At 42.5% G+C, this 124,264-nt stretch overlaps 2 protein-coding genes across 17 annotated transcripts; one reads left to right on the top strand and one right to left on the bottom strand.

Annotated features, from left to right (window-relative positions):
* Nucleotides 1-9,340: 9,340 nt before the first annotated feature.
* SEPTIN10 (septin 10) lies at nucleotides 9,341-79,477 on the bottom strand. 16 transcript variants are annotated; one of them, XM_071077130.1, is made up of 14 exons: nucleotides 79,130-79,369; nucleotides 66,490-66,609; nucleotides 64,701-64,818; nucleotides 54,553-54,621; nucleotides 47,268-47,385; nucleotides 46,673-46,868; nucleotides 40,997-41,183; nucleotides 33,737-33,898; nucleotides 31,749-31,845; nucleotides 30,367-30,535; nucleotides 19,384-19,516; nucleotides 12,402-12,589; nucleotides 11,812-11,894; nucleotides 9,341-10,686 (listed from the first exon to the last, which is right to left on the bottom strand). In XM_071077130.1, exons 3-14 carry the CDS (start codon nucleotides 64,740-64,742, stop codon nucleotides 10,481-10,483), a joined length of 1,650 nt encoding a protein of 549 aa, XP_070933231.1. In that variant the 5' UTR covers nucleotides 64,743-64,818; nucleotides 66,490-66,609; nucleotides 79,130-79,369; the 3' UTR covers nucleotides 9,341-10,480. The 16 variants fall into 16 exon arrangements, with proteins under 16 accessions (XP_070933231.1, XP_070933232.1, XP_070933230.1 ...); XM_071077131.1 differs by lacking the exon at nucleotides 79,130-79,369 and adding an exon at nucleotides 78,874-78,891; XM_071077129.1 differs by lacking the exon at nucleotides 79,130-79,369 and adding an exon at nucleotides 78,736-78,876.
* A 57-nt stretch (nucleotides 79,478-79,534) lies between these two features.
* Nucleotides 79,535-84,336, top strand: LOC105471834 (sosondowah ankyrin repeat domain family member C). Its single transcript, XM_011724584.2, has one exon. The coding sequence runs from the start codon at nucleotides 79,835-79,837 to the stop codon at nucleotides 81,428-81,430; it is 1,596 nt and encodes a 531-aa protein (XP_011722886.2). The 5' UTR covers nucleotides 79,535-79,834; the 3' UTR covers nucleotides 81,431-84,336.
* The last annotated feature ends 39,928 nt before the right edge of the window (nucleotides 84,337-124,264 follow it).

Genomic DNA, 124,264 nt, shown 5'->3' with positions numbered 1-124,264 from the left:
CGAGGAGGAGGCTGCAGATGGGGAAAGGTTCAGTATCATGGGTGCTATTCCCATAATATTCTAACAATATTATCCACTCAATGTCATGCCAACTTTTAACAGAATAAACTTAAAAGCTTTAAAAGACAAAATTAGCTCTTAGCGAATACAAACAGCTAAGGATGAGAGTGACAGCCTGTGAACCCACTTACCCATGTCAAGTGTAATTTCTAACAGTTAGAAAAGCAGCCTTTACTATGATCGAGTGGGATAATTGAAAAGGTCCCGGTGGGGTGCTTTCAAGATTTCTCCAGCTCCTGATATTCCTGAACTCCCACAGTTCAAATTTATTTGTCTTGAAGATTTTTCACTCTTTAAGCCTGTCTTTGTAAAGCTACTGTCTCCCGCCATGCGGAGTGGCCCCTAGCACTGAAACTCACACTGCCTGGAGGAGAAACTGGGAATGGGCAGAGTCAGTGAGGCCAGGTCAGGAGGAGCCCAGGGCAGCGCTGCACAGTGCCAGAAGCAGGTGAGCGGCCCCATGCCCTCTCGTTCTGTCGCCCAGCCTCAGGGACAGTACTAGCTGCTTCCAGATGTCCAAAAGGCATTCCCCTCAGCTCACTTCTGCTTGGAGACCTCATTTCTGTGGACGAGCCTCTGCTAGTGTGTAAGACTGTCAGAGTCAAGCTATGTGGATAAACACCTTCCCTGTTTCCTCAGAAAGACCTAGAAATGCCTGGTTTTGTCAGCCTGGTGTGGAGACAGGTGAGGTGCAATTCCCATCCAGCTCTGCCACTGCCATCTCAAGTCCTTAGGGTGCTCGGCCTCAGTTCCCTAACCCATCCACCTGCATCCTGAGGTTCTAGTAGGATCACAGGCATTAGAGCAATCTGAAAATTACAAAACTCTTTATAAGCAACTAAGAGCTGGGAAGATACCAGAATAAGCAATGTTTATATTTCAGCCAATGCTATTGAAATGTTTAGAAACAGCTGGACACAGTGGCTCATGCCTGTAATCCCAGCATTTTGGGAAGCCGAGGTGAGTGGATCCCTTGAGGTTAGGAGTTGGAGACCAGCCTGGCCAACATACAGAAACCCCGTCTCTACTGAAAACACAAAAATGAACTGGGCGTGGTGGCACGGGCCTTTAATCCCAGCTATTCAGGAGGCTGAGGCAGGAGAATCGCTTGAACCTGGGAGGTGGAGATTATAGTGAGCCAAGATTGTGCCACTGCACTCTAGCCTAGGCAAGAATGAGACACCATCTCAAAAAAAAAAAAAAAAAAAAGTCTGGGAATGAAAGTTTTGTTTTAAGTATTGCTATCACATCATGGTTTGTTTCTCACCTGACTCGAGCTGGGTAATTTGGGAGAGTGGTGGTGGACATACCCCTGAGAAGGCCCCCTCCCCTCCGGCACTGCTTGTGAGTGCCGGGTGTCTGCAGGACTGTGGACTCACTCAGCAAGCCCATCTGGCTCTCAACTTGCTCAGCCTCTATCAGTGATTGAGCTGACACTTCACCTCCAGGTGCACTGTTTAATTTCTTTCAGAACCCAGACGAGGAAGATGGAGGCTATTAGGCCCCTGGAAAATTCTACCACTTAGAGCACTGGTCAGAAGCGTGGAGAGAGAACGCAGAGAATGGACGATGCAGACCCAAGGGAACTACCCCGTGTGTGGACCTCAGTATGCTGGCATTTTCTTCTCCCTTTATCCCTCCCTTATTTCTAAACATTTTGTTGAAGTATAACATGGCAGAAAAGTGCACATGTACATGGCCAGCTTGATGAATCTTCACAGAACCGCCACCAACACCAAGATCTAAAAATGCACCAGTCCCCAGAGCCCTCCCAACTCCCTCCCAGTCACTATGCCTCCCATGGAATGCACGTTCCTCAGACTTCTGGCTTCACACATTTGACATGGATAGGGCTGTAGCTTGGTGTCCTGTGAATGCACTAGGCCAAGTGGGCTGTTTTGAGTTGTGTAGTTGGCTTCCAACTTCTAGACTTGGGCTAGAAAACTTAGGGTTCAGGGCACGAGCTTCTTTAACTTTGTGGGTGATGCTACTTGTAGGGGCTGTGTCCACAGGTGGGTTTCTGCACAGCCAGGAATGTAAGAAAAGTTTGGGCCTTATGTGATGCTGCTTGGGCCTCAGCAAAGGCACAAGGGCATTTGCATGAGCCCAAGAGAGACTGGACCTTGAAAGTAGACCTTGACCTTGAACCACAATTAGCATAGGCATGTGGCAGCAGGAGCCTGAGTACACACAAGTAAATGTCAGTGCAGCTATCAAGGCAGAAGGCAGTGGGTGCGACGGACCCAAGAGTCAAGGACACAATTTAGAGAGAAGAGAGTCTTTGCACTGGGAGTAGAACAGAATTTGCGGCTTTTAAACCTGGCAGCTTCCACGTGGTGTTGAACCTGCAAGTGCACAGAAGTCTCAAGAATTGAGGTTTGGGAACGTCTGCCTAGATTTCAGAAAATGTATGGAAGTGCCTGGATGTCCAGGTGGAAGTTTGCTGTAGGTGGGGCAGTAGGGGGTATCTCTCATAGAGAAGCTCTACTAGGGCAATGTGGAAGAGAAATTTGGGGTCGGAGCCCCACACAGAATCCCTACCGGGGCACTGCCTAGTGGAGCTGTGAGAAGACGGCCACCATCCTTCAGACCCCAGAATGGTAGATCCACTGACAACTTGCACCATGTGCCTGGAAAAGCTGCAGACACTCAATGCCAGCCCATGAAAGCATCCAGGAGGGAGGATGTACCCTGCAAAACCACAGAGGTGGAGCTACCCAAGACCATGGGAACCCATCTCTTGCATCGCATGACCTGGATGTGAGACGTGAAGTCAAAGGACATCATTTTGGAGCTTTAAGATTTGACTGCCCTACTGGATTTTAGACTTGCATGGGGGTCTGTAGCCCCTTTGTTTTGGCCAATTTCTCCCATTTGGAATGGCTTATTTACCCAATGCCTGTACCCTCACTATATCTAGGAAGTAAGTAACCTGCTTTTGATTTGATAGGCTCATAGGTGGAAGAGACTTGCCTTGTCTCAGATGAGACTTTGGACTGTGGACTTCTGAGTTGACGCTGAAATGAGTTAAGACTTCGGGGCTGTTGGGAAGGCATGATTGGTTTTGAAATGTGAGGATGTGAGACTTGGGGCCAGGGGTGGAATGATATGGTTTGGCTGTGTTCCCGTTGGAAGCTCATCTTGAATTCCTATATATTGTTGGAGGAACCAGTGGGAGGTAATTGAATCACGAGGCCAAGTCTTTCCTGTGCTGTTCTCATGATAGTAAATAAGTTTCATGAGATCTGATGGTTTTAAAAAGAGGAGTTCCCCTGCACAAGCTCTCTCTGCCTGCTGCCATCCATGTAAGACATGACTTGCTCTTCCTTGCCTTCCACCATGAGTGTGAGGTTTCCCCAGCCACATGGAACTATAAGCCCAATTAAAGCTCTTTCTTTTGTAAATTGCCCAGTCTCGGGTATGTCTTTATCAGCAGTGTGAAAATGGACTAATACACCTGCACTGGCTACAACTTCTAGTAAAATGCTGAATGTAAGGGCATAACTCTGGCCATTCTTACCTTGTTCCCAAAGAAGGTTTTCAATATTTCAGCATTAAGTATGGTGCTTGCTACTGTGTTTGGGGGTAGATATCCTTTATCAAAATCAGAAAGTCTCCTTCTAGCCAGTGTTCTAAGAGATTTTTCTTGCCAATTTTTTAAGTCTTAAAAATATGCTAGTTTTTATTAATATTTTCTGTATCTATGGGGATGACGATTATTTTCCCCATTAGTTCGTACTATGAATTACATTAATTTCCTAATGTTAATTAAAACCACCTAGCATTTCTGGAATAAACCAACATGGACATGAGGTACTGTCCTTTTTATATATTCTTGGGTTCCGTTCGTTAGCATTTTGTTTAGGATTTTTGCATTTCTGATGAGTGAGACCAGACTATAAATATCCTTTCTCAAATGTCCTTACCAGGCTTTGAAATGAAAAGTCATACTGGCCTTATGAGTTTGGGAATTTTTTTTAACGTGTTCTTGGGGATGCATTAGTTTTCTATTGCTGCCATAACAAATTACCATAAACTTGGTGGCTTAAAGTAATACAAATGTTTAGGAACAGCCAGGCATGGTGGCTCACATCTGTAATCTCAGCACTTTGGGAGGCCAGGGCGGGCGGATCGCTTGAACTCAGGAGTTCAAGACAAGCCTGGGCAACATGGCGAAACCCTGTCTCTACAAAATATGTAAAAATTAGCCAGTTAGGTGTGGGTTTCCACCTGGGACTCCAGCTACTTGTGAAGCTGAGGTGAGAGGACTGCTTGAGCCCAGGAGGCAGAGGTTGCAGTGAGCCATGATTGTGCCATTGCACTCTAGCTCAGGCAACAGAGCAAGATCCTGTCTCAAAACACACACACACATATTCATCTTACGGTTTTGGAATTTAGAAATCTGACTCACGCCTCACTGGGCTCCAGTTGTCAGCAGGGCTGTGTTCTTTCTGGAGGCTCTGGGGGCATCCTTTTCTTTGGTCCTCCCAGCTCCAGAGGCAACCTCCACTACTTGGCTTGTGGAAGAAGCCCTTCCTCCACTCTCAAAGCCAGCAGCATTGTAACTCTCTGACCTGGCTTCAGCTGTCACATCTCCCTCCAGCTCACAACCAGAAAAGGTTCTGAGCTTTCAAGGACCCAACCACACCTAGACAGTCCAGGATCATTTTTCTATCTCAAGGTCTGCAGCCTTAACCACATCTGTGAAGTTCCATTTGCCAGGAAGGGGAACATATTCACAGGTCCAAGAATAAGGCTGTGGATGTCTCTCGGGGTCGTTATTTGCCGACCACAGGGAGAGTTTGTGAAAGACGGGCTGTCTTTAAATGTCTCAAATGATTTGTAATTAAAGTTATCTCAGCCTGACCTTCATGGAAACTTTAATTATACCTTGTCTTTTATTTTTCAGACAGAGTCTCACTCTGTTATCCAGGCTGGAGTGCAGTGGCACGATCTCGGCTCACCACAGTGGCCTCTGCCTCCCAGGTTCAAGCAGTTCTCGTACCTCAGCCTCTGAGTAGCTGAGATTACAGGCATGCACCATTACACCTGGTTAATTTTTTATATTTTTAGTAGAGATGGGGTTTCGCCATGTTGGCCAGGCTGGTCTCGAATTCCTGGCGTGAAGTGAACCACCCCTCTCAGCCTCCCAAAGTGCTGGGATTACAGGCATGAGCCACCACAGCTGGCCTGCATTATCTTTGTTGTGAGATTTTCTATTAATTCTTACATTAACACATTAATTTTCTACACAAATCTGTCATTTCCTCTATATTTTCAAATGTATTGACAAGGTTTTAATGTCTACCACATTTGTAGTGACATCCTCTTTTTTACTCCATTTTTTTACTTTTGAAGAAAAAAACAGGTTTGCTGAGGTATTTACATAGCATAAACAATATTTTGGCTGGGCGCAGTGGCTCACGCCTATAGTCCCAAAACTTTGGGAGGCCGAGGCAGGCGGATCACGAGGTCAGGAGTTCAAGACCAGCCTGTCCAATATGGTGAAACCCCGTCTCTACTAAAAATACAAAAATCAGCTGGGTGTCGTGGCATGCACCTGTAGCCCCAACTATTCAGGAGGCTGAGGCAGGAGAATCGCTTGAATCCAGGAGGTGGAGGTTGCAGTGAACCGAGATGATGCTATTGCACTCCAGCCTGGGCGACAGAGCAGGTCTCTGTCCAAAAAAAAAAAAAAAAAAAAAGATGAGTGCACAGTTCTGAGTCTTTACAAATATATGTAGCCATGTGACCACCACAATAAACACATGGGATGGAACGTTCTACGACCCCAAAAGGTTTCATGTGCACTTTGAAATCAACCTGTGAAGACTGGCAACCACAGCTTTTTGTTTTTTGAGGCGGATTCTCACTGTCACCCATGCTGGGGTGCAGTGGCACAATCTTGGCTAACTGCAACCTTGGTCTCCCAGGTTCAAGCAATTCTTCGGCCTCAGCCTCCCAGGTAGCTAAGACTACAAGTACATGCCACCATGCCGGGCTAATTTTTGTATTTTTACTAGAGACGGGGTTTCATCATGCTGGCCAGGCTGGTCTTGAATACCCGACCTCAGGTGATAGCCCACCTTGCCTCCCAAAGTGCTGGGATTACAGGCGTGAGCCACCGCGCCCAGCACAACCAGTTTTGTCCCTGTAGTTGTGCTTTGGAAAAAATGTCACATAAATGAAGTCATGCTGTACGTAGCCTTCTGCGTCTGGCTTGAGAGCGTAATATGATTGGGATTCATCTGTGGTTTTCCACGCACCAGTAGCTTGTTCCTTTTCATTGTATGGATGAACCACAACTTGTTTGTGTGTTCACCAGTTGATGGACACTTGGGCTGTTTTGGGTTTTGGCAGATTATGAAGGCTGCCACAAACTTTTAGACAGGTCCTGGTGGGACAGGTATCTTCATTCCTCGAGTACACATCTAGGACTGGGATTGCTGGGTTGTATGGTGCTGAGCAAAACAAGTTCCCTTAGAGACATTTTTTCACTTTTTATTATTGATTTCTACCTTAACTGTATTATGATCAAGAATATAAAGGTATTGAGGCTTGCTTTACAGTAAAACATAGTCAACTCTATGTTCCACGCGTGCCTGAAGCATTCCCCGGGTGCACTGTTTTATCTGCGCTCACAAGGCCAAGGCTGTTGCATAGTTTCCTCAAGTCTCCCATATCTGCACTAATCTTCAGTCTGCTTGTCCTATCATTCACAAGCGGTATGTTTAAATCGCTAAGTGGGGATCTGTATTTTCCTATATTCCCATCAATCTTTGCTCTAAATATGCTGAAGCTATTATTTTGTACATAGGGATGTATAGCTGAGAACTGCTATTTATTTTACAAGTTTTCTCTCATCTCTGGCAATGCTTTTGGCCTTAAAGTTATCTTAATATATTGAAAATATGGCCAGGCACAATGGCTCATGCCTGTATTTCTAACACTTTGGGAGGCTGAGGTGGGAGGATCACTTGAGGCCAGGAGTTTGAGACCAGCCTGGGTGAGACTCTGTCTCTACCAAAAAAGGAAAAAAAAAAAAAAAAAAAATTAGTCAAGCATGGTGATGTGCCTAAGACAGGAGGACTGTTGGAGACCACGAGTTTGAGGCTGCAGTGAGCTATGACTGTGCCACTGCACAACAGGTTGAGCAACAGAGCAAGACCCTGTCAAGAAAAAAAAAAAAAAGCTACACATTAGCTTTTGGTTAAAATTTGCATGATGTACCTTTTCCCATCTTCTTTTAACCTTTCTGTTGTCTATAAAGACAAAGTTCTAGACTGTTCTCTTGTAAACTACATATAGCTGCTTTTTTAGGAAACTTATTTTAAAAAATTGAGCATGTAATCCAAGTACTTACTGATACATTTGGGTCTAAATCTACCATATTACTACATGTGTTCTGGTTGTCACACCTGTGCTATTTCCTGTAGTTTTTTTTTTTCCTGTATTAGCATTTTAAAACCAGTTTTCCTCCTATTAGCCTGGAAGTTACACACATCACCATGTTTCATGGTTACCTTAGAGATGGCGAGAAGCAATTCTGATTTACCTGTGTGACTGGGACTCTTAACCACTTCCCAGTTAATGCAAGAACCTGAGATCCCTTGATTTACCCCATTCCTTTCTTGCCACTATTTTCTCATATTTTAATTCACTATGTATTTTCAAGTCCATAAGACGTTGTAATTGTTTTATACAGGCTATTCATCTGGATTTATCCATACAGCTACCATTTTCATGACTATACATTCCTTTCTACATCAGTATTGTTTAAACATACCTTACGTGAGTCTATTGTATCTCCCTAAAGGGTTGGCCTGCCCCTGGCCCAGCTGCCCCTGCCTGCCAATATCTCCTTCCCATAAACCCTGGAGAACACCTAACCTTGTGAGGCCAAGCCTTTCAATGGCTCCCACTGCCTGCTGGACAGGATTTATAAACCCTTTCCTGACCCATTCCTTACCTGCTTCTGAAACCTGGCCCTTACCAGAGTCCCGCTCCTCGCTGGTACTCTGATTCTTTCATACTCTTGGACAAACTGCTCCAGTCCTTCAGGACCAGTCACTTCCTTGGACGGCTCCTCGTGATCTGTGAGGAGAGGCAGACACCCTTTTGAGAGTGCCCTGCTCCAAACCCACTTGGTTGTCCAGCCTGCTCCAGCTGCTCCGTGATGCATAGATGGCCTGAATCATGTGTGTGTCCCCATTTCCTGGCCCAATAGGAACATAGGGCCTACACTGAGGTTATCCACAATATAGTGATAATAACCCCTGTAATGCTTTTTCCTTGTGTTGCTTTGAAGTTCAAATCCTAGTCTATGTGAAACAGCTTTAAAAGTTGGAGGGAGTATGTACCAGGATTAATGGCTGTTTCATAAGCTTAATGGGAAAAATTTTTAACAAAACATGAATAGCTTTATTTTATTCCCAGGAGATTAATTTAAGCATCAGTGGATAATTTATTTTCTAATCATGTGCCTGATAAATTAGCTTTGTAATAAGAAGTCATTGTTAAAAATTTTTTTCTTTGTTGTTGAACTCTTTTAAAATAAAATCTTACACGAGACCCAAATATATGAAATAAATTTAAAATTCACATTGTGGTTGAAGCAGGAGTGAGGCTTTCTCACAGCAGTCATCAGCAGTACAAAACCACCGCCCTGCTGTTAAGTCCAGAGAGTCTTAGGCAGGTTTATTACGTTCTTTTCAACTAGAAACTTGAATAACTGTTTACCATTCCAACAACCCATCTCACATTTCGACGTACCTTCTTCAGAGTTAAGGAGAGCTGCTTTATAAACAGTGTGGTCAGATATAGCCACGTATGTAACAAACACTCCCGCAGAGTCATTGAGTCCCTCTGTGAACAGTCTGCTCAGCTGGCACTAAGTACTGTGGCGTGCTGGCCTGGCTCTGTACTTCAGGTCACCTACCCTCCAGGACTCCCTGCCTACCAGAACCCAGGTGTCACTGATCTTGCGAAGAAACTTCTGAGCTTGTTCTGTGACACATATAATTTACTGAATTTTTTAAGACTGAGAGATATCTGTGAATTTCAAACACAAAAATAAAATTTAAAGTGTCCAGATAAATTGTGTTATGCAAGGTTTTATTTACAACTTGGATGACTTTATGATTGCTCAGAATCTGACACAGACTAATAAGTTTTATTGTCTGAAAATACTCATAAAATACCTCATCTCCAAAATAATTCAAATGAGTAATTAAATGAATGTTTTGAAAATGACAGTTTTCAAAAAGGAAAATTAAACACATTTTAGTAAATATATGTTTTATTTGTCAAGAGTAAATGTCAGTTTTATTTAGAATACTCAAGTACAAAAAATGAAAATTTATATATCTATGACTGTTAAGAAATGTTAGAAATCATTAAAATGTTCTGAGAATACTAGTAAGGCACTGAATGCAAATACCACCTGAAATATGAATTATGTGCATTTTCATATCTTTAATATTCAGATGTTCCTAGTTATTTTCTCAAAATGTATTTTTAATAAAATGATTCAACCTTATTATTTTTCCCCTGGAAGACAGAGTTTAAACAAGCATGTAATGAAAAGTTTTCCTAATAAAAGCTGTGATACACTCATACTCAAAGGTACTTTATCATTAGGAAAAAAGAGTTTATATATTTGGATGTTTTAACTTTTAAAGATATTTTGTTCCACCACAGTAATACATCAGCCATAATAAGGCATAATAAAGCATGAAGTCATATTAAATAATTTGACATAAAAGCTTAAGATCGTATCACCAATTGGGTAACTGTATCAAAAATTTTTAAATTCTATAAAACTATTAAGAGGTTAGTTTCATCTCTATAATACATCCCAAAACATATTCCCCAAAATTTTTAGTATAAAAAAAGTTCACCTTGGAATATAAATGCAATCATATAGTCACGATATTAATGGGTTCTGTATTTTCAATGGCACTGACACTTTGCTCTTTGGTATAATGCACTGCAGTGACAATAGCTTGGTAGCAAGACAAAAGATTAAGATTCATCACAAAACAGCAACTTAAAAATTTCTAACAACAGTGAATATATATGAATATGTAGGTACAAGCTGAGTATCCCTTATCCAAAATGCTAGGGACCAGAAGTGTTTTGGATTTCAGATTCTGGAATATCTGCATATATACAATGGGACCTGACTAATTACATAATTCAGGTTTCACATCCACCTTATACATATAGCCTGAAAGTAATTTATATAACATTTTTAATAATTTTGTGCAAGAAACAAAATCCGTTTAAACTGAACCATCAGAAAGCAAAGGTGTCAGGTGGGGAATTTTCACTTGTGGGGTCAAGTCAGTGCTCAGAAAGATTCAGATTTTGAAGCTTCTGGATTTCAGATTTTTGAATTAGAGATGCTCAACTTGTAGAATCATTCACTCTGGCTTATGTATTGACCTTGTACTTGAAAGTACTTTTCCATAAATATCAGTAACTGTGGCCGTTCACCAAATATAGAAGTGATAAAACAAATAAAAACAGCAAAATCAAAGCACACTTCTAGTTTTTTTTTAATAAAGTTTGCTTGTGATGATGACCTTCTGTGCTCTGGAACTTCTGTTTTACAAAAAATTGGAGCTGGAAAGAAAAAGAACCTTTTGATTGGTACACTTTGAAAGAAAACATTCAAGAAGTAAAAATTAGCAAATATGCACCTAGTATATTATAGGATATCTGGCTATGGGACTTTGAAAAAGCAAAGAAAAAACCAAAAACACCAAACCATATTTTCTTGAAGATAAATTCTTCTAGAGAGCTCTCAAAAAATACGGGTTTGGCCCTGATTTTGCAAACAACAGCAGGGTTCTCAAGTGGAGCAGGGAAATAATTTTTACAAGGTAAATGTAAATTATCTTTCATATAGGCGAAAAAATGGGAAATCTAATTTTAGTAACACTGGGTTAAGATGAAAGGAAAAAAGGTATTAATAAAAGAGCTATAAGCTTTAAAATTCAAAGCAGGTTGAAAAGCAGTGATAAATTTATAGTTTATCTTTTGAAATTCAATGCTTGAATAAAATACAGCTTTTATACTACTTATTCTTTAAAAAGTAATTGCATGCCTACTATGTACCAGACAACTGCTCTAGGCTCTGGGGATGGCTATATCAATGAACAAGATAATGATCCATGCCCTTGCAGAGCTTACATTAAAAGATCATACATGCGAATTCCTTCTTCTTTTCCCAAAAAAAACTCTGTAAAATATATAAGCCAATAAAACCTGCCAAAGTCCTGTGGTTTACTTCTCCATGTTTAAAAAATTGAAAGCCACCAATGGGCCAAGGTTATGTTTTACTATTTTAAAGTTGAGTTGCAATATTCTGAAAATGGGTCTGACATAGATGCAGTGAGAGCATTAAACCAGATGTGTTGCTCTGTGGGGAACATGGGAGCATGCAATGCTGCTAGCACAGAGGCAGCTAGAGTAAACTGAGGCAGAGTCCACCAAATGAGCATTCTGAACAGAACAAGGCGTGATGAATTTCCTCAACAGCCAAATAGTTAAACCAACAGGGACATCTTTAGTGGGAGAAATAAACAAGGGACACAAAGTACAGAAGGAAATTATCAAAAAGGAAAAATAAACTTATTTTCTAAAACTTGGGTAACTGATTTTAACACATACCCCAAACCTACACGCCTTGTGATTATCATCCACATGCTACTCATGGCCGCCCCCTTGCACTGTGGCCCTCTCTACCTTTCTCTGCATCTTTACGTCCACCACTGTTTTCACAAGTTCTGACATCAACGCACAGGAGTTCGAATCCACAGCTTGGTTCCCTTATTAAAATAAAAATTCTCACAAAATCAGTATCAGTAGAATTTGTTCTAAAAAAATGAACCTAAGAATTAGTTTAATAAAATACTATCTATGTCTATAATTCCCCAACAAAGGGTACAGCTTCATTTAGACATGAAATTCAAAATAACTCATGGTAGGTCAGTAGCCATTAGCTGTGTACTAGGGTCACGACTGGGCTATGAAATAAGAGCAGCCATTTTTCCCCCAGCTAACTGATCCTTTCTACACTGTGATGTACTTTTATTTTGTTCATTCATTCATTTTGGCAAATACTGAACACATAACATGTGCCAGGTGCTGTTCCGGATGCTGGGGAAACCGCAGTGGACAAGAGGGACAAGGTCTCTCCTCTCCAAGAGCTGACATTTAGTTGGAGGAGGCAGACAAAGCGTAAGGAAGCAGAAGTAAGAAGCGCAAGGAAGATCCGACAGGGCAATGTGACAAGTGCGGGCAGGGCTGCCAAGGAGGGTGGCTGGGTCTCTTACTTCTTACGGTCCTTGTCCTTCCTCAGGTTGCTGCCTGTTGCCAGAAAGGACTGGCCGTGAAATATCTCGGAGGTAGCTTTCTTTTTAGAGAAAGCAATTATTTCTTCTTCCAAAAGTCTTCTCTTTTCTTCAAGTTTCATTCTCTCTTCTTGGTGAAGTCTCTTAAGGTGCTCAAATTTGGCCTGTAGCTGGAAACAAAAGTGCAATCCCCACTACTGACACAGCACGGCAGCAGAGGCACGCTCTCCAGCTCAGCAACACAAAGGCGGCCCCCATAGCACAACACAGAATAACCTACACAGTCAAAATCTTCCTGAAGTCTCAGAAGTTCACAGTTCAAGGAAAAGTTTACATATGGAATTCCCTTGGTAACTTTAATTTTAAATGAGTTCCCATGCAAAAAATGCTTAAACTAAATATAATAAAAATCACAGCTTTATGAACAAAACTGTTTTTAAAACACTGTGACCTTTTCCTAGAGTTTTTATTTTCTCAGTGTATATTTTCCCCACAAAACTTCTTAAAGTCTCTTAAGTCCATGCTCAATAAAAATAAGAGATGCAAAGTATAGAAAGAAATCACCAGAAAGGAAAAAAACAACAACACTATTTTCCAAGTAAAATATGTGCAGTAAACAGTTATTGAAAACTGTACTGGTAAACATCACTGGAAAGCAAGTGTCAACTGTCAACTATGTCAAGAATGTCAAAACTGTATTCTATTTTTCCAGTCTTTCAATGTCTTGAGATCTAGGCTTTAAAAAATCCTAAACTCAGAGAAAGTTTTACATATAAAAATATTCATCGTGTTAGAATTTACACTATCCAATAAAGATAAAGTCAAAGAATAAATGCTAAACACATCTGATGCAGCCACAGGAGAGCAGAATGTGCAGGACAGTTGAGCTGAGGGCAACTAAGAAGCAGCAGATACAGGAAAGCTCTCTGACCTCCCTTTAGGTGCCTAAAGGCAGGATATAGATGTACAAAGACAAAAGGTATCCAGCTCCCTTCCCCAACCAGGGAGAACAAAGGTTAACCAGCAAAGACAACTTCAGACCCTTTTGGGCCTAGAGACTGGTACCAGACAGCTCTACATTAATTAGCTTTACTGGCTAGCCTTCATCTGCCAGCTATGTGCCTTCCTCCAAATTGCTGCCCCTAGAGACTCCAAGTCCTTTTCCTTTGTCTTGTCATTTTTGTAAAAATTAACTGTTCTTTGTTGAAGATGCTATAGAAGGTAGAATGCAGTCACTTCTTTGAGAACTACTCATTGACTGTATCACCCATGTATATGTGAAATACATATGCTAATAAACTTGTTTTTCTTTTGTTAATCTGAGAATAAGGGGTCATTCCAATTAAGAACCTATAGGGGTTATTCTTCCCCTATACAACTGTTAAATGAGTTTCACAAAAGTTTATAACATTACCACAAGAGATTTCTCTTAAGTGAAAAAAGCAGAAGAAAAAATTATTTAAAGAATAAAATTCAGTAGTTTTGCATCTCCTTGGGGCTGAAAATCACTTGATAAACCATATAAAGGGAGCAATGTCACCTTGGATGTCAACTTAGGGGCAGGTCTGTCTTTTACTTTATATTTTTCCACAATTTAAGGAATGCCCTATATTTCTCAAAGCTATGAAGGGTATAAAACTCTGGAAACTTACAAATAAAAAGGAAGCTTTAAAACAACTGGGATATACCAAAAGAAAAATTCTATCTAATGTTTTTACCATGATGGCTGGCACTGAGTAAGCACTCAATAAATATTACCCATTGTTAATAACAAAAAATAGGAAACTTATCTTGCTCCAACTGCCACCCTGGGTAGTTCTTTCTGTGCCCTGTGCTCTGTTATAGGTGCAAAAGAGAAACCCTTAGCACACATGTGCTGGGCTAACTGTGGAGCAGCGTCTCCCTGAGGATTACTTAGGAGCTATGTCTTTTTTATTTTTATACCCCCAGCACAGCACACAACGCTGCTCATAAAAGAATTCTAAATGATGTAGAAGAACTAGTAATGAGAAGAAATACAGATGGAAGTTATGTGAAGTTCTGCATGCAAGTTCAAAGAGACAAGGTCCAAGGAAGAATGTAGGTGGTCCTGGTTTAATTGTGGCTTACCTCAAAAAAAAAAAAAAAATCTAGGGTCTTAAGCCAGCTCCATACGAATCAGCTGTGTGCTGTGCCCTCTAACAACACAAAGACAGTGTCTAGAATCTACATTTTAAAAGATAACCGTATTTTTGGTCCTCTGATCTGGTTAGGTAAATCTAACATTAACGTTTTAGTTCTGGGTAGAAACCTAGCATTCATGCAAACAAAGCAGGACTTGGTGTCTAGAAAAAGATGACATAGCTGGGCGTGGTGGCTCATGGAGGTTTACAGGCATGAGCCACCGCACCTGGCTATGTCATCTTTTTCTAAGACACCTAGTTGTCTAGAAAGGGGGAGACCTTTGGGAGGCCAAGGCGGGTGGATTGCCTGAGCTCAAGAGGTCAAGACCAGGTTGGGCAACACGGTGAAACCCTGTTTCTACTAATACAAAAAATTAACCAGGTGTGGTGGTGTGCGCCTGTACTCCCAGCTACTCGGAAGGCTGAGATAGGAGAAATGCTTGAACCCGGGAGGCTGAGGTTGCAGTGAGCCAAGATGGTGCCATTATACTCCAGCCTGGGCAACAGAGTGAGGCTCCATCTCAAAACAAAAAAAAGATGACATATAACATTTGAGGAAATATTTCACTGAAAATCAGAGACTGAGGGAAGAAACCAGAGAGCTAAACTCTGGTCTAATAAAAGTGTTATGTTCCAAATACAGAACAGGTTGTCCTGTGAGCCAGTGAGCACCTGACAGGAGAAGTATTCCAAGGGAAACAAGGTTAAAACAGATAATCGAATAAGGCCCTTCTAACCTAAGATGCTTTTATTCCAGAGGATGTCTTTTCAGAGAAGCATCAGTTCCTTAGTATTTGTTTATTTAAATGGTTCCTGCTTTTAAAAAAGTTACATGCTAGGTACGTGTGTGTGTTTAAAGGGCACGCTACCCAGATGTCATTCAAATCGGTGGCACAAACAGAGAGTGACAGTTTTCTGCACACGTGTGCACCGGTGATGTGGGAGAGGAGCAGCAGTGGGACAAAGTCTGGAAAGGAAGCAGCAAGGGCAGGTTTCTATCACGTGACTAGAGATAGCTCTCGGGTTACTCAAATGGAGGTTGCGTACCTCATGTGCATACTAAAATATCTTGAAAGGTCACAGAGCCCTTCATACATCATTCATGAGGTTGACTAAAAATTTCTAGGAAAACTATAAAGAGGGAAACATTAAACAAGATGGTGGGGAGGTGTGAATGTGACTATTATTCACACTGTGTGGCATTTCCAGCTCTGGCTATCAACAACTATTTCATATGCATGAAGCATGCATACATGGTTCCATTATTCACTATGACAGGCAGTTAATTCAAACACATTTTCAAATTCTCAAAAAATTAAAAACAAGGGATCTTTTGTGCTACCAAGAGTCACCAATTCTCTTAAGATTAAGTCATCAATATGGTACGACAGCCTCCCCTTTTCCATGGGGGATACGTTCCAAGACTCCAGGAGGATGCCTGAAACCACAGGTAGTACCATACCCTATGTTTTTTCCTATATATAGACACCTACGGTAAAGTTAAGGCACAGTGTAAGAGACTAACAATAACAATTAATAATACAATAGAACAATTATAACAATATATGTAATAAAAGTTATGAGAATGTGGTCTCTTTCTCTCTCTCTCTCAAAATATCTTATAGTAATATTTTCAGACCGTGGTTGACCACGGGTAACTGAAACCTGAGAAAGCCAAACTGAGGATAAAGGGGGACTACTGTACAATGCTATACCTTTTGTAAACACTACTTTTAAGGATACTACACATTCTGTCACTCAAAGATCCTTTTAAAAGTACCTTTTTTCTTTGGGAGGCCGAGGTGGGCGGACCATGTGAGGTCAGGAGTTCGAGACCAGCCTGACCAACATGGAGAAACCCCGTCTCTACTAAAAATACAAAATTAGCCGGGCATGGCGGCGCATGCCTATAGTCCCAGCTACTCGGGAGGCTGAGGCAGGAGGATCGCCTGAACACAAGAGGCAGAGGTTGCGGTGGGCCGAGATTGCGCCACTGCAAAAAAAAAAGTAACTTCTTTTTTTTTGAGACAGAGTCTCACTCTGTTGCCCAGGCTGGAGAGCAGTGGCATAATCTCGGCTCACCGTAACCTCTGCCTCTTGTGTTCAGGCGATTCTCCTGCCTCAGCCTCCCGAGTAGCTGGGACTATAGGCATGCGCCGCCATGCCCGGCTAATTTTTGTATTTTTAGTAGAGATGGGGTTTCACCATATTGGCCAGGCTGGTCTTGAACTCCTGATCTCAAGTGATCCACCCGCCTTGGCCTCCCAAAGTGCTAGGATTACAGGCATGAGCCACCACGCCCGGCCCCATTTTTAGAAATTAGAAATAAATACTAGGGAAAATATTTCACTCTGCTGAGCTAGCAGATGACTTCCATCTAAATTCTGTGTGGTCCCTTCTGCCCTGCCTGCCTAGAAGTTAGAGCCTTAGAGCCCAGTCTTTGTGTTCACTTAAAAATTCCCTCGACCAGGGTTCTCGGCTGCCCTCTGTGCAAACCCCTTCTTCACACCCTGTATTATAAGTCTCCTGTTCTCTTCATGTTCATGGTTGTAATGTAGCTGCATTTTTAAATTGCAAATTACTGAGCATACTTTTTGGAAATATGAGGGGCATAAATGTTAAATGAAAAAATTATCCCAAGATATAGACTGACATATCAAATTGGGTAGTAATAATAACTTAATGATGGTCATGTAACCTGAGGGATAAATATAAATGGTACTTTTTCTTAAAGTGGGGAGGGTATATAAGAAATCGATGTGTCACACACACATGTCTCATGAGTTCTTCTAGAATGTTGTCAATAAAGGAATAGGGAAGACAGAACGTCAACGATATTTGGAGACATCATTTGTTCTGTGCATCTCCCCACTCTACTCATCTAATGTTCACACCCTATTATCTAAGCATACATCATTTTACTAACCTACATATAAAAATCTAGATTTATACAAAAGATAAGGGATATTTGTTTCACAACAATATTGGCAAGGACATATTTAAGTAACAGTCCTTTATTATAGAATTAAATAATGTTCTGAGTGGTATCTTTTTATTAGTGAATTGGTAAAACTAAGAGTCATGCTATATAAGAAACTCTTGAATAAAAGAAACTAAACAAACATAATACCCATGTACAATATGTAATCTGTGATTGCATCCTGGTTCAAAAACAAAAACAGAAAAGTCACCAAATAAAAAGGAACGATTTTGAAAGCCAATCTTGGGACAACTGGGGAAATCTGAATAAGGACTGAAGATTGGGTGAGAGTATGGTATTCCTATTTTCCTAGGTAAGGGGAAGGACATAGGTATCCTATACTTTCACTTTTCTGGTGTTTGAACTTTTTCCAAATACAACATCAAAATTTGAATTATAAATAAATTAGTAAACTATTACTTTTACAAAACCATTTCCTGCACAGTTCACTTACGCAGCAAGTACTATAAGTGTATTTGAAATAATAAACTAGCACAACTGGATTACAGATTAACTCTTCAAGAAATCATGTATTTTCAAGAAAATAGCTTTACTCAAAACCTAAACTGCTGCTTGAGAACTAGAAGCAAACAAAACTATGGAAGTTCACTGGTGATTTTTTTTGGTGCCAGGACTACCCCAAGGTCATCTAGACCAGGGGTCCCCAGTCCCCAGGCCACGGACCAGTACTGGTCCATGGCCTGTTAGGAACCACTGCACAGTATGGGGTGAGTGGCGGGCAAACAAGCAGTATTGCCTGAACTCTGCCTCCTGTTAGATCTGTGGTGGCATTCGATTCCCACAGGAGAGCAAACCCTATTGCAAACTGCGCATGTGAGGGATGTAGGTTGTGCGCTCTGTATGAGAATCTAATGCCTGAGGATGTGAGGTGGAACAGTTTCGTCCTGAAACCATCGCCCCTGGTCCGTGGAAAAATTGTCTTTAGGAAACTGGTCCCTGGTGCCAAAAAGGTTGGGGACCACTGATCTAGACCACCTAACTACACCCTGACAGACTGAGAGACTGGGTTCAAATGGGAAGTAAAGCTACTTCACAGCCTTTACAAATCCCCATTTCAGGGCAAACAACCACCCCAGCAACACTCAAAAAAGGCTTTATTAAGCCATAGTAAAAATGTTTATGGCTCATGGTTAAGACACTTCTCAGTAACCTAGTCCATTACGAGCCCTTGGTAAACCATTTCAAATGGAAAAATATTTGCTCGAAAGGCCAAAATTCTCTTTGGTCTCAGTTAAAGGAGTGAGATGACAAAGGGAAGGTCATCGTTTGGAAAGCATCACAGTAAGACGCATACACTGTGTTGCCACTGTGGCTGTGAGGCCCACCACCTTCAGGAGTTGCCCTGTGGCAAATGTGGCTTACCCTGCCAGGCACAAGAAAACATCCAGTGGTGTTTCTTCCTTTAGCCTTGGCACTAACAAAGACAAACCACCACTGAGACTGGTTAAATGAGGCACCTAAAAATTGTATACTGTGGATTCAAGGCATGGTGGATTTCATGAAAGAAAAATGTTTGCACCCAAGAGGGTAGCTGCTGCAGCTTCCAGTTCATTATAAGAATTTCAACGATTAGTCACTCCATAAATGCACTACTTTAAAAAAAAAAAAAGAAGGCCAAAGTTTTCATTTAATTTCAGGCTATGATTTTAAGTCAATATTCAAATACTATGTGTTGGAAAAACTACTCTTTAAAGAACAAGTAGCCTACAAAAGCATCTCAAGCAAATTCTTGGAATAAATTCTCCAAATTAATAGGACATCTAAAAAATAAATGCAAACCACATCAAACCAGCATACTTGCCTCTCTCTCAGCTTCTTTCAATATGGCTTCTTTCTCCTTTACTCGTTGCACAAACATCTGCTTCATTTCTTCTTCCTTCCTCTGACGTTCACCATGGAACTCATGTCTTTTGGCTTCATAGGTCTCTTGAAGACTAAAAAGTTATTTGTGTTACTCTCCTGTTAAAAAGTGATATAGGCCGGGTATGGTGGCTCACGCCTGTAATCCTAATACTCTGGGACGCCAAGGCAGGTGGATCACCTAATGTCAGGAGTTCAAGACCAGCCTGGCCAACATGGTGAAACCCTGTCTCTACAAAAATACAAAAATTTGCTGGGCATGATGGCAGGTGCCTGTAATCCCAGCTACTTGGGAGGCTGAGGTGAAAGAATTGCTTGAACCCAGGAGGCAGAGACTGCAGTGAGCCGAGATCACGCCATTGCACTCCAGCCTGGGTGACAGAGCAAGACTCTGTCTCAAAAATAAAAAAAGTTATATAATTGGCCGTGCCTGGGGACTCATGCCTGTAATCCTAGCCACTTTGGGAGGCTGAGGTGGGAGGATCACCTGAGGTAAGGAGTTCAAGACCAGCCTGGCCAATATCGTGAAACCCTGTCTCTATTAAAAATACAAAAAATTAGTCAGGCATGGTGGTGTGCACCTGTAGTCCCAGCTACATGGGAGGCTGAGGCAGGAGAATTACTTGAGCCCAGGAGGTGGAGGCTGCAGTGAGCCAAGATCCCGCCACTGCATTCCAGCCTGGGCAACAGAGCGAGACTCTGTCTCCAAAAAAAAAAAAAAAAAAAAAAAGTGATATAATAAACTTTAAAAAATACAAGTGCTCACCTAATGACATTAACAGGTTCTTGAAAACTATAACTTTAAGTGAAGCAACATATAATTAAACCAATTTTTACTGTAGGGTAATTGATAGAAATAAGAATTAAGTTCCTATGGCATATTTCTGGTCACAAAAACACTATCAAACTTGTAAGTAAAAACTCAAAACCTTCCTAATATTAAACATAGAAATAAATGTTAGCTATATACACATTTAAGAAAAATTAAAAACAAGTAGGACAATTAATTACCCAATTTTTGGTGCATCAGTGAGTGATGGCAGTCATCGTAGTGGAGGCAAAATCAGGGAATAAGTGTTTGCAAAGGGAAAACTGTAAAGATCATCTCCTACCACAATGTAATTCAAAAACAAATAACAAATACGGCAGGCTCACTGAGTTCTTTCACACCACATTGCTTACTGTCCTACATTTGTGTACTGTATACTTAATAAATTTTTATGTTACAATAATACGTATTCATTCATTCATTCTCCAACCTGCTTACTCCAGTTCAGGGTCATGGATGGCTGGAGCCTATCCTGGAAGCTAAGTGGAAATCAGCCCTGGACAGCACGCCATTCCATTGCAGGGCACACTCACACCACCCACACCCAACTCAGACTGGGACAATTTAGACATGCCATGAACTTAACGCTGACAGCTTTGGGATGAAGAACCCAGAGAAAACCTGTAGATACAGGGAGAATGTGCCAACTCTACACAGACAGTGGCCATCACCAGGAATCAATTTTTTTTCTTATCAATGTTATAACAAAATGACATTGAACAAAACATTGTTATTCAAGAACCTGCCATACATCCCATGTTCGGCCTCATATATGTAACAGGTACCAATATCTTTTTACACATGGTAACCCAAAACATGAGATTTCCTATAGCATGAAATATGAAGTCACCTGTGTTAGTGCTGATATGGAGTACTAGAGTCCTGAAGTCTCTGCTTAAGCAACTCCTTTACAAGAAATACCCTCGTTTCAGCCTAAACACATCCCTCTTTCAATCTCACTATGAGTAGAACTGGAATCACTATGTGTAGAAACTTGGAAATCCTGAGTCAACTTTCACTCTTCCCTTACCCTATCTCCCTATCTTATCACCAAGGTCCATTAGTTCAGCTTCTGAAGCTAAGCCTCTTAATATAACCTTCTTTCCATTTCTACGGATTATCTGATTACAGCCAAACCTGATCTTTGTGATTTTCTGCCTTCACTACTGCAACAATCTCCTAATTCATCTCTGAGCTTCTAGTTCCTCTTTCACTTTGTTCTTGTCACTCTCTAGATTTTCCACCAAAAGCACAGATCTCATTATCTTTTCTCACCACATTAAAGTTATGTTATCTATAGAATAAGGTCCCACCTCCTTTAAATTGCACTCAAGAAACTTTGTATCTGGCCTAATTTTACCTTTCCAGATTGATTTCTCACCAAACAATTCTGACACCCTCAGGTTTCAGTCACACCAATGAACAGCCACACCAGTTCACTGTTCCTAGAATGTACCTGACATTTCAGGCTTCAATTTGTGGCCACTGTCCACTTTCTACCCCCATGCTGCCCTGCTAATCCTCTGCCCCTCAAGGGCAAATTCACATACAACTTCCTCTGTAAAGTCTTCCCCATTCTCCCCTGTTGCAGGCTGAAAGAATGAGGGTCATGATCAACTCAGTATACCACCGGAGGCTTTATAAGTAAAGAGCAAACTGTTCTCACAAATGCAGACTGTTAGCAAACTGACAAACTGCGTCTGCCGTCCAGAAGAAATGCTGAGGGCAGTCACAACCCAGGCACAAGTGTTTCTTGTGACCATCTACAGGGCACATCTGAAGCCTGTTAGCAATAATATGAACCTGTGATCAATTAGGCAGCTGACAAATCATTACCTCTTCCTCCCTGTTCTTTCTACCCAATAAATATGAAGGGCTGAAGAAGATTGGGGTGGCTGCCTTTGCCCACTAGAAGCAGGGTGCTCTCTTCTTCCCCTGGCCCCTTCCTTTAAAACAGTTTAAGTTTTCATTTCTGCATTTGTCCTCCTTCGTTCAGTCCTGTAGTGACTGCCACACTCACCAGTTAGAATTAACTGTTCCTTCTAAGCACTGCCATGGCATTTATATCCTGCCCACCTCTCCCTTCTCATAGGTCACAAGCCTTGAGAACAGAAAATGAATCCTTATTCATCTCTGACTGACTATCCAGCAGAACTCTCTAGACATTTCAGTTTCTTTATCAATGTTCATTCCATGACAAATTTCTGGGAGAGGGGAGGCAGACTGAACCAGCATAACCAGCAAAGAAAGGACTATCCTGGAACTCTACTGGTAGCTGCCCTTTCCTATGTGTAGCATTTTGGAAGTATAATAAACCTTCCCATATGTCAAAAATGCTGAGCCCTTCCATTTGGGCTTGCTATCAGAATATCCCAAAGGTTTGACAGAGAACACAAATTCACTTTCCAGCTGCGTTAGTGAGAAATTTCTATTGCTTATAAAAATAAATCAATTTCAAAATATGATGAATTAAGAAATCTTATTAATCTTAAGTTTTATAACTGGAGACATCAAGCTCTTAAGTATAGAATTCTGTAAGTTCAAAGAAACACAGAGTAAGAAATACTACACAACAGCTACCATGGCTGAGAGGTGAGTGTGAGGCATGCACAGGAGGGGTTCCAAGAAGAAACAGATCCTAAACACTTGCAGAAACATGTTCTTTAAAAGAAGAGATTACAAATGCGCAAAATACCCTAGACATCATATGTCTCACACCCCAAGGAGGCATTTTACTTAGTACCAGGCTTTTTGCTTGTTTGTTTTGATCTTTTTTTTAAAGAAGCCCCTATATTTATCAGCTACTTTCATCATCTTTAGAAACTTCACTACATTTCACTAGTCCAACATGACTGATAGTCTTTATAGACAAGCTTGATGTAAAAATATCTTGAATTCATAACAAACATAAGATTTTTTAAAACAATGGCTTCATTAATCTATACAAGCACTTGAGTTGTTCACAAGGAAAATACACCTACCCGGTGAAGAGAAGAGATCTAACATGTGCCGAGTATCTGCTACTGGCAGGATACTCTTCTGGACTCCTTTATGTTGACTATTTAATTCCCACAGCAACCCTGAAGAACAAGCCCTCACATTCCAAATAAGAAAGCTAAAGCACAGAGAGTAATCAGCCCAAAGAAACACAACTGAAAAGTAAAAGGCTGGGATTTGGAGCAGATTAGACTTGTTCCAGAGTGCATATTCCCAACGGCCACAAATCGGATCGCCCCAGTGGGATGTCTCAGCGGAAGAAAGTGGCGGGCGGCTTCTGCACATTTTGCATCTTACTGTGCTGCTCTCCAACTTCTGACAACGTAAATTTACAAGGCCAATTTCAAGTAAAGAAACTTGTACTATTTTTCAAAAGGTGGTAACGAAAGATCTAGAAGAGAATGGTCTATAAAGTTAGTATTCTAAAACTAATGCAATCATTGTTTCTTATAGATTTATTAAATAAAAATAAAAACATTTTCTTGCTATACTATTCCCTTTTCTAGCATAAAAGTAGCTTGCTGTCATAATTTTTTTCTTTTCTTTTTTTTTTTTTTTTGAGATGGGCTCTCACTCTGTCATCCAGGCTGGAGAGCAGCGGTGCAATTATAGGTCACTGTAGCCTCTACCTCCTGGGCTCAGGCAATCATCCTGCCTCTATCACGCAAGTAGCTGGGGCTGTATAAGCATGCCACCACAGCTGGTTAATTTCTGTATTCTTTGTAGAGATGGAGTTTTGTCATGTTACCTAGGCTGGTCTCAAACTCCAAAGATTAAGTGATGCACCTGTCTGGCCTCCCAAAGTGTTGGGATTATAGGCGTAAACCACTGTGTCTGGCCTGTCATGAATATTTAATGCCAACATACTACTATTGTTGCAAATCTCACTGATTTAAAGTTGAAAACCAAAGAGAAAGAAAGAAAAAATCTCAGATGCTCATCAAGAAAAGTCCTTTCCTTCAATTGGGACATGTTTGTGTTTCAAGTACAGTTCCAATAAGCCTAGTGAACTTTTTCCAAGTCTACTATGGACTACTTGAAGAACTATTTAGTTCTTGAGAGTTCCAAAGACATTAAGTTTTACTAAAATTACATCAAACACTTAAGCAACTCTAAACTACTACACATAAATCTTCCTTTCAAAGCTATAGGTCCCACAGTACTTCAATGACAGTGTTTTGTGCTAAAAAGTTAAAGGTGATTAACTGTGGGAAAGAGATTAGTTAGGTTAATCTTTATTAAACTTGGGGATTTAAAGAGTTTTATAAAGGCATGTTTCCAATGGTTGAAATAATTAATATAAAATGTTAAGATCAGTAAATTAAACTATAAGACTATAATGCTATTTACGTGGGGCTCGTGACAAGCCTACAATTGGTGCTGGCAGATTAGGATACCCACTATGACTCAGCATACCCATTCAATAAAACGTAAGTGGAAAAACAAACGGAAGTTCTGGCAACAAAGAGGGCCAGGAAGTACAGTGACATAAAGGTCACCCAACAGGTTCGCATCACTTGTCTTTATTGCTAGATAGATGTAATACTGGGGGACAGATTTTACATGCCAACCAAATTACAACAACTACCAAATTAAATGGGAAAAGACTCCCCAGAAAACAGATATAAATTCTCTTTTATTTTATTTTTTTTGAGATACAGTCTCACTCTGCTGCCCAGGCTGGAGTGCAGTGGTGTGATCTCAGCTCACCGCAGCCTCCACCTCCCAGGTTCAAGCAATTCTCCTGCCTCAGCATCCCACATAGCTGGGATTACAGGTGTCCGCCACCACACCCAGCTAATTTTTGTATTTTTAGTACAGACAGGGTTTCACCATGTTGGCCAGGCTGGTCTTGAACTCCTGACCTCAGGTGATCCACCTGCCTCGGCCTCCCAAAGTACTGAGATTACAGGCATAAGCTACCGCGCCTGGCCAGATATAACTTCTTGAAACTATAAAAAATAAAAGTCTCCTAATACATCAGACTAAAATGAGCTATAAAAGCCTTATCAAATCATTTAATCACATACGACAAAGCACCAGAAGAGACATTTTGCCTCAACTTTACCCAAGTGATCCAGAAATACCGTAGAAAGGCCTACTCTCTCAGAAGAAAATACTGAGCCACTGCTCCCACTAGCTCTGTAGCCTGACCTAAACTTACTGAGTTTCTTCCAGCCGCTGCTCCCACCCAGTCCATAGCCTGACCTAAGCTGAAGAACCTCCCTTTCTAATTTCCCCTTCTTTGTGTGATCAGTGAGCAGATGCTTCCCAACCTGAAGAAATGCTCAGTAAATGGATGTGATGGGCAATCTATGATTCCTGACTGCCTATCATTGAGCCCTTTCCTCTTGGTACCATTATCCTCATTACCTTTTCGGGGGTTACCTGTCCCCCATGGGATACAGTCTTGTGGGACAATTAATCAGGTTCATACTCACTCCTAAACAAGAGATGGGAACATGAACTACATTGGGCCTACTGGACTTTCTTTCCCTGGATACGAATTGTGAGCAGTGAACAAAAAAGGCTGGCAATGGTTTCAGTTCATTCATTCCACTCCCAGAGCTAGAACGAAAATGGTTTCTTCGTGTTGTAGGCCTTCCCTTCAAATCTGCAAGTCCAGACCTATGGAGCCTTCCAACCACTGCCGTTTTTCTTTTTTTGTTTTTTTGAGACGGAATCTTGCTGTTACCCAGGCTGGAGTGCAGTGGCATGATCTCGGCTCACTGCAAGTTCCACCTTCTGGGTTCACGCCATTCTCCTGCCTCAGCCTCCCGAGTAGCTGGGACTACATGTGCCCACCACCATGCCGGCTAATTTTTTGTATTTTTAGTAGAGATGGGGTTTCACCATGTTAGCCAGGATGGTCTCGATCTCCCGACCTTGTGATCTGCCTGCCTCAGCCTCCCAAAGTGCTGAGATTATAGGCGTGAGCCACTGCGCCCGGCCCCAACCACTGCCTTTTTAAACTGAACACAAAGTGGTCTTCATTATTCTCCAAGAATTGTCAAGGAAGTACCTCTGTACTTGTGCGGCATAAACTTGGCCCTCAACTTTGACACAGCAGCACACTCTCTCTTTCTTGATCCCCTCTGTCAAGCTTCAAGACGTGACACTGCTGGTTTTCCTCCTCCTCCCTTCTCATGCTCTCCTATCTGCTCCTCCAGCTGACAAATACTAAAGTGACTCAAGGCTGTTTCCGAGTCAACTTTCTTTCTAGATGTACTTCTCTCTACAGGCAGTCTTATCCCTGGTCACACTCAGAATTAATCATTGAAATGCCCATGGCTCTTAAGCGTATTTCTTTGGCCCAGCCCTTCTCTGACCTCCAGAAAGATACCCCAAAGTGTTTACTTGTAATTGTCACTTTGCTGTTTCAGAGGAAACTCAAAGTCAACAGGTCCAAAACTGTGACCTCCATTGTGCCTACCACTGCTGCCTCACACACACAAAAAAGCTAGTCCTCCTTCAGTCATACCTATCTAGATGAATGCAGTAACCATCCACCTAACCATGAAACCACAAATTCAGGAGACTAGGAGTCTCCTTCTAGCCTCCTGCTTTCTCAGTTTATTGTATCCAAACAACCACTAAGTTCTTCCAATTTTACCTTCTAGTCATCTCTCAAATATGTCCAGCTCTTTATTGTCATTGATCTCACTTTGGTCAAAGAAATGCTCTCCTAACTGGCCTCTCCTAAGCATCTCTGCACACCCCTTCAATACCTCCTTCACATTAGAGCAAAGAATAATTTTTAAAATGCAAATACTATTCCTAAAATAACGTTGCCTTCCCCTTAGGACAAAGATCAAAATCCTCCCCAGGGCCTCCACAGCTGCTGCCTGCCTGTTCTCTTCTCTCATCTCATGCGAGCCCAGGCCTGCCTCATCTGTCCTGCTGTACTGCGGTGCACTGATCTTCTTCCAGAGTCTTACAGATGCCATTCTCTCTCCATCTTCAGCCCTTTGTCTATGTCTTGCTCTGTTTTCCCCAAGCTATTACAGCTCAAAATAGTCACTGCCTCAAGAAAGTCTTCCCGAATTTTCCAGCTTAAATTTGGGACCCCCCCACCCACACCACCCATTTTACACTGTCTACCTCTCCTTTAGTGCTTATATCACAGCTACAATGTACCGTGCAATTAGGTGTTTAATTTTTGAACTCCCCTACGAGAACGTAAACTCCATGAGAAATAATAGTAATCTCTAGCATTTAGCACAACCTTTTAAAAAACACTTAAGATTTTACCCAGTATTATTCACTGTTGACTCCCAAATTACTATGGCAGCCCTAACTTCTCCCTAGCTCCAGATTCATGTTTGTAATAACCTACTCAAACTCTTCAACTGAATATTTAACAAGCAGCTTAAATGTAACATTTCTAAAACCTCTGAGTTACCAATTACACCCCTAAACTCTCCGATTTCCATCCTGCTCAGGTCAATAAAGATCACTACCAGTCACCCCACTTTCTAGGTCAAAATGGTGACTGAGTTATCCTTGATTCCTCTCTTTCCTTCAAATCCCATATCCAAAAATAATTTATCAGTGGGTCCTCCTCTCTTTCCATCCAAAAATAATTTATCAGTGGGTCCTCCTCTCTTTCCTTCAAATCCCATATCCAAAAATAATTTATCAGTGGGTCCTACAGACTTTAACTTCAAATTACATATCCTCAGCCAGGTGTGGTGGCTCACGTCTGTAATCCCATCACTTCAGGAACCCAAGGCAGGCAGATCACCTGAGGCCACGAATTCAAGACCAGCCTGGCCAACATGGTGAAACTCTGTCTCTTCTAAAAACACAAAAATTAGCCGGGGGTGGTGGTGCATGCCTGTAGTCCCAGCTACTCAGGAGGCTGAGGCATGAGAATCGCTTGAACCTGGGAGGCAGAGGTTGCAGTGAGCCAAGATCACGCCACTGAACTCCAGCCTGGGCAACACAGCGAGACTCCATCTCAAAAAAAATAATAATAATAAAATTAAATTTAAAAAAATTACATGTCCTAAGCATACTTCTCACCCCTCTGTCACTACCACTCTCTTTCATGCCTCCATCTTCTCATGGCAACCTCCTAACTTGGTCTCCCCACTTCTGCCTGCCTCCCCCCAACTCTCTTCTTCACATAGGGGTCCTCCTCCCACCCCACAATACAGACTCTACACAGACAGGGTCTCTTGTTTGATCCCACAGTGCACATATACCCAATGACTAGCATTTGGCTGAGCAGACAGCAGACAAACTAATTATTTGCTGAATGACTAAGAATTCTGACTGCAGATTTCTAGGCTTCATCCCTGGAAATTCTGACCCTGAATTTCTTAATCATCCACAGGTGACTGATGATAACTCCACCAGACACCCAGGCCCATCTCCTCACAGAGGACTTCAAAGCTGTCCCTGCATGCTCTTACTCAGGACCCCTTCCACCTCAGTGCACAGAGGCCTCTGAAGTGACCCTGACACTTGGAAGAAATGAGAAGAGAGCCTCCTCTGAGAAACACTAGGGAAGCTAACTCAAGATGATTAATCTTTAGTGAAGACAGTATCATGAGAAAATTGTCAGTTTACCAGAATGGCCCACAACCAGAAGCATCCTATGCCTGAATTTGGTGAGGGTGGGTTAAGTACATACAATGCTTTTTTTTTTTTCTTTGAGATGGAGTCTTGCTCTGTCGCCCAGGTTGGAGTGCAGTGGCACGATCTCAGTTCACTGTAAACTCTGCCTCCCAGGTTCAAGAGATTCTCCCACCTCAGCCTCCTGAGTAGCTGGTTTTACAGGAGTGCACCACCACACCCAGCTAATTTGTGTAATTTTAGTAGAGACAGGGTTTCACCATGTTGGCCAGGCTGGTCTCGAACTCCTGACCTCAAGTGGTCTGCCTGCCTTGGCCTCCCAAAGTGCTAGGATTACAGGCATAAATCACCACGCCTGGCCGTAAGTATACACAATTCTTAATTCACTGTGCTACCAGAAGCGAAAACATTAATTAACTCCATAGACTGAAGAAATTTAAAATTTTAACTTCATCTAAGATTAAGTCTTCCAAAAGCTTATATGCAACAGCAGCACTGATTTGAGGCACTCCTCCCTCTTTCTTTTGTGTTTACTCTGGTGCAGGTGCTAAGAACCAGGGAAATAACAAATGCAAACAATGCAATGGAAAAGGAATCCTCAGTCTCATAAGAGAGTTTAAAATAGCATTTGTCCCAAGGATCTCATGCTTTCCTCCATGCAAACACTGTTCTGGAATGCTACATCAAATCGATTTGATTCCGTACACTAAGGATTCGAGTTTCATAAAGTCTGGGATACAGCACCATATGAAATTACCAAGGAAGTTTCTACAACTTTTAATGCTTTATATTACTGAGCAAGGAGGTGTTCAGATTCTAAAATTCTTATAACTACGCTGTAATATGGCAAGAAACAATCTAATCTCCGACTCCCTACAAGCACTCTCATTCTTCCTCTATAATATGTTTTGCTAAGCTTCACTCATTCCAAAACTTTTACAGAAGAAAAACCAACAGAAAATGTTTTACTTTATTTTAAATGATTCCTGAGGACTGGTATGGAGGCTCACATTTGTAATCCCAAAGCTTTGGGAGGCTGAGGTAGGAGGATCACTTGAGGCCAGGAGTTTGAGACCAGCCTGGGCAGCATAGTAAGACCCTGTCTCTACAAAAAATAAACAAATAAAAATAAGAAAATGATTTGTGTTCCAACTTACCTTTATGAAAACAGTTAAATATATCATCTGTCTCAGATAAATACAAAAATAAATCAAATAATGAGGGTATTTTCCTTCAGTTACTCATGTCAGCATGAACTGAAACAGGGGGCCTCTGTCATACATTCTTCATCATGTTTAACTCTTTCTGAGTCAGACAAGGACTTAAAAAGCTAGACTCTTCAAAAGCAAGAAGGAGTCAAGTGATTCAAGAAGCACAATAATTAGTCATTACCAAATGATTCTATATCGTGGTTTTGGGAGATTCTAAACAACACATGCCCCATCACCCTGGATATATAAAAATATGCAATCCTCTCTAACTTCCTCTTTGGTTGGCTTCCCAAGAACCCAACCCTACCTGACCGGCTTGTTTTCTGGGCCCACATCTGTAAAGCCCATTTCCTCCAGTTTGCAGCGCCTGTAAAGCTCATAGTGCCTGGTATGGGTCTGCTCTCGCAGGTCCTCCATGTTTGTACAAATGAGCATTTCCCGCAGCTTTACAAAGTCACAGTGGTTTTCATTTTCCACTAGCCAAAAAAAAAAAAAAAAAGAAAAGAGCAACACTGGATTTTAATTCCTGGCACACAATTAAGTGTTTGCTGAATGTGAAATAACAAATAGCAAAATGATCAGTTTGTTTAATTGCTACGATTATTTTATACAGGTAACTAAGGAAGAAACTCTTGCAGTGTAAACACTGTATCATAGGCAAGGTGAATTAACAGACCAGGAGATTTACTTTAAATTTAGTAGCCAATGGACCACCAGGAAATAGCAAAAAAGACACAACTTATTGTTAACCAACTGTTCTAGTTATTTCACACGAATATTTTGTTAGCAGTTTACAAACTATCCTGAAGACATTTCACATAATGTTTAAAAAGAGTATATAATATTAGTTCACTAAAACTTCAAAGTAGTAAATTCTACAAACTCAAGAATACTATCCATCCATGCTATAATTATCAAATTCATTTTATACAACACATTTATGATCCTGTGTTAGACACTATTCAAAATTAGTGAACACACTTACATGATCCTTCTTCTATGTTTACGGTGACTAGAGGACTACAAATAAATATGTGTTATTGTGACCAACACTCTTTGGTATAATTATTACTTTTATATTTTTTACAAAATTAAAAATGTTACATTTTCTCAATATTTTTCACTAATTATAAAATTTATCAATTAAGAAAAAAAAATCAGCATTTGGAAATCTATACTAGTAAGGGTAATCTATTCACCATTAATTAGCACTATAAGTAAATGAACCATACAGTACTACTTACTTACTCATTATAATGTCAGATAAATAATCTAAATGTCAAGTGGATTTAACTTTTTAAGTTGGCTGACTGGTTTATTCTGGAAATAGCTGGCAATACTTTGATCAGTAAAAATAAATAAATTTATAAGATGGTTGACCGTCCTCATAGTTAAGAGGTAATTAGTGATGTTTTATGTCTGAACACTAGTTTCTACATTCACATTTGGGTCAGAGTGCCCCACTGTTGTTTCCCACCTACTGACAGGGTACCGCGGGGAGGTAATGTGTGTGTGGCATAATGAGAAGGGGGAGGCTCTACATGGCCTCCAGACTTTGGCTAAAATAGTACACAGCCAACTCCTCTGACAACCAATCACATCCAAACTAAGCATCACCCCAAAGAAGGCATGAAAGGCAGCTTTGAGATTACTAGATACATATTTCTAGTCATCCTTTGTCTCATTTACCTTGTACAACACCCCAAGGGTACTGGCGAGCTTTGACCATCTTGTTTCCAACTTTCACCTCATCCATACTTCCCACAACAGCAAATGGCAACTGTCCCTGAAAAAGAATATCAAACACATCTCATACCAGTGTGATAACTGACTAGATAAAAGACATTTTATGTAAGAGAGAAGAGAATAATTTATTAAATAAACCTATTAAAATCAAATGGTCAGCTATGCCTCAGATTTTAAAACCTGCCAGTGAATATGTGCTAACTGTTCTACAAGAGTCATCTTTGAGCCCCATAAAGAAAAGTATTTACATGCAAGGCATTATGCTATTGGGAATACACACAAACAAAAAAAATCTTATTTATTTTTATTTTTATTTTTTTGAGACAGTCTTGCTCTGTCGCCCAAGCTGAAGTGCAGTGACATGATCTCAGCTCACTGCAGCCTCCACCTCCTGGGTTTCAGTGATTCTCCTTCCTCAGCCTCCCGAGTAGCTGGGATTACAGTTGCTCACCACGACACCCAGCTAATTTTTGTATTTTTAGTAGAGACGGGGTTTCACCATGTTGGCCAGGCTTGTCTCAAACTCCTGACCTCAGGTGATCCACCTGTCTTGGGATTATAGGTGTCAGCCACCACACCTGGCCGAAAAACAATTTTCCCCTAAAAGACAAAGATAATGTTGAGGAAATTACACATACACACACCCACAGTATACATATTGTGTATGTAACTATACAATAGTGTATTCCTATTCTGTGTGTACAGTGTGTGTGTATAGATATGATACTAATATAAAATAGTATACAAAGTCCCAAATTAATGTCAATATAGTAAATGTCCTAGAAATTGAGAGGAGTGAGAGATCACTGGGAGCAGGAAGATACAAGCTAAGCCAGATCAAGAAGAACAAGATTTAGATGGATGAGCAAAGTGGCAAGAAATGGCTTAGAAAAGGAAAAGATTCTGAACAAAACGTAATAGCTAGGTTCAGGGGCAGGGAGCAGACTGGTCTGTCTGAAGTTGAGGATTAATACAGGGGGAAAGTCTAATGTAAAAAGTATTAATTACTATGTTTAATATTTTTAAATTGACATAGTTTCTTAATGGTGGCTTTCTGAATATTCTAGGTGAGCACAAGAAATAAAATTAGATGTAAAGACAATTTAACATACAGGAATTAAGATCACCTCATTTACATTAGTTTTTTTATAGACTTAGTTTAGGTACATTAATATAAAAGTGGTATGAAAAATCAGAAAAGGAAAACAGAAGAAATGGAATGAACAATTATTCAAAGTCACCGGTAGGCGCTTAACAAAGGTGACATCATTCATCCCTCACAACCACCCTTAAGATGGGCAGTATTAACCTAACTTTGTAGATATGTTAAGTCTCAGGGAGGTTAGTAACTCCAATGAACATATGGCCAAGCCTGTCGGATTTCAAAACCCATGATCCTACAAAATATAACCAGGTGTTTTAAAAATGTGTTAGCTTCAAGAAAGTAAAATAAAGAACTTAGTAACCTTCCATTGTATTAAACTAAAAGTTACGTGAATGTAACTTGGCACTATAAGAGAGAAGGAGTGTAAATACTAGCTTTAAGAGGCCTCCTTAAAGATTTTAAGATTCTACAGCATGCAAAGAGAGGCTGTAAAGTCTTCTCATGTTTATAAAGACAGGGTAGGAAGGTGTCATCTTTCTAAGGCAATTACATACGGTTCCACAAAAGGTATATCCCAGTCTCACAAATGTATCACTTTATTTTGGTGAAAGCAGGGTGAAAGAAAAATATGCTTAAAAATAAATTCTCCTTATACTTTTTCCAATTTAAAAAATAAAACAATTTCTCATACTGGACTTTTTGAAAATTCACCTTGTTTGAAGTCTTTTTGGAAGACACAAGTGAAAGTATATTAGTAGCAATATTACTCACAAATTAGTTTTATTTTCACATGGAAAACAGAATTAACATTCAATCAGGAGCTCACATTCATCGCAGCATTGACCTTAGCGATAGTGTCATCATCCGTTGGGAACTGGTATATCTGGACGCCATTGCTGACCAATTCACTCATGAGCTTGATCTTAAACTTCTGTAATTCAGTTTTAGAAACCGTATCTGCTTTGGCAATCACTGGTATAATGTTTACCTATTAAGAATAAAGAAAAACAAAACCTTATTGAGGATTTTTTTTTAATCCTGCAGCTGTTTTTTCACTCAAAACCGTTCATTCTTTTCCCTAAACCTAGACTGGAGGGCTGGCAAACTACGGTCCATCTCACTGTTGATTTTTATACATAAAGATTTAGAGGAACACTGCCATATCCATTTACTTGTGTACTGTCTACAGTTGCATTCACACTACAACAGCAGAGATGAGTTACTGCTGCCAGAAACCACAGGGCCCGTGAAGCCCGGTGTATTCACAGCCTGGCCCTCTGCAGAAAAGGTATGCCAACCCGGACCTAGATGGCCACTCTCCTGTATATATACACCCCTTACACGCTCATTCCTACAGATGCTGGCCACACAATCTTTTTTTTTTTTTTTTTTTTGAGATGGAGTCTCGCTCTAATCCAGGCTGGTGTGCAGTGATGCAATCTCAACTCACTGCAACCACTGCGTTCCGGGTTCAAGCGATGCTCTTCCCTCAACCTCCCAAGTAGCTGGGATTACAGGCACCTCAATCAATGCTTTCAGAAAGCAGAACTCTTGTAAGATTAATCTTTCATTTGAGGTTAGGTTTAGAAATCTCACATTTTCTTTTCTCTCAAAATCTTGCAATTTCATCAAACACTTAAAAAGTAAAATGTGATAAAAGGTAAACTGAACTGGCTCCTTAATTCACTAAGAATTTTTATTTTTTAGTAATCTAAGCACTAAGTAACCAGGGTGATTGATCCCTCAGCAAAACTAAAAGACAGGTGAAGCTTCTCTTTCTGCCTCTTGTTTCAGGACTGACTCCAAGCCTACCTATGCCCCATTGTCACAGACTTACTTAGACAGCAGAGGAAGGAAACCGTACGTACTAATACCAATTAAAAGTGTTCATGATGCAAAGGAATAACTTTCTCAATATTATTTAAAGTCCTATCACTGACAGAGGGGAAGAGATATGGGGCTGTGAAGACCGAATAACTTGTAAATTTAGTTCTATAAGATTAATATCCCCACAAAAGACTGATAGCTCCACAAATTTGTGACTGGTGGTTCTTAAGTTTTTTAGTTTGGTTTTCATCAAAAACCTCAGGCTAATCAGTCATATGTATCAAGAGAGTAAAACCACAATGTAATTTTCAGATTAAAAGTAAAAAATTGGCTGGGCATGGTGGCTCACGCCTGTAATTCCAGCACTTTGGGAGACTGAGGCAGGTGGATCACCTGAGGTCGGGAGGTCGAGACCAGCCTGACCAACATGGAGAAACCCCAGCTCTACTAAAAATACAAAAAAATTAGGTGGGCATGGTGGTGCATGCCTGTAATCCCAGCTACTTGGTAGGCTGCAGCAGGAGAATCGCTTGAACCCAGGAGGCAGAGGCTGCAGTGAGCCGAGATCACGTCATTGCATTCCACACTTCAGCCTGGGCAACAAGAGTGAAGAAAATGTGGCACATATACACCATGGAATACTATGCAACCATAAAAAAGGATGAGTTCATATCCTTTGTAGGGACACAGATGCAGCTGGAAACCATCATTCTCAGCAAACTATCACAAGAACGGAAAACCAAACATCGCATGTTCTCATTTATGGGTGGGAATCGATCAATGAGAACACTTGGACACAGGAAGGGGAACATCACACACTGGGGCCTGTTGTGGGGTGGGGGAGCGGGGAGGGATAGCATTAGGAGATATACCTAATGCAAACGACGAGTTAATGGGTGCAGCACACCAACATGGCACATGTATACATATGTAACAAACCTGCACATTGTGTACATGTACCCTAGAACTTAAAGTATAATAAAAAATAAATTAAAAAGAGGAAAAAATTATAATTCCTATTCTATTCTTAATTTTTTCTCTTCTCAAATTTCATATTGATGCCAAGTATATATCTGAATGTATCAGTCTTCCATATGCTCCAAAGGAGAGAAATTTTTTCTATCTATGAAATTAATGGCAGAAAACTTTCTAGCAATCCTAAGTAAACAACTTTCCTGTTAAATTAGTCAAAGTACATAAACATTTTGATGCCAGGTCCTTAGTTTCAATATTATATACTTAGGTATTCAACGAATTATGCCAAGTTAATAACTTAGAATTGCTTGCACAATAAACTGCAGTAGACTGAATACTAAACATCAATGTTTACATGACTATTAGAGGGAGGGAAAGTAACAGATATTGCCAAAGAGGGTCACTTGCCACCAATGGCATAAGAGAAGATAACTTTCCACATCAAGCAGTTGAGTGTTCTGATTTTGAGGAACAGAAGACAACTATCCGGAGGCAGCCTGGGGAGTGGAGAGATGAGGTCAGCAAGCACACCTCTCATCTTTATGTAGTGCCCTTGTGTAAGTTAGAATTTCCCTACACCCACCAGCTGCCCCTACAAAAAATCTGTGTATTGCTATTTAAAATGGGCCAAATCAAGCAATTTAAGCATATCCTGGTTTTTCCTTTAAACTTATAACAAAACTTAGGTGTTAACTTCCTGTCTAGTTTGTACAATAGAAAGATAAACACAGGATTTTGATAAGGGAGTCCCAATTTTAGAATTCGTCTCTCATCAACTGAATAAGGCAGAAGTGAGTAGTGACAATCTTTAAATGAGTGCATGATACCCGTGACCTTTATTGTTACCATAAAATATTTCATTTTGGTTTGAATGAAATAAGGTATTGGTCAAAAGGTAATATTGTAATGCTCATCAATGTCTTTACAGCTGCCCCCCTCATCATCTGTGGGTTCTGCATCCACAGATTCAACCGAGGATCAAAAATATTAGGGGAAATTTTTTTTTTAATGACAATACAATAAAAATTATACAAATTTAAAAATACAGTATAGCAACTATTCACATAGCATTTACATTGTATTAGATTTTTTTTTTTTTTTTCAAGATGGAGTCTAGCTGTAGCCCAGGCTGGAGTGCTGTCGCGTGATCTCGGCTCACTGCAACCTCCGCCTCCCAGGTTCAAATGATTCTCCTGCCTCAGCCTCCCGAGTAGCTGGGATTACAGGTGGCTGCTACCATGCCCAGCTAACTTTTTGTATTTTTATTTATTTATTTATTTTTCGAGACGGAGTCTCGCTCTGTCGCCGAGGCTGGAGTGCAGTGGCACGATCCCGGCTCACTGCAAGCTCCGCCTCCCGGGTTCACGCCATTCTCCTGCCTCAGCCTTCCCAGTAGCTGGGACTACAGGCGCCCGCCACCTTGCCCGGCTAATTTTTTGTATTTTTAGTAGAGACCGGGTTTCACCGTGTTAGCCAGGATGGTCTCATCTCCTGACCTCATGATCCGCCCACCTCGGCCTCCCAAAGTGCTGGGATTACAAGCATGGGCCACCACACCTGGCCTGTAGTAGGTATTATAATGAGTAATCTAGAGATTATGTAAACTATATGCAAGGATACAAGTAGGTTATATACAGTCATGTGGTACTTAACCATGGTGACATGGTTTGGATTTGTGTCTTCGCCCAAAATCTCATGTAAAATTGTAATCCCCAGTGTTGGAGGGGTCTGGTGAGAGGTGACTGGATCATGGGGACAGAGTTGCCCCTTGCTGTTCTTGTGGTAGTGAGCAAGTTCTCATGAGATCTGGTTGTTCAAAAGTGTGTAGCACCTCCCCCTGCTCTCTATTCCTCCTTCTCAGGTCACATAAGATACGCCTGCTTTCCCTTCACCTTCCGCCATGGTTTTAAGTTTCCTGAGGCCTCCCCAGCTAGGCTTCTTGTACAGCCTAAGGAACTGTAAGTTAATTAAACCGCTTTTCTTCATAAATTACCCAGTCTCAGATAGTTCTTTATAGCAATGCAAGAACGGACTAATACACATGTTGATAGGAATGTGAATATGACCTTAGGTGATTTTGATGCTGTGTGAACATCACAGAGTATACTCACACAAACCTTGATGTTATAGCCTATAACACACCTAGGCTGTATGGTATGGCTCACTGTTTCTAGACTAGAAGCCTGTATAGCACGTAACTACACTGGATACTGTAGACTAACTATAATACAATGGTAAGTATGTGTATATGTAGGCAACTATAATACAATGGTATGTGTATATCTAAACATATCTAAATACAGAAACATATAATACAGTACAGTAAAAATAAGGTATAATCTTATGGGACCACTATTCTATATTTGGTCCCTTGCTGACTAAAATATAGTTTTGCACTGCAAGACTGTCCTACACTATTTTATATAAGGAATTTCAGCATCCTCAGGGTATTGAAACCAATCCCCCTTGGATACCGAGGGATGACTAGGAAGCATCTAGAATTAGTTATTACAAGAGTTTGCAGGTTGAACTGCTGGTTCAAGGTGCACTGCCTCTGAACAAGTGCTCATTAGCTCTTCCATTTATTCCTGAAAATCCACTAAGGGAATACATCTATAAATTGCTCCCGGCTAACACTTCTTAAAGACTTCTGATGACTCAAAGGTGGGTGGGTTGGCCAGTACCTCGAATACCAATACGTAAATATCCTCAATAAACTGTGCCTGTTAATTTTTAAATAAGTTTTAAATAACAATAAATAACAGAGGTCCTTCATATATGCCAGGCATTGTGCTAAATGCTTTGTAATGTTCATCTCAGCTAATCTCCCCAAAAGTCTTAGAGTGAGCTCTCTCTAGCGCTTTTTTTTTTTTTGAGATGGAGTTTCGCTCTGTTGCCCAGGCTGGAGTGCAGTGGCGTGAATTCAGCTCATTGCAAGTTCCACCTTCCGGGTTCACCCCATTCTTCTGCCTCAGCCGCCCGAGTAGCTGGGACTACAGGCGCACGCCACCACACCCTGCTGATTTTTTTTTTTGTATTTTTAGCGAGACAGGGTTTCACCGTGTTAGCCAGGATGGTCTCGATATCCTAACCTCGTGATTCGCCCGCCTCAGCCTCCCAAAGTGCTGGGATTACAAGCATGAGCCACCGCGCCTGGCCTCTAGCACTATTTTACACATGAAAAATTGAATCCGAGTTCATCCACAGCCACATAGCTGCTAAGTGGCGGGGCTGAAGCAGAATCCAGGCAGTTCAGCATGACGGCCATGTCCTAACCCCTCTTGACTGCCTGTTTTATACCCGGACGGGGAGACCTCAGCTAACTTTTAAGACAACCTTCTTTTTTTTTTTTTTCAGATGGAGTTTTGCTCTGTTGCCCAGGCTGGAGTGCAGTGGTGCAATCTCGGCTTACTACAACCTCCACCTCCCAGGTTCAAGCGATTCTCCTGCCTCAGTCTCCCGAGTAGCTAGGGCTACAGGCGTGTGCCATCATGCCCGGCTAATTTTTGTGTTTTTAGTAGAGACAGGGTTTCACTATGTTGGCCAGGCTGGTCTCGAACTCCTGACCTTGTGATCCGCCCGCCTTGGCCTCCCAAAGTGCTGGGATTACAGGCATGAGCCACCATGTCCGGCCCAACAACCTTCTTATGTAAAATAACAGGCAGATAGTTTACAGGGTAGTTTACACTTTTATCATAAAAAATAAAGAATATATTTAAGTCACCAAAGTTAGAAAAGATTAGATAATATATACTTACACAGTATACTAAAGCAAACTTCTATGGCAGATAGGTTCTTACTGAGCATGCCTATTTGCTAAACCCTCTATTTACATGGATCAATTTAATTAATTTTCATATCTGCCTCTTGAGGTAGTTCTTCTCCCTAGTTTTTATTTAAAAGTGGAGGACACTGAAAATCACTTAAGTTCACTGAGGCTCAGAGGGCTAAAGAAACGTGCAAGATCAGACAGCTAGTAAATGACAGAGCCAATATTTAGAGCCATCCTCCACTGACACCAGCTTCTACAACTCTTTATACAAACTACCTCATGTTGCTCCACTCTAGCTAAGACAAAACTGCACACTCTTGTTTTTATGTTCCTTTAACAAATATGAATTTCCACATAATCAGACTCAACTATGAAAACAACTGGTTAAATGGTTAGAACATCTGATCACATGTGATCAGGTGAACAGACTGTCATATAAGCTACATCAATTTTTGCTAAAACCAGGGGACCAAGTGACTAGTCAAAAGTAAATCGACCGATGTGCCAAAGCTTCACTAGGCAGGCCTTCAGGCTTTCCATACAGGTTTCTGCAGAGAAAGCAGCAGCATCCAGAACCTTGGATTTTGAATTCAACTTACACAGTTAGTAACTAGGATCATGAAAGCTTCATTTCGCATACCATTTGAGATTATGGAAAATTCTAATGTTTCTTTAATATAAGATTACTGTCTTTAGCCATCTTTTAAACAAATATAAAAATCTGAAGTGAGTTAGTTTATGAATTTTTCTATAGCTCCCCCAAATTTATATATAGCTCCTTGACTCGGAAATTCAAAAATAGGTTTTCTCTGTATGGTCCAAATTAAAATCTATTTTACGACAATATCTAATGAAACATTAGACCTTCATCCTTGTTAATGAAGTTCTTCTCACTTAATAGTTTCATAAAGTAAAATTAGTATCAACTAAATTCTGCATTAAAAATGTAGAGAATACCCATGTTCTGGCATGCAATTTAATCACTAAAAAGGGAACTACAATTTTATTGCAATATTCCTTCTTTGCATCTCATCTTCCAAATTGAATTTCTCTGAAAAAATAAGCTAGATGGAAATATAAAATGTTTTAAAGATTTCCAGGCACACGGCATGGTGGCTCATGCCTGTAGTTCTAGCATTTGAAGAGACCAAGGAAGGAAAATCACTTAAGTCCAGGAGTTTGAGACCAACTGGGCAACATAGCAAGACACCCAACTCTATAAAAAAAAAAATTAAAAAGTTAGCTGGTGTGGTAGTACATGCCTACAGTCCCAGCTACCTGGGAGGCAGAGGCAGGAGGATCATTTGAGCCCACCAGTTTGAGGCTGCAGTGAGCCACGATCTCACAACTACCTCCAGCCTGGGTGACAGAGTGACTCTATCTCTAAAAAAAATAATAATTAAAAAATATGCACAGGATAAAAGTTACAATACATACCCATATTGTAAAAATATTTTAATAGTTCAAAATAAATATGAAAGTATGGTAAGTTGATTCCTTTCCCCAACTCACCTTGCTGTCAAGGTTCTTCATGGTTAAGAGATCAAGTGTCTTCAGAGAGTGGCCTGTCGGTGAAATGAAGTAGAGGCACACATGGATGCGAGAATCATGGTAGGTAAAGAGAGAACGCTTAATCTTCAGCTCTTCTTGGAGATAGGCCTCAAACTGAGCATCTATGTAGTCAACTATTGGTTGGTAGCTGAAAAATTATTTAAATGTTTAGTACAACATTATTTGTGCTACCTTAAGATATCTGTGCAACTCTTAGAAGTTTGAGGTCTATATTTTCATTGATTAATAAACAGTTAATATCTATGCTGAACAGATAACTGTAGTGATAAAAAAAAATGTGCAGAACATGCACAAAAGCTATACAAATGCTTCTCAACTTACAATGATGTTACATCATGATAAATCCATCACATAAGCTGAAAATATTAGCTGAAATGCATTTAATATCCGAATAAACCTATCATAAAGTTGAGAAATCATTAAGTCAAACTCTCCTAAATTCAGTATCATTTGTACTTCCAAAACCGTTAGGGCAATCTGTGCTTGAAATGGTATTGAATTTACATTGATTCATTCTCACAGTCATTCACACGCTGGGTCCCTTTCTGACATAGCTTCCCACACTTACCAGACTGCTGAAAGAGGCTGGCAGCAGTCTAATTTGTAATCAAACTGGTACATGGCTTATTATTTAACTAATTGAGAAAATGCATAGGTATCAATACTCAAAAGATATTTAAGTCAAAGTCCATGACTCCTTGCCTCTTAGATTTATAAGGCACGAAAAGCATAAGTAAAGAAGAAAGGCATACATCAGCTGAAAGTATCTAACTAGCAATGCTGGCATGTTTTTATTTTCATTTGATTATAAATAAAGGAAAGGCCAATTATATCCTCTGCTCAGATAACTCCTCCCTGGAAATGCAGTCTTCCTTCTGGCTGTCTGATGTTATTCAGCCTTCAAGATGCAAATCAAATCACAGTGCATGTGCAGAGCAGTGTGCTAATGCTGTTCCAAGAACAGTCTGTGAGCATTCCAAGTTCTGATATGTTAAACCACTGCCTTTGCAACTTACTTTTCTACTCTTAACTATTCTCATTAAACAAATCTGGGTTTCCAAGTGAAAATAACAGCAAACAGTTCCCATGTCAAATTCCCTGGAAACCTTTGTAATATCCTTCTAGCCCTATAATGAACCAGTACCTTGAGCAGCTGAGGTACTTAATAAATGTGTACAGAATTAAATTCTTCTATAAAGTTGCCTGACCTTCTAGTCCTTGAGGATCATCACTTCTTTTAAAATTATAGAATACACATTGTTCTCCCTATGCAAATGGTAAACAATGTGAGGACTGAGACAGTATCTTATACATCTGTGTTTTCCACTACAACTAGCATAGGCTAGGCTCAGTGGCTCACATCTGTAATCCCAATGGTTTGGGAGACCAAGGCAGGAGGATCACTTGAGGCCAGGAGTTCAAGAACAGCCTGGGCAACAACACAGCAAGACCCCCTAAAAAATTTTAAAAATCAGCCAGGCATTGTGAGGTGCCTATAGTCCTAGCTACTTGGGAGGCTGAGACAGGAGATCCCTTAAGCCCAGAAATTCAAAGCTGCAGTGAGCTGTGATTGTGCCACTGCACACCAGCCTAGGTGACAAAGCAAGATTCTGTTTTAAATGAATTTTTTTAAAAAATTCATTTAAACACAGGGTCTTGCTGTGTTGCCCGGGCTGGTCTTGAACTCCTAGCCTGAAGCAATCAACCTGCCTTGGCCTTCTAAAGCACTGGGATGACAGGCATGAGCCACCACATCCAGCCTCAAAAAATGATATTTTTTTAACAAGTAAATAAATTAAATAAATAGTATAAAACCTTGAACATTACAAGAATTCAATTCATCATCAGAGTGATTATTATAACAACAGTAAGTGATCCTTCAGAAAGTGGTCTAAATGTGACCCAATAGGATTCACTTCCCAAAACAATAAAATGGGAAAAATTAATCTGTTAAGTATATATTTCAAATAAACATTCCAAAGAAGCTTTTATTAATGACCTGAAATAGGTCAGTAAGAGGACCTATTATATGACCTAAATAAATAACCATAAATGTACCTCTATCTGAATGTTTTGTCTTATGCTATTCAAGAATGAAAACTGTAAAGATTTTCTGCTAAATAAATAATACGCCATTCTTTCATAATCTGGACAAAAAGATAAAAAATATGAATCAGAGAGATTAAAAGACACAAGATATAATGAGAAGATCTAACACACATTTCATCAAAGTTTTCAAAGAAAAAGGGGCAGAGGCAATATTTACAGAAGAAATGTCTGAGATTTTTTAAAAAGAACTGATGGACACTATTCAGAATCAAGAACTCAAACATATCACAAGCAGCGTAAATTAGAAATAATAAAAACCCAGATACAGCATAGCAAAATTGGAGAACAATAAAAACAAAGATCTTAAAAGCACTGGAGGAAAAAAAGGAGAGAACCCTTAAGGGTGACTCCTTAATAGCAAAGATGGAAGCCAGGAGAGAGTGGAATGATATTTCCAATGCAAGAAAGAAAATAACTGGCAACCCAGAGTTGTATATCCAACTAAAATTTCAAGTACGTGAGTAAAACAGAAATTTTTGGTTAATAAATGGTAAAAAACATATACTGGTCATATAATAATACCTTGTGTAGTTAAAAAATAGAGAACTCGGCCAGGCATGGTTGCTCACTGTAATTCTAGCACTTTGGGAGGCCAAAGTTGGAGGATTACCTGAGGTCAGGAGTTCAAGACCAGCCTGGCCAACATGGTGAAACCCTGTCACTACAAAAATACAAAAATTAGCCAAGCATGATGGCGGGTGCCTGTAATCCCAGGTACTCAGGAGGCTGAGGCAGGAGAACTGCTGGAGTGCAGGAGGTAGAAGTTGCAGTGAGCCAAGATCGCTTCATTGTACTCTAGCCTGGGTGACAGAGTGAGACTCCACCTCAAAAATTAAAAAAAAAAAAAAAAAAAGAAAGAAAAAGAGAGAGAGAACTTGGTCAGATAGTGGCTCATGCCTGCAATCCCAGCACTTTGGGAGGCCAAGGCAAGAAGATTGCTTGAGGCCAGGAGTTTGAAATCAGCCTGGCCAACATGGCAAAATCCCATCTCCACTGAAAATACAAAAATTAGCTGGTGGGGTGGCGTGTGCCTGCAGTCCCAGCTACACAGGAGGCTGAGGCTTAAGAATCACTTGAACCCAGGAGGGGGAGGCTACAGTAAGCCGAGATCGCACTACTGCACTTCAGCCTGGGTAATGGAGTGAGACTTTGTCTCAAAAAAATAAAATAAAATAAAAAGAGAGAGAGAGAGAGAGAGAGTGTTAGTATATAATAGCAATCAGGAGAAGGGATTAACAAAATTTAACTGTTCTAAATTTAATTTCATTGTCTATTTGTATTATCAAGGAGAAGTATAAACACTCATCTTCAACCTTAAGTGAAAGATTATATGTGATAATGTGTAAGAGAACAGGACCCCTACGTTTTACCATAAACAAAAATTAACTCAAGATGGATTAAAGACTTAAATGTAAGACCTCAAACAATAAGAATCCTGGGAGAAACCCTAGAAAACACCATGCTGGACACTGGCCTTGGAAAAGAATTTACGATTAAGTCCTCAAAAGCAAAGGCAACAAAAACAAAAATTGTCGAGTGGGACCTAATTACACTAAAGAGCTTCTACATAGCAAAACAAACCATCATCAGAGTAAACACACAACCTACACAATGGGAGAAAATTTTTACAAACTATACATCCAACTATAGTCTAGCAGCCAGAATCTGTAAGAAACTAACAATTAAGGAAAAAACAACCCCATTAAAAAGTGGCCAAAAGACATGGACATACAAGCAGCAACAAACATGAAAAAATGCTCAACATAACTCATCAGAGAAATGCAAATCAAAACCACAATGACATACCATCTTACAACAGTCAGAATGGCTATTATTAAAAAGTCAAAACACAACAGATACTGGCGAGACTGTAGAGAAAAGGAAATGCTTGTACCCTGTTGGTGGGAATGTAAATTAATGCAGCCACTGTGGAAAGCAGTTTGGAGATTTCTCGAAGAACTTAAAACAGAACTACGATTCGACCCCGCTATTCCAACTTAGAATATATGCAAAAGAAAATACATCGTTCTACCAAAAAGACACATGTACTTGTATGTTCATCATAGCTCTGTTCACAATAGCAAAGACATGGAATCAACCTAGCTGCCCATTAACGTGGACTGGATAAAGCAAATGTGGTACACACATACCATGGACTCCTACACAGCCATAAAAAAGAACAAAATCAAGTCTTTTGTAGCAACATGGATGAAGCTGGAGGCCGTTATCCTAAGCAAATTAACTCAGGAACAAAAAACCAAATACCATATGTTCTCACTTATAAGTAAGTGGGATCTAAACATTGGGTTAAAGTGGGATCTAAACATTGAGTACACATGGATATAAAGATGGCAACAACAGACACTGGGGACTACTAGAGTGGGAAGGGAGAAGTGGGGTAAAGGCTGAAAAATTAACTACTGGTACTATGCTACTACCTGGGTAACTGGATCACTTGTACCCCAAACCTCAGCATCACACAATATACCCATGTAACAAACCTGCAATTGTACCCCAAATCTAAACGAAAATTTGAAATTGTTTTTTAAAAGGAAAAAAAAATACTTATAAAAATGGAAATAAGACTGGGAGCAGTTGCTCACGCCTGTAATCCCAGCACTTCGGGAGGCCGAGGCCGGTGGATCGCCTGAGGTCAGGAGTTCGAGACCAGCCTGGTCAACGTGGTGAAACCCCTGTCTCTACTAAAAACACAAAAAAATTAGGTGTGGTGCCAGGTGCCTGTAATCCCAGCTACTTGGAAGGCTGAGGCAGGATAATCGCTTGAACTGGGGAGGTGGAAATTGCAGTGAGTTGAAATCACGCCACTGCACTCCAGACTGGGTGACAGAGCGAGACTCCTCAAAAAAAAAAAAAGAAAAATTGAAATTCATTTCAAAAAAGAAAATGAAACAAAAAGTTACTGCTTTAACAATCCTTTTCCCCCTTTTATAGTTTAAATTTGATACAGAATCTCTACTCAATCTTTATATGAGCTTAGGAGAAATATGAAAAGAAATAGAGACATCAGGTAAAATATAAATTAAAATTTCACTATCCAAACTTTCCTGCAATGATTAATAATTTAACTGGCTAATTTGATTAGAATTTTACAAAAAATTCACGCATCAGGTATTTGGCCATTGTCTATAATTGTTCTTACATGTCTTATTTTTTTTTTCTTCAAGGAGATAAGCCCTGCCTGAAAATTAGTATAATTAATATACATTTAATTTGCATGTCAGGAAATAATTAAAGCTACTTTTGCTGAAATGCACATTTTAATAAGGTGATTCAAATTATTCTAAAGAAATTAGACAAATGGATAGAAAAATGTCAATGTGCTAATAAGAACAAAATATTGCTTAATTATTTTATTGTTAAAAATTAATGTATGGAAGGAAAGGTATGGATTACCATAGGAGAAAATCAAATCATAGTTCATAGGGCTATAAGGCAAATGTCTTGAAATAAGAAAAACTTGTTTTATTACAAGAAGAAAACACGTACCTCTCTTCTTTATTTATTTGGTCACCAAATCCCACTGTATTCACAATGGTCAATTTCAATCGAACATTACTTTCCTGGAGTTCATATGTCTGAGCTTTAAGTTTAACATTTGGGCAAAAATGTGAGGATTCATAGTCTTCAAAATTAGTATTAAACAATGTGTCAATCAGTGTTGATTTTCCAATTCCAGTTTCCCCTGAAACACACAAACGTACATCTTTATGGTTGTACGAATGGCTGAAAAGAAATACAACTGTAAATGCCTAGAGTGGTTTCAAAGATCCCAAGTATTTCAAAGGCCAGGGTGCACATGAAAGAAATACACACTATGGCTGGTCCCCCAGGTCATTAGCAGAGCACAGAGTAAGTGTGCTAAGCTACTCAGGACTCTGACAACAACACTGAAATGTTTATAGAACAAGCCAAAAGTTTAAAGCTAACAAAAACAAAACTAACAGAATCTAAACAACTGAAGAGAATCCCTGGGATCATGATTTCAAATTGATAATATAAGCATCGTTCTGCCCATGACAAGAATGAAGTGAGTACAAGGAATATGAATGAACAACTTAGAGGAAGATAAGGTGGCACGTACCCACACAGAGAATATTAAAGCAGAAACCTTGCTGAATGGATCTGTTCACCAGCTGATCAGGCAAACTCTCAAAACCAACATGGCCAGACATAGTCAAGGAACGAACGTTTTCTCTTTTCTGAAGGAAAATAAGAACAAAAACAACAGCAATAATAACCGTAATAAAAAACTTTGACTTAAATAGGATGTAGGTGTACTTGAAAGGATAAATATATCAAATAAATGAAAAATTTTATAATCATTATACTCATCTAAGATACAAGTGATTAAGTAAATTTTCAGGAAAAGAAACCTGTGTCCAGATCCTCAAAACACACATTTCTTATCCCTTTCATACAACGAGAGTCTAGCACTATGTGTAACATTAAAACATTCGATTTCCAAAATAGGAAAATATCCAACTATGGCATATTCACTTACAAAATAAAAAGTTAAAGTCCATTTGTTTATAAATTTTTAACAACTTAGAAAATTCTTACATTAAAATGTCAAGTGAAAAAAAAAAATACACAACAAAAGTACAGATACAGGTTCAGCTCCCGGTAATGGCAGAGTAACTTAGGTCAAACTTATCCGCCTACTGATAACTATTACAAGCAACCTTTTTAAGTCACTAGAGTGCAACCAAAGGCAGATAGACACTGGACAGAATAAGACTAGAGGGAAGAAAACTTATCAGGTGAGATGAGTTTATCTAGCTTTTTCCCTGAAGACACTCCCTAGTCATTATGGCAAAAGGAAGATAGAGTTCAGGAGGGAAGTTATAGTCTTCATGGGTTAAGATGTCCATTGGAGACTGGGGCAGGCAGATTGGTTGGGAATTCAGGGAGAAAATTCCAGAAAGAAGGGAATCCAAAATCTACAAACACACTCCACTCAAATCCATGGCTGATGGCCAAACTGCACACATATAGAGGGAATACAAAGATCCCAGAAAGGGGAAAATGGGAATTGGGAGGAGTTATGCAGAGTTTTCAAGTGCCATCTTGAGGAGATGAACAGAGCTTAAATTTTAAGCCTGTAAGTTAAACGGTCTCCTGTAAACACCCTAGCCTTCTACTGAAACCCTAGGAGTAAGGTCCATAACTCAGCAATCAGAAAGCATAGCTGAAGCAGACGTGCCTTAACAAAGCCTTTAACAAGGCTCAACATGATCGATGTGATCAGTCAGCAATTTAATTATCTGTCAGAACAAAGTTCAACATTCTGCAGAAGAAAACAGAATCTAGCATCTCCATAGTATCTACTATACAATAAAAAATATTATGACAGGGAAAAAAACAGAAAAATGTGATTCATGGTCAAGAAAGAAAGTCAACAGAAAGAGATCCACAATGAACCAGATGTTTAATTAGCAGGTAAGAACTTCAAATAATGACAACAAATATGCTAAAGAATCTACAGAAAAAAGACGGCTATCATGGGTGGCATGACAGGGAATTACAGAAAGATATGAAAGAGCTCGCAACAGCAAAAAGCAGCAGACAATTTCTAGAATGTAAAAATGCAACATCTGAAGTAAAAAATATATTTAGTACTAACAGCAGATCAAATAATGGAAGAGACATTTGTTCAATAGTTATCCAAGCTAAAAATCTCACAGAAAGAAAAAAGATAAAACTATGCCAGTCTTAAAAACTTGCATGAGAGTATCAAATGGTCTAACACACCAGTAATTGGAATACAAGGAGAAAAGTTAGAGAAAGAGGAGAGAAGGTGAAAGTGTGGGGTAGGAGGGAGGAAAAAAAAATCTAAGTAATAGTGACTGAAAACTTTCTAATTTTCTAAACTTGAACTCAGAACAAGAATTTTAGCAAACTACAAAGAGGAAATATCCAAAGGAACCCACATCTAGGGACATCACAGCAAACTGCTAAAAAACAAAGATAATGAAAACTTTAGGCCCGGCACGGTGGTGGCTCATGCCTGTAATTCCATCACTTTGGGAGGCCGAGGCAGGTGGATCATGAGGTCAGGAGATTGAGACCATCCTGGCTAACATGGTGAAACCCTGTCTCTACTAAAAATACAAAAAATTAGCCAGGTGTGGTGGCGCACACCTGTAGTCCCAGCTACTTAGAAGGCTGAGGCAGGAGAAGCGCTTGAACCTGAGAGGTGGAGGTTGCAGTGAGCTGAGATTGCACCACTGCACTCCAGCCTGGGTGACAGAGCGAGACTCCATCTCAAAAAACAACAACAACAACAACAACAACAACAACAACACGAAAATTACCCGGGCGTGGTGGTGCCTATAATCCCAGCTACTCGGGAGGCTGAGGTGGGAGGATCACTTAAACTCGGGAGGCAGACATTGCAGTAAGCTACAGATGTTGCTTAAGAAACAATGCAAACCAGAAGACAAAACAATGACCCCTATAAAATGCCAGAAAAAAAAAAAAAAAAAAAGACAATGTAGAATTCTATAGCCAACGAAAACATCCTTCAAAAATGAAGGCAAAATGAAGACAACTTCAGATAAATAAAATCTGAGAAAATCCACTGACAGTTGGCCCACGGTATAAGAAATGATAAAAGTTCTTCAAGAGAAAGGAAAATGACAACAGATCTACAAAAAGGAATGAAGATCATCAGAAAGGTAAATATGTGGGTAAATGTAAGAGAGGTTTTTTTAACTTCTTGAAAATAGAAATGTTTAAAGCAATAACAAAAACAATGTGTTACAGGTTACATGCACAAGTAAAATGTACAAGAAACACAAAATACAGGAGGAGGACTGAAGGAATATTGTTATAAGGTTTCTACAGTATACATAAAGTGTTATATATATAAATTTTTTTTTTGAGATGGAGTTTTGTTCTTTTGCCCAGGCTGGAGTGAAGTGGTGTCATCTTGGCTCACTGCAACCTCCGACCACCAGGTTCAAGGGATTCTCCTGCCTCAGCCTCCCGAGTAGCTGTAATAACAGGTGCCCACCACCATGCCTGGGTAATCTTTGTATTTTTAGTAGAAATGGGGTTTCACCATGTTGGCCAGGCTGGTCTAAAACTCCTGACCTCAGGTGATCCATTCACTTCAGCTTCTCAAAGTGCTAGGATTACAGGCGTTGAACCACCGTGCTGGGCTAAAATTTTATATTGTCTGAAGGTTGGGTGTGGTAAGTTAGAGCCTAGGTCAATTACTATCAAAAAAAAAAAAAAAAAAAAAAAAAGCCAAAGAGGTATAGCTAATAAGCCAAAAGCAGAAATGAAATGGAGTCATAAAAATTCTCTATTAATCCAAAAGAAGGTAGGAAAGAAGAAAACCAAAGGACAAGGGCACATATAGAAAACTAGTTATCAAGAAAATGTACAATGTCCACCTCCCAAGTTTAAGTGATCCTCCCACCTCAGCCTCCCGAGTAGTTGGGATTTTAGGTGCCACCACGCCTGGGTAATTTTCGTGGTTTTTTTTGTTTGTTTGTTTTTGTTGTTGTTTGTTTGTTTTGTGTTTTGTTTTTTGTTTTTGAGATGGAGTCTTGCTCTGTCACCCAGGCTAGAGTGCAGTGGTGTGATCTCAGCTCACTGCAACCTCCACCTCCCAGGTTCAAGCAGTCAGGTCAGGCGCGGTGGCTCACGCCTATAATCTCAGCACTTTGGGAGGCCAAGGCAGGCAGGTTACTTGAGGTCAGGAGTTTGAGACCAACCGGACCAGCATGGCAAAACCCCATCTCTACTAAAATTACAAAAATTAGCTGGGCATGGTGGTGCATGCCTGTAGTCCAGCTACTCAGGAGGCTACAGCATGAGAACCGCTTGAACCTGAGGCGGAGGCTGCAGTGAGCCAAGATCCTGCCATTGAGCTCCAGCCTGTGCAACAGAGCAAGACTCTGTCTCAAAAAAATTCATAAAAATAAAAATAAATAAAAAGTAAAATTGAATATCCAACAAAACAGCTAAAATAAAAAGGCTGAACATGTCAAGTGATAGAGATAATGAAGAACTGGAATGCTGGTAAATTTGCTAGTCTGAATGCAAAATGGTACAGTTGCTTTGGAAATTAGCTTGGCAGTTTCTTATGAAGTTAAAAACATGCTATTATATAGCCAAAAAAAAAACTCGCTTGGAGGTATCCAAAATAATGAAAATATATGTCCACACAAGAACTTATGCATCAATGTTCACAGCAGTTTTATTCCCAATGGTCAAAAACTGGAAACATCCCAAATATCAAACAAGTGGTGAATAGATAAACAAATTGTAGTATACTAAACTACTGATATATGTCACAACATGGATGACGAGCTAGGTATCCCGACAGTGATTTATTTACTGAGGTTTGAGTTTTTAAAAATACGCATTATGTGCATTTTTCACATAATCATATATTCATATATATACACACACACACACACACACACACACACACACACAGATGTAAATGTCTCAAAGGGTGATGACAGACTATTGACAGTGGTTACCAGTCAGCAGTAGACTAACAGACTGCGGTGAGAAGAAATCGCTGTTTATTGTCTATAGTGGGCAGAATTCTAAGATGGTCGCTAACACTGATGCCCCTGGTGCACACAAACTTTCTCCCAGTTATTAAATCAAATGCTAATTTAGGTGTCACTGAGAAGAGATTTTACAGAGTGATTAAGTTCCCAAACCAGTCAGTCAGCCTTCGAAAGGGAGATTATCCTGGGTGGGGGCCAGACCTAATGAGGTAAATCATTTTTTTTTTTTTTTTCTTTTGAGACAGAGTTTTTGCTCTGTTGCTCAGGCTGGAGTACAATGATGTGGTCTCAGCTCACTGCAACCTCTGCCTCCTGGGTTCAAACAATTCTCCTGCCTCAGCCTCTCAAGCAGCTGGGATTATAGGTCCTTGCCACCATGCCCACCTAATTTTCGTATTTTTAGTAGAGACAAGGTTTCACCATGTTGGTCAGGCAGGTCTCGAACTCTTGACCTCAGGTGATCCACTCACCTGGGCCTCCCAAAGTGTTAGGATTACATGTGTGAGCCACTGTGCCCGGCCATGAGGTAAATCCTTAACAGGGCCTGGACACTTCCTGGCCAAAGACTTGAAGCATGAAGGGAACTCCACCTGCCAGTTCTCCCTTGCTGGCTTTCAGAATGGAATGGTCTCTAGGAGCTGACAACAACCCCCAGCCAGTAGGGAACTGAATTCTGCCAACAACCGGAAAGAGTATGGAAGGAAAGCCTCCAGATAAGAACCCAGCAGCTGACCTCGTGAGCATGAAACCCAGAGCAGAGAAGGCAGATGGGTCACATCTGGCCTTTGACCTACAGAACTGTGAGCTAACAAACAGATGCTGTTTTAAGCAGCTAAATTTGTGACGATTTGTTATGCAGCAACAGAAAACTAGTATACTATATTCTCTTTTGTGCCGTTTGAATCATTTTTAGTCATGTAAGCATGTTATCCTCATATATTTTTAAAGAGCACTGAAGAAGCACTAGGCTTCTTCCTCGTGAAAGTGTTCAAGATGATAAGAACTTCATAACTTGTTAAAGTTGCTATCTGATAGGCATATGCTTATTACATACAAGTTGAACTAAATGGCCTCTAGGATTCCTTCTAGTTCTACAATGACAGGATTTTAATGTCACCAGAAAAAAGAAGTATTTCAAAAATGAGGGTGTGGTCCCCACGATGTAACACAGAAGAGGGGCTAGGGAAAAAGAAACTAAGCTAACAGTCACCGGATGGACTAGTCACTAAAGATTAAAGATTACTAGTGACTCTGACAGTAATCTCTGGAGGATTAAACATCATTCAAAAAGTCTGTGAGGAAGATGGAACAGACTGTTAGTACCATTGATATATGGAGAAAGAGGGAAAAACAAGAAGAGACTACAGTTATTGGAGCACAGAACTAAAGAAAATTATTTAATCTTATTGAATTACTGGCCAGGTGTGGTGCCTCACGCCTGTAATCCAAGTCTTTGGGAGGCAGAGGCAGATGGATCACTTGAGGCCAGGAGTTCGAGACCAGCCTAGCCAACGTGAGCAAAACCCCGCCTCTAATAACAATACAAAAATTGGCCGAGTGTGGTGGCACATGCCTATAATTATAGCTATTTGGGGGGCTGAGGCATGAGAATTGCTTGAACCTGGGAGGTGGAGGTTGAGTGAGCTGAGATTGCACTACTGCACTCCAGACTGGGCAACAGAGCGAGCGAGACTCTGTCTCAAAAACAAACGAAATAAAAAACAACTTACTGAATTACCCATGTTTGTATTTGCAATTTTCTTTCTAGCTAAAGTTTAAAACGTTCCTCTTTCACCAAATTAAATTTACTTCCTATTTTTAAATACAAATTTCAATATAAATTACCAAACCCCTCCCTGCAGATCCTTAGAAGAATCAGGTCTAATCTTGTATCAGGGAGGCATCTGGCAGGACCACCCAAGGGCTCCCTAAACTCTGCCATTCACAGGAGTCTATGCACCCACCACATTCTGCAGTGTGCTCAAAAAAAAAATAATAATAACAGCTGGGCGTGGTGGCTTACGCCTGTAATCCCAGCACTTTGGGAGGCTGAGGTAGGCAAATCACTTGAGGCCAGGAGTTCGAGACCAGACTGGGCAAACTGGCAAAACCCCATCTGTACTAAAAATACAAAAATCAGCCAGGTGTGGTGGCACACACCTGTAATCCCAGCTACTTGAAAGGCTGAGGCATGAGAACTTCTTGAACCCAGGAGGCAGAGGTTGCAGTAATCTGAGATTGCACCATCACATTCCAGCCTGGGCAAGAGAGCAAGGCTCTGTCTCAAAAAAGAAAAACAAACAATGAATGAAAAAAAGAAACAGGGCTGGGCATGGTGGCTCATGCCTATAATCCTAGCACTTTGGGAGGCTGAGGTGGGCAGATCACTTAAGGTCAGGAGTTCAAAACTAGTCTACCAACATGGTAAACCCCATCTCTACTAAAATACAAAAAAAATTAGCTGGACGTGGTGGCAGTCACCTGTGATCCCAGCTACTTGGGAGGCTGAGGCAGAATTGCTTGAACCCAGGAGGCAGAGGTTGCAGTGAGCCGAGATCACACCACCCCACTCCAGCCTGGGCGACAGAGCAAGACTCCGTCTAAAAAAAAACAGAAAAAAAAAATGTCCTTAATGTCAGAATATTGTGTATACTCAATTATTCAATCCATCATCGACTTTTCACTTGAATCAACAGAAAAATTAATTCATGTTGGAGGTGAGTACAAACAGAAGTCTCTATCACAAGAGTCTATGAGCACTCCAAGTAGTTATTTTAAAATCATAGAAGCATTTACAGTACAATATGGTATCTATTTAAAAGACATACTCACTCTCTGTTCATCATCAGATCCTTGTGAAGACATACAAGTTGTTTTCGTTGCCATGTGAGACTGAAAGAGCTAAAAAAGGAATACAAAGGCTTAAAAGGAAACAGAAACATTACTCCCCAAAACCCAGTATCTAAATAATATATTTACATGAATAAGGTGTTATAATACTGTTGTTATCACCAAGTTTTGAAGTGTAGTCTACATTATTGAATCATGTTTGAAATTGTGGCTTTCTTGCTGGATAGGTATCTACATAAGTAAATTACATATAATATTCAACACATATGGTAATATACTTACACACAAAAAAATTGTAAGAAATTAGTAAACTTCCATTTACAAGTAGGGAGACAAATAACTTTTTTTTTTTTTTTTTTTTGAGATGGTGTCTTGCTGTGTCACCCAGGCTGGAGTGCAGTGGTGTGATCTCGGATCACTGCAACCTCCATCTCCTGGGTGTGAGTGATTCTCCTGCCTCAGCCTCCTGAGTAGCTGGATTACATGCATGCGCCACCATGCCTGGCTAATTTTTGTATTTTTAGTAGAGACGGGGTTTCACCATGTTGGTCAGGCTGGTCCCGAACTTCTGACTTCATGATCTGCCTGCCTCGGCCTCCCGAGCACTCCCTGCTCGGATTACAGGCGTGAGCCACCACACCCTGCCTTTTCATTTTTAAAGATACTCTAAGAGCCATGAAGTCCCTCAAAATTAGGTATGTTCCACTGTAGCGTGTCAGAGGAAACATAAATGTCAAGAATGCTACAATTGCAGTGTGGTGGGGAAAGCAGGGATTTTATAATTTTAACAACTACCTTTGTCACTAACATAATCATTTATAGAACTCATATTACACATCCATATCACTATGCTAGCTCGTTAAGTTCATTTTCTTATTTAATCCTTACAATACATCTGAGCTACACATAGTATTATTCCCACAGCCTAGATGAAAAAATTCGGATTCTGAAAGGTTGAGTAATTTACCCAAAATCATACAAGCCAGTAGGGTGTAGACATAGGTCTGATTTGACTGCCAAACTGGTGTTCCTTCTGCTGCCCCAAGTTGTAAACCAAATGGATATTCACTGTTCCCAACAGTAGAGAATGAGGGAAGAGAGGTACAAGAAAAACTGTACTAATTCCAAGGTACTGCTATCCTAACTTCTGAATACAGCACAAGATACTGAGGAAACGTCACATTATTTAAAAAGTAGTATTAATATTGGTAAAAAAATTGCAAATGGTACCAATGAGAATACAGTGCACATTACTCCCTTCCCACTCTTGATTCTCTAGTAGCTCAGCGCTCTTCCCGAGAGGCACCAGACCCTTACGCATCCTTCCAGAGAGAGGCTGTGCATGTCTAAGCAGGTCTCCTTTGTTTATATAAATGGTAACTGTCTACTGCTCTGTGCTGGGTTTTTTTTTGCTGAATCTTTCTGAGACTGTTTCGCAGTACTATTTAGATCTACCTCATTCTTTCTACAGCATAGTGTTCTCCTCTGTGTACTACAGTGTGGTATATATACAGATGCTCTTCATTGAGACTGTCCTCTCCTCTGTACTTACAATGAACCATGCTGCAACAAATGGCACTGCAATGAAAGACAGAACTTGGGTGCTCCCACCACCTCACCCTGATCCTCTGCGTGCGCACATACAGTGAATGAATCCTACACAGACAAAATAGTGCACGTCGTGACTGATAACAATCTTTTGCTGGTACATTTTGATAAAATAGGCTGACCTTGTAACTGAACACTCCGAATAACAGTGTTTTTTTTGTTTTGTTTTGTTTTGAGACAGAGTCTCGCTCTGTCACCCAGGCTGGAGTGCAGTGGCGCAATCTCAGCCACTGCAACCTCTGCCTCCCGGGTTCAAGCAATCCTCCTGCCTCAGACTCCCAAGCAGCTGGAATTACCAGCAAGCGCCACCACACGTGGCTTATGTTTGTATTTTTAGTAGAGATGGGGTTTTCACCACGTTGGCCAGGGTGGTCTCAAACTCCTGACCCAAGTGATCCTACCGCCTTGGCCTCCCAAAGTGTTGGGATTATAGGCCTGAGCCCCCGCGCCCAGCCAACAGTGTTTTCAAATACTAAGTTTTTCTAACACAAAATGATGTTTGGCAGTTGGAAGATGCTCCTATAGAAAAGCATGCAAAAGCTCAGTGAGGGACACAATGGTCCTGGTTGTGTTTTCACAATCTGAAAAGTGAAAAGTATGTAATGATACAAAGCACATCAGAGACTAGCCTGATTTTAATACCTGGCCTCAGGCTTTAGCTTTTAACTACACATATACTTCACTTACACCCTGCCATTCTGAAAGGCCTCCCAATCCCAGTCACCATGTGGTACCTAAGCAGTATCACATCCCTCTAGTCTGTAGAATACAAGCAAAGTGAGAGCCCCTGGAAACAAACAGTGGTGGTTACAGAAATTTGGAGAAATTAGAGATCACTGAAGGCAGGAGTCAAAGAAGAAAATGACTTTGAAGTGAGTCAGGAAAGAGGTACAGATCTAGATGAGACATTTAAGGTAGAAAAAAAAAATCCCTAAATACCACAAGGCAGAATTTCGTACTAGAAGAAAACACAGTAAGTGCAAGAATTTGATGGAAAAAAGGAACAGATTAGGGACAATACCTGAGTGGCAGACTGAGTAAACCAGAAGTGTCCATTTAGAGTCTGAATTTCTGCTAAAGGCTAAGAAGTGCCACAGATAATATTTGGCTAGGGGCCCTGTTCAGAGCCCTGCACTAGAAACAATGAAGAGGAGGGTAGAACATTCCATGCTTGTCGTTAATTCCGGACCTAACATACTACCTGCTTGCCTCTCAGCATCTGTCTCTACTATAAGTGATGTACTACACATATAATTCACTGAGGCTGTATTATTTTGACTTGTCAAGTATAGAACTTTAAGGAAAAGTTTAATTTTTATTTTATTTTAGAGACAAGATCTCCCTCTATTGCTTAAGCTGGAGTGCAGTGGTGCGATCACAGTTCGCTGCAGCCTCAACCTCCTGGGCTAAGGGGATCCTTCCACATCAGTCTCCCAAATAGCTGCGACTACAGGCACGCACCACCACACGCGGCTGAAAATCAAACTTTAAAAATTACTGATAAAAAAGTGGTTTTTAGTTTTTAATATAGTGATGCTATATGATCAGCATATGATGAGTTTTGGTAAAATGCTGCTTAGTGTTGATAAGTAAAATTTGCTTAGAAAAAAATTAGAGGCTTTAGGCTGGGCACTGTGGCTCACGCCCGTAATCTCAGCACTTTGGGAGGCTGAGGCAGATGGATCACGAGATCAGGAGATTGAGACCATCCTGGCTAACATGTGAAACCCCATCTCTACTAAAAATACAAAAAATTAGCCAGGTGTGCTGGCGGGCGCCTGTAGTCCCAGCTACTTGGGAGGCTGACGCAGGAGAATGGTGTGAACCCAGGAGGCGGAGCTTGCAGTGAGCTGAGATCACGCCATTGCACTCCAGCCTGGCAGATAGCGAGACTCCGTCTCAAAACAAAAAAGAGAAAAAAGAAAAAAAAAAAAAATTAGAGGCTTTATACTCATTTACCATTAAATTTAAATAAAATACAGGTTAAATTTCTGTCATTTATGTAAGTTCATATCAAATATCTGCTTTTGTTTATTGATTTACTGTGTTTCTGAACATCTGCCAAAAAGCCTACATAAAATCTCAGTGGATGAATGTTTTGATCAGGAAGTTTAAATGAGTCACATTAAAGTAATATGAATAATTATTTCAAATATTTTCCACTAGTACTACTTGGTCAGTTAAATTTCCAAAACAAGTTTAATACTGGAAAAGGTTTGAATTTTTTTTTAATTTATTAACTTAGTTATTTTTGAAACAAGTTCTGGCTCTGTCACCCAAGCTGGAGTGTAGAGGCACGATCTTGGCTCACTGCCGAGATCCTCCACCTCCCAGGCTCAAGCTATCCTCCTGCCTCAGCCTCCTGAGTAGATGGGACCACCAGCACATCCCAGTATGCCTGGCTAAATTTTTTGTAGAGACGAGGACTCACTCTGTTGCCCAGGCTGGTCTCGAACTCCTGAGCTCAAGCAACTTGTCTGCCTCAGCCTCCCAAAGTGCTAGTATTATAGGCATGAGCCACCGTGCCCGGCTGGAAAAGCTTTTTAATAAATTAGCAGGAAAAATAACAATAGGACAAGTGTTGGCTGAATCCCTCTAATGGCAAACAGAGCTCTATGTAGGGCTAAGAAACACTAAATTAGAAAAAAATTAAAAATCTGCCAAGAAGAATTCTGGCCTGCTCTACCGTTGACCACTACTTAGTATGTGTAAACCACTCAGCTAGGCTCTGCAGTCTCAACAATACTAAGATATGGCCCTTGACCTTGTGACTGTGTCTCAAGAGAAACATGAATGCACAACAGGCAACCACAATCTCGTTTCAACATACAAGGGGGTAAGGAGACTAACCATCTCAACCCACCTTTGACTACATAGTCAATTTGCTTCTATTTCAAAGATACATATATCACACACACACACAAAACCATATATAAATCTACACACCTACTTTCCAAAAGGAAAAATCCCATACAGTAACTTAACTCCTAGCAAAGTCAACCATATACTTTTTAAAAAGTTGTATTATCTATGAGTCCTAGAAAGAAGTGCCAGAAGGCCGGGCGCGGTGGCTCAAGCCTGTAATCCCAGCACTTTGGGAGGCCGAGACGGGTGGATCACGAGGTCAGGAGATCGAGACCATCCTGGCTAATATGGTGAAACCCCGTCTCTACTAAAAATACAAAAAACTAGCCGGGCGAGGTGGTGGGCGCCTGTAGTCCCAGCTACTCGGGAGGCTGAGGCAGGAGAATGGCGTAAACCCGGGAGGCGGAGCTTGCAGTGAGCTGAGATCCGGCCACTGCACTCCAGCCTGGGCGACAAAGCGAGACTCTGTCTCAAAAAAAAAAAAAAAAAAAAAAAAAGAAAGAAGTGCCAGACGTGAGACAGCTGGAGGAAGGTCAGGTGCTCCACCTTCTTTAAAATCTCAGTTTGTGGGATACAGGCAATGTGAGAGACACACAATTCATCCTGGGGCCCTTGGGAGACATGGCCTTTTCCTATCTGCCAATTACAGATAAACTTATGATGGTTCTTTCACAACAGGCCCCAGATAACAATTTTCCTTACCCTGCTGGGAAACATTTCTGAAAATACCTTACAGCCGCCCCTTAAGCAGAACAATGAGGCTCAGGCAACAGAATCCTAACTTAGCTTTATAATCGCTTCACTGTGTTTTTGTTTTGTTTTGTTTTTTTGAGATGGAATCTCATTCTTGTTGCCCAGGCTTGAGTGCAATGGCATGATCTCAGCTCACTGCAACCTCTGCCTCCCGGGTTCAAGCTATTTGTCTGCCTCAGCCTCCCAAGTAGAGAAGCTGGGATTACAGGCATGCACCACCACACCCAGCTAATTTTTGTATTTTTACTAGAGACAGGGTTTCTCCATGTTGGTCAGGCTAATCTCGAACTCCTGACCTCAGGTGATCTGCCCACCGCAGCCTCCCAAAGTGCTGTGATTACAGGCGTGAGCCACCGCGCCTGGCCTTATAATCGCTTCCCTTTAACTTCACTTTTCCAAAATGTTTCATTATTATAAAGTTAGTCCAAAACATAGAACCAAAGTTTTTAAACCGTCCCTTGGGATTCTATGAGATGTTTCTTGGCATTCTTTAGGACAATACGAGCAAGAGTGAGAGAGAGAACAAAAAGCAAAAAGTGGCCTAAATAATTATCATCTGGAGGCCGGGAGTGGTGGCTCACGCTTGTAATCTCAGCACTTTGGGAGGCTGAGGCGGGTAGATCACTTGAGGTCAGGAGTTCAAGACCAGCCTGGCCAACATGGTGAAACCCCGTCTCTACTAAAAATACAAAAACTAGCCAGGCGTGGCAGTGCATGCCTGTAATCCCAGCTACTGAGGAGGCTGGGTTCAATTAATTTGCTCATTTGCTCCATTTACCAGGAGGCAGGAGAACTGCTTGAACCCGGAAGGCTGAGGTTGCAGTGAGTCAAGATCACACCACTGCACTCCAGCCTGGGCAACACAGAGAGACTTGGTCTCAAAAAAAATAAAAATTAAAAGAAAAATTATTATCGGGGCCTATTTTATGAGTTTCAGGAGGGTGGGGTATTTGGCTTGAAACAATACTTTGAAAGATTCCACAGACTCATTATTTAAAATCATTTTATAAAATCTTCAGGTTACGGGAAAATTCAAGTTAAAATAAAGTTACAGATTAACAGTGATCCAAAATTTTCCTAAAACAAGTAGTAACATTAAGTTATTCAAGTTAATGCAGACCATACTGCTAGAAGGGGATGCTAATTACAGCCCAGAAAAAAAAAGAACTCAAGTGGAGGCCGGGCGCGGTGGCTCACACCTGTAATCCCAGCACTCTGGGAGGCCAAGACCGGCAGATCACTTGAGGTCAGGAGTTTGAGACCAGCCTGGCCAACGTGGTGAAACCCTCTCTCTACTAAAAATACAAAAATTAGCCAGGCTTGGTGGTGTGTGCCTGTAATCCCAATTACTTGGGAGGCTGAGGCAAGAGAACTGCTTGAACCCAGGAGGCATAGGTTGCAGTGAGCCGAGATTGCGCCACTGCACTCCAGCCTGGGCAACAGAGCAAGACTCAGTCTCAAAATAAACAAATAAATAAATAAAATAAAAGAACTCAAGTGAAATTACCAAGAGTGAGCAACATAAGATAGCAGCAAGTTGGCCTCCAGTGTGCGTGGCCTGTTTGCATATCCCCGGGAGGGTGTCAGTATAGCAAGGCTTACAGTTGTCCAATCCCATCAAAATAGCACCTCCATTATACCATCAAACTCCAACAAATACATCAAAAGTTAAAGGATAACTGCAAATTCTACTTTTTAATCTCAAAAGATCATCAGGATGGGGAAATTCTTGAAGTAGTTCATATAAAAGTTAAGAGTCTCAAGCTTAACAAAAGCTTGCACTACAACAATAACAGTTGAAAATACAAATGCAATTTTATTTTAAAATTACTCCTCCTAATTAGAAAATTATTATAGAAAAAATATCATTTCTAATTTGTGCTGTTACTAATTAGTAACATTGCAATGAATGTTCTAATTTGTGCTATTTTACTAACACTACAACAAACTTCCTCTCATGGCAGCCAAAGAGGTGTGCCATTCCGATTCCCCCTTCAAGCAATACCTAGTCCTGTGCCTACAAAGACTGCAGCTCACTGACCGTCTCTACCTGCAGAGCCTTCGGAATCTGCTGCAGTATAGACCCAAGACCACTTTCTCCCTAGGCAGCTGGTAGGTGAAGACTGGGCACAGTAAGGATGTCAGAGCTGCCTGGCCCAGACTTTGTCAGATCCACACTGTTCTGCAGCTCTCACTGCCCAACTGGGCTTCCTCCCTTCTTTCCTTGCATGGCTATCAAGATCTGGATCAGGGTCTGAAGGCTTCCTCCCCAACACCCACATGTCCTGCTTTCTTCCCTCTTCAACTTTCACAGGCAATATTCCCCCTGCCCCTCATCTCCAAGAAATCTCCTACACTGCTAGCTCCTCCTACATGTCTGCTTCCAGAATTCCACCCAACTCACCAGTATAACCATCAATTATTCTGTGCATCTGACAGTATCTTCGTGATAAATTCCTAGAATATCATTCCTGTTCCAAGCAAACTGCCAAGCTGCCCCTCAAAAAGACTGGATCTGCTTATATTTCTAATACTAGCAATGAGTTGAAAAAAAAAAACACACAAACTGTTTTTCCTCTGCTCTCACACAACACAGGATAATTTTGTGACCAAATGTGGGAAGTTTTTCCCACCCACCAAGCAAGAATCAGTTCTGTAGTGGACACTAGCTGGGTGCCCTCTAATTTAATTCTGACACTGTCCACTTGGCAATAGAGTCAGATCCCACAGACTGAGGGCTAGTCCCCAAGACTCTGCCCCATCCCCACTCGACTTCTGCTCATCACAAGTAACAAATGGTTAGAAATCAGGATTCCCACAACCCCCATCTCAGGTTCAATTAATTTGCTCATTTGCTCCATTTACCAGTTTATTACAAAGAATATTTTAAAGGATACAAATAAACAGCCAGATAAAGAGAAAGAGATACAAAGCTCAAGATCTGGAAGAGTCCCAAGCCCAGGGGCTTCTGTCCCCATGGAGGGGGGTGTGCTACCCTCCCAACACATCGATGTGTGTAAGCCTCCACGTGTTTGGCTATCTGCAAGCTCTCTGAACCCAGTCCTTTGTTCTTAAGGAGCCTCCATTATACAGGCATGGTTGATTAACCACTGGCCACTGGTGATCAATTAACTCTCAGCCTCTCTCCCTTTCCTAGAGCCTGGGGGATGAAGCTGAAAGTCCCAATACTCTAATCTTGCCTTGTTCTTTCTGGTGACCAGCCCCATCCTGAAGCTACCTAGGGGCTGCCAGCCACCAGTCATCTCATTAGCATACAAAAGACATAACTTTGGAAGTTTTAAAGATTTCAGGAGTTGTATGTCAGGGGGTCAAAGACCAAATACATATTTCACAATAATCACAAATGTATAAAAGGGTCCATTTCATTATATATTAATCAGTACAGGGTATTAATTTTTAAATTTTTGTAAATTTGACAGGCAAAACTGACATCTTAATTTGACTTCTGGTATTTTAAACATTTTTTGGCTTACTGGCCATTTCTACTATATTTCCATAAATCACCAATTCATGTTTTCCCACTTGCCTATCAGGGTACTCCTTTGTTTCTCTTACTAGTAAGAGCTACTGAGTAGTGTAACTCTTTGCTTGTCATGTGTATCATAAATATCTTTTCCTGATTTATTACTGATCTTTACAGTTTTCATAAAGTCTAATCTATAAATCTTTTCTTTATGGCTTCTTCCTTAAATATAAAGCTTAAAATATCTTTCTACACCCTGAAGTTAAAAAAAGTAACTAAATTTTATTTTATGATGTCTTACAGATTAAGTTTTATAATACTCTACGAGTTACTTTCTAGTACCGTATGAGTCAAGGAAACATGACTTTTTCCCAATATTGTTAGCCTATTGCAGCATAAGAGGATTAAGGGATGGCAAAGTCTGTCATATGGAAATGAGCTTCCCAAGGGAAAAACCAGGACCCATGAATAGACTAGTGAGGCAGATTTTGACACAAGGAAGGGAAATGACTGAAGGACTCAAGTTGTCTAACAGAAATGAGCTGCCAAGGAAGCACTGAGCTCAGGCCCTGGAAGGGTTCCAACAGCGGCACAGTAACCCCTATCAATACTACAGAGCTGATTTCTGTACTATGTGGGTAACAAAGGTAACAATTTTCTAAGATCCCTTTCAGCTCAGATTTTATAACTATAACTTGGAACAAGCAATGAGAGAAAGTATGTGATGTGAAGAATGAAAATAACTTACAGAAACTGCATGAACAGAAAGGGAGATTCTGGACAATAAAATTAAGATTAAGACAATAAAATTGCATCTTATTGATGTGAAAAGACCCTGTGGAACTAAATCTCAAGGCTTATTTAAATAAAAAGTAGGCCAGGCACGGTGGCTCACGCCTGTAATGCCAGCACTTTGGGAGGCCAAGGCGGGTGGATCACCTAAGGTTAGGAGTTCGAGACCAGCCTGACCAAAATGGTGAAACCCCGTCTCTACTAAAAGTACAAAATTAGCCGAGTGTGGTGGTGCATGTCTATAATCCCAGCTACTCAGGAGGCTGAGGCAGGAGAATCACTTGAACCTGGGAGGCAGAGGTTGCAGTGAGCCGAGATCACACCATTGCACTCCAGCCTGGGCAACAAAAGCGAAACTCTGTCTCAAATTAAAAAAAAAAAAAAAAAAAGGATTACTAGATGGCTTGAATTCCTTCAAAAGAGAGCATGTTCCATGCAGGCTAGGTGACAGAAAAGCCAATGAAATTTGAGAAGGCATTAATTTAGCCCAGGAAAAGCAAATGAGAGAGGAGTTGAAGAAAAGGGAAAGGAACAGAAATAGATACACATTAAAAGGACTTAAAGCCTGAACAACACGGGCAGATCCTGTCTCAAAAAAAAAAATTTAGCCAGGCACAGTGGTGCGTACCTGTAGAAACAGATACTTGGGAGGCTGAGGCAGGAGGATCATCTGAGCCTGGGAGGTCAAGGCTGCAGTAAGCTGTTACTGTGCCACTATACTCTGGCCTGGGCAACAGACCACGGCCCTGTTTCAAAAACAAAAACAAAAAACAAAACAAAAAAGCATTAAAAGCATTAAAAGGAAAAGAACATTTGAGGAAAAAAAGAATACTTAGGAATCAGTGAGAAGTCTATCAATGCTTTTCACTTATTCCACAAATGTATACAATATTATCATTATTATTATTATTTTGAGACGGAGTCTTACTCTGTCACCTAGGCTGGAGTACAGTGGTGCAATCTCGGCTCACTGCAAGCCCCACCTCCTGGGTTCACACCATTCTCTGGCCTCAGTCTTCCCAGCAGCTGGGACTACAGGCACACACCGCCACGCCTGGCTAATTTTTTTGTGTGTATTTTTAGTAAAGACGGGGTTTCACCGTGTTAGCCCAGATGGTCTCAATCTCCTGACCTCGTGATCCGCCCGCCTCAGCCTCCCAAAGTGCTGGGATTACAGGCGTGAGTCACCACGCAGTGCCTCACAATATTATTTCTAAAGCCTTACATTTTAAGGACAGAGTAACAGACCCCAGGCATTGTGGATCAAAGCTGTATAAATCAATATTCTTGCAATTTAAATCTTAGTACAATTGGGAGACATACATACAACTAAAAATATGGAAAAGACACTCAGGGTATAATGAAATCTGCATAGTCAGAGAAGGCACTGGCAAGAAAAGGCTTGAACAGAGACTTGAAGAAACAGGAAATTTCCTAGCAAATAAAGACTGGCTGGGCACGGTGGGTCCTAAGGTCAGGAGTTCGAGACCAGTCTGGCCAATATGGTGAAACCCCATCTCTGCTAAAATTTTTTTTAAATAGTTAGCCGGGTGTGGTGGCGGGTGCCTGTAATCCCAGCAACTTGGGAGGCTGACACAGAAGAATTGCTTGAACCTAGGAGGTGGAGGTTGCAGTGGTTGAGATTGTGCCACTGCACTCCACCCTGGGTGACAGAGCAGGACTCCATCTAAAAAAAAAAAAAAGAAGAAGAAAGAAAGAAAAGAAAGAAACAAAGAGGCTGGGCACAGTGGCTCACGCCTGTAATCCCAGCACTTTGGGAGGTCGAGGCAGGTGGATCACGAGGTCAAGGAGATCGAGACCATCCTGGCTAACATGGTGAAACCCCGAATCTACTAAAAATATAAAAAATTAGCCAGGCACGGTGGCAGGCGCCTGTAGTTCCAACTACTTGAGAGGCTGAGGCAGCAGAATGGCGTGAACCCGGGAGGCGGAGCTTGCAGTGAGCCAAGATTGCGCCTCTCCAAGCTTGGGCAACAGAGCAAGACTCTGTGAAATAAAATAAAAGAGAAGGGGAGGGGTGGGGAGGGGAGGGATGGGAAGGGGTGGGGAAGGGGAGGGGAGGGATGGGAAGGGGTGGGGAAGGGGAGGGGAAGGGGAGGGAAGGGGAGGGGAGGGATGGGAAGGGGTGGGGAAGGGGAGGGATGGGAAGGGGTGGGGAAGGGGAGGGATGGGAAGGGGTGGGGAAGGGGAGGGATGGGAACGGGTGGGGAAGGGGAGGGAAGGGGTGGGGAAGGGGAAGGAAGGGGAGGGGTGGGGAAGGGGAGGGGAGGGGTGGGGAAGGGAGGGAAGGGGAGGAACAAGATAGTAGTGGAATCAGCATATGCCAAAGGTACAAATATAACCAGTATGGTTGGAAAAGCACAGTGAGCTCATCATTGAAATCCAAAGAGGCTTACATGTAAATGCAAGGACAGCAGAAAAGGTGAGGCTGCAAGAGGCCAGGAGTCCCTTATGACTTAGTGACTTCATGATTCTGAGTCCAAGTGACTCAAACTAAGGTCACTGGAGAGACGTCACTGTGAAGCAGGAAAGAGAATAGGAGAGGAATCAGCACAGGTTTGATGCAATTTTGGAACTACTGAGTTTATGGTTCCTACGAGCACCCTGGATCCCTCAAAGAACTTTTATGTAATCACCCAAATCTTTAGTCAAGCATATAATTAGGGTAAATTTTACATTATCCAAAACAAATATATGTGGCCCAGTGGTAATTCTCACTTCTCTTGAAGTTTCCACTGATTCCTTGAGACTGGAATTGTTCTATACTGATAAGAGCACTAAAGATTCAGCTTAACTCATCAAGCCAGTTAGGCTTAGTTTTTAGGCTGAATATAATTATACCATATTACTAGTATCAGGCAGCAGTTTATAAAATATTATCTCATTTTTATAGTCAGAAAAAAAAATCGTCAAAAGGAAGAAAAAAGTTGCATATATTGAAATGGGGGAATTATTACTACAATGGGCAATTACTACTACAAAGATTAGAAGAAATAAAAAAATTGAGAGAAATGGATATGTGACATTAAGCAGTAGAAGAATACAGGTTTGTGCTGTATTAACACCATGGTTAAAAGTAAAAATGATTTCTGCATATGAACAAGTATTATGAAGTCTGATTCTTGGAGGGGGAATAAATATTTCCCTTTCTTTTTGATATCTATTAATATTATTACTTAGGTGAATTTAACAAAGACTAATACAGAAAAAAGACTACAGGTCTTCCTCAAATATCTAAAAAAATGCATTTAATCAGCAGCTATGTATTGAGTGCCTACTATGTTACAGAAACTGTCTTAAGTACTGGGGATGCATAAGTTAAAAAACAGAAAAATCTCTGCTCTTACACGGCTCCTATTCCAGTTAGGGAAAGACAGACAAAAATCTAAGTAAAGCATACACTTTGCTAGAGGATGATAAATGAAATAAAGAAAAATAAGGCAGGGAAAGCAGATAGGAAATGTGGAGGTGGCATGAGCAAGGGATGGGCACCTCTACCCTGTGTGTTTACCCACTTAGGGGGGCACAAGGACAAGGGCAGAAAACTGAAAAGGTGGGGACTGAAAGGATAATCTATGCAGATGCTGAAATCATCCAGAATTCTGACAGGTCTAATGTTAGAGAATTATAGGCAGTCAGTAGCTAAACCATCAGGCACCAGGAGAGGTGGTGTTTCAGATATGAGCGCAACAAAGGCATGTGGTTAGCAGACAGTATGACAGCTGAGTGAGGTCAGAACTGTCAGCCGGGAGAAGGAGGATCTGGAAATTGACGTGAGGAATGTGGTAATCAACTATTCCATCTACAGATTCTAGGGTACAAGGTGAATCCATAAATGACAGAAAGTTCCCAGACATTCCCTCTGGGAAAAAGTTCAGTCAACATAAAATTAGTCAAATATTTCTGTATTCTGACTAAAATCACGAATACATAAAGGAAGGCATGGCCCACCTTAACCAAGAATAGCAGTGGGCAAACCTTCCTAGGAAGCTGTGGAACAAGACACAGGTCATAACAAATTGAAAACTGTCACTGATTATCCCTCTTTCAGCTATGCTGACAAACACATGATTCCTGTTCCGGCTCAGAGGCAATCCTTTTGAACCCAGTCATAGCCTCTGGTTACTCCGGCTGCACCCAGGCCCTGCGGGATCTGGCCCCACCTAGTCTCCAGCTTCATCTTGCTCCTGATGTCCTCCTCTGGCATGTTTCAGACACACCAAAGCTCCACTCACCACCAGCCCTTTGCAATGCCATTCCCTCTACCTGGATGCCCTTCCCATCCTTTGTCCCACACAAAGGTTCTTCCCCTCAAGGGGCTTATATTATAGTGAGGAGACAGAGTTAAACAAGAAAACAAACCGTGTAAGTGCTGTGAAAGAAAGAAGTAATGTGGTAAGAGTATAACTGAGGTGGTAGTAGGGAGGAGATTTTCACAAAGGCCCAAATGCAACTCAATGGAGAAAGGAGAGTTTAAAAAAAAAAAACAAAACAAAAACAACAACAACAAAAAAAACAGTGCTGGAACAATTGGACGCCCATATGCTAAAATGAGCAAAAAGAACCTCGATTCATATCTGGTACCACATATAAAAATTTATGCAAAATGGAGCGCTGACCTAAAAACTTCTAGAAGAAAAGGTATAAAATCTTTGTGACTTTGGGTTAAGCAAATACTTTATAGCTACAACACAAGAAGCATAATCTATAAAAGAAAAAATGATGAACTGGACTTAAATAAAAAAATTCTGCTCTTCAAAAGATGTAGTTAGAGAGACTGAGCTGGGCACGGTGGCTCACAACTGTCATCCCAGCACTTTGGGAGGCCCAAACAGGTGGATGGCTTGAGTTCAGGAGTTCAAGACCAGCTGGGCAACATGGTGAAACCCCGTCTCTACAAAAAATTTAAAAAATTACCTAGGTGTGGTGACGCATACCTATAGTCCCAGCTATTCAAAAGACTGAGGCAAGGGGATCAGCCAAGCTGAGACAGTCGAGGCTACAGTGAGCCATGATCATGCCCCCCTGCCCTCACTTCAGCCTGGGAGATAGAGGGAGACCCTGTCTCAAAAGAAAAAAGGGACTGAAAAAACAAGAAAGACAAGATACAGACTGAGATAAAACAGCTGTAACTCATCTGTCTCATGAAGGACTTATATAAGAAATATATATATGTATATATATTTTTAAACTTGTACAACTCAATATTTAGACACTAACCCAATTGAAAATTGGGAAAAGACGGAACACTTGACCAAGGATGTACAGATGGCCAATAAGCACATGACAGTCATTAGGGAAATGCAAACTAAAACCACAGTGAGATATCACTACATACCTATCAGAATGACTAACAAACAAACAAACAAAACCCAAAAAACTGACAATATAAAGTATTGGCAAGGATGCAGAGCAACACACTCTCATTCATCACTAGTAGGAATACAAAATGGTACAACCAACTTGTAAACAGTATGACAGTTTCTTATTAAGTTAAACTCATACTTACTATACCACTCAGCAATCCTACTCCTAGACACTGACCAAAGTGAAATGAACATTTACATTCAGCTGGGTGTGGTGGCTCATGCCTATAATCCCAGCACTTTGGGAGGCCAAGGCAGGTGCATCAACTGGAGGTCAGGAGTTCGAGACCAGCCTGGCCAACATGGTGAAACCCTGTCTCTACTAAAAACACATAAATCAGCCGGGCATGGTGGCCCACACCTCTAATCCCAGCTACTTGGGAGGCTGAGGCAGGAGAATCACTTGAACCCAGGAGGCGGAAGCTGCAGTGAGCTGAGATCATGCCACTGCACTCCAGCCTGGGCGACAGAGTGAGACTCCATCTCAAAAAAACAAAAAACACATTCACACAAAAACCTGTAAGTAAAGGTATACAGTATCCTCATTCATAATTGCCAAAAACTGGAAACAGCCCATATGCTCTTTAAATGGAGAAAGGATGAATAGACTAAATTGCGGCACATCAATATAATGGAATATGACTCAGTGATAAACATGGATGAATCTCAAAGGCATGGCATTGAGTGAAAGAAGCCAGTGCAAAGGCTATGAAAATTCCATACAACTGACACTGCGGAAGGCAAAACAATAGAGGCAGAAAACTGGTCAGTGGTTGTCAGAGGAGGGTGGGATAAGAGGTTGACTACCAACAGCACAAGGACATTTTCGGGGGTTATGGAACTAGCTTAAATAGCTGGTGGTTACACAACTGTATGCCTTCACCAAAACTCTTTGAACCTTATACTAAAAAGGGTAAATTTACTGTACATAAATTGTACTTGAGGCCGGGCGCAGTGGCTCATGCCTATAATCCCAGCACTTTGGGAGGCCAAGACGGGCGGATCACCTGAGGTCAGGAGTTTGAGACCAGCCTGCCCAACATGGCAAAACTCTGTCTCTACTAAAAATACAAAAATTAGCCGGGCATGGTGGTGGGTGCCTGTAATCCCAGCTACTCAGGAGGCTGAGGCAGGAGAATCGCTTGAACCTGGGAAGGAGGTTCAAGTGAGCCGAGATCGCACCATGGCACTCTAGTCTGAGCCACAAGAGTGAAACTCCATCTCGAAAAATAATAAATAAATAAATAAATAAATAAATAAATAAATTGTACTTGAATAACAAAGTTAATTCATAAAAGTATAACAATTTTCTGACTAAAAGGTAGGTAAATGGCAAAGTGTAGCTAAAATAATCAGAATATCTGAGGATAAACTAAATAATATCTGTATAATTTTGTAATCAACAAAAAAGAAAATATATAGCAAAATATGCAAATACAAAGCAAAATTAAAATATTTTCTCCAACTGTTCAAATTATAATGCTGGCTTAGGTTCTTTGGTCCTCAGAGTTATGTAGAAACTGTAAATTATAATTCTTTTCTATACAACAGAATTTCTGTTACTGTATGACAAGCAGCCTATCTTCTACCAAAACAGAGAGCCCCTAGAAATTCTCTCAATGACCCATGTCACAAAGGAGAAGAGTTAACGTGACATCAGTATAAATGTATGTTAAGAAGGCTGTTAGAATTAACTGTTTATAGTAGCAACAGATGCAAAATGCTGCATCATTAAGAACTGCCAAAGCCTGGAATGAGGTCTGGGGCAAGGAGGTACAAAGACAACATGGAGGAAACAAGAGACATTTTGTGCAAGGATGTGTGAAAGTTGCATCTCATCCAAAAAACTGGAGATAACAGTACTCAGCTCATGGGCTGGGAGAATAAAATGTGATAACACAGGATGGGCGCGCTGTCTCACGCCTGCAATCCCAGCACTTTAGGAGACCAAACAGGGTGGATTACAAAGTCAAGAGATTGAGACTATCCTGGCCAACATGGTGAAACCCCGTCTCTACTAAAACTACAAAAATTAGCTGGGTGTGGTGGCACATGCCTGTAATCCCAGCTACTCAGGAGGCTGAGGCAGGAGAATCGTTTGAACCCAGGAGGCAGAGGTTGCAGTAAGCCGACGTTGCACCACCGCACTCCAATCTGGCGACAAAGTGAGACTCTGTCTCAAAAAACAAAAAATAAAAAACAAAATGTGATAACACAAGGGAAGTACTTGCCACGGTGAATGCACTTCAGCATCTGGTAGCATTCAATTACCATGGTGGACATAGTTATAGCCACAAAGAACAAGTCCACAGAAAAATATATCTTAACTACTTTATTACCTGCAAAGATCTTCAGAGATTACTGGGCCACTAAAAGTTGAAAATAGCTAAAAAGTTCCCTTTTATTAAAAAAAAAAATTGCACTAAAAATTTTAAAGCTATTTCTTTTTTTTTTTTTTGAGATGGAGTCTCACTCTGTCACCCAAGCTGGAGTGCAGTGGCACGATGTCAGCTCACTGCAACCTCTGTCTCACAGGTTCAAGCGATTCTCCTGCCTCAGCCTCCCGAGTAGCTGGGACAACAGGCACACACCACCACGACAGGCTAATTTTTGCATTTTTAGTAGAGACAGGGTTTCACCATGTTGGCCAGGCTGGTCTCGAACTCCTGACCTCAGGTGATCCACCCACCTCAGCCTCCCAAAGTGCTGGGATTACAGGCATGAGCCACTGCGCCCAGCAAAGCTATTTCTTTCAGGAATAGTGAAGAATTGAAAGGCTTCTCATGTTATTTTAAGGCTGAGCATATAAACAGTGTCAGACAGTGAATATTCTTCCTGTCTAAAATGTCTAGCCTGATTTTCTCCACTAATCCGTGCCCATCTCTTCCTTTACTATTTAGCTCAATATTGAGCTTTTGTAAAAAGCTTTACTTAAAGGTAGTATAAATCATAATCACACAAATAATGTGTATTTTCCAAAAATTCGTATTAGTAAGCTGCTTGGAGTAAGAATACATCTCCATAGAACAATATTACAAACAGCTAAGGTCCTGAGTAGGTTCTCGAATGCCTCATTTAACTTACAATGTACAGAGTATTTAGTCTTAGACTGTTTTCAAATCTAGTAGCAGACTAAGAAGAAAAAACATATGTTGCCCTATTGCTAGGATGGCTAACTATAGATCATGCATTCTCAATGCGGGCAGTACCTGTATTATCTCTCCCCCTAAAGAGAGGAGAAATTGGTTCTTGGGAGGACAAAAATAAATAAATAAATAAATGGTCTGTGGCCTTCAGCAAAGCTCAACCTTATCTGAAAAACGTATATTCTTTAGTACTGGATTCCTCCCATTAGGGAGAGCTTAATTACTTGAATTAATTTAATAAAAATCAAATGTTATTAATTACATTTTATTTAATTTTTCTCCTGAGGGGACAATAATGAAAAAAATGTTGAGAAACACTGTTCTAGACAAACCTTGAAAAAGGCAAAGTTTAGATTTAGTCTTTTCCCACCTTCCTTTTTGCAGCCCTCCCCTCCCCTGACTCCTCACCCAACTTGCCCTAAATCAAAACTACCTACCTGTGTTCACCCCTAGGGAAACTCTGACTTCCTTGATTCCCAGGATCTCCCTAGGCATTAGGAAAGTCACCCACTGACTAACCTGCCTGGAGGTATCTATACTTTTATAAGACGACAAAAGGACTTTCTATAAAGTAGATTTCATGCAGTGCAAATGGGAAAAAAACCTGAAGATTATGCTGGAGATGGTGAAAAGTTCAATGTCTGTTTCTGAAGCCGTGACTCATTCAGAGTGAGCAGAACTAGCTACTAATTTGTCAACGAGAACATTTCTCATCTATTCACATAGAATTACCTTAGTCAACTATTCCTCTTAAAGGTCCTTTATAACAAAAGCAGTTTTTCATTTTAATTTTCAAAAATCATTTGAGTTAGTTCTGGCCTAACTTAGAGCTCAAGGTAATGTTCCTGCCAAATAGTATATATGCAGCTAAGGGAAAATGTCACCATGCACAGCTTCTATTTGTCTATGAGAAAACTGGGATAGTTTTCTCATGGACACTCACTAAACATTCAAGGTATCCATCAATATACTCCCTACCTAATATTTCACAATTTGTGAACTCTTTCTATGCAACAGACACTCTAAGACAATAGGACTTTCTTGCTATCCCCATAAATACAGACCACACAGAGGGCAGGATAAACTTGACCTGATTCTTAAGGGAGGAAGGTAAAGGAAATCAGAGAATGGCCACATTTCCACCTTATCTTTGATAAGCTCCTTGGTTATGTGAAGTTAGGCTGAAACTAGTGTGAAGGGGCTGGGAACCCCATCCTACCTGGCACAGACCAGGCAGCCTATTTACTAAAAATAATACCAACAAAGTATAAGTGCTATATCCCAAGCTATTAAATCTTATTTGTTTCATGGTGTTTAACATTAGAATTTAACAGTTTACTTTTGTCATTATGACTATGAGATATGTGATTCCTCCTCCATAATCCTTAAATCAGTAGTAGATACAAATCCTGAAAAATATTAAATTTTCTAAATAAAGCATTATCTAAATCAACCTTCCAGATGTAATCAGAAGAAAGTGTAAGAATTAAAGTTCTCATTACAAAAGCTTTGCGCATCAGGCATTTTATACTAGGAATGCCCAAAATCTAAAGCAGAGACAAATTACATTAATATGGTTGAAAACAAGGGTCCTGTACATATTCTTGAAGAGAGGGAATCTATCCTGCAGTAGATTATAAAAATTTAAGAGCATCCTTCTCCTTCTTTCCCACACACCAAAATATAATCAATCAATCAATCAATTAATCCAAACAGAGTCTGGGACTACGTTATAATGAAAATCAGTCTGGGAATATCTGAAAAGTATGAGACTATCAGTGTTACAGCCTAGGGAAGGTGGGGCTTCATTAGAACATACATGTAGATGAAAAAACAGCTCCTGGCTGCCTGCAAGCATTTATAATTTATTCATTTAACATTCAGCAAGAGTAAAATTGTCCAAGATAACATACTTTCCATATAAAAAAAACAACACCTGTCCTCAAAGATATATGAGTATGGCTCTGGAGGATACAAAGAATAACACAGGTTGCTCTTCCTGAAGGCAGATCATTTAATTAAGGACGAAAAAATGCAGAGCTTACTTGATGCAAAAGGTTAACAACACAAAAACATAAATTAGGAGGTACTGCAAGGTAGCATATGACCAAATGCCAAATGAGAAGTAGTCTGGCTGCCAGGGGCTGGGGTTCTCTGGGAAAGCTTCAGAGGAAGTAGCATGGGAACTGAGTCTTTCATTATACTACAATGATTATAGGATCTCCAGATGAAGAGATGGGAATATCCGAAGGCACGGAGATGGTAATTAACAGGACATGAAAGGAAAGAATTAAGAATCACAACTTCAAGACAGAAAGTAAAACAAATGAGAGAAGCCTCTTAGATACAAAAATTATTCTCACTGAAGAATAACTCAGAAGGAATGAGAAAAAAAGTTCAGAAGCATTGTAGCTAAAACAGAAAATGACAAATGTGGACAGGAATTGCAAAGATTTAGACACCACTTAAAAGGTAAGGACAACTGAAGAAGTGGAAAATTACGGCTGTTTCTCAAGAGAGGAAAAGGCAGCCAGTGGACTGTACTCAACACTGTTTCAAGATCCACTATCTCAGTCAGCAATAACTAATTATACAGTCAGGATCTCCTGAATCATAAAATGATGCAATTCCCTAATAAGGGGCATGGTGGAGATAATGGCAGGGACAATATGACACAGAGCAATCTCACGATCACTAGCTGTGATTCCTTGAGCGAGACACTAAACTTACCCGAAGTGTTTTTTTTTTTTTTTAAGAAGTCTCGCTCTGTCGCCAGACTGCAGTGCAGTAGTACGATCTCGGCTTACCGCAACCTCCACCTCCCAGGTTCAAGCGATCCTCCTGCCTCAGCCTCCCGAGTAGCTGGGACTACAGGTGCACGCAACCATGCCCAGCTAATTGCTGTATTTTTAGTAGAGACGGGGTTTCACCATGAGGTCATGAGGTCTCGATCTCTTGACCTCATGATCCGTCTGTTTGGGTCTCCCAAAGTGCTGGGATTACAGGTGTGAGCGACTGTGCCCAGCTACTTCCCTGAGTTGTAATATCCTCTTCTATTAATAAAAGGTCTGGGCTGGGCACGGTGGCTCATGCCTGTAACCCCAACACTTTGGGAGATTGAGACAGGCGGATCACCTGAGGTTGGGAGTTCAAGACCAGCTTGATCAACATGGAGAAACCCCGTGTCTACTAAAATTACAAAAAATTAGCCAGGTGTGGTGGCACATGCCTGTAATCCCAGCTACTCGGGAGGCTGGGGTATGAGAATCGTTTGAACCAGGAGGTGGAGGTTGCAGTAAGCTGAGATCACGCTATTGAACTCCAGCCTGGGTGACAGAGCAACACTCCGTCTCCAAAAAAACGAGAGCGAGAAATGAAGAGAAATACTATGTACATGATTTAGAAAATTCAACATAGTAAAGCTATCAATTCTCCCTAAATTGATATAAACATTTAATGTAATTCCTCTCAAAATCCCAGCAAAATTATTTGTAAATATAGATAAGATGATTCTAAAACTTACACAAAAAGGCACAGAACTAGAGTACCTAAAAATCTGGGGGAGAGGGGAATCAAGTGGGAGAAATCAGTCTACCTTATTTCAGATGTACACAGCTACAGGAATCAAGACTGTGTGCTAATGGAGAACCCAGAAACAGACTGAAATAGACCCACACAAATATGCTCAACTGACTTTTGACAAAAGTGCATCAACAATTCAGTAATTGAAAGCGAGTCTATTCAATAAACGGTGCTGGAGCAACTGGAAATCCATAGGCCAAAAAATGGCCCTCAACTTAAGTCTGACACCTAACAGAAAAATTAACTCAAAATGGGTCATAACATAAATATGAAATATAAACTATAAAACTTTTAGGAAAAAAATACGAGAAAATCTTTGGGATCTAAGGTTAGGCAAAGAGTTCTTAAACTTGACACCAAAAGCACAGTCCATAAAAGGAAAAAATGACAAATTTCAACAACATTTAAAAATTTTGCTTTGCAAAATACCCTATTAGAAGATGAAAAGATAAACTACAGACTGAGAGAAAACATTTGCAGATGACACATCTGAGAAAGGACTGGAATTTAGTATGCCTGAAAAACTTTAAACCCAACAGAAAAAAAAAAAATCTAACTAGAAAATAGGCAACATGTTGGGAGGCTGAGATGGGACGATCACTTGAGCCCAGGAGTTTGAGACCAGCCAGGGCAACATGGTCACACCCCTGCCTCTACAAAAAATACAAAAATTAGCTGGGTGTGGTGGTGCACACCTATAGTCCTAGCTACTTGGGGTGGCTGAGGCAGGAGGATCGCTTGAGCCCAGGAGGTCGAGGCTGAGGTTGAAGTGAGCCATGTTGGCACCACAGCACTCTAGCCTGGGTGACAATGTGAGAAATGCAAGTTAAAATCACCATGAGGTGTCACCATATACCTATAAGAATGGCTAAATTAAAAATAGGGACAACACCAAATGCTGGTGAGGATGTGCAGAAACTGGACCTCTCCTACTCTTCTGGTGGGGATGGAAAATAATACAGCCATTCTGAGAAAGTTTGGCAGTTTCTTATAAAACTAAGCATGCAATTACCATATGACCCAACAATTGTATTCCTGGGCATCTATCCCAGAGAACTGAAGACTTATGCTTACATTATGAGTTACTGTACATGAATGTTTATAGCAGCTTTATTCCCAAGAGCCAAAAACTGAAAACAACCTAGATGTCCTTCAAACTGTGGCACAATCATACCATGGAATACGACGTCAGCAAACTACAGACACATGCAACAACCTGGATGAATCTCCAGAACTTTGCTGAGTAAAAAAAATCCAACCTCAAAAGGTTACTAACTGGGTGATTCCATTATATAAGTCTTGGAATGACAAAACTATAGGAATAAAAACGAATCACACTGATTGTCTGGGGTTAAGGAGGAGGCAGGGCAGGAAAGAAGTGAGTGTGGTTATAAAAAGGCACTATGGGATCCTCCTGGTCCTGGGAACATCCTTTATCTTCACCGTAGCAATCAATGACACTATCTTGGTTGTGATATCATACTATGGGTTTGCCAGATATTACTGTGGAAAGCTGGGTAAAGGGTTCTCTCTATACTGCATTATTTCTTACAACTGCATACGAATCTACAATTAATGCAAAATAAAGTTTAATTCGAAAATAAGTTAGTCTCAAAGCAAATTAAGTACAATTAAAAAGAAATCTAACATCAGCTAAATGAAGTGCTCTCTTCTGCTCAAGCGTGTCTGGATACGTACTCTACGAATCAAAGAGTTTATAAAACACATTTTCCTCACCAGGACCCCTCAATTCTCCCTCACTCACACATGCACACAAACACAGCAACTGAGACAAGGGGGGTCCAAACAGAAAATTTGAGATTTTTTAAAATACGCGATAGAATGAAAAGAGACCTGGGCTGAATCGGGGAGAAAAATCTTTGTCCAGGTTCTATAAAACAAACCAACGGTGTCACTTTGGACGGATCCTCTAATCTCTCAGCCTACAATCTGAACTCTTTCTACAATTTAAACTTCTCATGTAGGAGGCTGCTTAGGAGAGCAGTTCTCAAACTTTTTGGTCTCCAGCCTCCAAAGAGCTTTTGTTTACATAGATTAAAACCACTAATGTTTACTATCAGAAATTAAAAGGGAGAATTTGTTTTTAAGAATACACAGACCGGAGCTTGCAGTGAGCTGAGATCCAGCCACTGCACTCCAGCCTGGGCGACAGAGCGAGACTCCGTCTCAAAAAAAAAAAAAAAAGAATACACAGACATCGGCCCTCCAAACGGTGGTATCATTCCATATCATGTAGCCTTTGGAAAACTCGATGTACAGGTCCTTGGTACTATTATGAAAATAGTTGTAACGACACTTTGAAAACCGCTGGCTTACTAGCAAGCGAAATAAATATACAAAAGTAACTGGAAAGGTTCAAAACAATGAACAAACGCGTTCTTTTAGAGTACAAAAGAGTCAAGGCGGGAAAAAAAACGGTTCGGAGGAAAACTTGGACGACCACACCATTGGGTAAAACGCGAAAGCTTTTGAAAAGCCAGGGAAGCCGGGCTTTCTCCCGGGGGCAGGGAGGCTGGGAAGTGCTCACGGCTGTAAAAGATGACCGCTATTCAACCAGTCCGCACAGCGCCCTCAACACCGTTACAGCCATGAGAGACCCACAATCACCGCTGTGGGTTTAACTTTTGGCAAAGACCGGGAAGTCGTTCAAGAAGAACTCCCCCACCGTCCCGACGCTGGCACCGCGCCCCGTGCCCCGCGAGCCGGGGTCCGGCCGCGCCCAGGCTCCGCAGAGGCTCCTGTCCCGCCCCAGGCGCCCGGCCGCCGCGGAAGCCGGGAAGGACTGGGCGGGCGGGGCCCGAGGGGGCGCGGGTCACAATCCCGGGCCGGACCAGGGGGCCAGCGGGCCGGGGTCGCGGTCCGGGAAGTCCCGCGGGGGCCGAGGAGCTCGGGGCTGGGGCCCCGGCGTCGGCGGGACTCACCAGGTGCCGCGCCACCTCGGAGGAGGCCATGGTCGCGGGGAGGGGCGCGGTGAAGCGGCTGTATCAGCCCGGCCCCGAGCGGCTGGTCCCGACAACGGCGGCGGGAAGGCGGGAGCGCTGCAGTAACGGGCGGGGCGCGAGGCGAAGCGGCTCCGCCACAGGGAAGGGACAGGGGCGGGGCCGAGCTGGAGGCCTCCGGGGACGGTGGACGGGGGGCGGGGTCGGGGCGGACGCCCTGTGGTGCGCGCTGAGCGTTTTGAGTTCGCCAAACGAGCCCCTCGCGGGAGCTGCCCTCGACGACTGAGGACTGAGTGTCAGTGTTGGGGCGGGCTGAAGGAGAGCCGGGACTCCAGGAAGAGGGCGCGAAGAATGCAGGCGGGAACTGCGGAACAGTGATTGCGGCCCACGCGAGGCCGGAAGTGGGCGGGCCCTGAGGCAAGGCCGCCCTAGGTGGGTGTGGCTGATACAGCGGGGAGCGGAAGTGGGCGTGGCCTGTTGTCGTGGGCGCGGGGCGGGGATGCGGGGGGCGTGTTCCCCCGGGCGCGGCCCAGTGAGGCGGTGGCCGAGTTCTCCGACCTGTGACGCCTAGGCTGGCAGCCCGCTGAGCCCGCCAGACTCCGCCGTCTTCGGGAGACGGCCGCTGGGAGCCCGCCGCGATGGGACCGCGCTGAGCCGCCCGCTGGCGGGGGAGCAGCGCGGTCTAGGATGGAGGGGTCGGCAGAGTGGGGCCCCGAGGCAGTGCTGGGCCCCGAGGCGGTGCTGCGCTTCCTGGCGGAGCGCGGGGGCCGGGCCCTGCATGCCGAGCTGGTGCAGCACTTCAGGGGCGCACTGGGCGGCGAACCCGAGCAGCGCGCCCGCGCCCGCGCGCACTTCAAGGAGCTGGTGAACGCCGTGGCCACGGTGCGCGTCGATCCCGCCGACGGCGCCAAGTACGTGCACCTCAAGAAGAGGTTCTGTGAGGGGCCGTCCGAGCCCTCCGGGGACCCGCCGCGAATCCAGGTGACCGCCGAGCCCGAGGCCCCCGACTGCCCGGCCGGGCCCGAGGTGCGCGATCGGCTCCCCGACGCAGCGGCCCCGGAGGCGCTCCCTGGACAGGGCCGCGAGCTGGGCGAGGGAGAGCCCCACGCCGCCGCTCACGGGCCGCCCCTGAGCGCCGGGGCTCGCAGGAAGAACTCGCGGCGCGAAGTGCAGCCCCTGCCCCGGACTCCGGCCCCGGGACCCAGTGAGGACCTGGAACCCCCGCCCCATGGCTGCGAGGAGGCGGACAGGAGCAGCTCCCTTGGGGGGGCCACCGCACAGAGGCCGGCCCGCCAGAACTTCCGCGACCTGGTGATGGGCAGTTCCCCGCAGCTGAAGAGGAGCGTGTGTCCCGGGGGCAGCAGCCCGGGCAGCTCCTCCGGGGGAGGACGCGGCAGAGGCGGTGGCGACTCAGACAGCGCATCGGTGGCCTCGTCGTCCGCGGAGGAGGAGAGCAGCGGCGGAGGCTCCGTGACGCTAGACCCCCTGGAGCACGCCTGGATGCTCTCTGCCTCCGATGGCAAGTGGGACAGCTTGGAGGGCTTGCTCACCTGCGAGCCCGGCCTGCTGGTCAAGCGGGACTTCATTACCGGCTTCACTTGCCTGCATTGGGCCGCCAAGCATGGAAGGCAGGAGCTTCTGGCCATGCTAGTCAACTTCGCCAACAAACACCAGCTGCCGGTGAACATCAACGCCAGGACGAGCGGGGGTTACACCGCCCTGCACTTGGCAGCCATGCACGGGCACGTGGAGGTCGTGAAGCTGCTGGTAGGGGCCTACGACGCCGATGTGGACATCAGGGACTACAGTGGGAAAAAGGCCTCCCAGTACCTGAGTCAGAGCATCGCTGAGGAGATCAAGAACCTGGTGGGAGCCCTGGACGAGGGTGACGGGGAAAGCGCCGCGGGTAGCAGCGGTGGGCGCTGGAGGCTTTCAAAGGTGCTTCCCTCGCATCTCATCACCTACAAACTCTCACACGTCCTAGATGATGGAGGAGACCATCACTACCATCACCATCACCAACATCACCACTTGGCTGAGGGGTGGGTCGGAGGCAAAGCCAAGGATCCAGGGCGCAAAGCCTCAGGCAGCTCTAGTGGACGTATAAAACCCAGACTCAACAAAATCCGCTTCAGAACCCAGATTGTCCACACCACACCCTCTTTCAGGGACCCAGAACAGCCACTGGAGGGTGGCGGGGAGGAGGAAGTGGAGGAGGAACGGTCTGTTAAAGGCCACTCGTCCTCCTTCAAATTGAGACCAAAGTCCAATGTATTTGGGTAAAAATTATTTCTTTTAGAAAATGCTAAGGGTTATTTGTCTTAGGAAATTGAATACTAGGTGTTGTAAGGAAATGAGACCAGAAGGACAAGCTAAATTATGCATTCTTACTTGAGGGACTGGAATGGATGGGGCGGAGTTCCCTTCAGGTTAGCCTTCTGGGGAAAGTGGATTTCTTTTTAAGAGATTCATCATACCTTGACCTGTGCCTCTTTTCTGCCCTCCACTTCCCTGCCCTGGAGCCCATTTCTGGAGACTAGAAATGTATCTAAATTGGGGGAACAGAATGAATGAATGAGAGTTCCTTTGCTTTAACCATTCCTGGATGTCTGCAAAGTAAGGAATAGTGCACTTTTTATGTATCTGATTTTATAAGGGGTTACTCTTTCAAGAGCAACAAAAAAATGCAAATTGTAATGAAACTGGTAGTATTTCTGAGTGTGAAAACGACAGGCTGCCCCATTTTTTACTAATTGCATTTGCATTTTAAGGTACTACTGAAGGTCAGATCAAAGTTGAAATGCAAAAATACTAATTAGGTAATAATGTGAATAAATGGGAATCCTCTTGGTATTTTATGTGTATTGTAAGTAGCAGTTAAATTATTTTTGTAAAAGCAATTTCAGTTTTAATCACTGAACAAAGGAAACAGGCAACATTCACTTCTGTAGTATGGTTTCCAGCTATCTCTAACACCACTATTAAGGTACACCAGTGTTAAGGTACATTAATAACTACACAAAATTTTATTTAAAGAGGGCACTTAGCAGCCTATGATAGTTTTAAATAAAATGTTGCCTCTCCTTCGGATTCTCACTAACTTGTGTTACTATTCTAAAAGTTTGCATTTGCTGGGGTGTTTATTCTGAGGATCATATAACCATTGTTCTACTTGGCATAACCCTGTTTAATGGTGCTTAGAGCTGAATTACCTACAGAAACTGTTTCTGGTTTAAATAATTAGCACAAATTGGCTCATGAGCCCATGTTTCTGTGAAGTAATTATTAAACCAACGTAATGATCCTCACGTAAGGTACACTTTTTATTTTACTACATTGGTAGTCTCTATGACTTGTAGCAATGTTTTATAAATGTTTAAAATGCTAAACTTAATTTTCCAACCTTTTCTTGACAATTAGATACCTATCCTGTAGTTACTGAAAATCTGGGTAGTAAATCTACCCAGTTAAAATGGCACTTTATAAAAGGGAATAGAGAAGAGATGGGACTATTTCTATATTTAAATGCTGCTGGCTATTAAATTCCTTTGTATATAAATGAAAAATACCATTCATTAAAATTAAGGACTTAAGTGTGGTTCTTAATTACATTTCATTCGTTTATGTTAGAGTAAATGGCTTCATAATTACTTTAAAATTTAACCCACAAGCATATGAAATCTGTTTGTCATAAAATTGGAAACAATTTTTGAGAGGGACTAATTTAAACAAGTCCTTCTCCTTTAGTCTTTTGGGTCACGTAATTGCTGAAACCTAAGTACCTACAGACTACAGGATAAGGAAGTTCACAGCCTGCAGGGTGAATGAACCCATGTGTGAACTGCACAAAGCAATTCATAGAAAATGCACAGAAATTTGTAACACTTCTGTCACGTCTGTCTCTAGATGCTCATTGAATTTGTTTAAAGATGGATGAAAGGCCGGGCATAGTGGCTCACGCCTGTGATCCCAGCATTTTGGAAGGCCGAGGTAGGTGGATCACTTGAGGCCAGGAGTTTGAAACCAGCCTGGCCAACATGGTAAAAACGTGTCTCTTCTAAAAATACAAAAATTAGCTGGGTGTGGTGGTGCGTTCCTATAGTCCTAGCTACTTAGGAGGCTGAGGCATGAGAATCACTTAAACCTGAGAGGCGAAGGTTGCAGTGAGCCAAGATCATGCCACTGCACTCTAGCCTGGGCAGCGGAGACTCTGTCTCAAAAAAAAAAAAAAAAGATGAATGAAAATATGAAATATCTAAACTATTATCCATTCGTTTGCCTTTTGTTGTGGGATTTTAGATATGAACTGTGTAAATTTGAGAAGCACTTATGCATACACGTGGGTGAAAAACCAATCTAATTTTGTATAAATAAAAATAGGCTCCTGGAAGGTGAGAAGTAGTCAGTTGTGCTAAATCTATACATATTGCCTGTATCTAGTGCGGAATAAGCTATGACGTCCCATTGAGGAATCTTAAATTTCATAGACATGTAAAGCTGAAATAACTCTAAAGAGTAGATGTTTCAGAACCATCAGAAGGTTCTGGTGAACAGTCAGTATTATCTCTTAAATGTATATGTTGGTCACTAATTGCACAAAATCTATAATTTGCTAGGGCTTTAGAGATTGAGTCAATATGTCATTTACTGTGGTTTTCCCCCAAAGGCTTTAACTTTTCTGATAAAATAATATTTTAAATTTTCAAAAACCCATTCCTGAGGGGAACTACTAGCATTCCTTTTCATGATGTGCTTGTTTGTGCAGTAAGTAGCATTTTTGGCTACTTAACTCTACATTCCTCTTATTTTTCAGTTTCCAGTCAAGATTATAAAAAGCAAGATTATAATTTGATATTCATAGAGTTGCGCCTACCTTTAATGGAAAAATGTATGTCAGATACTTAGATGTTTATTGATATGAGACCATGTGGTTAAAAAACCCAAGTATGTCCATGTGTTTCTTATAAGGTACACTTGAAACTAGTGAGTATTTGTCACATTTCACTTTCATGGTATGTAAAATGCAGTTCGCATATATAACTTGAATATCTGGTACTAGTTTTTTCATGCCTGAAATCTTGGAGGCTAGGTTGCCTTGTCTCTCCTTTTTTTAAATAAGTGAAATTTGGGAGATTGTAAAATCTGTAAAGTTTGTTTTGTCAAAATAAAATGTTCACAGTATAATTTTTCTCTGAATTGTTTAAGTTTCTGTCGTCCTTTAGACTTTTTACATATACTGTGTTTTACAGTTCACAAAATGCTTTTTGAAGTTTCAATTTATTTGACCCTTTTCCTATCCCTTAAGATTATGGGCCATATGTTCTTGACTTACAGATAAGAAAATAAAGGTTAATGGTTGTTCAGGGTCACACAGTAAAAAGCTGTTAGTAAGATCTTAAGAGTCAGTGCTTTCCCACAACGTTACCTTTTCTGCACGTTGAATTGCCACATTTTTAGCAAAACAGCTGTAGTTTGGCACCAGTGATGGAGGAATCAACTAGGAGAGAAGGTAATACCTCCACCACTACCTAAAAAAAAGCTGTATAGGTTTTGCACACACCATCCGCCATAAACCCTCCCTACCCAGGGCTGACTTCAAGACAGGTGTAGGAATACTGTTTTTCATTTTTCAACCTCTGTCAAGCATTGAGAGTTAATTTCCTCATCAAGGCTGCCTGTGATCTGTATTTTTAGCAAAATTCAACTCTGTTGAATGGCAAAGGGATGTGGTACTCCTTGGTGTAATTGCCCACTATTGCTCTCTCCAGGAGATCCCAGTATTATGGCTGCTGGAGTTTTTGTTGTTTTATGACAACCCATAAAATATTTTTCAGGATAAGTGAAAGACTAGATAAGTAGTTTCTTTTTCTTGAATAACTTCTTTCCTTAGAAGTACGTGTCTGAAAAGTATTAACCAGTTGACTTAGAGATATTTTTGAAATTTTCCTAGCAAAAATTATTTTTATTTTGCTAAGTAAGTAGCATTATTTGGAGTTTCTTACATGATTAATTCCAGTAGTAAATACTTGGAATTTGCTGTAAACCAGCATTCCTTCAATGATGACCGAAGTCTTCATAAATCACTGAATATTAGAGGGTTGGAAGATGACTCTACAGGAACTTGTTTCTCAAGATAGGGAAGTCGTATGGTTCACATAACTACCTGCTTTTTCCCTGAAGAGCACTATACTTTTTTTCTCGATCTCTTTAAATGTCAGTTTCACCTCAGTAAGTAGCTTTCCTATTCTGTTAACTAATAGCCTATTTTTCCACATCGATGCATTGGTAAGGAATGTGTGACAAATGTTCCCACCCTTGCACAGTACCTGGCAAAGTTGAAGGTACTCAGTAAGGGTCTTTTAATGGAAAACATTAAATATTTTATAATGTTACATAATATGGATGATTCAATAACATGCGTTCATGCTATGCAAATAAAGTTATTTTTTATGTAACATGGCTCTTAAATGCCAGCCTACCAGTTCATCTGCAGCTCAGCCAAAAGAACAGCAAGTTATTCCAATCCTGAAGATAAAATCAACTTTATTAGAATTGTACTTCATGAGCGACTTAACAGATTTTCAGGAGTAAATTTGCTTATAAGAAAGTTTTGCTGTACATGGTGGCTCATGCATGTAATCTCGGCACTTTGGGAGGCCGAGGTGGGAGCATCGCCTGAGGTCAGGAGTTCAAGACCAGCCTGGCCAACATGGCAAAACCCCGTCTCTACTAAAAATACAAAACTTAGCTGAGCATGGTGGTACATACCTGTAATCCCAGCTACTCGGGAGGCTGAGGCAGGAGAATCACTTGTACCAGGGAGGCAGAGGTTGCAGTGAGCCGAGATTGTGCCACTGCCCTCCAGCCTGGGGGTCATAGCGACTCTGTCTCAAAAAAAAAAAAAGTTTCCTTACAAGCTGACTCAGGTCCATGACCTGTAGGAGAATCTATTCTAACTGGCCTTAAATCGTCTAAGTACTGTCAGTTACACAAATGACTACTTATTCTGTGAAATCCCAAAGAGCAAATGAATAGGGAAATGAAGTTTAGTTTAGCATAGAGAACTTTCTAATAATCATTTTAAACATACCATGGACTGCCTTGTGAGATAGAACATTCAGCCTTTGGAGATAATGTGTCAGAGGTTGCATGAGCACCTGAAAATTTAAAATAGATCATTTTAAAGCACACTTGTGACCAGTTCTGTCTCAAGAAACACTGCTCTAAACCATATTCATTCTGACCAAAACTTTGGCCAAAAGCAGCCTGACTTAGGATAAAGTTAACCAGTACTTTGCCAGTGGTGTAAAGTATAATCATATAAGTTGTTGGTTTGTTGTTGTTGTTTTCTGTTTGAGATGGAGTCTTGCTCTGTTGCCAGGCTGGAGTGCAGTGGCGTGATCTTGGCTCACTGCAAACCTCTGCCTCCCGGAGTCAAGTGATTCCCCTGCCTCAGCCTCCCGAGTAGCTAGGACTACAGTTGCGCGCCACTATGCCCAGATAATTTTTTGTATTTTAATAGGGACAGGTTTCACCATGTTGGCCAGGATGGTCTCGATCTCCTGACCTCGTGATCTGCCTGCCTTGGCTTCCTAAAAGTGCTGGGATTACATGCGTAAGCCACTTTTTTTTTAACTCAACTTTATGCTATTCTGATCAAAGAACCTGGGGGCCCTCCATTAGAATAGTCTTCTGGGTCTCTAAGAAACTTTGAATACGTTCAGAAACGTAGATGAGCATTCGGGAGATTTGTCCAGAAATTTCTGATATTGATGTGGGATCTCTGAAATGTGCATTTAAGAGGCAATTATGGAGGGGGCAGTGGCCCACACCTGTAATCCCAGCATTTTGGGAGGCCAAGGCAGGCAAATCACAAGGTTAGGAGTTCGAGACCAGCCTGGCCAACATGGTGAAACCCTGTCTCTACTAAAAATACAAAATATTAGCTAGGCATAGTGGTGGGCACGTGTAATCCCAGCTACTTGGGAGGCTGAGGCAGGAGAATGGCTTGAACCCAGGAGGCAGAGGTTGCAGTGAGCTGAGATCGTGCCACTGCACTCCAGCCTGGTCGACAGAGTGAGACTCCGTCTCAAAAAATAAATAGATAAACAAATAAATAGGGAATTATTTGGTTGTAGTCAGTTCAGTACTATTGAGCAAAGAATCACCTTTGGCTTAGTCAGGTTTAGAATCACCTAAGTGCTGACTTGGCAGCAAGACTAAGATGGCTAAGACTTTCAGGAAGCTTACTGTATATACCCGATGAGGTTTCAAGTACTTTATAAAAAGCAAGCTGTTTAGCCCTCATAATACCCCTTCCCTGATTCTAGTAGCCTTACTTCTATTGATGGAGAACTGAAGTACAAAAACCCAAGTAACTGCTACTTGCCCAAGATCACAAAGCTAGTTCTTAGCAGTTCAGCTTTGCGCTCAGGCAGATTGGCTCTAAGGTTTGTGGGAAACGCTAGTGGTATAGGAAATACCACTTCTTTGGGAACATAGGAGACAGTCAAATGGCCTGAAGTTTATGGGGCTAGCACCTAATGAAGCACAAATGATATAGGAAATTCATACTATTGCAGAAGAGAGCCAACTAAGAACCAGAAACAAGCACTAATGATTGAGACAGATAATGACTTTAACACTCTGTTATTACTGCACAGCAGTAGGGTTAGAACTGGATTTTTAGGAGTTTGCATTTTCTGGTGTCACCTAGGATCAGGAAAGAATATTTGGGTCAGGAAAGAATATTTCTTTAGCTCAGAATGGTGGAGCCGCTAAAATATTTGAGGTGTAGTTATACTTCTTTCTTTAGGCTCACCTCCCGTCTGTTCAGCCCCCTTTCACTTATCTGAGTACTTAAGCATTAACGGAAGGGCTTAACCCACTTCCACATAATCATGAGATTAAAGGCCAGTGTAGAAGAAAACCAGCAACACGGCATCTGGTTTCCGTTCTATACATTTATAAATTTGCAGCCCACTAAAAGAATTTTGATAGTTCATTTTGAGACCGGGCGCGGTGGCTCATGCCTGTCATCCCAGCACTTTGGGAGGCTGAGATGGGCAGATCACCTGAGGTCAGGAGTTTGAGACCAGCTGGCCAACATGGTAAAACCCTGTCTCTACTGAAACTACAAAAATTAGCCGGGTGTGGTGGCACATGCCTGTAATCCCAGCTACTCGGGAGGCTGAGGCAGGAGAATCACTTGAACCCGGGAGGCAGAGCTTGCAGTGAGCCGAGATGATGCCATTGCACTCCAGCCTGGGCATGATGAAACTCTGTCTCAAAAAAGAAAAAAAAAAAAAAAAGTTCATTTTGGCACAGGCAGGAGTGTTATGTTTGTTCTATCGGAATCTATTACAAAGGGTATTTTCCCTGCGTGTAAATCCCTGGTGGCCTCTTCCTTGAGCCCATACCCACACCCAGCCACTCGTCATTGTCCTCGTCTGTGGCCCTGCATGTCCCTCTCCGGTGCACCACCAGTTTTCTTATCCACTGTGCAACTGCTCTCCAGAGTGGATGTCTCAGCCACATGGCCATCCTGAGCAGGCTTGTACTCGGGGGCTGTTTATGGGTTAATAGAATGAATGGCTCTTCTTGCCAGCTGGCCTCCTGCGGTCCGGACTCTGCCCCACAGTTCTTGGATCTCTAAGAGGGTGACCTATCTGGAGCTTCCCCTAACCAAAACCCAGAGTGACTCTCATGGACGGCTGTGGGCAGGCAACTCCAGTTTCTGTGTGGTCAGATGGAATTTGCCTAAAAGCTATCCCACCCTGATTATTCTTCCCAATGTCTGACACCTTGAAATGGCACATGGCTTAAGGTGTGCACCCAGGTGGGTGCTGTGAGAGAATTCTGTCCAGGAAAGAGAATGCTCTGGTCCATAATCAACTTCTAGAAAACCATGATGCCTTTATCAAGAAGGTGGATACCCTCATGGAAGCAAAATCAGTCTCCTAAAAGAACTCCAAAAACAAGGTTGGTAGGTTTGGGGTGGGGAGAGGAAAGGAGAAGGGAGAGGACCCAGGAGAGCCTAGGATGGGGTCTGGACAGCCAAGAGGTGCTCATGGGAGTCTTTGGCAAACCACAGGGGTCTTCCCCTATGTCGTCTTTGTGCCCATTTAATTTTAAAACAATGTGATGGGTGCCTTCTGTGCACTGCACAGCTCGGGAAGGAGCTGGGTCTGCTGTTGACTCAGAGCTTTGCAAGCCCACTTCTTCAAAAGAGGCCAACGGAGCATGGAGGGTGGCCTGAGGCTAAGACAAAAATAAACACCAAAGTTCAGCCCATCTTACAAAATTGTTTTGAGATAACCTTCACTCAGGTGGTGCTCCAGGGAGGGGTAGCAGGAGGCAAGCACAGTGGAGCAGGTAGGGACCATCTGGAAGAGTACTTTGAAAGCTAGCCTGAGAAATTCATTCAGAAAGAGGCTCTGGGAAGCTTTTTGAGCAGGAAGGTAACATGATGCATATTATATTTTAAGAAATTCATCTAGAAGAATCAACTGCTTTTACTTTTCTGACCATTATTGTGAACCATGACACATGCTTTCAACGGAACTTGCCCATCTCACAAACGTGATTTCACTCCTAGACTGTTCTTCAGGTTTCCATCTACAGCCATCTGTGAATTGTCTGGGGAATGTTGCTGGAGGTCTGCTCTGCTTTTTCTTTCCTTGTACAAAGGTAATGAATAGTCTGGATATCTGAGAATCTTGTGATTGTGGTCTGATCATACCAAGTGCTGCTAAAAATGTGGTGCAACGAGAATTCTCATACGCAGAAAGGGTGTAATTAGTGCCACCATGGAGAGTAATGTGGAAAAACTACTTGGAAACGCAGTTGAAGACACACATACCCTTTAACTCAACTATTTCACTTCTCATCACATATGCTGCACCAGTGGTGCCCTTGGGACCAGCAGCATCCTCTTCTTAGACATGCAGAATCCAGCCAGGCATGGTGGCTCATGCCTGTAATCCCAGCACTTTGGGAGGCCAAGGCGGGCAGATCACCTGAGGTCAGGAGTTCGAGACCAGCCTTGCCAACCTGGTGAAACCCCTTCTCTACTAAAGATACAAAAATTAGCCTGGAGTGGTGGTGGGTGCCTGTAATCCCAGCTACTTGGGAGGCTGAGGCAGGAGAATTGCCTGAACTCAGGAGGCAGAGCTTGTAGTGAGTGGAGATGGCACCACTGCACTTCAGCTCTGGTGACACGAAAAAAAAAAGGGGGAAGGGAAGGGGAGGGGAGGGGAGGGGAGGGAGGGGGGGAAGGGGAGGGAAGGGGAAGGGGAAGGGGAAGGCAAGGCAGAATCTCAGGCCCCTCCCAGTCCTACTAAATTGGAATCTGCATTTTAGACCCTGGGAACTCCCAGGCACTGGCCTGGAGATCTCAAATATGTGTGCATATGTCTTTGTTGCAGCATTGTTTGTAATAACAGTAGAAAGGGGAACAACCCGAATAGCCAACATTTGGAGAACAGATAAACTGTGATGCTGTCATACAATGACATGCATAAAACAGTTAAAAATAAATGAAGTAGGCCGGGCGCAGTGGCTCATGCCTGTAATCCCAGCACTTTGGGAGGCCAAGGCAGGTGGATCGTGAGGTCAGGAGATCAAGACCACCCTGACTAAGATGGTGAAACCCTGTCTCTACTAAAAATACAAAAAAAAAAAAAATTAGCTGGGCATGGTGGCAACGTGCCTGTAGTCCCAGCTACTCGGAAGGTTGAGGAAGGAGAATCACTCGAACTCAGGAGGTAGAGGTTGCAGTGAGCCGAGATCGCGCCACTGCACTCCAGCCTGGGCAACAGAGCAAGACGCCATCTCAAATAAAATAAAATAAAAATACACATAAATGAAGTAGAGCCATATATGCCAGCATGGGCTGCATCCAAAATCATAACACGAAGGGAAAGAAAAGCAAATTGCAGACTGAAATGTAGGGTAGGATACACTGTATACAAAATGTAAAAACAAAACAATATTCTGTTTTATCTGGGGATATGAGCACGCTTAGTCAGAGTATTGACCACAAAGACCAAATTAAAGACATGGTTACCTCCGGGAGAAGGGGAGTGAAGTGGAAAACTGAACTAGATCTGCAGTGTTCCCTTTAAGAAAAAAATTAGAATGAAACATAGCAAGATGTTTAAATATGATAAACCTAGGGTATATATTTGTCTACTACATTTTTCTGTGTTAGAAATATGGTATAAAGGGAAAAAAGAATTAAAATGACAGGTGGACCTTGGTCTCCCTTGCCATAACCTTCCTGTTCTTCCTTATTTTGTTGTTTCTTGAACTCATTGACAGTAACATCTAGATGATAACATCCAAATGCCCCTGAGAAGGGCCAGGCGCAGTGGCTCACACCTGTAATCTCTGCACTTTGAGAGGTCGAGGTGGGTGGATCATTTGAGGTCTGGAGTTAGAGACCAGCCTGACAGACATGGTGAAACCCTGTATCTTCTAAAAATACAAAAAATTAGCCATGTGCCTGTAGTCCCAGCTACTCCGGAGGCTAAGGCATGAGAATCGCTTGAACCCAGGTGGCGGAGGTTGCAGTGAGCGGAGATTGTGCCACTGAACTCCAGCCTGGATGACAAAGTGAGACACTGTCTCAATAAATAAGTAAGTAAATAATTAATTAATTAAATTCCCATTATTCCCAGTATGGCCACATTCAGTTTATACGAATTTAAGCCTCCATCATTTATATCCTCATTTATGTTCTAATACTTTCTCAGGTGGATACATTTTTTTCTGCTAACCTTGTCCTCTTTTTCTCAAAGTTCTCTGCTTGCTTATATATATTCCAAGCCATCCAGATTGTGCTTTAAGGCACTTCGCCAATAAGACGACATGGTAGTTTTTCAAAGCACATCCCAGGTAGCGTGTTTATCCACTTTAATAGAGTAGATTTTTTTTAACCTCACCAAAAAATACTTAAGTGAGTGAGAGTTATTTTTCTCTTCCCTTTTGAGGAATTTCGGGCTCTTGGCAGGCAGGTTGGTAATCATTTAAAATGTCTAACTAGGCTGGGTGCAGTGGCTTACGCCTGTAATCCCAGCTCTTTGGGAGGCTGAAGTGGGTGGATCACCTGAGTTCAGAAGTTTGAGACCAGCTGACCAACATGGTGAAAACTTGTCTCTACTAAAATTACAAAATTTGCTGGGTTTAGTGGCGGATGCCTGTAGTCCCAGCTACTCAGCAAGCTGAGGCAGGAGAATCGCTTGAACCCGGGAGGCAGAGGTTGCAGTGAGCCGAGATCCTGCCACTGCACTCCAGCCTGGGCGACAGAGCAAGACTCTGCCTCATAAATAAATAAATAAAATGTTTAACATTTAAATACTGAAGGGCTGCCAGCAAGTACAAATGTCACTTGGCCTAAAGATACATATATATATACACATATATTTTTTTCATTTTCCTGGGCCTCATTTTCACAAGCTTGAAAAATGGTAAATCTCCACCTTAATATAACAATTAACTTACAAATATTTACTAAGTTGAGAATTGATTTTTAAATCTCAACACCATGCTGTACTAATTTGAATAGTAAGTATGAAAATGTGTGTATGAGGTCAGGCACAGTGGCTCACACCTGTAATCCCAGCACTTTGGGAGGCCGAGGCAGGTGGATCATGAGGTCAGGAGTTCGAGACCAGTCTGGCTAATATGGTGAAACCCCATCTCTACTAAAAATACAAAACTTAGCCAGGCATGGTGGTGCATGCCTGTAGTCCCAGCTACTCAGGAGGCTGAGGCAGAAGAATTGCTTGAACCTGGGAGGCAGAGGTTGCAGTGAGCCATGATCACACCACTGCACTCCAGCCTGGGCAATAGAGCGAGACTCTGTTTAAAATAAAAAAAAGAAAATATGTGTATGAGTATGGCTTGGTAAAGAGACATATACGTTATGTATCCTGCTGATATTTATTCATTAGAAAGCAATTCTAGAGCTCATACTGGGCGCAGCAGTGCCTCCGCTGTGGAGAACACAGTGAGCTAGATGTCCCAGGCTCTGCCCCGAAGGGACTCACAGTCAGAAGTGAAACACAACACGCCCACACATCACTGAAGTGCAAGAAAGAATGAGAAGAAAATCCATGTGGGGTAGACAGACAAGGCGACACTAAGGTTTAGGAGACAGGAGAAATTCCAGCTGGAGGACTGCATATATTATGTGTGTGCATGTGTGTATAATTACAATCCTCTAGCTGGAATACATATATGTGCATATATATATATTTATGTATATTATGATGTTTTGACATCTTTAAAAAAAAAAAAAAACCCTCCCTGGGGCAGCCAATTCTTGGAGATAAGAAACAGGCTCAGGTTGGAGCATGCCTTTGATACGCAAACAAACGACCCAGAGCCAGCACTCCTCTAGCTGGCCTGCAAACCCTAGCAGACAGCTCCTCTACCTCAATCATCCCAAGGCCAGGTAGTACCCCAGGCAGCCAGGGACCATCCCTAGAGTCCAGAGCCCACCAGAAATCTCCGCACTAGCCAATCCTATACTGTCCACTCTGCCCTGCCTTGCCATTCCTGTGGAAACCACCATAAAGGCCGTGGCCTGACCCTTCCCTGACTCCCGTCTTCCGCCTCCTGGCCACCCTGGTGTCTGCTGTGTGGTCTGTGTAGCGAGGCATGCGTCCTTCCTCTAGGACCGATGAGTATAATGCACTTTGCTCTCCCTAGTCACTCCTTTGTTGCCTAAAAGAGTACAAAACAAGGATCAGGAAAGGCTTTGTGGAGGTAACGTTGAGGGATGTATAGTACGAGTTTTCAAGATTGAGGCTGGGCGCAGTGGCTCATGCCTGCAATCCCATCAGTTTGGTAGGCCAAGACAAGCGGATCACCTGAGGTCAGGAGTTCGAGACCAGCCTGGCCAACATGGTGAAATCCCACCTGTACTGAAAATACAAAAATTAACCAGGCGTGGAGACAGGCACCTGTAATCCCAGCTACTCGGGAGGCTGAGGCAGGAGAACCACTTGAACCCAGGAGGCGGAGGTTGCAGTGAGCCGAGGTCACAGCACTGAACTCCAGCCTGGGTGACAGCGAGACTCTGTCTCAAAAACCAAAAACAATGAACAAACAGAAAACAAAAAGAAACTATCCAACATTAATAACTTGAAAAGCAAAAAGGGCTAGCTGTTGATGATTAAACAGACATGACATCATTGGTATGTGACCTGGATGCTGACTGTGCCAGTCACAGGATTGCAGACGTCATCTCATTCACCTCCGAGATAAGGGATAAGTCACCTTGTGGCAGAGCCAGGACTTGAACCTACAACTGCGGATGCTCGGCCCTACATTCCTGCCTCCATGTAGACTATTTCCTATGAACTGGACAAATTATACTTTCTTGTCATATGGAATATTTTGAAAAGAAGTCTTATTTGTAATCCCAAGTCTTTTTGGATAGTGAGTTAAGTATATAGAAATCAATTAACAGGTTGAATTATGACATCTATAATAATTTGTCAAATTCTGGCCGGGTGCAGTGGCTCACACCTGTAATCCCAGCATTTTGGGAGGCCAAGGTGGGCAGATCAACTGAGGTCAGGAGTTCGAGACCAACCTGGCCAACATGGTGAAACCCCATCTCTACAAAAAATACAAAAATTAGTGGGGCACGATGGCGGGCACCTGTAATCCCAGCTACTCAGGAGGCTGAGGCAGGAGAATCACTTGAACCCAAGGGGTGGGGTTTGCAGTGAACCGAGATTGTGCCTCTGCACTCCAGCCTGGGTAACGAGTGAAACTAGGTTTAAAAAAAAAGAAAGAAAAAGAAATATCATTATCTCTGTTGTATAACAAAGAATTTATATTTTTGCATAACAAAGAATTTATATTTTTGTATAACAAAGATATAATTCCTAAATTCCTGGTATGGAGTTCTAAAAACCCTTGGGGTTTTCTGAGTGGTAGTGCTTTGTTATGCTACTGAGGCAATGGTGGACCCCTAGACAGCCTCAAGATGGGTGCTGGTTACCAAAAGAGCAGCCCAGCTTGGTGATTAGAGGGTTGGGGAATTTGAGTCACCTGACCTTGAAGAGAGGAGGGGTCTGGAGGTTGAGATTAATCACAGGTTCGGTGGTTTAATTACTTGTGCCTACAAAATAAAACTCCAGTAAAAGCTCTGGAACCGGAGGCTTCCAGGGCCTCCTGGTTGGTGAACATGTTGATGTGCCAGGACAGTGATGTGCCCTGATTCCACGAGGAAAGGCCACTGAAGCTCTGCATTTGGGACCCTCCCATATTCGTGTGCTTTACAGTGAAACTAATCATAAGCATCATGCTTTTCTAGGTCTGCCAGTTGTGCTAGCAAATGATCAAACCTAAGGGGGTCATGGGAACTCCCAAATTTGCAGCCAGTCAGAGTATAATTGCCCTGATGACCCTCTGAGACTTGTGGCTGGTGTCTGAAGGGGACTGGTGATCTGTGGTGAACTTTGCCCTTCATCTGTGGCATCTGCACCAGCTCCAGGAAGTTAGTGTCAGAATTGAATTGCTGTACACCCAGCTGGTTAGGTCAGTTTGGGTGGAAACAAAATGTCATATTATCCATTTAAAACTTGACATCCAGCCGGGCGCAGTGGCTCATGCCTATAATCTCAGGACTTTGGGAAGCCGAGGCAGGTGGATCATAAGGTCAGAAGTTCGAGGCCAGCCTGGCCAATATGGTGAAACCCCGTTTCTACTAAAAATACAAAAAGTATCCGAGTGTGGTGGTGGGTGCCTGTGGTCCCAGTACTCAGGAGGCTGAAGCAGGAGAATCGCTTGAACATGGGAGGCAGAGGTTGCAGTGAACCGAGATCACACCACTGCACTCCAGACTGGGCAACAGAGCGAGACTGTCTCAAAAAAAAAAAAAAAAAAACAACTTGATGTCTACGATGAAATACACAATAATCATTTTAGATTTGTTTCCCTTCAAATTCTTTCAGTTCCCAACTCTTACGAGTTACCACAAATGTGATGCCGTCTTTGTATTGTACTCATGCTCTGTGGAGAACAGCACGGCTTGGGGAAGGGGAACTGCGTTAGGCAGGGTTTTGATGGGAAATAGAATGCACATCCACTGGAATTTCTTTTTTTTTTAAGTTTTGCATGAAGACGTGATTTTAAAAAGAACAGACAGGGACGGTCGTGGTGGCTCACACCTGTAATCCCAGCACTTTGGGAGGCCAAGGCGGGTGGAATCACCTGAGGTCAGGAGTTCAAGACTAGCCTGCCGACATGGTGAAACCTCATCTCTACTAAAAATACACAGATTAGTCAGGCGTGGTGGCACTCACCTGTAGTCCCAGTTACTCGGGAGGCTGAGGCAGGAGAATCACTTGAACCCAGGAGGCGGAGGTTGCAGTGAGCTGAGATCGTGCCACTGCCCTCCAGCCTGGGTGACAGAACGAGGCTCTGTCTCAAAAAACAAAACAAAACAAAACAACAGACAGAATGAAGGGAACAGGCGGGAAATGATGCTGAGGCACCCAGGGAAGCAGCTACTACCCTCAAGCCTGAGGTATCATCAGTGCCTGGGTGGCAGAGGACCTCAAGAAGGGGCCATCCAGCAGGACCTGCCATTGCAGAATGACACAGCCCTGCAGAGCCACCGCCAAGTGGGAAGGGACAACCCCAACCTCTCTCTTCTCTCCTCTCCCAAAATAAAGCCAAGATAAAACGGAAACCCAGATGACTCACCTCCCAGGTGGAGGATGAAGCTGGGGGGAAATGAATGATTTAGTGTTGAAATGAGCATAGGTCACTGTAAGAGACTGCTAGATTCCAGGACTGTCACAGATGGGTTGATGTTCAAAAAGTCAGCCTGGCGCGGTGGCTCACGCCTGTAATCCCAGCACTTTAGGAGGCTGAGGCAGGTGGATCACGAGGTCAGGAGTTCGAGACCAGCCTGGCCAATATGGTGAAACCCCATCTCTGCTAAACATAAAAAAATTAGCCTGGTGTGGTGGCGGGCGCCTGTAGTCCCAGCTACTCAGGAGGCTGAGGCAGGAGAATCACTTGAACCCAGGAAGCGGAGGTTGCAGTGAGCTGAGATCGCGCCACTGTATTCCAGCCTGAGTGACAGAGTGAGACTGTCTCAAAAAAAAAAAAAAAAAAAAAAAAAAAAGTAGCTTTGATTGAATGTATTCAAAGATATAATATCCAGGAATGTTTCCCAGTTGATGAAAAACACCAGTCACCGTTCAGGAAGTCCAACAAATTGCAAGCAGAATAAATAAATAGAAACTAATAGAAACCCACACCTACACACATTATAATAAAATGTTAAAATGCCATTTACAAAGAGAAGACATTAAAATAAGCCATTAAGAAAAAGATTATCTCCAAAAAAGGGTGATTAGGCTGAATTAGTATCTGAATCACATCACTGAGGGCCAGGAGGCCAGGGAATGAGAGCTTCAGAGCAGGCACAGAAGTAGCTCTCAACTGTTGCAGAAGGTGGAGTTTCCAGGACTTTCTAGATGGAGGGCAAAATAAAGATATTTTTCAAACAAATAAAAATGGAGAGAGTTTGTCTCCAACACAGTTACTCATTAAAGAACTATACTGGGGCTGAGCTAAAGTAATCCCAGATGGAAATCCTGAGATTCAAATGGTGATGTGTATATTGGTGCATATATGTAGAAAAATCAAAAGAATATTGACTGTGTAATACAATAATAACAATGACTCATAATGTTAAAAAGTAAGAGAGAACTAACATGGGAAGGAGGCTTAAATTAGCATAAAGATTATAACCAGTATTCACTATAACACTAATTATTTGCACATAATACAAAGTCACAACCACGAATGCATATTCATGAAGAAATAAAAGAATAAGTAAACAATTATGATTGTCCCTTTATGATTAAATATTCCTTTGCTGGCATGGTGACTTATTTTGTCATCTACCAACAATCATTCACAAATAGGCTGTGGCAAAAATCTAAGTGATAACACACATTCATGGAGAAACTTGAAACTAATGATACTCTAACATTTTCTGTAAATTGCAAAAATAATGTTTTGTCACTGACCTAGGTGTTTAATCTACTCTGTAAAACTCCAGTGTTTAAAAAAAAAAAAAAAAAGGAAACTCCAGTGTTCAGCAGAAGTGAAAGAACTCCCTGGCATATGTTATTTTGTTTTATTTTATTTTATTTTATTTATTATTTATTTATTTATTTAGAGACGGAGTCTCACTCTGTTGCCCAGGCTGGAGTACAGTGGTGCCATCTTGGCTCACTGCAACCTCTGCCTCCCAGGTTCAAGTAATTCTCCTGCCTCAGCCTCATGAGTAGCTGGAATTACAGGTGCATGCCACCATGCCCAACTAATTATTGTATTTTTAGTAGAGACGGGGTTTCACAATGTTGGCCAGGCTGGCCTCGAACTCCTGACCTCAGGTAATCTGCCCGCCTCAGCCCTCCAAAGTGCTGGGATTACAGGTGTGAGCCACTGCACCTAGCATATTGTATTTTAAGCAGGCATTTGTTCAATAATTCAACACCTATCAAGTACTGGAGTGAGTGGCAGATCCTCGCTGTGAGAGCGTTTTCCTAATTCATGAGGAGAGCCAGATGCTACATCCAAAAAGGGAGCTGAGCCCTAAGTGGGTTGTCTGACCCTACCTCGTCTCAGATGGTCGGTGGGGGACACAGAGCAGAAGTCAGAAAGCTGAATTGTGCAGATGAAGTTAGAGTACTCTCTCCCTCAAAAAGAATTCACTCGAAAAATATCATTGGATACCAATTAGATGCCATGCACTTTGCTGGGTGCTAAGTTGTAAACATGAAAAAGATATGCTGTCTAACTTTTCCCACTACTGGAAAGTGGTAAGTAAACACAGAATTGTATTATGGTTATTAAGTGCTATAGCATGAATGTTGGTGTACCCCCAGAATTCCTATGTTGAAATCTTCACCCCAACGTGATGGTGTTAGGAGGTGGGGGCTTTAGGAGGTGATCAGGTCACAAGCGAGCCCTCATGACTAGAATTAGTGCCCCTACAGAAGAGGCCCCGAGAACTCCCTCTCCCATTCCTCCACGTGAGGACACAGAGAGAAGGCACCATCTGTGAACCAGGAAGTGAGCCCTGACCAGACACTGAACCTGCTGGCACCTTGATCTTGGACTTCCAGCCTCCAAAACTGTGAGAAATAAATGTCTGTTGTCTATAAGCCACCAAGTCTGTGACAATTTGTTCTAGCAGCCCAAATGGACTAGGACATTAAGAATCTGATGATGGTTTAGAACTCTCATGGTTTTTTTCACTGAGAAGAGCATACCAGGATATATTTTTTCTATTAAAAATAATATGCCTTCTGATAGGATACATATTACTTCTATGAAAAGAAGAACACACTACTTCTATGAAATCTTTGCCAAAAGTGCATAACCCAAAGGAGACAATGAGGAACACTTGACAAACCCAGATGGAGGGACATTCCTAATCCTGGTATGTAGTCTTCAAAATGCCAACATTGTAGAGGACAGAGAGACTGTGGAGCTCTTCCAGATTAAAGGAGACCCAAGAAATATGACAACAGAATGCAACATGTGACTCAGACTTCTGCTATGAAGGACATTGTTAAGATAATGGCAAAATCTGAATAAGATCTGAAGATTAAAACAGTGTTGGCCGGGCACAGTGGCTCACACCTGCAATCCCAGCACTTTGGGAGGTTGAGGTGGGCAGTTCACCAGAGGTCAGAAGTTCAAGACCAGCCTGGCCAACATGACGAAACCCCATCTCTACTAAAAATATAAAAATTAGCCGAGTGTGTTGGTGTGCACCTATAATCCCAGCTACTCAAGAGGCTGAGGTGGGAGAATCGCTTGAACCCGGGAGGTGGAGGTTGCAGTGAGCCGAGATCGCACCACTGCACTCCAGTCTGGGTGACAGAGCAAGACTCCATCTCAAAAACAAACAAACAAACAAACAAACAAACAAACAAACAAAAAATAGTGTTGCGACGATGCTAGTTTCCTTATTCTGATCATTGTTCTGTGATTGTGTAAGAGGATGTCCTTGCTGCTGGAAATGCATGCTAACTATCTCGGCTAAAGAGCATCATGACTATACATGACTGTACTTTCAAAATACAAGCAAGAGATAGAGGAGGATAATGTAAATGTGGCAAAATGTTAACATTTGGAAGCAAGATGAAAGATAACACGGGAGGTCTTTGTATGCTTATTAGAACTTATATTTTAAAAGGTAAAAGAACAAGAGTTAAGAGTTAGGCTTTTCAAGGATTCCTAGCACTCATTAGAAGCAAAATGAGGTTCATTTAAAGAAAGGGGTAAACACTACGTTTGCTCTCTGAAAATAGTTTCAAATGAGGCATAACTACTCCCTGAAACTTTCATTTTCATGTTCCATCAAAGCAAGCTCAAGTTCCAAATTCCCCACCAGGTGTGCATGTTATATGTTTGGATGGGTGTGGGGTTTCTTTGTTTTTCCTAAAGGTGAGTTCCAAAGTGGAGCTGAGCCATCTACAAAAAGATAGCAGTAATCTAATTGCTGGTCTCCTGCATGACCTCTTCCCATTGACTAGCTTAAAAATCAGTTAGATTTAGCTTTCAAGCATGTGTCAATAAAATAAATTCCAGATTTCCCAGGTAATATATTTCCAAAGAGTAGGTTTGCACAGTAGTACAAAAACAAAAATTGTTTTTGAATGGAGTCTCAGTAATAGGGAGCCTGTTTTTCAATTCTCTTTTAGATTCTTTTAATGGCTCATTCATGGGGGCTTGATCTCAGCAGCAAACACTGAAAAAAAGAACCCCATAGTTCTAAATGCCTAGGAAATTGCATTGCTGAAGTGACTCTCTTGTAACACTCTCTGGTTCTTTTGCCAACCCCCTGAGATGATGCTTCTTGGCATATATAGAGACTGGAGACTTTTTTCCTACCTCCAGTAGAGGTCTGGCCTTACTCCAAAACAAAGCCTGCACCCAGTAGATGTTGCTGCTAAGAGACGTCGCCTGGAATTCCTACCCAATATTCTTTGACAGAAGGGGCTAGTTGACTAACACTTAGAATGATTTTTGTCATTGTATATTCCTTTCACATGTCAAGGTAGTTTGATCTCCAGCACCTACTCATTGGCAGATATTCACTCATATTTTTCCTTCTGAACTGAGAAATTGATAGTAATCAGTGATGGATTTAGCATTAGGCCAAATCTACCCTAAGAAAACAAGCAGGTGTTTCTGTACCTCAGTGGATCGTGTGGAAAAAAGAATTCCTCTAAAATCTTCTACAGGCTTTAATAAGTGTTTATTGGACCCCAGAAATCATATAAGAAATATTGGCTCAGCCGGGCACAGTGGTTCATGCCTGTAATCCTAGCATTTTGGGAGGCCGAGGCGGGCACATCACGAGGTCAAGAGATCTAGACCATCCTGGCCAACATGGTGAAACCCCGTTTCTACTTAAAATACAAAAATCAGCTGGGTGTGGTGGCACACACCTGTAATCTCAGCTACTCGGGAGGCTGAGGCAGGAGAATTGCTTGAACCCAGGAGGCGCTGGTTGCAGTGAGCCGAGATTGTGCCACTGTGCTCTAGCCTGGCAACAGACTGAGACTCCATTTAAAAAAAAAAAAAAATTGGCTGTAATCTCAAGGCTTTTTATAAAAGCTTGTTAACAGGTCATTTATGTTTTCTAACAATACTAGATTTTTTTTTTTTTTTTTTGAGACGGAGTCTTGCTCTGTCACCCAGGCTGGAGTGCAGTAGTGATCTTGGCTCATGGCAACCTCCACCTCCTGGGTTCAAGCGAGTCTCCTGCCTCAGCATCCTGAGTAGGTGGGATTACAGGCGCGTGCCACCATGCCTGGCTAATTTTTGTAATTTTAGTAGAGATGGGGTTTCACCTTCTACTACTGGTCAGGCTGGTCTCGAACTCCTGACTTCAGGTGATCCACCCACCTCGGCCTCCCAGAGTGTTGGGATTACAGGCGTGAGCCACCGCACCCGGCTACAATACTAGATTAAGGTCAGAAAAGAACCCAAGTAACTTCCTTCTCTGCGAAGCTGTGAATATCTCTTTCCTTCTTCTGCTTTCTATTTTTTTATTTCTGAAAGCACTCACTAAGCAGAATAGAGGAGTCCCACGAATGCTTTGAAATGATATGATTCCAGCCCAGCACGGTGGCTCACGCCTGTAATCCCAGCACTGTGGGAGGCCAAGGCAGGCGGATCACCTGAGGTCAGGAGTTTGAGACCAGTCAGGCCTACATGGTAAAACCCCGCCCCTACTAAAAATACAAAAAGTAGCCAGGCATGCTAGTGTATGCCTGTAATCCCAGCTACTTGGGAGGCTGAGACAGGAGAATCGTTTGAACCCAGGAGGCAGAGGTTGCAGTGAGCCAAGATCGCGCCACTGCACTCCAGCCTGAGCAACAGAGCGATACTCCATCTTAAATAAATAAATAAAACCATTCCTTTTGTTTTCAAAACCCAAGTCTCCTTTAATATTTCATCTTTCCTCGCAATCAGTTTGACCAGTAAGCATGTGTTTCAGGATCCCTTTTCTGAACAGACGTAAGCCTGGTGGAGAAGCTCATTCTCCGAGGGCCTTGTGGGACTGCAGCACGGCAGCAGGGTTCACTGTTCTCAGCTCCGGACAGTGCCTTCCAACTGCTCTTAGGAGTCCTGGCCACACTCAATCATAAAGTAGAAGGCTCAGATTCTTGGGCTCTGTCTTCCTCCTGTCTGACTGCTGTTGACTAAACAGTCATATCAAGTCCCTAAGCCTGGAGACTGAGCATCTGCTGTTCTCAGTCAGACCCAGGTGTAGCAGGAAGGACTGAATCCTATGACTGAGTGCCTGTCCACAACCCCAGCCCTTCCTCCCAAATCGACTCTTAAAACCTCCTGACACTCAGAGGCTGTGGCTTTTAGGTGGGGCTTACCAAAGGATAGAAATGGAGGGTAGATCTTCGAGAATTATAGTGGGGAAAAAGCGAGATATGTGGGATGTCTAAAAAGTACATAACTACAAATAATGGCCTCCAAACATAGACTGGGCTGAGTATATACCAAAATAACTGAAAGCAGAGACTTGGGTTTTGAAAACAGAAGGAATGGTTTTATTTATTTGTTTGTTTGTTTGTTTGTTTGTTTGTTTGAGATGGAGTATCGCTCTGTTGCCCAGGCTGGAGTGCAGTGGTGCGATCTTGGCTCACTGCAACCTCTGCCTCCTGGGTTCAAACGATTCTCCTGTCTCAGCCTCCCAAGTAGCTGGGATTACAGGCACGCACCAGCGTGCCCATTCATAGCAGCATTAGTCATGGTAACTAAATGATGGAAACAACCCAGATGGATGGATGAATGGATAAGCAAAATGTGGTCCATACACACAATGGAATGTTATTCAGCCTAAAAGAGAAGGAAATCCTGTCACATGCCAACACGAGTGACCCTTGAAGGCATGATGCTGAGTGAATAAGTCAGTCACAAAAAGGCAAGCACTGCTTGATTGCACTTATACGAGGAGCCTAGAGTAGTCAAATTCATAGAGACAGAAAGTACAATGATGGTTGCCAGGGGCTGGGAGGAAGGGGCAAAAAGGAGTTATTTTTAATGAGTGAAGAGTTTCAATTTGGAAGGGTGGAAAAGTTCTCCAGATGCATGAATCCAAATTAGGTTCATGTATTGCATCTGGCTGATGTATCTCTTAAATCACTTTTAATTTATAGTTCTTGCTCCACCCCATCACCATCTTTTTTTAATACCTTGCATTGTACTGTGACAGTTGCACAATGTGAGTGTATTTTATTTTATTTTATTTTGATATGAAGTTTAGCTCTTGTTGCCCAGGCTGGAGTACAATGGCGTGATCTCCATTCACTGCAATTTATGCCTGCCAGGTTCAAGCCATTCTCCTGCCTCACCCTCCTCAGTAGCTGGGATTACAGGTGCCCGCCACCACACCTGGCTAAGTTTTGGGTTTTTAGTAGAAATGGGTTTTCACCATGTTGGCCAGGCTGGTCTCAAACTCCTGACCTCAGGTGATCCACCCTCCTCGGCCTCCCAGAGTGCTGAGATTACAGGCGTGAGCCACTGTGCCTGGCCATGAATGTATTTTATATCACTGAACTGTGCACTTAAAAATGGTTAAAGAGGGCTGGGCGTGGTGGCTCATGCCTGTAATCCCAGAACTTTGGGAGGCCGAAGTGGGTGGATCACGAGGTCAGGAGTTTGAGACCGGCTTGGCCAAGATGGTAAAACTCCGTCTCTACTAAAAATACAAAAATTAGCTGAGCGCAGTGGTGGGCACCTGTAATCCCAGCTACTTGGGAGGCTGGGGTAGGAGAATCTCCTGAACCTGGGAGGCGGAGGTTGCAGTGAGCCAAGATCACGGCACTGCACTCTAGCCTGGGTGACGGAGCAAGACTCCATCTCAAAGGGAAAAAAAAGAAAAAAACTGGTTAAAGAGACTGGGCACGGTGTCTCACACCTGTATTCTCAGCACTTTGGGAGGCCGAGGTGGGCAGACGGCAGATTACCTGAGGTCAGGAGTTCAAGACCAGCCTGGCCAACATGGTGAAACTCTATCGCTACAAAAATTAGCCAGGTGAAGTGGCACACCTGTAATCCCAGCTACTCAGGAGGCTGAGGTAGAAAAATAGCTTGAACCCGGGAGGCGGAGGCGGGTGGATCACCTGAGATCAGGAGTTCTAGACCAGCCTGACATAGATGGTGAAACCCCATCTCTACTAAAATACAAAAAAATTAGCCGGCCGTGGTGGCAGGTGCCTGTAATCCCAGCTACCCAGGAGGCTGAGGCAGGAGAGTCACTTGAACCTGGGAAGCAGAGGTTGCAGTGAGCCAAAATCGTGCCAATACTCTCCAGCCTGGTGGAGTGAAACTCCATTTTAAAAAAAAAAATGAAAAGAAAAAAAAATGGTTTAAATGGGTAAATGTTATGCTAAATATACTTTATCACATTTGGAAAAAGCCATGTGGATTGGAGAATAAAGGGACAGTATTCTAGCCAGTCATGGAAATGGCAGAGATAGGCTCTTCGTGTCTCCAGTAATCGTTCCCTTTTCTCCTTTGGCTATTCGAAACGCATTACAGGAATTAGGATTAGAAAAAGAAAGCCGCTGAGTGAAGCAGTTCAGGTATTTCAGCAGATGGTGTGCTGGGCCACTGACCACTGGCCGCAGAATGCCTGCTGCAGGCAGGAAATAAAAGTCCCTTCCATATGCAGGAAATGACAGTTGGTTTAGAGTCCAGGAGGAAATCTGCTCATATCTGTTAGATTCTGCTTTAGGGTCATAAGGCAGAATCTTCCCACTCTAAGCCCAAAGTATTCAGAAAGCTGTCACCAGGTAATGCTTCATTCTTCTAAGCTTTCAGTTTTCCTTCTTTTTTTTTTTTCTTTTGTTTTTTTTTTTGTTGTTGTTGAGACGGAGTCTGGCTGTCGCAAGGCTGGAGTGCAGTGTCATGATCTCGGCTCACTGCAACCTCCACCTCCCAGGTTCAAGTGATTCCCCTGCCTCAGCCTCCCGAGTAGCTGGGACTACAGGTACACACCACCACGCCCAGCTAACTGGTTTTGTTTGTTTGTTTGTTTGTTTGTTTGAGATGGAGTCTTGCTCTGTCGCCCTGCCCAGGCTAGAGTGCAGTGGAACGATCTCGGCTCACTGCAACCTCTGCCTCCTGGGTTCAAGTGATTCCCCTGCCTCAGCCTCCAGAGTAGCTGGGACTATAGGCGTGCACCATCACGCCTCGCTGAGTTTTTATTTTATTTATTTTTTTTTTTTGAGATGGAGTCTCACTCTGTCGCCCAGGCTGGAGTGCAGTGGTGCAATCTCAGCTCACTGCAACCTCCGCCTCCCAGGTTCAAGCGATTCTCCTGCCTCAGCCTCCCGAGTAGCTGGGATTACAGGCGCCCACCACTACGTCTGGCTAATTTTTGTATTTTTAGTAGAGACGGTGTTTCACTATGTTGACCAGGCTGGTCTTGAACTCCTCACCTCATGATCTGCCCGCCAAAGCCTCCCAAAGTGCTGGGATTGCAGGTGTGAGCCTTTTTTTTTTTTTTTTTTTTTGTATTTTAATAAAGACAGGGTTTGACCATGTTGACCAGGCTGGTCTCGAACTCCTGACCATGTGATCCACCTGCCTTGGTCTCCCAAAGTGCTGTGATTATAAGTGTGAGCCACTGTGCCTGGCCACTTTCAGCTTTATTTTTCCTAACTTTACTTTCAGGTGTCATCATCTTTTTCCTTCCATGCTTTCAAAGTTCTACCACTAGCATTTAACTGATGATTAACATTTAAGTCAACCAGATTCATTGACCACTTACTCTGGACTGTAGTGCTATGTGTGCCAAAAAGTGCCAAAGTTCTTGGTCTCGGTAATTTATAACCTAGATGGATAGGAAAGTCATATGCACATAGAAAGGTAATGAACAAGGCCAGGAGCAGTGGCTCACGCCTTAGGCTAAGTCATGTGATGACTTAGGCTAAATCATGTGATGACTGAACGCTTGGTTCCAGCATAGGACGGTACGATGTATGTACTCAAAGTCTGGAATCTGCATCTCATATTGGAAGATAAAGAATAGTCTTGGCCAGGTGTGGTGGCTCACGCCTATAATCCCAACACTCCGGGAGGCTGAGGCAGATGAACTGCTTGAGCCCAGGAGTTTGAGATAAGCCTGGGCAACACGGTGAGACCCTGTCTCTACTAAAATTTTTTTTTTTTTAATTAGTTGGGTGTGATGGCTCACACCTATAGTCCCAGCTACTCAGGAGGCTGAGGTGGGAGGATTGCTTGAACTCAGGAATTTGAGGCTGCAGTGAGCTGTGATCGTGCCACTGCATTCCAGCATTTTAGCCTGGGCGACAGAGCGAAACTTTTTTTCAAAAGAAAGAAAAAAAAAGATCGTCTCCTAACTTGGCTAGAAAAGCCTATACTAGTATATAAATGTTCCATAAACGTAACATAAACTCTAGTTCAATTGTCAGAGGCATTTGAATCAGAGCAACTCCATCTTGAAGAGGGGCTGGGTAAAATGAGGCTGAAACCTACTAGGCTATTTTCCCAGACAGTTAAGCATTATAAGTCACAGGATGACATAGGAGATCAGCACAAGATACAGGTCTTAAAGACCTTGCTGATAAGCAGGTTGCAGTAAAGAAGCCCACCAAAGGCCGGGCATGGTGGCTCACACCTGTAATCCCAGCACTTTGGGAGGCCAAGGTGGGTGGATCACCTGAGGACAGGAGTTTCAGACCAGCCTGGCCAATGTGGTGAAACCCAGTCTCTACTAAACATACCAAAAAAATTAGCCAGGCGTGGTGGCACGTGCCTGTGGTCCCAGCTACTCAGGAGGCTGAGGCAGGAGAATCACTTGAACCCAGGAGGTGGAGGTTGCAGTGAGCTGAGATCGCACCATTGCACTCCAGCCTGGGCAACGGAGCAAGACTCTGCTTCAAAAAAAAAAAAAAAGAACTCCAGTCTCCTGCACAGCTGACTCTGCATGAATTTTTCTTTCACTATTGCAATTTCCCTGTGTTGATGAATCTACTCTGTCTAGGCAGCTTGCGAGGTGAACGCCTTGGGCAGTTACAATGGTATTGGAAACCTCTTATCAGATCACTAAGGGAGAGAATTTGGTTAAAGAAAAGTAGTTTGTGTTAGAGTTGGGGTTTTTCAGAATCTAAGGAAAAATTGCTTAAAAACTGTCTGCAAAATAGCTCCAAGGCAAAAAGAGAAAAGAAAAGAAAAGAAAAGAAAAGAAAAGAAAAGAAAAGAAAAGAAAAGAAAGTGGGCTTTTGTAATAACCGCTGTGAACTGTGAACTGGTTCCTGTGTTCCTTTTATCCCCAAGGGCATGTGAAACACTGTTTCCCAGGCAGTCACAGCAAGGCTGCCTGGATGCGGCCACTGGGACTGGAATTTCAGCCTGCGGCTTGCCCTCCGCTTTTCTTAGCCGAGCTGTCATCTAAACCTGGACCTTGTTTTCTGCCCTGCCTCCCCCAGCTGCTTGTCAATATTTGCTTTCTAGATCACAAGATCCTAAGCCCCAAGGCCCATCGCTTTAAACAAACAGAAGAAGAAGCCAGCAATAACCACTCTGGTGAAGCTGTCTACTTTAGGGACGTTTCCCGGTTTGCTCCTGCCAGTTCCCACTCCTAGGAAAAGCACTGCAGTGCTAACTGAGCAGCTTTGTTTGCCTCCCGACTGTGGCCCCCAGCAACTATGCCAGGATTCACAAGCCAGCGGGATCCTAAATGTCTGTGTGCATGGCAGCAAGGTTGCTCTTCAGTCTGTTGGCAAAATTCTTCCGCAGCGCTTTTATTTCTCAGCCACGCCTTCATGGACCCCAGAACTTAATTCCTTGACGGCTGTTGTTGCCAGCGAGTGGCAACCAAGGTTAAAATGTAAATTAGCTTACAGAGTGAAGGGAGGTTGCAAATACCCATCCATTTAGTATGTAAATTCAGCAACCTTGGTCTAGAACAGCAAGGAGTATTAGAATTGGCACAGAGTGGGCACCCAGCCCCTTCTGGCCAAATCCCTGACGAGAGATGCCTGAAATTCACCCTTTCAGCCTGAGATTTTGTTCTCTGTGTAAAGCCAATCGTTGCTGTCATTAATAAGCGAAACTACGCTTTACAAAAGTAAATGCGGGTCCTCCTAAGTTTGCATCTGAAAGAAGGCTTTGCAGGAGGGGAAGGTGTGCTAAACTAAGCCTGGCTGTTCCCGCAAGCTCAGGCTGCCACAGGGTCTGAAGCTTGGATTCCTGAGAGGTGGGACAGGCTCAGGGTTCCCTGCCTGGACTCAAGAGTCAGCCTGTCTAGATTGGAATTCCCGACCCATCACTTAAATATGTGGACAAACCTCTTTCTGCCTCAATTTCCTCATCCGTCAAAAATAATTATTACTAGTGCCTACCTCCTAGAGCTGCTTGGAGGTTAGAATTTGTGAACATAGATGAAGCTCCTAGACCTGTGTCTATATTCAGTAAGTCCAGCATGAGTGTTCGTTTTTTGATTATGGCTGCCACCCACATACTGGCTCTCAGAGGTGCGCCATTTCCATTTCCAACTCTATGCTCAGAGTGTGGACAGAACTCTCAACACAGCCAAAAAAGGCTGAAATGCTCATGAAAACTTCACAGACACCAGGGAGAACTCAAGGGAGCTAAAGTCAAAGGAAATGTGAAGCCTGACACCAGCTAAACTCTACTAGCTAGGGCTGGAATGCTGTCCCCAACCTTCCCTCCTCTGGCATTTGGTCCTTCTGAGGCAACCTAGCACACTCTCACCCTAGGCTATGTTCTGTTAGCTGGTTTTATTTCTGGTCTTCTCTCAGGTGACTGGCCCTTATCTGGAAGGCGAGAGCTGACCTACTTCACCCAGAAAGTGGCTGTGGCTTCAGACCAGGACCAGGGTCAGGTGTGTGAGATGCTCACCTCGGGTGCAAAATGTAAAGGGGCAAAAAGTCATCCAGATAAATGATATTTTGATGCAGTATTTTTAAAAATTAAATGAATTTTTTAAAAACCATCACAAATAAAATATTACTATTTTAAATACAGACAGTCTCTGACTGCCTCATGCCCAACCACATTGGAGCCTGAGGCAAAAGGAGTAATGCTCTCCCCTGTATTCATGTTTGCATGTATTTGTAAACAGCTAATAATGTTTTTTTTTTTAGATGGAGTCTCACTCTGTTGCCCAGGTTGGAGTGCAATGGCACAATCTCGGCTCACTGCAACCTCTGTCTTCTGGGTTCAAGTGATTCTCCTGCCTCAGCCTCCCAAGTAGCTGGGATTACAGGTGCCTGCCATCATGCCTGGCTAATTTTTTTTTTTTTTTTGTATTTTTTGTAGAGATAAGGTTTCACCATGTTGGCCAGGCTGGTCTTGAACTCCTGACCTCAAATGATCCACCCGCCTCGGCCTCCAAAAGTGCTGGGATTACAAGTGTGAGCCACTGCGCCCGGCCATAAATGGCTAATAATTTTAAGAAAATATTGTTGTGAAGGATTTGCTTCCGTCAAAGCCAGGAAGGTAAAATGGTAATTCTATTGTGGGTGTAAGCAAAATGTTTACATTGAAAACAATACTGGGAGTTTTAATAAACTTGCTTTTCAAATTTTCAGTATTTTTTCACTACTTCAACATTCTATGGAAGTTTTTAAAATCGTGGAAGAAATACATAAAATACCTGTAGATGAGATGAAGTTTTTCGCTTTGCCTGACCCATAGGGCAGGGTGCTGGGCTCAGCTTCCCAGCCCAGACCTTCCTGTGCGTGACCCGTTCGGGAAGCATCAGCCAGTCAATGGCTCTCCTCACTTTTTTTTATTTTATTTTTTTTTTTGAGATGGAGTCTCGCTGTGTCACCCAGGCTGTAGTGCGATGGCACGATCTCGGCTCATTGCAACATCCGCCTCCCAGGTTTAAGTGATTCTCCTGTCCCAGCCTCCCTAGTAACCGGGATTACAGGTGCCCACCACCACACCCAGCTAATTTTTTTGTATATTTGGTAGAGACGGGATTTCACTATGTTGGCCGGGCTGTTCTCAAACTCCTGACCTCAGGCAATCCACTCGCCTCAGCCTCCCAAAGTGCTGGGATTACTGGCATAAGCCACCACGCCCGGCTCGGCTCTCCTCACTTAAACACCCTTCCTTCATCCCAGTGTGGCCCTGGAGGTCCCATCTGCAGATGTAACCCTACTGAGGACATCTGACTGAACTTCTAACTCTGGATGTTCCAAGCAGAGTAGATCTTGTTTGAGAATTGGGAACTGGGACCAGAGAAGCCAGTCCATACTGGAGACATGTTGGCTTGGAAGCAAGGGCACAGCTGTAACCACTTGTGTGAACAGTCTCAAGGACAACAGGGGCAGATGTGCAGAGGAGAATGGAGATGAGGCCATGGGATCGGGAGCAGAACTGGAGACAACTTCCTAGGTCCTGTTTGTTTTCTCACGAGGTGGCTGCACAGCTGGCGTGGGTAGATTTCTTACACCGGCTATTACTTAGAGTAAAAAATCCTTGAGGCAAATTTGGTGAGTCAAATAGCATAGTCATGGCCTAATAGCAGGGCTACAACTTGTAGGCCTGTCACTGACAATGACCAGATTCTACATGAATCAATGTATGCAACAATGTATGCAAAAGGTCAGAGAAGGCAGATGCTAATAGACTGATTTGCAGGTATAAAGTAACGAGGGCTGTATCGAGGTGGCCATTCCAAGCAACTGCAAAAAGCCTGATGGACTAACCCTTAGGTTGCAATTTAAACACTACTTCTTCAGGGGATCCTTCCTTGACCCCCAGACAGAAGTGAGTTCCCCCCAAATTAGGTAAATATGTATAAGGCTGGGAGGGATGGCTCCTGCCTGTAATCCACTTTGAGAGGCTGAAGGGAATGGATCACCTGAGGTCAGGAGTTTGAGACCAGCCTGACTAACATGGTGAAACCCCATCTCTACCAAAAATACAAAAATTTAGCCAGGCATGGTGGCATGTGCCTGTAATCCCAGGTACTTGGGAGGCTGAGGCAGGAGAATCGCTTGAACCCAGGAGGCAAAGGTTGCAGTGAGCCAAGATTGTGCCATTGCACTCCAGCCTCCGTTTAAATAATTTAAAAAAAAAGTGTAAGAATGTTTTAACTTCTGTCTTCTCTGCTAGAATGGAAGCTCCCTGAGGGTGGGCATCTGTGTCTGTTTGCTTGTAATTTTACCATCCCCAGGACCTGGACAGTGGGGAGAGCGGGCATGTCAGGTGCTTAATAAATACTAGTTTACTAATAATATAGGTTAACAAATACTTTGGGTAAGACAGTATCTTACTGTAATATCATGACCCCCAAAGCAATCCTATAAGTTACAAATCCATGTTATAAGAGAGTCTCATTTATTACAAATAAATATTTGTTTTTAGATTGAATAGAAACAGCTAGTGCTTAAGGAGTACTTTTTCTGTGCCAGTACTATTAAAAGCACTTACAAAGTTAGCATTTTAATCCTTACAACAGCTCTACTGGAGAGCCGAGCAGGGCCAGGGTTTGGATCAGCTCCTCCAGCTTCAGAGACTACATCACCTCTCTCTCTTTTTTTTTTTTTTTGAGACGGAGTCTCGCTCCGTTGCCCAGAATAGAGTGCAGTGGTGCAATCTCGGCTCACCACAACCTCCGCCTCCCAGGTTCAAGCGATTCTCCTGCCTCAGCCTCCTGAGTAGTAGCTGGGACTACAGGTACTCATGACCATGCCAGGCTAATTTTTATATTTTTAGTAGAGGTGGGGTTTCACCATGTTGGCCAGGCTGGTCTCAAACTCCTGACCTCAAATGATCCATCCACCTCAGACTCCCAAAGTGCTGGGATTACAGGCATGAGCCACCGCACCTGGCCTACATCACATCTCTAACTGGATGAATTGAATGCATGGATGCTGAAACAGAAATCATTAAGGTCCAGTGTCAATCATCATTTACACCTTATTGTGAATGGAGCTCCTGAGAAATTCCAAATAGGGAGAACAGAAGAGCCTTCCCACGCGCTGGCCTGTGCAGTGGGTGTAGTCATGTAAATTGAAGCCACTTGCATAGAGAAAAGGACATTTGCTACTCCCCAGATCCACAACATTAGAGCCAGAGAAGCAAAACTAGGCTTGCTTGTATGTCCTTCCTTCTTGAAAGCCTTTGGCAATCTGGTCTGACCAAGAATTTGAGAACAAGCATCATTCCACAAATGCTCATTAGCTGCCTCACTCGGCGCCCACTGAGGCCTGGCCCTGGGGTGATGCATCACATACCCTAACCCTTCCTTGAGCTGCTTAAGTATGTTGGAGGAGGCAGAAAATAAACAAGTGGGCAAATTAGCAGTAATCACACATTAGGAGGGGTTACAGGATGGAAACAGAGAGGGTGCAAGAACCAAGTGGCCAAGGCTGCCCTCACTGAGAGCATGAGAGGCACAGCCCCACAGAAGGGACGGTGACCACTTGGGTCCTGGGGTGGCAATGCTTGGCGTGGGCTGGGAGCTGAAGGGAGAAGAATGCGAACACTGAACCACTGAACCAACAGCTGAGGACTCAAAGGCAGGAAGGAGGCTTGGCTGGCCGCAGCCTGGCAGGGATCTGTGGACAACATTCTCTGTGCAGTGGGAGTCCCTGGAAGATTTTAAGCAGCAGAATGACACCATCTGATTTACATCTTTTTCTTTTTCTTTCTTTTTTTTTTTTTTTTTTTTTGAGACAGAGTTTCACTCTTGTTGCCCAGGCTAGAATTCATGGCACAATCTCGGCTTACTGCAACCTCTGCCTCCCAGGTTCAAGCAGTTATCCTGCCTCAGCCTCCCAAGTAGCTGGGATTACAGGCATATGTCATGATGCCCGGCTAATTTTGTATTTTCAGTAGAGATGGGATTTCACTGTGTTGGCCAGGCCGGTCTTGAATTCCTGACCTCAGGTGATCCACTCTCCTTGGCCTCCCAAAGTATTGGGATTACAGGTGTGAACCACCATGCCTGGCTCATTTACATCTTTTTTTTTTTTTTTTTTTTTTTTTTTGAGATGGAGTCTTCTTGCTCTGTTGCCCAGGCTAGAGTGTGGTAGTGTGATCTCGGCTCACTTCAACTTCTGCCGCCTGGGTTCAAGCAATTCTCCTGCCTCAGTCTCCCGACTAGCTGGGATTACAGGCACGTGCCACCACACCTAGCTAATTTTTGTAGTTTTAGTAGAGATGGGGTTTCAGCATCTTGGCCAGACTGGTCTTGAACTCTTGACCTTGTGATCCACCCGTCTTGGCCTCCCAAAGTGCTGGGAGTGTGGAGTGCTGGGAGTGTCTGCTGTGTGGAGAATGGACTGGTTGCAGGTGAGAGGGCTGGATGTAAAGGTAGGACAGCCAGGTAGGTGGCTACAGGCATAACAACGGCCACCTGGACCAGTTGATGGCCTGGTGCTCCTTAACTATTTTCACCCTAAAAAGACAAAAAGGTAATAAATAATGCTCACTAAAAACCATAATTTTACACTATTCATTGAGAACTAGGAAATAAACACCTGATTACCAAACCATTTAAAGAATGAGAAAAAGCAAGATTCATCAAAGCTGGTAACAGCAGAACTGAAAAATTGCTTGCAAAACTACAGTAGTTTGATTGGCTCCATGACTGAAGTCCTGGAGACTAAATGAAGGAAGCTTAAGTTGAAGCTTTCTAATGTGAGGTATGTGTTCCTGAAAACGGTACTTTAAATCTATTGTAGGGATTTAATATTTAAAGGCATTATTAATTTTATTTTTGTTTTTTTGGGCTTTTTTTTTTTGAGACAGAGTCTCACTCGGTCGCCCAGGCTGGAGTGCAGTGGTGTGATCTCAGCTCACTGCAACCTCCGCCTCCCGGGTTCAAGCGATTCTCCTCCCTCAGCCTCCCAAGTAGCTGGGATTACAGGCACCCACCACCATGCCTGGCTAATTTTTGTATTTTTAGTAGAGATGGGGTTTCACCATGTTGGCCAGATGGGTCTCAAACTCCTGACCTCAGGTGCTCTGTCTGCCTCGGCCTCCCAAAGTGCTGGGGTTACAGGCATGTGCCCCCATGCCCAGCCAGTATTATGAATTTCATACCTTCCTAAAGTGAAGATTTTTTTGTAAAGCATGTGATTACTTCCTTGATTATCTGTTGAGAAAGTGTCAAGTTTTTGGTATCTCATTTTCTTAAGACCTGATTTCTAGAACACAAATTTTCTTTAAGAAAAATTCCCTCTGATATGTTTAAAGAAAAACGTTGGCTACTTCTGCACAAATGAATCTTGGAAAGCCATTGTAACAATACGTTAGCTCATTGGAGGCCACGGCCCCACCCTTACTGGCACGTTTTACTAGACATAATGAAATGATAATTCTAGGTTGCAACCGCTTGTTGCAAAACAATTGTGACCTTGTCTGAGGGCAAGGCTGCAATGATCCTAAAGTTTCTCAGAACAGTCTCAGTTTTGGATATTCCTCGTGGGACAGTAATATGGGCGACTTTGTTTTCTCAATTGACTCGCAGATATTTGTGCTCCTTTGTATTTTGTGGGAAGCAAAAGTCGTTGAGATGATGGAAATTCATAAGGCTCATCATCATACCTTCTGGTGAGGCTACAGCACACACAGCATGAATCAGGTTTGGAGAATGGAGCCTATGCCACACAGAGAGGAATTTAATCTGGGGAATTAGGAACAAAATTAGCAGCTGGCAGAGCAAACAATGGAAGGTAAGGCATCCCAGAGGTTAGTCATTGCAAGAAGCCACTAGTCTCCCAAGGCAGAAAGACAAAAAGCGGAGGTGAAGCCAGGTGTCCAAAAGCCAGGACCACCTATGTGAGCCAGGACTCTGGGGGAGGGCCTTCCCGGGCAGAGCTCTAGCACTGAGGAGAGACAGCTGGAGATGCTACTTGAGTGGGGAGACCAGGCAGGGGTCCCACTTCCCTCCTTGCCAATCTTTCACCAGTGCCTCCCACAGGACCACTGATGTGGTTTGGCTGTGTCCCCACCCGAATCTCATCTTGAATTGTAGCTCCCATAATTCCCATGTGTTGTGGGAGGGACCCAGTGGGAGATCATTTAATCATGGGTGGAGCTTCCCCCGTACTGTTTTCATGGTAGTGAAGAAGTCTTAAGAAATCTGATGATTTTATAAGGGCTTTCCCCTTTCTCTTGGCTTTCATTCTCTCTTGTCTGCCACCATGTTAGATGTGCCTTTTGCCTTCTGCCATGATTGTGAGGCTGCCCAGCCATGTGGACCTGTGAGTCCATTAAACCTCTTTTTCTTTATAAATTACCCAGTCTCGAGTATGTCTTTATCAGCAGTGTGAAAACGGACTAATACAACAACCTAGCAAAAAGCTGGCGGGGGAGTCTGGGAAATGTGGTTTTGAGGGACAGTCCCCAGTGGTGCAGGGCAGAGAGTGGAGGTAAATGGCTGGCACAAGCATGCCCTTGCTGCCCAGTTTCGATTCTCGTGGTTCTACCCATATTTAACTCCTGCCAGGACCACCTTCTCCTTCATACACCAACTTCTTCTTCATACATCCTCTCCCCACAAAGGGAGAGGCAAAGTCCCAGCAACCCCTGTACTCATCTCAAAATGAGTTGCAAGGTAATAATGAGAGGGCTCACTACCACTTCCACCCCTTGATTCCTGGGCCTGTAAATGTCTTCTGTGGAAGAAACAGTACCACATATTACTCCCTGGCTCATGGCATTCTGTAGGGCTTGGCTCCCAGATGGTTCCATAACTGAATATATATAAGACTGGGCTCAAGCAAGTTCAGAAGGTACAAGTGTTGAGCAGGTGACCCAGTGTTCCATGACATCTACTCCTGCTGCATTGCTCTCCCAAACAAGTGGAAGCTCTTTATGACCATACAAGAGGAGAATGAAAGCTTGGTCTGGTTTACAATTAGGTCTACATGATATATTGGCACCAACAAGAAAGAGACTGCTGTTGCACCAAGCACTTCTCAAGGGTGGCCCTGAAGGACAGTGGTGAAGAAAAATATTTCCAATGGACAAAACTTTGAGCCCTTTCCCTAAAAGGAGCAGTCATCAGAGGTGAGGATCTGTGCTGACTCATACACCTTGGCTAATGATTTGTGTGGTTGGCTGGGGACTTAGAACAAAATTGGAAGATTTATGACAAGGAGGCCTGGGAAGAAGCCAGAACTTTCAGAATGGGTAGAGCATGATAATGTTTGTGTCCTGCATGATTGTTTCCCAACTGCATCCACCACAGAGGCTCTCAGAAGTCGGGTGAACAAGATGATGGCGATGATGATTCCTACTAGCTCCATGCCCTAGCTTGCTTCATGGTCCACGTACAAAATGGCCCTAGCAATGAGATGAATGTTGCACATGTGTCAGCAGTGCAGCCCCACTCTCACCAGGGCTGACCCAGCTATTAGCCCTGCTGATAGCCCAACCTGCAGTGACAGGGGCCAGTGCTTCCTCCCCAGCACAGTACCATTCCTGAGAGCAGGTGGTGTGTGGCGGCTCCATGGTAGTGGGTTGCTTACATGAGACCATTCCATCATCGGTAGCGTTTGTCCTTACTACATTAGACAACTACGCTGTCTGTGGGTTTGCTTCTCCTGCCTGCTGTGCTTCTGCTAACCCCACTATCCATGGACTTAAAAAAGGTTTTGTCTCTCATCACCATATCCTGAGAAACTTCACGCTGACCAAGTGTTGTGGGAAGTCAGGGACCCCAAACAGAGGGACCGGCTGGAACCGCGGCAGAGGAACATAAATTCTGAAGATTTCATTTTAATATGGACATATATCAGTTCCAAAAATTAATACTTTTATAATTTCTTATGCCTGTCTTTACTACTGCAATCTCTGAACATAAATTGTGAAGATTTCATTTTAATATGGACATTTATCAGTTCCCAAAATTAATACTTTTATAATTTCTTACACCTGTCTTACTTTAATCTCTTAATCCTGTTATCTTCATAAGCTGAGGATGTATGTCAGCTCAGGACCACTATTGTGTTAACTGAACAAATTGATTGTAAAACATGTGTGTTTGAACAATATGAAATCAGTGCACATTGAAAAAAACAGAATAACAGCAATTTCAGGGAACAAGGGAAGACAACCATAATGTCTGCCTGCCTGCAGGGTCGGGTAGAATAGAGCCATATTTTTCTTCTTTCAGAGAGCCTATAAACAGACGTGCAAGTAGGGAAGATATCACTAAATTCTTTTCCTAGCAAGGAATATTAATAATTAAGACCCTGAGAAAGGAATGCATTCCTGGGGGGAGGTCTATAAATGGCCACTCTGGGAGGATCTGTCTTATGTGGTTGAGATAAGGACTGAAATATGCCCTGGTCTCCTGCAGTACCCTCAGGCTTACTAAGATTGGGAAACCCTACCCTGGTAAATTTGAGGTCAGACCGGTTCTCTGCTCTCAAACCCTGTTTTCTTTTGTTTAAGATGTTTATCAAGACAATATGTGCACAACTGAACACAGACCTTTATCAGTAGTTCTGTTTTGTCCTCTTCCTGTTTCCTCAGAAGCATGTGATCTTTGTTCCCCTTTTTGCCCTTTGAAGCATGTGATCTTGTGACCTATTCCCTGTTCTTGCACCCCCTCCCCTTTTGAAATCCTTAATAAAACTTGCTGGCTTTAAGGCTCAGGTGGGCATCACGGTCCTACCGATACGTGATGTCACCCCTGGAGGCCCAGCTGTAAAATTCCTCTCTTTGCACCCTTTCTCTTTATTTCTCAGCTGGCCAACACTTATGGAAAATAAAAAGAACCTATGCTGAAATATTGGGGTGGGTTCCCCCGATAACCAAGGGACCCCTACACAACAAAAGAAGGAAGGCACGTTTCACACGATGATGGATTCCTCCTACACGTGCACAGCCATGTGACTGGGTGGGTCAGACAGCACCCAGTTCATGATGGCAACTTGAGTTACCTACCAATCCAGTGTCCCATGGCCAACCCTTCAGTCTCTACCAGAGGCCAGGAGGAAGCCAGAGAAGTTTCTCAAAAGCATAAATTATAGTTCCCTGTAGAAGCTATGGATTTGCTCTCCCTGGCAGAACACAGAGATGTTTCACATTCTAGAAATTAGCATCAATATATATTTAGTGTTCAATAAGTCCCCAGGGTCTTAGTGCTTCCCTTTCCTAGATGCACAGTCAACCTGGTAAGGAGGCTCCTCCTCCTTTAGGGGAGGACTTGGAGGAAGATTTCTAGATGATGTTATTTCAGAACTCAAGTTTCCTTCCTAAGGCTCCTGGGCTCCTTTTCAACATGGGATCAGTGCCCCTGTGAGCCAGCAAAGGTCTGGCAATTGAAAGAGAAATAATTGCCTTTTGTGGTTACTCAAGGCAGCTTCTGCTGATCAGCCTAGAATTTCTCTGCTTCTATAAATGAAGTAATGCTTTAGGAAGGTGCCAATTTGTTCCATTTCAAAGATGACTGTGGCTGGGTGTGGTGGCTCATGCTTATAATCCCAAGACTTTGGGAGGCCAAGGCAGGCAGATCATGAGGTCAGGAGTTCGAGATCAGCCTGGTCAGCACAGTGAAATCCTGTCTCTACTAAAAATACAAAAATTAGCTGATTGTGGTGGTGGGCACCTGTAATCCCAGTTACTTGAGAGGCTGAGGCAGGAGAATCACTTGAACCTGGGAGGTGGGGGTTGGAGTGAGCTGAGATCACAGCACTGCACTCCAGCCTGGGTGACAGAACTAGATTTTGTCTAAAAAAAACCCAAAGGTGACTGTGATTCACCCTTGTCATGCATGACAGGGTGTCGTTCACCCTTGTCATGCATGACAGGCACTGCAGCCCTTGTCTGCTGGCAGTGATGTTGGCTGCTAGCCACTGCTGTAGCTTCTCATCCTTCCCACTGGATCAGAGAGCCCATTTTATGGGAATCTCCCACTGTCATTCTTGCAGGGCCGACCAAGGCTGCTGGCTCTCCCCTCAACAAAGCATTTCTCAAAGCCTTTGTAAAGGGTGTCTCTGAGTCCTCCTGGGTGACATAGGTGGTGGGTAAGTGGTCACGCAAAATACTTTCCTTTCAATTTTCTCATATTCCTAAATCTTTGAATTCCTTCCTTGACAATATGCCAGGGAAGTTCTGGCCTCCCTATTTTGTGTAATGCTGTACACTGTTAGGCCTAGGTTTCAGTCAAACAGACAGACTGCTAGGGCCTTTTCCAGCTCTTCAGATAGCACTCATCTCCAGAATCTTATTGATAAATGTAGTCCAGTCCAATAGCAAAGTCTTGCAGTTGCTTTGGTAGTAAGCTGTGTTCTCCAGGAACACACCCGGGAGGCCTGGATCTGACTCTATGGGTCTGGAAGTAATGAGCAGAGGTGATGAATAAGTCTTTAGGAAAACAGGAATTCCCTTGCAAGGCAATTACTCCAGGTGAGGTCCCTGAGCAACGAATGGTGTCCTCAGACAGTGTGGGAGGGGTTATTTCCGCTGGTTGGGAAGCCTGGGCGGATTTGGAGTTCAAGGCTCTCAGATTCATACAAATCCATCCAAATGCCCCCATCTCAATCTCCAGGTCCCACTACCCCCACTAACAAGGTTCTACTCCCCCTACCTAACCTTAAATAAGAGACATAACAAGGCCGAAGGCTGAACTCATCTTGTAATTTGGAAGTCTACAAAACCAGGTTTGTGCTATGGAAATAAAAAATGTTGTTAGGGTCACCATGGAAATTCTCAATTTCTTTGGTCATGCCTTCACTTGAGCTAAGAGTTCAAGACCCTGAGCTTAGCATTTTTTTCCCTTTTCATTATGAGCTCTCTAGTACATGAAGAAGCCAGCCCTTCTTCATTACTACCATATCCATCATTACTACCACACACCTCATTACTACCACACCCATCTAGTGCAGCAGCTGCTTATGTCCCAAAGCCTTGCTTTTTACTAGCCCTTCAATGAAAGCAAAGATGACAATTTAAGTCATTGTGATATCATGGAATTGATAGAGCTCATCACCGCTTTCAAGCTCAAATAGCTAAGCAATCCCAGAATTCCTCAGACTGCTTCTGGGATCATGAGTTATGCCAGTTAGGAATCAATCAGGGCAGGGAATACACCTGAGGCTGAACAGACACATCTGGCATAGCAATGGGGCACACAGTTTGCACTTGACGACTTACCAGCTGGGTAACCCTTGGAATGTGGTGTGACCTCTTAAGAGTGTTCTAATTTGTAAAGAGAGGTGATCTGATTTTTCTTTTCTTTTTTCTTTTCTTTTCTTTTCTTTTTTTTTTTTTTTGAGATAGGTCTTGCTCAGTCACCCAGGCTAGAGCACAGTGGTGTGGTCTTGGCTCATTGCAACCTCTGCCTCCTGGTTTCAAGCTATTCTCCTGCCTCAGCCTCCCGAGTAGCTGGGATTACAGGCACCCACCACCATGCCCGGCTAATTTTTATATTTTTAGTAGAGATGGAGTTTCACCATCTTGGCCAGACTGATATTGAACTCCTGACCTTGTGATCCACCCACCTCTGCCTCCCAAAGTGCTGGGATTACAGGCATGAGCCACTGCACCCGGCTGGTGATCTTATTTCTCTGTCTTACCAGATATGTCCTGCCAGGTGGCCATGAATCATGTGTCTCCATTCCCACTGCTTTCAACCATGGTTCTTTGGAACTGGGAGGATGTCAGAACACAGTTGACAGGTGACTGGCCTTGAAGGGCTGTGTCCCAATAGAAAACCTGGTCCAATCAAGTCTCTCACTCAAGAAATAAAATGGGCAAGGTCTGGAAGCTCCTTGGTTTTGGGAAAGTTTGGGGACCATGGATGAGCTGATGAAGAACAGAGGTGACTCATGCACAGGAAGAGGATGGGAGGGGAGAAAACTTGGAGGGGCAGAAACTGGGGTGACTGCAGAGACAGTGAGACCTCCATCGAGGGTCAGCACCCACCCAGTGTGCATTCGGTTCTGCCCTGTTCCTTCACTTGGGTCCCTGAGAGTCCCCTGTATCTTTATTTTAAAGCAGAAACAGTAACAACAAAAAACCCTCCCTTCCACTTGAACTGTTTGTGTGGTCTCTTTTCCTTAAAGCCAAAAGATTCTGGCCTGGGAACAAAAAGATCATGTCTCCTACATCATTGCATTAAATGAGGAAGCTTGTGGGAAAGCCCAAGTGTAACAAAATAAGCAACTCATTTTCAGAGTCAGACAGGTTAGGGTTCAAATTCTTGGTCTACCACTTATTATCAACCTGGCCTTGGGCAGCTTCACCTCCCCTTGCCTCAGTTTCCTCAACTGTAAAATGAAAATAATTCAATTTGGAATGCCCTTCTAGACCTGTCAGCTTTGATTTGTAAACTGCTAACCATTCTTCTAAATCTAGTTCAAGTGACATCTCCACAAATCCTAAGTCCCTAAGGGGAGTCCCCTCTCTTCCCTGCCTCAGCAGGATGATCCTATTCTGCCCACAGAACACGAATTTACACATCTGCAGTATCTTTGCTACTGCACCATGACCCACAGCAGGGGCCATGCCAATCCCCCTTATCCCAATCAGGCACGGCAGAGAGCCTCTCAGAGATGAGGTGCTGGATAAACATTTCCTGAATGAGTAAAGCGTATACCATCCAATGGAACCACATTCTTTCTTTTTAATTTGCAACTCCTTTTCTTAAAATTCTGTGAGTTTTTTTTTGTTTGTTTTGTTTTGTTTTTTGAGCCAAGGTCTTGCTTTGTCACCCAGACTGGAGTGAAGTGGCACTATCTTGGCTCACTGCAGCCTCCGCCTTCCAGGTTCAAGCAATTCTCCTGCTTCAGCCTCCAGAGTAGTTGGGATCACAGGCATGTGCCACCATGTCCAGCTAAGTTTTTAATTTTTTTTTTGTATTTTTAGTAGAGACGGTTTCACCACGTTGGCCAGACTGGTCTTGAACTTCCGACTTCAGGTGATCCACCCTCCACGGCCTCCCAGAGTGCTGGGATTATAGGCGTGATCCACCGCACCTGGCCTTTTTCTTAAAAATTCTAAAGGAAGCGCAGACTGATTTGCTCAGGTGCTTTATCATATATGATTATTTCTGAAATGTATCCCACATGATAGTTAGCAATTATAAAATTAATTTGCCCTTTGGCGTTAATGAATGTCATGTGAGTATTCTGAGTTCTCTTCAACTAAAACATCAGTGAATGCAGAATAAGGCCTCGAGAATGGAAAGAGATAAATGGAGAGTAGATGAAGCCTGGTCTACTGTGATTCTGCTAAGATGATGAAAATAACTTAGAAAAAGTAGGGCTCTTCATAGAAGAAATCAACAGCCCCCAGTGGAAAAGGGAAAAATGCAGATGGTAAAAATTAACTATAGAATGGGGATAATATTCTGGCCCGTATCAACAATTGGGCCAAGAAAATCCATGATATGATTGGAAATATGAAGTCATTTCAGTCCATTAGAAACAATCTCTGGATTCCCTAATTTCATGAATGGCCCAGCCCTAGGTATCACCTGAGTGCCCAGCGGTTTGTGACTCTGCTCTGTTGGGGACAGGCCAACATCCTAGCATTTCACCATGCCAGACACACTTTGGGTGGCTAAGGCAGACGGATTGCTTGAGCTCAGGAGTTTGAGACCAGCCCAGACAACGTGGAGAAACCTGGTTTCTACAAAAAAAATGTAAAAAACTAGCCAGATGTTGTGGTGCGTGCCTGTAGTCCAGGTACCCAGGAGGCTGAGGTGGGAGGATCACCTGAGCCCAGGAGGTTGAGGCTACAGTGAACCATGATTGTGCCACTAAACTCCAGCCTGGGCAATGGAGCGAGACCCTGTCTCAAAAAACAAACAAAAGCAAAAACATGGCAGATGGCTGTTTGTGAAGCAGAATTAGGATGCTCCCAACCATGTTTTCTATATTCTCATAGAGAGAACATTATAAAAGTGTAATATTTATTTTAAGTTGGAGTGAAGTTTAAATTGGCTATAAATTCCTCAGTTGCATTTAACTAGGAATAAGATTGATATCTTTTAAGGGGGAGGAGGCAATACATTCCCAGAGGGAACTGAATTGATGGAAAGCTCCAAAGGCATGAATTAGCTGAAGTTTTTTTCCTTTTTTTTTAGACGAAGTCTCACTTTGTTGCCCAGGCTGGAGTGCGATGGCACAACCTCGGCTCACTGCAACCTCCTCCTGGGCTCAAGTGATTCTTGTGCCTCAGCTTTCTCAGTCTGTTATTACAGGCACGCACCACCGCGCCTGGCTAACTTTTGTATTTTTAGTAGAGAAGGGGTTTAACGATATTGGCCAAGCTGGTGTTGAACTTCTGACTTCAAGTGATCCGCCCGCCTCAGCATCCCAAAGTGCTGGTATTACAGGCATGAGCCACTGTGCCCGGCCTGAGTTTGTTATTATAATAGTTATTTGATGTGGAGGTCTCACCCCAAGTTCATAACTTTGAAATTAGCCTACATCAGAGTTCATGTAGAGAAACTGATTCTCACTTTTTTCCTCGATATAATGATTTCATTCTTAATAGGTATAAACCGGCCAGGCACGGTGGCTCACGCCTGTAATCCCAGCACTTTGGGAGGCCAAGGCA

The sequence above is a fragment of the Macaca nemestrina genome, chromosome 13, assembly GCF_043159975.1.
Source record: "Macaca nemestrina isolate mMacNem1 chromosome 13, mMacNem.hap1, whole genome shotgun sequence".
NCBI classification, from domain to species: domain Eukaryota; kingdom Metazoa; phylum Chordata; class Mammalia; order Primates; family Cercopithecidae; genus Macaca; species Macaca nemestrina.
This window is presented reverse-complemented; position numbering and strand designations above follow the sequence as displayed.

What these genes read in the sequence shown, in the direction of transcription:
- SEPTIN10 (XM_071077130.1), bottom strand. Translation starts at nt 64,742, where the DNA reads ATGATCCTCCTGCCTCAGCCTCCCAAGTATCTGTTTCTACAG. An exon ending in CTTTAATATTCTCTGTGTGG is followed by an intron (nt 46,869 to 47,267) that starts GTACGTGCCACC and finishes TGTGTGTTTCAG; the next exon opens with GGGAAACTGGAATTGGAAAA. An exon ending in TGAAAGAAGCTGAGAGAGAG is followed by an intron (nt 12,590 to 19,383) that starts GCAAGTATGCTG and finishes TTTTGTTTCCAG; the next exon opens with CTACAGGCCAAATTTGAGCA.
- LOC105471834 (XM_011724584.2), top strand. Translation starts at nt 79,835, where the DNA reads ATGGAGGGGTCGGCAGAGTGGGGCCCCGAGGCAGTGCTGGGCCCCGAG.